General features: G+C 63.5%; 3 protein-coding genes across 4 annotated transcripts; 2 read left to right on the top strand and 1 right to left on the bottom strand.

Annotated features, from left to right (window-relative positions):
- The first annotated feature begins 1,336 nt into the window (after positions 1–1,336).
- DNAH17 (dynein axonemal heavy chain 17) lies at positions 1,337–87,686 on the top strand. The gene is made up of 80 exons (XM_054593083.1): positions 1,337–1,681; positions 2,839–3,032; positions 3,748–3,940; positions 4,189–4,288; positions 4,543–4,628; positions 4,804–4,929; positions 5,545–5,697; positions 5,844–5,930; positions 7,461–7,628; positions 7,862–7,978; positions 11,381–11,646; positions 12,382–12,577; positions 14,207–14,353; positions 15,938–16,046; positions 16,964–17,067; positions 18,799–18,939; positions 20,370–20,513; positions 21,478–21,660; positions 24,214–24,468; positions 25,213–25,382; positions 25,965–26,187; positions 27,608–27,724; positions 27,832–27,918; positions 29,114–29,266; positions 32,365–32,613; positions 33,750–33,872; positions 34,950–35,297; positions 35,397–35,488; positions 35,867–35,993; positions 36,736–36,888; positions 38,143–38,268; positions 38,382–38,489; positions 39,357–39,488; positions 39,650–39,810; positions 40,280–40,436; positions 40,653–40,757; positions 42,764–42,921; positions 43,257–43,395; positions 43,609–43,836; positions 44,254–44,391; positions 45,574–45,706; positions 46,629–46,756; positions 47,367–47,515; positions 49,926–50,208; positions 50,287–50,460; positions 50,698–50,905; positions 51,390–51,555; positions 51,820–51,922; positions 52,548–52,695; positions 53,059–53,150; positions 54,525–54,686; positions 55,339–55,503; positions 55,653–55,844; positions 59,378–59,644; positions 60,401–60,562; positions 62,065–62,298; positions 62,820–62,984; positions 64,390–64,485; positions 64,636–64,853; positions 66,574–66,781; positions 67,058–67,173; positions 68,398–68,590; positions 68,836–69,071; positions 69,455–69,577; positions 70,942–71,146; positions 71,663–71,827; positions 71,978–72,118; positions 72,253–72,423; positions 72,771–72,893; positions 73,373–73,566; positions 74,841–74,989; positions 75,798–75,925; positions 76,691–76,918; positions 80,191–80,382; positions 83,560–83,739; positions 84,100–84,282; positions 85,162–85,344; positions 85,749–85,892; positions 86,302–86,527; positions 87,439–87,686. Exons 1-80 carry the CDS (start codon positions 1,337–1,339, stop codon positions 87,684–87,686), a joined length of 13,389 nt encoding a protein of 4,462 aa, XP_054449058.1.
- Positions 87,220–117,906, bottom strand: PGS1 (phosphatidylglycerophosphate synthase 1). Of its 2 annotated transcripts, XM_054592889.1 has the most exons (10): positions 117,763–117,906; positions 109,772–109,961; positions 107,373–107,454; positions 105,868–105,963; positions 104,881–105,070; positions 103,695–103,873; positions 102,301–102,822; positions 94,860–95,008; positions 90,899–91,027; positions 87,220–87,620 (listed from the first exon to the last, which is right to left on the bottom strand). In XM_054592889.1, the coding sequence occupies exons 1-9, from the start codon at positions 117,894–117,896 to the stop codon at positions 90,908–90,910; spliced, it is 1,662 nt and encodes a 553-aa protein (XP_054448864.1). In that variant the 5' UTR covers positions 117,897–117,906; the 3' UTR covers positions 87,220–87,620; positions 90,899–90,907. The 2 variants fall into 2 exon arrangements, with proteins under 2 accessions (XP_054448864.1, XP_054448866.1); XM_054592891.1 differs by lacking the exon at positions 87,220–87,620 and having other exon boundaries at positions 90,902–91,027; positions 94,860–94,935.
- Positions 117,907–130,606: 12,700 nt separating this feature from the next.
- SOCS3 (suppressor of cytokine signaling 3) lies at positions 130,607–133,841 on the top strand. Its single transcript, XM_054593069.1, has 2 exons — positions 130,607–130,814; positions 131,403–133,841. The coding sequence occupies exon 2, from the start codon at positions 131,491–131,493 to the stop codon at positions 132,178–132,180; it is 690 nt and encodes a 229-aa protein (XP_054449044.1). The 5' UTR covers positions 130,607–130,814; positions 131,403–131,490; the 3' UTR covers positions 132,181–133,841.
- The last annotated feature ends 2,699 nt before the right edge of the window (positions 133,842–136,540 follow it).

The following is a 136,540-nucleotide window of genomic DNA, read 5'->3' on the forward strand; positions in this document are numbered from 1 at the left end:
TCGCCCTGCAGCTCTGGAGCAGGCGTTGGCCGCCAGCTGGTGAGTGGCCCCCGGCCGAGGGGGCGGTGGCCCCCGGCCCCGGGGAACAGAGGGCCCATCACCCCCCGCCCCGGAGGCCTCTGTGTTCCCGCTGGGAGCCTGTCAGAGGTCCGGGCACAGCAATGTCATAAACTGCACTTGGGCTCCTTAAATTCCAGTAGCATTGCCAACGCGGCAGCTCATAGTGTTCCCAGAACCCTCCTGGGATGCAGACACCGGGGGAGGTGCCATTGCAGGTGTGTACCAGGAGAGGGCGCTGAGGAATTTGGGACGAGGACTGACGCAGCTGCCGGGCTGTCTCTCCTAGTCCCAAGGCCAAGCAGCCCCAGGTTCCCCCAGAGACCTAGCGCCACACGCCCCTGTGGGGGACGGAAGCCAGCCTTGGGCTCACTTGGCCTCCAGGAACTCGCCCCTCGCCTGCCCCGGGCCAGCCCTCTCGAGGAGCCTGTCTTTATTTGGAATTTTGATGTTTTGTAGATCATGAATTTGCACTATTTTGCGGTTAAAAATACTGAACTATCACTGGTCTCGATTGCGGAAATCCCAGGCACCCTCTAAACGCTGTGCCCACGGGGAGCACTCACTCCCCTGCCCGGTCTTGGCCCTTTGAGGCCTCAGGGTTGTCTCTAAGGGGGTCCCCACCCAGCCCTCCAGGCACCCCAGGAAGCGCTGCGGGGGATTCTCCCAGGGAAGCGGTGCGTGGGCAGAGGTCGGTGGGGGATGCGCCGTGGGATCCTGCCCCGGCCCCGGGGGCGGGGGCGGGAGAGACAGAGGCCTGGAGGAGCCAGGGCGCACAGCGACAGGTCAGTGCAGGGGGCACGTGGCGACCTTCACCCTGCACCCCGGTTCGTCCCCGCTTTCTGCGTTTCCCACACATTCTGGGGGGGAGGGCCGTGTCTTTATTCTCATTTTCCTTGGACCCTTCGTCTTGACCTCCGCTGGTCTCTTTGCCCCGGCATCGCCTCCAGACGACTTTGCTGCGCCCGTCTCCTTTTTCCTCTTGCCCCAGAGCCATGTCCACCCCTCACACAGGCACGCACCCCGTCTGCGGCCGGGCCCCCGGGGACGGCCCACAGCGGGCAGGGTGCAGAGCCGACAGCGCACCCCCTGCCCCCGCGCCCCCCGCGCCCCGCCCGTCCGCAGCTGCAGACGTTCTCGAGGAGCCCTTTCTCTGGCGGGTGAGAGCCGGGTTTCGGACGGTCCCCGCGGCAGGCGGGGCGCGGACAGCCCCAGGAAGCCCCTCGCATCGGCGCGTCTGTCCGCTCCGCAGGTGACCCTGGTCTAAGAGAGCGCCGCGATGGCCGTGACAGCGGACGTCAGGCTGGAGTACCTGGAGAGGGTGGCCTCCGTCGTCCTGAAGTTCAAGCCGGACAAGTGGGGCAAGATGGTGGGGGCGGAGGAGAACATGGCCCTGCTCACGGACTTCTTCGAGAAGCCGGACGTCTCGGTGCTGGTGCTCACGCTCAGCCCCGCCGGCGCCATCACGGTCTGCCTGGGCTTCCCCGCGTCCATCAAGACCAAGGGGGTTTACTTCATCAAGAAGAAGCCCGAGAGTATCAAGAAGGACAACTACAAGGACAATCTGATCTACGGGGACATCAGCCCCTCGCCCGTGGACCAGCTGATCGTGATTGTGGGGGAGGTAGGCGCACCCAGGCGGGCTGCCGGCTGGGGGTCCGGGGCCCCGGAGGGACAAACTTTCAGTGATTGGCCCACTAGCCCCAGGGGGTCCACGGGCCAGCGGCATGGCCGCGGAGCTGCTTATAGTGGCAGGCGTCGGGCCCCGCCCACCCAGGTGGCTAGAACAGACCCGCAGTCCACCAGACCCGCGGGGGCTGCTGCGCCCCGCAGCTGGGGGGCCCCTGCCCGCACGAGGCTGTGTGCGGCCGCAGAGGGCGTGGGCCCTGTGAGTCCAGGGAGACGGGCTTCCCCAGAGCTGAGACCTTGAGTGAAGAAGGGACTCAGCCCCATGCCTCTCCCGACGTCCTGTCTCCTCCCCAGTGTCACTCTCACAGGTACGGCAGGTGTGGGCCACTCTGGGCCGTCAGACCGGCCAGGGTACGGGGGACTCAGCTTTTCTAGTCGCTGCTGTCTCCCTTGTGAAACGGGGGCCGCACCCCTGCCTTGTGCGACCTCAGCCCAGGGCAGCTTCCGCCTCCTCTGAAGGGGGAGGGGCCCGGCGGGCCACAGGGGCAGACACGGGCGGCTCCATCCGTCTGCTCCGGGCGAGACAGCGGCCGCGTGGTCCTGGAGGCTGCAAGGCCACGGCCCAGGCGTCGGCAGGGCCGGTTCCTTCCGGGGCCTCCCTCCTGGATTTACAGACACCTGTCTCCTCCCTCTGTCCCCGCACAGTCCCTGCCCACCGTGTGTTTGTCCCAGCTGCCTCGTCTCAGAAGGACGACAGCCGTGTTGGGCCAGGGCCCACCCTAGTGGCCTCCTTTTAACTTAATCACCTGCTTAAAGGCCCCTCTCCCAATACAGTCACATCCTGGGATGCTGGGGATCAGGGCTTCAACATAGGAATTCGGGGGACACGATCAGCCCCCAACTGCACCCCGAGCGGCTCAGGATGTTGGCTTTCAGCAAGGAGTGGTGTGAGCTGTCATAGCAGGCGCCGGGCGTCCCCTCGTGGAGGGGGCTTTGCCCCTGCAGGGCCCCAGGCCCCGCCTCCTGGCATGGAGGAGAACCCGTTTCCCAGGGTCCAGCACCAAGCGCGCGCGCCGTCCCTCCCGGGGCTGCGGAGGCGGAGAAGGCGCGGCGGAGCTCAGGACCCCGCCCCCTCCCCGCCCCCCGTTTCAGGTCCTCTACTCTCTGCTAAACCAAAGCGAGAACACGAGCGGGTGGCCCCAGGTGGTCGCGGAGGACATCGTGAAGCAGGTGCACCGGCTGAAGAACGAGGTGTTTGTGATGGGAGGCAAGATCAGGGGGAAGACCCTGCTGCCCATCCCCGAGCACCTGGGGAGCCTGGATGGCACGCTGGAGTCCCTGGAGCGGTAGGCAGGCCCGACCAGGGGCGGGGGGCCGGGGGCGGGGGGCTGGGGGGCCGGGGGCCGCTCTGCGGCTGCCGAGTGCACGAGGGAAAGGCGGGCGCCGAGCCCGAGGTGGCGGGCACAGGGCGGGACACTGTTGCCCCTGGCAGGCAGCCAGGAAAGGGGACTCCGGCTTTAGGACCCAGGTGCTCGGGGGCACGGAGGGGCCTGGAAGGGGTTTTCCGCAGGTGGGGCTCTGACGACAATGTCCGAGGGCCCCACGTGAGCCCGACTGCCCAGTGCAGCTGCCTGGAGCATGAGGCTCTCAGAGCTGGGCGGGGTGATGGCTGCGTCCACCCCTCGCCCCCCGCGGGGACGCTCCAGGGACTCCGCGTAGGGCAGGTCCTGCATGGGTCTCCCTCTGAGCCCCGGCACGTACCCCGTGTGACCCCAATAGCTGCCGGGAGGGGCCCCCTCGGACATTTCTCCCAAAGCTGCCCTCCTCCTCTCCTGGGGGCGCGGGGAGCCAGCGTCTCTGACAACACCCACCCTTCGCTCAGGGTCCCTCCTCGCCGGGAGCTCTGGGGACTCCTCCGGCCTCCTCGAGGCGGCTGTGAGGAGCCGGGGACCTGAGGCGGACTCCGCGCTGCCAGCGGGCGGTCAGGGCCGCCGGGCGGAGCCCCTGCGTGAGGCTGGGGCCGAAGCCGGCACAGCACCGTCCCTGACCTTGTGCTTGCAGGCTCCCCGCCTCCCTGGACAACTCGCTGCTGCACGCCATCGAAACCATTGTCATCGACTGGTCCCACCAGATCAGGGATGTGCTGAGCAAAGACTCAGCCCAGGCCCTGCTAGACGGGCTGCACCCCCTGCCCAGGGTGGAGTTCGGGTTCTGGGACGCCCGGCTGACGAATCTCAAGTGCATCTATGACCAGGTGACACCTCCGCTCCGCTGTGGTGACCGGGTGCTCAGCTGCCCGGCGGCCGGACGGCCCACAGCCCCGCCACCCCGCCAGGAGGACCCACAAGCCCCGGGCCTCTCTGCACGGACCCCCGGGAGCCCTGCGGGGACCCCGCTCACCAGAGCCCCTGCCTCAGCCTCTCCCGGCCGCAGGGCCATGGGGTGGTGGCCGGGGCCACGGGTTTCTGCTGACAAGCTGGTACTCTCCCCTTCCCTCCTCAGCTCAACAGGCCCAAAGTGAACAAAATAGTTGAGATCTTGGAAAAAGCCAAAAGCTGCTACTGGCCAGCCCTCCAAAATGTGTACATGAACGTCAACGACGGTGAGCGGGGGACCCACCAGGCGCCCCGAGGAAGCTGCCAGGGCCTTCAGGCGGGGGGGCCCGGGGCAGGTCGACCCCCCGGGGGCGCAGCCCATCCCCCCAGCAGCCTCCTGGCCCCCACCTCGGAGGCAGCCCCTGGTTCTGAGGGGCAGGGCCCCACCGTGGAGCTGCGCCGGCAGCACGGGCGGCCAGCAGAGGGGGCCATGCCCGCTGCCGGGCGGACGCGCCCCTGACCTCGTCTGCGCCCCGGGCAGGGCTGAAGGAAGCTGAGGACGTGGTCCTGTACCTGACGCCCCTGCGGATCTTGCTGGAGGAGATGGAACAGGCCGACTTCACGGTGGTGCGTCAGCGACAGGAAAGCCCTGGGCCGGGGTCGCCCCTGTCCTGGGCAGCGGGGGCCCCGGGCTGCTGGGCTGGGGTCAGGAGCCTCTCCCTGAGCTTTGGGGGTCCCCTCCTGGGGCTGCGGGGCCCGGAGAGCCGGGATGTGGCGACAGGGCCCGGCCGTCTGCCCGCAGCTCCCGGCCTTCATTGCCAAGGCGCTCTACACCGTCTGCTTCATCTGGGCCAGCTCCAAGCACTACAACACGCCCTCCCGGGTCATCGTCATCCTGCAGGAGTTCTGCAACCAGATCATCGAGCTGGTAGCTGTCACCTGCCACAGCCATACACCCCCCGCCCACCATCCTCTCCCCGCTCTGTCCCCTCCCGCATCCCCGGCAGGATGAGACAGGCCAAGGTGTTGGCACCGGGGGCTCTCCCAGCCCTGGGCCGCGCCAGCCCAGCCCCCGTTGGAGGGAGGAGAAGGGGAACAGGGCTCTGCCCCCTGAGTGCCAGCGCCCTAAGACTCAGCGCGGGGCTTTGTGGGGTCTTCTGGCCCTGCACCGAACTGCGTCCTGCCTCGCTCGAGGTGGCTCTCTCCTTCCTCTTTACGCGCACCTGTGGGCCCCCGGGGCTGCCTGCGGGCGTGACAACGGTGCTCGCACCCCTGTTTGCCGGCCCCAGGGGCCCCGCGGCCCGCAGCAGGGCGTCCCAGCCTCACCCACCTGTGCCCGCAGCCTCACTCGCTGCAGCCTTAGCGCGGGGTGAGGGGCCAGCAGCTCCGGCTCCTGAAAGCCACCCAGCAGCTGGCATGAGAAGCAGGTCGCGGGGCCGCCCGGTGGCCGGTTTCTGACCGGCCTGACAGCCCACGCTCCGTGCGCCTGGACGTGGCCCCACGCGGTGCGCGGGGCCTGTGCGGTGCATTGTCTCCTGCCCAGACACGGACGTACCTGGGTCCAGAAGAGGTGCTGAAGGGCTTGCAGGGCGAGATCGAGGAGGTTCTGCACGGCATCTCGCTGTCGGTGTCCGTCCTGAAGGAGCTGTACCGCACCTACGACTTCTGCTGCGCAAACATGAAGCTTTTCTTCAAGGTGCGGCCCGGCCCGCAGAATCAGGCAGGGGGGCCACGCGGCCGGTCGGCATTGGCCCCGCGCAGGGAGACGGTGGAGCGTCCGAGGCAGACTCAGCCTTCTCCCTCCCTCCCTCCCTCCCTCCCTCCCCCTCTCCCTCCTTGAAGGACAAGGAGCCAGTGCCTTGGGAATTCCCATCTTCACTTGCGTTTTCCAGACTGAATTCTTTCTTCCACCGCATCCAGACCATCGAGGTAAAGGTGAAGCTGGGTTCACCGTCCCTGCAGGTCACAGGCTGCCCTCCCCTGACAGCGGCTGCCGCCTTCCATCCCCACCGTCCCCTAAGCCCGCGTCATGGGGACGCTGAGTCCTCGGGCCAGCCTCCTCCGTGCCCGGGGCTCTTAGCCGCGAGTAGAAGTGACCCATGTTGGGCGCTTCTCCCCTTCGCTCATGTCTTCTGTCTATGACACGTGAAATGACCCTGGAGACTGAAGGGGCAGGCGGGTTGGTGGGGCTGAGTCCGCACCGGCGAAGACTTACTTAGAGGGACGCTGCGGAGCAGGTTAAAGTGTAACAAGGGTCCCAGGAGGTTTGCTCTGGGGAGCAGAGGTGAGACGTGGAAGGTAAGGTAGCTGTGCCTTCTGTTTTCTAATCGTCTGTGTGCTGTGGTTTTTTAAACTTTGCGAACATACTGTGCCCGTTATAGAAAGGGGGACAACCGTCCTCAAACCAGTGGGCACCTTTGGCAGCGGCTTCGGGAAGGCCTGTCCGGGGCTCAGCCACGCCCTCCGGGGGGCGGTGGAGCGGCTGCCTCGGCCTCCCGGGTCCCCGCCCCAGAGGGCATCCTCATGCCCGAAGGAGCTCCAGGGACCCAGTCCAGTTTCCGGCCCTGTAGCTGCTGGCCCCTACGTTACAGGTTCTCGATCAGGATGAAGGTTCTGGGAAAAGGGGGCTTTGAGGGGTGAAGACGTGGCCTCGCCGTGCATGCACGGAGGAGCCCACCGCCCAGGGCGCGGCCACGCGGTGCTGTCACCCCGCTTGCTCTGGTTGTGACTCGACGCGCCTCGGACACTGGGAAGACAGTGTGCACCTCGGGTCCCTCGGTTCCGGCTTCGGGGACTGAGACGAGCGCCCGCGGTCTCAGGCACCAGTGGCAGGTCCCGCCGGTGCCTCTCGGTCAGAAAGCATGAGCCCCGAGCCCCGTACAGGACTGTTCGTTCGTGAATGGAGCCAAATGTCAAAACGCAGGGCACAGGGAGTGAGTGCGGGTTCCGGGAAGGAAGGGGCCGCTCAGGGCTGGCCCCGGAGTGCGGGAGCCGCTGCTGGAGGGAGCAGAGGCTCCTTGTGCACCGCACGTGGGGGCTTCCTCTCAGAGCCCCGGGGACAGGCTCCGAGTAGGGGGCGTCTTCCCAGGAAAGCAGGGATTTTGAAGCTCAGCAAGAGCCTCAGAAACCCCCACGGGCTTTCCGATGGCTTCCTTTGCCTGCGAGGAAGCAGGGCCCAGGACGACGTGGTTTGTTAGGCACAGGATGGGAGCCCAGCCTCACCCCCCGCCCCCTCCTCCACGGTCGCAATTCAGAGACGTCCCAGAGAGGACATTAGAGAAGAGCAACTCCAATAAGCAGGGACCACCCCCTGACCCCAGTATTGTCACGGGCCCGAAGGGAGCTCGCTCGCCCGCTCCCTGGCTCCTCCCTGCTGGGCTTGGGGCTTGACGAGAGGCTGAACCGCTGAGTCTGGCTATGGAGACAAACCAACCGGGTGCCCGTGCCTTTCTCCGCCAGAACCTTTATAAGACAGCCATCGAGTTCCTGAAGCTGGAGAAAATCGAGATTGGGGGAGCGCGGGGCAACATCCTCGGGAGCCTGGTCTCCCGGATCTATGAGGAGGTCTTTGAGCTGGTGAAGGTGTTTGCCGACTGCAAATACGACCCCTTGGACCCGGGAGATGCGGTGGGTCTGAGGCCTGGGCCGGAGAGGTGACAGAGGATACGCCGGGAGCGGGAGGCGCCGGAGGGGGTGCGGGCAAGGACCCCAACGTTTTTCTCGTGGACGATGAGCGTGCTCAGCTGAGGGGGCACCCCAGGCCCTGCCAGCAGGGGGCGGGGTGGAGGAGGGGGCGTTAGGGTGGGCGCCGCCCCGCCGGGCTCACTGATGACAAGGTTGACGTTTGAATTCGCTTTCAGAGTTTTGATGACGATTACGCTGATTTTGAGACCAAAATTCAAGATCTGGACAGGAGGCTGGCCACCATCTTCTGCCAGGGCTTTGACGACTGCAGCTCTATCGAGTCCTGTGCCAAGGTACGCGGGCTGGGGGCGGCGAGAGGTACGTGGGGCAGGGTCAGGGCTGGCGGAGAATTCACCCCGCGGCCCGGCTGGCACCCGGACCGTCTGAGGCCCTTTCATCAGCCTGGGCAAGCCAAGCGCCAAGCACACGCTCTCTCCGTGAGGAGGCCCCTTTTTACTTGGGCAACCAGCTCGCACCCCCTAGCCCCTGAAAGTCAAAGACAATGCCAGAGCTAACCGGCGGGGGCCGGGGCGCCAGGACTGAGGGCGGAGCGGGCGAAGGGGCCCCGCCCTCCTGCCGGGCGGCCCTCGTGTTGTTTTCCAAGACTGGGGCCGGGGCCGGGCTGTTGCCTCGCACGGACCCCTTTGCGGTCCCAAGTTCAGGTGTCTGCTCTGCGGGGGAGGCGGCCCGGGAGGGGACTCACGCCGGCACCCGCGGGACGGAAGCCGCCCCGGGAGCTCAGCTCGCAGACACACCTGCCCTGCGGCTGGGCTTTCAGCGCAGTGGCCTCCATTGGCTTTTGCACTTTAAAAGGAAAAGCTGCCTCCTGAATGTTAACTTTATGGTTGTGCCACATCCAAAAGAGGAAACCAAGGAAAAGAAGAGGGCAGCAGGTGTGTGACCCGTTGCCAGCTCGGTCTGCGCGTCCCTCTCGGCCTGAGAGGGCGGCCCCCCTCCCGGCCCCTCTGTCCCCCGCCTCGTCCCCAGCTGCCTCTGCGCAATTGCTCGCTGTCAGTAATTCACACGCGGCCAGGGAAGTTCTAGAGCAATTTTCCACATCATCTCCTCTTGGCAGAAAATAGAATTGGCTTCCTTCCCCGATGCCATCAGCCAAAAAAACATGGAAATAGGAAAAGGCGGGAAGACGCAGGGGAAGGGAAGGAAGTTGGGAGGGTCATAAAGCCGCAGGGAGCACATTTGTTTTCTGTCACATGTCAATTTTTTTAAAAAACGGCGCTGGTGAGCTGCTCAGTCGAGAGCTTCCCTGCGGGGAACTGGAGGAAGGAGGGGCTCGGATGAAGAGCCGAGGCTCAGCCCCCCGCCCCTCCCCGGGGGATCCGTGGCTGCTCCTTCTGGCTTTTGGGGACCTGAAAATTGCTCCTGCTTTCCCTGAAGCCGTCTTTGACTCTTTCCCCAGAAGGTCATGTTTAGGGACAGCAGCCACCTTTTCAAACCAAAAACTGGGGTAAATCTGAGATTCGGGTCCAGCCCTTCCAGCCACCGAAAGCTGCAGCCACGGGTCCCGGAATGAAAGCGACACAGTGTGGTCGGAGCTGTTGAGTCCCCACTTGTCACCAGAGCCGCCCTTTGCCTGAGGCGCCGCCAGCCCTCGGGTTCCGCTGGGCCCCGCCGGAGGCGCCCGGTGGACAAGGGAGAACAGGGTGTGTCGGGCACCGCCCCTCGCCCCTGGGCTGGCCGGGGCGCTTCTGGACCCCCTGAGGATCCGGATCCACACGGCCTCCTCCTCCCCAGGCCCGGCAGGGCCCGCCCTCAGCCCCGGCTTCCCGCCCCCGGCCCGCACCCCGGTGCAATGATCGTGCGTGAAACCCTTCCGCTAGCTAGCTTGGGCCGCCGCCCGACCCCAGCCCGGCCCCTCGCAGAAACATCCAGATGAGACGCTCTTGTCGGATGAGCTTTTCAGTCTGAGACAGGCCCCGGTGTCCGCTGCGCCCGGCTACGGCAGGGGCTCAGGCCTGGCGGCTGCCCCCAGGATTGCGCGACACCCACCTGCAGTGATTTTGTCACGGCTCTCTGGCTAACAGGTCTCAGGGACGTGACATTAAAGGGACCCTGGCTGTCCCTGCTGCTTGGGCGCTCAGGTGACCTGGGCTTGAACTCCCAGTGCCACGGTCGGATGAGAACTCCCGACTCCCCCTGAAATTCCCTCGGGTCCTCGGGGCCGAGGCCCCCCAGCGGGCCCCCCAGTCTGGGCATGTGGGCCCCACTCCCCGCCTGCACCGGCCTGCCCACGACTGAAACGCGCCCCCTTCCGATGAGTTGAATTAGGTCCTCCGGGAAGTGGTGTGCCGCCCCAGCCCCTCGTGCCGGGGCTGGGGCCTTATCTGGAAGCAGGACCTTTGCAGATGTGGTTGAAGCGAAAGTTAAGCTCTGTCCACGTGTCCGAGTGGGATGGTGTGTCGTCCCGCACACCGAGGGTCGCGGGTTTGATCCCCGGTCAGGGAGCGAACAGGACGTGGCTGATCACTGTCTCTCACAGTGATGTTTCTCTCTCTCTCTCTCTCTCCCCCCCCTTCCCCTCTCTCTAAAAGCAATAAACACATCTTTGGGTAAGGATCTAAAAATAAAATATGTAAGTGAAGATGAGGTCCCCCTGCAGCAATGTGGGCCTGTAATCCTATGTTTGGGGTCCTTGTAAGGAAAGGAGAGACGCAGAGACAGACACCCCTGAAGGAGCGGCCGAGAGGCCATGTGACAATGAGGCAGGTGAAGCGATCTACCTACAAGCCAAGGAACCCGAGGGTCACCCGCCGCGCCCGGAGCCGGACAGGAACCTGGCCCGGACCGCCCCGCCCCCACCCCCCGGGGGGCGGCCCCGCCGGCAGGCTCTGCCCTCCCGAACAGGGAGGGGTGTGCTTCTGTTGTTTGAGCCCCCACGTGAACAACGCATGGTGCTTGGTTACCACGGCCCAGGGCACTCGGCAGGTAGAGCCGTGCTCCCCCCAGCACTGGGCGACTTTGGTGGTTGGGCGACCCCACGTAGCACGAGACTAGCTGCTTCCTGGCGCCCCCTCTCCCCGGTCCCCTTTCCCCCACAGCTTTTCTGTTTTCAGAGTAGAAGAGACTCCGCGATGGTGGTTCTCTTGCCTGGGCACAGCCTTGAGGCTCAGGGCTCTCCCTTGGAGGGCCTTTCTCACCCCTGACACACTCCTCCGTCCGGCTATGCAAACGCAGCATCACAGCTATTTTTATACATATTTTTAAAGATTTTATTTATTTATTTTTAGAGAGAGGGGAAGAGAGGGAGAGAAACACCCATGTGTGGTTGCCTCTCGCACACCCCCAGCTGGGGACCTGGCCCGCAACTCAGGCCTGTGCCCCGACTGGGATTCGAACCGGCGGCCTTTTCGTTCACAGGCCGGCGCTCCGTCCACTGAGCCACACCAACCAGGGCTAGTTTTATATTTTTTTTAAATTGTACTTTTTAACTGTTCAACTCTTCCTTGCCCCAACCCTGACTTCTCCTGGGCCTGGAGTACGTTTTCCCAGACCTTTGTGCCTAGTCTGTGCCGTCGATCTGTAAGACCGGTGTTTTGGGACCCGGCAGACGTCACCGCGGTGACCGCCTCACCAGCCGCTACACACAGAAGGGCTCCTTGTCTCGAGGGGGACAGTGCTTCACCCGCCCCGCAGCCGGGCCAGACGTGTGCGAAGGCCCACCCTCCCTGTCCCCCCAGCTCCTGTACATGTGCGGGGGCCTCATGGAGAGGCCGCTGATTCTCGCCGAGGTGGTGCCCCGCTACTCTGTCATGCTGGAGCTGTTCAACGCCGAGCTGGACAACACCAAGGTCCTGTACGATGCCCAGGTCGCAGCCTCCGCGGACGGGAACGTCCCCCCAATCCACAAAAACATGCCCCCGGTGGCCGGGCAGCTCAAGTGGAGCCTGGAGCTTCAGGAGCGGCTGGAGGTGCCCATGGGGCACCTCAAGCGCATAGAGCACCCGTGAGTCTGGGCGGCAGCGGGGGCGCCGGAAGGGCAGGGGTGGGTCCATCTCCGAGGCGCCCCTACGCTTCCCGGCGGCCAGGCCTCCACTCCCCGGGCCCTGGCTTCCCAGGAGAGACGCATGCGTGTCCCCCCACAACCCCCACTCGGGGGGCCTACCCAGTGCGCGTGGTCAGGGGGAACCGGGCTCACCCCCCCCTTGGTGGCCGCGCCCCTGGCGGAAGTGGACAGAGGCCGGCCGCGTGAGCCCCAGCGCAGGCTGCGACACACAGCTCGCTGTGCAGGGGGCCGGCCGTGTCGCCTGCGGGCGGCGTGGACGTGAAGGCAGGCGGGGGGCAGCGGGGGGCTCCCAGCAGAACCTGGAAGGCGCGGCTGTGCCCGCCTGGGGCTGGAGGGGGCCCGCCTAAGACGCTGCCCAGGGGAGTGCATTTGGCTTCCTCCCGCTGGCCTGACATCGAAGGGACTGAGAGAATTAGGGTGGGTATGACCCAAGTCCTGACCGGCTGGGGCCCCCGGTACCGGGGTCACTGCTCGACTTCCTGGGCAAGTTGCCGAGGGTTGAGGCCACTGTGTGGACTCAGCGTCTCAGCCGGGGGAGACACAGAAAGCTGCCGGCCGCCTCCGCGCCCCGAGACCTAGCGGCGCGGCCGGGGCGCTGCCGGAGCCCCCGAGGAGTGTGCCCGCCCACCCCCGGCTGGTGCTGGCGGCTCACTCCCCGTCCGCCTCCGATCCCAGGGTCATGTCCAGCGTGGAGGCCAAGCTGATCTACCAGAAATACGACGAGATGATGGAGCTGCTGAGAAGCTACCGCGAGAGGATCTACCGGCAGTGGGTGTCGGGCGTGGACGAGGACTGCCACTTCAACCTGGGGCAGCCGCTGATCCAGCGCGACCCTGCCACCGGCCTCGTCCGCGTCAACTTCAGCAGAGCGGTGGGTGTGCCTCCCGCCGCTCGGGGGGCCCGCTGGGCTGACGCTTTGTTGTTCCCGTATGGTTTTAAGGTGCGCTCGGGATATAGTTCAGGTCTGAGGCAGAAGAGCAGCATCCTGGGAGGTGAGTTCAGTGAGTGTGTCTTTCAGGGGACCCCAGGAGAGAACAGCAATCTGGATATTTGCACAAAAGAGAGAGAGAGAGAGAGAGAGAGAGAAAGGGGGGACGGGAAGGGAGGGGAGGGGAGGGGAGAGGAAGGTCCTTGCAGGATCTGAGCCACTGGGCTCTCTGGCCAAGCTGGCGGGCAGCCTGTGGCTACAGGGGTGGGGGTGTCCCAGGGCTGAGACCCTGGGAGGGCGGAGAGAGCAGGAGCAGCCCGAGGGCCTGCACCTGGGGACCTTCACTGAAATCCCTTCTGCCGCTCGCTGAGTCAACACGCGCTGAGCGCCTGCTTTGTGTGCGGGCTTGGGGTAAATCCGTGAGCCAGGCGGTGGCCGCTGCCCTCCCACGGGGCGGCAGGGGGCACGCATCGGTGAGCCCCACAGAGCAGGGGAGGTGAAGGGGGAGCCGTGGAGCCAGGGCGGGGGCGGGGGTGCGATGTGAGCCGACAGGGCCCGTTCTGAGTGTGACGGCGGGCGGGTTCCGAGCAGGGCTGCTCTTCCCAAGGACCCCGCCGGGCGCTGTGACGGGAACAGGTGGGGGAGGCAGGACCAGCAGCTGGGAGCCCTGTTGGGAGCCCGTTGCTGGAACCCAGGAGAGAGGATGAGAGAGTGGGGCCTGGGCCAGAGCAGCCGAGCGGGCGGGCGAGGGGCCTGCAGACGCCAGGGCGGCGTCTGTGAGAAGGAGAGGCCGCCGCGAGGGTCGGGGGCCGGGCAGCTGGCGGCGGGGGGCTGCCGGGCAGGGCCCACGGCTCTGTTCTGGCCACGCTGCTGTCAGCTAGACCTCCTAATGGAGGCACCAAGGAGGCAGGTGGGTGCAGGAGTCAAGGGCCAGGACAGAGCCCTGGGCTGGGGACGGAAATGTGGGGGTCAGCCACGCATGGATGGTTCTTAAAACCAGGATGCTGGGGGGGGTCACCAAGAGGGGAGACAGAGAGGGACCACATTCTGCGCTCCCTAACATGCAAACTTCGAAGGCATCAAAAAGACTGAGCAACCAGGAGAGTCTGGTGTGTGTGTGCCATGCGGGGGGGACCAGCTGCTTCGAAGTCACGTGAGCTAAGGCCTGTGAAGTGACCCATGGGCTCAGCAACGCGGGGGTCCCTGGGACCTCGATGGGCAGGGCCTTGGCTGGCAGCGGGGGCGGCAGCTCCCTCGGAGGGACTCTGTCACTGACCTCCTGGGCGGCAAGGGCTGCGAGGAGGCCGGCAGGGCGGGTGGGTCCCCGGGAGGGGCCAGACGAAGCAGGTCTTCCTCCAAACAAGGGTGGTGTTTTCTTGGCGAGTAGCTGCTGACAGGCCCACCCACACTGACGGCTCGTCGGGGTGAGGGCATTGCGAGCCGGCCAGCGGCCCCCCCACCCCCCGCCTCCCAGGCTGTAGAGGCACCGGGGACAGACCCCCCGCTTTGTGTTGCCACGTGCTGCCCCCCAGGCCACCCCCTGAGCGGCTCTGTGTCCTTTGTCGGCCTCAGCTGGTGGCAGTTCTGAGAGAAGTCAAGTACTTGAACTTCCAGCAGCAAAAAGCGATCCCAAACAGCGCCGAGAACCTGTTCTCCCAGCACGAGACCTTCCGGAAGTTTGTGGGCAACCTGGAACTCATCGTTGGCTGGTACAACGAGGTGAGCGGCGTCGCTTTGCGCTTCGTGGGCCCGGTTTCGGTTTTGGGCTTAGGCGCACACGGGTGTAAGATCACAGGACCACCCTAGCAACTCCTCCGAGTGACCGCTCTGAGGAACAGTCCGCACGGGGCCCTCCCGGGCACCGCAGTGAGCCGAGGGAGGGACCTCCACCCGCGGCCGCCCCGCGGGGCGGGCCCTGGAGCCTGCGGCGGGACAGGCAGCCCGCCCGCCCTCGCCCAGGGCCCGGTCAGGCGCAGCCCAGCGCCTCTCTCCAGCCGGCTGAATTCAGCATAAAGGGCCCCCCTGGACCTCGCGTCCCAGCCATTCAGCTACAAACCTACTACAGGGCGTGTTAGGAGATATTTTCTCAAAGCCAGGGCGCCGGCCCGGGCGGGGGCGGGGACCGCCGCCCTGGGTGAGCGGGTCCTGCCCAGCCGGACGCGGGGACCCCGTTTCACACGACTCGCTGTCGAACTCCACACCTGCGTGCCCTTCCTCCTGCTGCCCTCCGCTCATCACGGCTCTCAAGCCCTGTTGCTCTGCCCTTGGCCACTTTTTCTGAGAGTTAAATGCCTGGAGCACGTGAAGGTGTTGGTGAGGGGGGGTGGGGGCCACTGGAAATACAAACGTACGTACAGAATGACTCGGAAAGGCAAACTGTCAGCACCTAACGTACAACCGTAATTCTGCGCACGTCCCTCACACGTAGAGCGCGCACGTCTTTGAAGAGCGACACAGAAACCAACGGGTGGCGAGGTGGAAGCTCACAGGGTGCTCGCTCTTTAAAGGAACAATTTATGGAGACAGTGCGCAAGCTCCTCCTCCTCTTCTCTCTTATGAATTGAGGTTTTCAAGCATTAAATTAATGGTTTACAGCAGCGCTCTGCTGTGTCAGGCTAGACAGAGCCCGCGGTCCTGTCTGCTCCGGCCACTGCTGGGCAGCCAAATGCCGCGCGTCCCCGCGTGACCAAAGAGGGGTCCGGGCCCAGAAGTGCCACCACCCGTGTCTGCTTCTCCGCCTTTGTCAGCATGACTCTAAGTCAAATAAAGGTTTGGATTATATACTCACGGTTTTTGAATTTTCATATTTTCTTCCCTTTCTACCCCAGAACATGGGTAATTAAGAGTTAAGTACATTGCCCTGGCCCATGCGGCTCAGTTGGTTGGAGAGACGTCTTGTAAACTGAAAGGTTGCTGGTTCGATTCCCAGTCAGGGCACATGCCTGGGTTGTGGATTTGGTCTCCGTTGGGAGTGTATGAGACTCAAGTGATTGCTCCTTCTCTCTCACGTTGGTATCTCCCTCCTTCCCTCCCTTCCTCTCTACTAGAATCAATAAGCATGTACTTAGGCAAGAATTTTTTTTTTCAATTTTTAAAGAATTAAGTCTATACACAAATGCTGGGCAGTAGAAATAATTTCGACAGTTAAATCTCCCCAGTTTTGGTTTCCCTGCAATTTCTTGTCAAGGAAGGGCAACTATAGCGGCTTCGGCCAGTCCTGAGCAACGACGTCCTCGCTGCGCGGGGACGTTAAGTCACAGGGACTTGGAGCGAAGGCCCTGAGGCCGCCGGCTTGTTCCGTAGATAAAGACCACTGTGATGGACATCGAGCTGCCGCTGATAAAGTCGGAACTGGAAGCAATCGACGTCCGACTGCTGGGCGCAGAAACGACACTGTTCTGGAACAGCGAAGGTACCGAGGCGCGTCCCTGCCGCCGCCCTGGGTGAGGCTGGGGGTCCGCTTTGTACGCACCTGGGAAGGGTGGCCCCCCACCGCTCGCCGGCCGGTCCCCAAACAGCCTGCCAGTGTCGCTTACAAATGGAACCTGGCAGAGACTCCTCGGGACCCGCCGAGGAGCTCCAAGTTGCCCAGCTGGACTTGCTGGAGGCCGGGGCTCACGACGGTCCCCATGTAGGCAGGCACAGCAGGTGGCAGAGCCTGTGCCGGTGGCCGCTGGCTCAGGGCATGTGTCGGAGAAGCGGAAAGAAATGTGCTCACGGGTCCCCTTCCTCCCTTCACCCCACCACTAGGCAGAGGCACCTCCCGACTCCCCTCAGCCCCAGGGCCCCCCGTGGCAGGCGCCCACCGGCAGGCCCTGCCGCCTCCCTCCTGCCCTCCGTGGCCTGGCCCGCCCCCATCCCCTCGACGAGACGGTGGGACTGCCCACCTCTCTGGACCGGTCCACCAGGACTTTTCTGGGCAAAGAAGTCATATGATTCTTCTCTCTCTCTTCTGCCCAAGAGCACGTCTCTGTCCAGCTGCTGAGGCCCGGGCCGCTGAGAGTTTCGTAAGGAAGCTCGAGCCTGGTGCTGGGCTGCGGCCGGAGAGCCGGGCGCACTGCTGGACCCGCCGTGTCAGGGGCCTGCAGCGCCGGGCAGAGTCACCGATCTGCCTGTTTGGGGACACAGAGGTGCTGCTTCCAGAGGCGCCATGGGCATGAGCCCTGTGGCCTTTCAGGGACCTCGCAGGGACTTCTCTGCTTCGTGTTCCCAAGGAGCAGACGTGTTTCCCAAGTGCCGTCTCCTAACGCCACGTGTCAGGCGGGCCCGCGCGACGGGCCCTTCTGCGCAGCCGTTCACTGTGTGGGGTTCTTTCCGCTCTCGTCCCAGGCGTACTGGAATATATTCAGGAGATGCGAGAGAGTCTGCACAACCTGCAGAGCCGGATGCAGAAAGCCAAGCAAAACATAGAGGGCATTTCCCAGGCCATGAAGGTGAGCACCGCCCAGCGTGGAGGGGTCCTGGGGAAGTCGGGGCCCCAGAGCCACGCACCCTGACGCCTCTGTGCGGTCCCGGGTCCCTGCAGAGGGTTCCCGCTACGCCAGGCTGGCCCGGGGAACGAGGGGCGAGAAGATGCGCTCAGACGCAGCCGTGCCCGGAGCGCGCCCACTGCTCAGCGCAGAAGCAGCCTGGTTCCCTCCCTCACGCCCAGTCCTGGCCCCTCCACTGCGGCCGCTAGCCTCCCCTGGGGTCGGTCACCAAGGCCCCGATCTGCAAAAACAGCTGCAGCAAATTTTCCAAAAGGAAGTTGCAAAAATCCCCTGCCCCATTAGTTGGCAGTGCCTGCTGGGGAACTCCACGGTACTGTGACACAGTGCTGTTCCAGCTTCTTTATCACTGTGTCCAAGCAGATCCGCAGGACCCCCCACGACCACGCTGCCTCCCTGCCGCCCCCACGCCCCCGCTGACGACGGGGCCCCAGGCCAGGCCCGTTCCCAGCCCCGCCCCGCCCCGCCCCCTCCTCGGGGAGCTGAAACAGTTTCGAGTTGCTGGTGCAGGCCGGCCTCAAGGGTCTCAGGCGCCCACACCGCTGGCATTCCAGGGCCCTCGGGCTTCTTTCCTCCGCCATGGCCCACTTTCCCGCCCAAGCCACCCACCTGGATTTACTCAAGACTGCAGACAAAAACCACTGCTCGCCGTGTCTCCCGTTGCCTCCCCGTGGGCCCCCCGTCCCTCACGTGGCCGGGTTCCGGCTGTGCCCTGACACGGCCGTCCCTCTGCGTCTGAACAGCAGAGGTGATCTGGGGGCTGGGAGTCCAAGACCCAGGTGCCAGCTGGCTCGGTTCTTGCTGCTGGCTGTCTTCCTGGCTTGTAGCTGGCCACTTCTCACTGTGTCCTTGCATTAAGGACACGGGTCCTGTTGCGGGGGTCCTGCCCTTGTGGCCTTATCTAATTCTAGTCTCCTCCCAAAGGCCCCCTCCAGCCAGCACATCGGGGGCTAGGGCCTCACACGGGAACCCGCAAGGGACGCAGACATCCAGCGCACCCCGCGGGGACCTGTTGTGGTGGGAACCAGGCTGACCCCTCTCAGCTCCGCCCCAGCCCTGGTGCAGAGGTGCTGCCACAAGGGGGCGTGGCCGCACTCGGAGCGGGGATGGGGGCGGGGCCGACGTGCTCGGAGGTTTGGGTGCTGAAGTAGCATCTGGAAGAACGTTGGCTCCCCCAAATAAGTCCCCCCACGTTGGCCCCGTCTAAGAATTGACAACAAAAACAAAGCGGGTGACATCTGATCGCCTGGCTTCACGAGAAGACAGAGTAATCGGAAAAGAAACAGTGCAGTCAGCCCACCAGGCCTGAAATAAAGAATTCAAAAACGGTGTATGTGGATAGCAAACACTGGGCAGAGGCGGGAGGCCGGTGAGCTAAGCCTTCACGGTCACACGGGAGGCAGTGACAGAGCAGAGAGGGTGACACCGGACAGATGGAAAGAGCATCATCCCCCGTCGGGTCCAGAGGCGGGAGGCGCCTCCGGGGAAGGGGACCTGCAGTCTCCCTCCCAGGCCCTGGCGGGCTCCGCGTTCAAACCCCGCAGGCTCTCAGTGGCCCCTCGCCCTCGCTGAGGTTGGCAGGGGACTAGGACGTTCCCTCCAAAGAGCGCGTGGTGATGGAGGGGGACCCGACTCACTTTCTGCAAACGCGCCCCCCACTCTCTGTTTTCCTCCCAGGACTGGTCGGCCAACCCGATGTTCGAGAGGAAGGACAACAAGAAGGAGGCCCTGCTGGACCTGGACAACAGGCTGACCAGCCTCAGCAGGCGCTACGCCGCGGTCAGGGAGGCCGGCCAGCGGATCCAGGCCATGGTGGCGGTGAGGGGCCGCGGGGCCCGGGCTGCCCGCCCGCCCGCCCGCACCGGACGGGGGGGGGGCTGGGGTGCCGGGAGCACGGCGCCAGTGGCCCGGGAGGCCACACTCTTTGGTCCCAGAGACTCGTCTTAAAATAACAGGCCCCCTAAACGTGGCCTGGGGAGGCTGGGGTCCCTTGTTTGGGGTCTGCCCCCCTCTGTTCTAAGGGTAAGATTGGCGCCTTCTGCCCTGCACAAAGTGGGTGCAGCCTAGGGTTAGGAAAAGGTTCCCAGCATCAGGACCTGGCCCGAGGGTGGGCGGAGAGGCAGGGCAGCAGAGACAGGCACCTGCTGAGGCCGTGGCCAGCGGGCCAGCAAGAGGAGGCTCTGTCGTCACATGCATTTCCCAGAGTCCCCTCCTCCCGTGCAGTCCTTTGAACCATTTCTTGCTGACACTGAGGTTATATAAGCCTATGTCTTCTCTCCCCTGTTAGAATGTAACTCTATGAGAGGACAGGCTTGGTCATATTTATCTCTGTGTTCCCCCGTGGTCCTTGGTGTCTTACAGATTCATCCATCCATCCATCATCCATCCATCCATCATCCATCCATCCATGATCCACCCATCCATCCATCCACCCATCATCCGTCCACCTCATCATTGTCTCATCCATCTCCACCATCCATCATTCATCATCTAACCCCACATCTGTCTATCATCTGCCACCACCCCCCAACCCACTCCACCCCCCATCATCCGTCCATCATCTGTCCATCATCTGTCCATCCATCCATCCATCCATCATCCATCATCCATCCATCATCCACCCATCATCCGTCCATCCATCATCCACCCATCATCCATCCACTCATCCATCCATCATCCATCCATCCATCATCTGTCCATCATCTGTCCATCCATCCATCCATCCATCATCCATCCATCCATCCATCCAACATCCGTCCATCCATCCACCTACCTACCTCTTCACGCTCTGCCCCAGGCATACCACTGAGGGCTGGAGGTACAGTGGTGGCAAGGACAGTCAGTTCTGTCCCCATAGAGTTCGGCACCAAGGGGAGATACTGCCCAAAGACCAAAAAAAAAAAAATCACAGTTGTCCCCTGCACCATGACACAAATAATGGATTGCTAGAGGGAATAGAGGCAGGGGCAGGGCCAAGACCCAAACCTAAGATGAGTGGGGGTGTTGAGGAGGACCCTTGTGAGGAGGTGACCTCTGAGCTGCCACCTAAAAGGTCAGAGGAAGCCAGACCTGGCAAGAACGGGAGCACGCAGCCCCTTGCAGAGCCGGACGCAGAGCCGAGCCAGCGCGCCAGGAGGCGGGGCGCGTGTGGCCAGGGGTGGGCAGAGGCGGGCGGCCCAGGCGCCACCTGCTCTGATGGCAGAGGGTGCGGGCCGTGGCTGAGAGCCCGCTGCGCGGTCCGTCTGCAGGAGAACATGGAGCTGCTCCGAGCAACCGTGACCAGCCAGGCCTGGAAAGACTACGTCAGCTACATCGACAGCATGGTCCTGGAGGAGTTCGAAGATTTCATCCGCAGGTCGCTGAACTACCTCATGAACAACATGGTTTTGGATGTAAGTTATAAACACAAGACATGCCGCGGGTGCTGTAAACGCATGTGTCACAGACGCAAGACCCGCGTTGGCACCTGTACGGGGCAGCTTCCCCATGAAAGGATAGGTCATCCCGGTACAAGTAAACAGGATCCGTAAAATCCGCCAGGGGGCCGACTCGTCCCCATTTTAAAAGTGAAAGTCCGGCAGCCCAGACCCTCCTCAGTCCCTGGCGCTCAGGACACCTGGTCACCTTCAGTCTGCCATCTGGAAATGGGCTGGGGGCTGTCCTACCTTGCTGCCAGCTGAGGGCAGGCTGCCACCACGGCCGCCGCCTCCTGGTGCCTGGGAGGGGCGGGGTTGCCCGCCATCACCTGACCCTGGCGCCGGTGCTGCCAGCCTGGCGGGCTCACGAGGGGCGTCCGGGCAGGGGCGGGGCTGCCCTGCGCATGTGCTCTTTAAGCGGGAACCTCGGGCGGACACCAGGACTCATCCTCTCTGGAGCGCCCCCAGCTGGGGGCTCCTGCCGCCTGGGGCTCGCCCCGCACTGCGTGGCCACGGCTACACGCACTGAGAAGGGAGCCAGCACCACGCGGCACATTTCATATGCTCCTGATTCATTTAGTCCTTGCAATGACCCAGAGAGATGGGGACAATTATTGCCTCCATTCCAGAAAATGGTTCTTCGCATTTTATGCATCTGGGGAAACTGGGAGGTCAAGGACACACAGCTGGAAAGTAGCAGACACAGGCTGTGACCTGAGGTCCTTGGTCTCCGGTCTACACTCCAGCCCCTTCTGGCCCGGGGGCTGAGCATCTGGTTTCATACCACGCGCTCCGGGGGCCACCGGGAAGCGTGCTCTCCGAGGCGGCCCCGGCCAGCGGGAGGTAGCCCTCCACCAGATGACGGTGCCCGCAGGGAGGAGCGGTTGCTGAGGCCGGCTCCAGGGAGGCCGGGGCGTGACTCCCGCGGCGGCGGTTGCAGGAGAACGTCGCGCCGCTGTTCGAGATCCGCATGGAGCTGGGCGAGGACGGGCTGACCTTCCACCCGTCCCTGGAGGTGGGTGCGGACCACGGCTTCCTGGCGCTGATCGAGGGCCTGATCAACGACATCTACAACACCGCCAAGCTCATCCCCCGGCTGGCCAAGGGCAGGCTGAACTACAGGGTCAGTCCACGCTCTCCTCGGCCCCCGGCCCGCCTTCCCTGCTTGGGCTCCAGTTCCTTTCCTGGTTCCGAGTGGCCTTCCGAACTCAGCTGTGCCTGGCTGCTTACCTTTTAAGTGACGCTGGTTCGGAACGTGACCCGGGCACAGAGGTTTCTATGCCATCAGGGCGCCCAGAGTGTGCCCTGCACCCTTCCTGCACCTTCCCTCCCTTCTGGAATGTAAACACCGCGACTCTGTCCACACCGGCCACCTCCACGCACGTGCCTCCACGGGGTCCCGCATCCCTCCGCTCGGGTGCTTCCCACAAGTACAGCGCAGCCCGATCAGACTGTGGGCGCACAACAGACCGGGGAGCTCGGCCCCCCCAGGGGAGGGTCTGTCCGGCGTTGTTTGTATGACGTGAAACGCAAACTGGAAGGGGCCTGATGTCCACAGCGCAGAGCCGTTCCGTAGGTCCGGGCCCACCCACGCGAGGGCGTCTGGGGGAGCCAGGACGGGAAAGGCGCTCGCGACCTGCCATCAGGCACACGTCATGGTGTGCGAGAATGTTTAGGGTGTGATTTCACTCACCTGCACAACCGAAACTGTCCTCCGGGGGCTGCCCTCTGCGCTGTTAGCGTGCGTCCCTCTGGCGGGCGGGAGGGGCGAGGACGGGGAGGGCTTTTACTTCACGTGTTTCTGCGTTGTTTGAAATCTTTGGCAATGGGCACGTTGTTCATAATAACAAATATCTACAGCGAGATGCTCTGAGCTGTCAGGGAGAGAGGGATGTGGGCATGTGCCCACATTTGCCGGCATGTGCAGGCATGTGTCTGCGGTGAGGTGAGGGCGCAGAGGACATGCCTGTCCAGGTCAAGGACGAATTCACAGACGAGCCAAACGGGAGCCGAGTCTGGAAGGCGGGAAGGGACTTCCAGGCAGAGGACACGGCTTGCAGGTTCCGAGCCACAGAAACCGCCCTGTCTGGTCCAAGCAGGTGTAGCCAGCCATTCAGAGTTCAGAGCAGAGCTTGCCGCTGGTGGTCGGCTCAGGCACGACCGTGCGACCCCGCTCGGGCCAGCGAGAGCCAGGCCCGGCGCGCACTCCGGACCCCGGCAGAGCGCACGTCCACAGCCCCTGCCGCGGGTACAGCGGGGGTCCCGGGAGAGGACAGAGGACAGCGGGCGTGGTCCTGGGGATCGAGCGGCACCCCAGTCTGCAGGCCCCCCGTCCTGCTTGTGCCCACAAGGCCGCCATTTGTGGAGGCGACTGAGGGACAGGGAGAAGTTAATGCCGCTGAAAGAAACTTTCCGCGCCACTCGCAGTCTTCTGGGGCGGGCAGGGGCAGAGGCCACACCGCGCTGGGGAAGCAGTGGGGAGCGGGAGGCCCGGGCCACGCCGTCCTTCCTGGGGTCTCTGGGGGGAAGGGAGACAGGTGAACGGGGGACTCAGGGTCGGGTGTCGCCGGCCCCCTGGGCCCTGGCCCCGGGGTTATTAGGGCAGGAGGCCCCAGGCTTGGGGGGTGATGGTAGGCAAAGGCTGGGGCGCGGGCTGCGATCGGGGGGTTTGCGCGTGGAAACTGTTTTCGCCTCCCGGCCCTTTGGTGTCTTAGAATTGGCTGACCCTGGGTCAGGCAGTCTCGCCTCAGCCAGCAAGATTCTTTTCTTAAAAGATTTTATGTATTTATTTTTAGAGAGGGGGGAAGGGAGGGAGAAAGAGAAGAAGAGAAACATCCATGTGTGGTTGCCCCTCGTGCGCCCCCTCCCAGGGACCTGGCCTGCAACCCGGGCCCGCGCCCCGACTGGGAATCGAACCGGAGACCCCTTGCCTCGCAGTCCGGAGCTCAGTCCACTGAGCCACACCCGCCAGGGCAGCAAGCAAGATTTTTTAAGATGTCAAACCATCTTAAGATACAGAAAATAAAACACACGATTAAGGCCTGACCAGACCAGTGCGGTTCAGTAGGTTGGGTGTCGTCCTGCAAAGCAGAAGGCCTCCGGTTCGATTCCCGGTCAGGGCTCATGCCTGGGTTTTGGGTTTGGTCCCAGGTCGGGATGCATACGAGGGGCAGCCAGGCAATGTTTCTCTCTCACATCACTGTTCTCTTCCTCTTGCTCCCTCCGTCCCCCTTTCTCTACAAATCAATAAATAAATGAAATCTTAAAAAAAAAACTATTAAAACACTCCCGCTCCCCACCTTGAGGCTCTCATGAGCCAATAGTTGTCTTTAAAAAAAAAAAAAGATTTTATTTATTTATTTTTAGAGAGAGGGAAGGGAGGGAGAGAAACATCCACGTGCGGTTGCCTCTCAAGCGCCCCCTGCTGGGAACCTGGCCCACAACCCTGTGTGAGCCCCGTCTACATCCCGGCAGCCAGCCATCCTGGGTTCTCTGGGCAAAAGTCACATGCGGTGTCTGTTCTTGAAAGAGAACCTTGCAAGTCGGTGAATGTCCCCATTCCCCTCCTTGAGAGGTCGGTGACCCGTCCACCAGCAGGGGACCCTCTCCTGGGCGGGGACGGCCCCACCCAGGTCAGGACGCTCATTGGCGGCGCCCCCGCCCCCACCCCTTGCAGTCGGACCTGGAGGACATGTCCGACCTCATCGAGATGCGGGAGGAGATGTCGGGCCTGGTGGTGAACGCCATGAAGGAGGCGGAGGAGTACCAGGACTCCTTCGAGAGGTACTCCTACCTCTGGGTGGACGACCTCCAGGAGTCCATGAGGAACTTCCTCATCCACGGCCGCGCCATCGGCCCGGAGGACCTGGACTTCCGGGCCGAAGACTCGGGCGCCAAGACACCGCCCACCCTCGTGCAGTTCCAGCAGCAGGTGCGTGGGGGCCCCGCCCCCACCCTCAAGTCCCCCACTGCCCAGTGGTACGAGGTGGGTTTTATTGTCATTCTGGCCCACCGAGGCCAGCAGACCAGGAGACGGCTGCCATTGGAAAAACAAGGTGTGACCCCCAGTTCCCAAGAGGAGGGGGTGCCAGGCCCCACAGGGCCACACGGGGTACAGCAGGTCGGTCAGGAGGCAGAGGGCACGGGACAGTGGGCTGTGCCTCCGCCGCGGTTTCTGTGGGAAGGAGAGGGCAGGACAGGGCGAGGGGGCTTGGGCTTGGCGAGTGTGAGGCCTCGCGGTAGGCTCTGGGGGCGGGGCCGCCCCGCGCGGCCTGGCACCTGGCCCAGGGCGACCAGGACAGGGGTCGGCAAGGCCCCCGATGACAGAGCACCGAGAATGTAGAAAATAGGAAACACAGCGACCACGGGACCCTTCGCCTTTTTTTGGTTGCCCAGTGAGAGAGAGGCCCCCACCCTCCGTGAGCAGAAGTGACCTGCCCGCAGAGGGGCGCCCGGGTGGGGCCGGCTGGCGGCTTTCGAGAGACAGCCAGGGGACCCCTTTGCCCCTCGCAGCTTTGCCCTGGGGAGCTGGCCTCGCGGTGATTCCCGCTGCCAGGCTCCGCAGAGACGGGACACAAGCGGGGTGCCAGGGTCCCGGGGGCTGGCAGGGGCAGCTCCGTGCAGCCGGGCTGTGCCCCGCGGCCGCCAGGCGGGTGACAGAGGCTGCGGTCCGCAGATCGACTCCTATGAGAGGCTGTACGAGGAAGTGTCCAAGGGCGAGAACACCAAGGTGTTCAGTGGCTGGCTGCAATGCGACTGCCGGCCCGCCAAGCAGGCCCTGCTCAACACCATCAGGCGCTGGAGCTTCATGTTCAAGCGGCACCTGAGCAACCACGTCATCAGCAGGTGGGCGCCCCCTGCCGCCACGCTGACCACGCCCGGGGGAGCCCGCGGGACCCCCGAGGGGCGTCGCACAGGGCCGTCCAGGGAGCCTCCCCCGGGGCAGACATGGGGGTGAAGGTCCAGCTGAGAGTCCAGCGGCCCCCCCCAAGGGCGGCTTCCCGCAGAAGGGCCCCCCACCAGCTGCGAGGCCGCGTGCCACTTCTCCCCCGACGCCTGTGTAACGGGCACAGTGTCAGGGCGCCAGGTGCCGCTGAAACCCCAGGAAGCCTAGAGCCTGGCAGGGAGGCCTGACGTGCGATGGAGGTGCCTGTGACCGTGAGGTGCACGGGACGGTCAGCGGACGGTCCGGGTCAGGAGGGAGCGCAGTCCGGCCGAGAGCCACCGGGAGGCCAGCAAAGCCTCTCTGAGACGCGGCCTTGCCCTGGGCTCTGCCGATCAGTTAGCAGGGAGCCGGCGGGCAGGGCTGACGTGCGGGCGGGGAAACAGCAGGCGCCCCGGGGCGGACACCGTCGCTCGGCCCCCGCCTCGATGGCCGCAGCCCTCCCCGTGGGGGGCGCCTGTCACCGCCGCTCTCTCGTCCCGTAGCCTCGATGACCTGGAAGCCTTCATGAGAGCCGCCCGGGCCGGCCTGACGAAGCCGCTCAAGGAGGGGGACTACGAGGGCCTCGTGGAGATGATGGGGCACCTGATGCAGGTCAAGGAGAGGCAGGCGGCGACCGACACCCTGTTCGAGCCCCTGAAGCAAACCATCGAGCTGCTGAAGACGTACGGCGAGGAGATGCCAGAGGAGACGCACGTGAAGCTGCAGGTGGGGGCGCCCGGCGTGTTGCGTGTCCCGGCCACGCAGGATGCCAGGCGCCGTGGCCGTGGCCGTGGCTAGGGGAGCGGGGCGCGGTCGCTGGGGACGAGGCCTCACCCGTGGGCCTGCGCAGGGCATCCTCTGGCAGGCGCGGGTCCCCGCAGGTAGCGAGGCGGGACGGCGAGGGGCCTCAAAGCCAGGCCAGGCCTCCTCTCTCCGTCGCTGTTTCCTTGGATTGAAAACGCCTCCCTGTCCCACCCCTCCGCCCGATACCGGGTCATCCTGGGTGCGGGGGACGGTGGCGGAGACGGGGGGCCGCAGGCGCCCTGCAGAGATTGGGGCGGGGCAGGGGGCCCAGAGCGGGCCCAGCCCTTGCCCCAAAGGGCCGTGGGGCGGCCGCCCCAGGGTTGCCCAACCTGGGAGGCCGCAGGCCGCTCCAGCTTCCACGCCCGGCAGGCGGGCCCCGCAGCGCTTCACGGCCGACTCAGCCTCCCGGCAGCGGGCCCGGCCGGGGGCAGGAGGACACGGGTCGCGAAGACCCTGCCCCGGAGTGCCGGTCTCCCCCCAGATCTGGCGGCCTCCCCACCCTCTCCCCACTCCGCGCCGGCTCTGTGCCCCGTCACACAGACCTGCTCCCGGCCCGCAGCACAGACTCCAACCAGTGCCCAAGACCCCACGGCCGAGGGGCGCCAAGTGGTGGGACAAATTGGGGAGGATCCCGAGGGCTCAGGGCCACCCATGCTGAGGGCTGGAAGGGGACGTGGCCAGTCCCAGGGTCTCTGCGGCCACGGATGGGAGGGCTGAGGGATGGGGAGTGATAAGATGGTGTCAGAGGCGCCCCCCTGCCGACAGAAGCCACTAGCCTGTCACAGGAGAAAGTGCAACCATGTCCGTTGGTGAGCAAAGAATCCATGGGCTGCGGAGTTTTTTCATTAAAATATCGTCCTTTGTAAGCACGTTTGCCCAGGTATGAAGAACTTGGAAAATTATCAAAGGCTTGTCTGATTGATAAAGCCGTTCCCGAAGCAGCGAAATTATGCGAACGGAGACCAGGGTGGTGGCTGCACAGGGTCAGGGTGCGGTGGGTGCAGGTGCAGAGGTGGCACAGGCCACCCCTTCACGGTGACAGCTCTGTGTGGGGACCACGGTGGCAGCTACGGGAATTTACACACGGGATGAAATTGCCTGGGACTACACATGCACACACGCGCACACGTGAGCACACGTGGATCTGGTTGCCCGGGCAACAGAAGCACACTGATGGCGTGGCCACCGAGCCCCGGCCGTGCAGGTGCCACCCCCGGGGTCAGGGAGGCGCACGGGACTCTCCACGCTATTCGTGCAGCTCCTGGGGGCCCGCCATTATGTCACAAGGGAAAGTTTGAAAAAGGGCAGAGGGAGGAACCAGCCCGGCCCCCGCCTGCCGTAGGAGCTGCCCGAGCAGTGGACCAACACCAAGAAGCTGGCCCTCCAGGTGAAGCAGAACGTGGCGCCCCTCCAGGCCAACGAGGTCAACATCCTGAGGAGGAAGTGCCAGCAGTTCGAGGTCAGCAGCCCCCGGGGGGCCGGGCCGTGGGGGGGGGCGCGGGGCGGCAGGAGCGGAGGGGGGCGGGGGGGGCAGGCGTGTGATGCATCCGTGCGGTTCTCCCCCAGATCAAGCAGCAGGAGTTCAGGGAGAAGTTCAGGCAGGAGGCCCCGTTCGCCTTCAGCGACCCCGACCCCTACAAGTCCCTGAACAAGGTAATTTCGCTCCAGGCCGAGCCGGGCAGCGGCTGCGGGAGCCCCGTTGCTCTCTCATCTTTTCTCCAGCTGTCATCCTGCGAGGCCGGACGTGGGGCCCCGTGGGACTGGCTCCCCCGCCCCCCTCCCCGCGCCAGGCCTGCAGCCCACGCCCACCCATCTGAATATCCCGCAAACCCGCTCACTCTGCTGCTCTAGGTCCTAGGGTCCCAGGTCCCCAACCCCGGTCCCATTCGGCAGTTTCCTGTCCCCAGGCTTAGCACTCACCCGTTCCCCCTGATGCCTTCTGGTCCCCGGCTCACCATGGCCACCAGTCGCCAAGCCTCGCCCTTGCCCCACTCTGTTCCCATTGTCAAGTTCAAGGTCAGCGTCCATCGGGCAAGTTTCGCAGGCCTGGACATGTCACCCCTCAAGCCCAGGCCCAGCGGACTCCTCAGGGCCCGCGGGGAGCCCCCGGGAGCTCCCCGGGCCTGCGGGTGCCTCTGCTCCCCAGCACCACGCGCAGCCCACGCTTCTGCCTCACCCCGCAGTGCCGCGGGCCTGAGCACAGGGAACCCCAGGATGTCCTCCAGGGACGCCCCATACTCCCCCCTGCCGAAGCCTTGTCTCTTTCCCTTGCTCAACTTCGGGGCCCCCCCTTTCTGAAGGTCAAGGTCCTACCCTTTGCCCGTGGCCTAACCTCCGGTTCCCCAAGTGCAGAGGGGCCCACGCTGTGCTCGGGCCCCAGAGTGCGTCTGCGCCGGCGCGGCCGGATGCGGAGAGCCCCCGGCGAGCACCAGCGGGGCGCCTGCCCCCCACCAGACCGTCCCAGTGTCCCACGCCTCTCAAGGGCTTTGAGGTGGCCCTTCTTTTCCCTCCTCTTGGCGTCTCTCGGTTTTTCTAATTTTCGAAGCAACCAAGCATTACCTACATAATTTTTCATAAGATAAAAAAATTCATGTAGCATAAAAATGGGGGAGATTCTGGGAAACCAGGAAATCTCAGGAGGAAATTTGGCATTCACACCACGTCCATGAAAAGTCAGTCCTCAGGCCCGGGCTCGCAGAGACGGACTGCCCTTCCATCAGCACGGAAGTGGGGGCCGGCGGGGGGGGTCCTGGGGGGGGGCAGGGAGGGTGCTGCTCGTCTCCCCCACCCCCACCCCCGCGCCCGGGAAGTCTGCCGTCCTCGCTCACCCCCTTCCTCGCCGGCCCAGCAACAAAGGAGCATCGCGGCCATGGAGGGCGTCATGGAGGCCCTCTGCAAGTCGGGGAGCCTGTTCGAAGTCGCCGTCCCGGACTACAAGCAGCTCAAGGCTTGTCACAAAGAGGTCCGCCTGCTGAAGGAGCTCTGGGACATGATTGTCATGGTGAGCCGGACGGCGAGCCCCGGACGGACGCGCCGGCCCCCAGGTGGCGGGCCTCGGCTGAGGGCGTGGTCTTCAAGGGAAGCACCCGAAGGACCCAGCAGGGGTCCCCTGTGCCACTGCCTCTCCCCTCCCTCCCTCCTCCTCCTCCTCTCATCCTCCCCCGCACCTCACCGCTGTTAAAATGTTTTAAAATAAGGAACATCACCCAGCCTGTTGAAAAGAAAGACGCTTGGGGCTTTCATCAGCATTGCCGACGGACAGGTGGCGGGGAGCCTCTTCACACGTACCTGCTCTTCTGTGAACTGCACAGGCCTTTGGCCCAGTTTCTAACTGGATTTTTTTTTTTTTTTTGCTCTTGGGTTCTGAGGTTTCTTTATATAGCCTAGGAACTCGTCCCTAGTCAGATCTGTGTTTGCCAACAGCTCTGTCCCCTCTGAAGCTGGGCTGTTCCTCCCTCCACGGGGTCTTCCGAAGAGCAAAAGCTTTTAGTGCCGATGACATCCATTCATCTGGTTTTTTTCCTGGATGGTGCCTTTTGTGTGAAATCAAAGAACCCTTTGCCTGGATTCTGAAGCTTTTTCCTTAAAAGTTTTACTGTGTCATGTTTTACATTGAAGTCTGCGATCCGTTGTGAGTTCATCTTTATACGAGGAGCGAGCTTCAGGTCGAGGTTCATCTTTGTGCCCAGGGATGTCTGATGGATCCAGCACCGTTTGTGGGAAGGCTAGTCTCCCTCTGCTGAATTCCTTTCGCACCACTGTCGAAAATCAGTTGCGCCAGGGTTGTGTGGGGCTGTGCTTGACTTCTCTATCCTCTCCCATTGATCGCGCCTGCCTCTCCACAATTCTGCACAGTCTTGCTGCTGAGCTATCTGCAAATCCTTAACAGTGGGTGGCGTAAATGATTTCTGCGCCTTTACTCTTCCTTTTCAAGATTACTTTGCTATTTCCAGGGTTTGTACTTCTCCGATCAAATTTTAGAATAAGCTTGTTATACCTACCAAAAAACCTTGTTGGGATTTTATAGGATTTGCATTGAATCTGTAGATTATTCTGGGAAAAACTGACTTCTTTCCTATATTAAGTCTTCTGATCCATGAACATGGTATGTCTCTCCATTTATCTGGGTCTCCTTTAATTCCTTTCAGTTAGTAATATCAACATACAGATCCTATACATGTTTTGTTAGATTTAGATCTAAATCATGTCTCTCTTTCTTGATGTGATTGTGAGTGGTATTGTGCTTTCAGCTTTGGTTTTCACATGTTTGTTTTGGTATGGTTGGCCAAAATGTGATGAAATTTTGCATTTTGGTTTTGTATCTTGTAACCTTGCTAAACTAACTCAGTATTTTTAGGAGTTTTTTTAAATAGATTCTTTAGGGGTTTTCTACACACATAATAATGCCATCTCCTTCCTTTCCAACTATATGTCTTTTATTTATTTTTCTTGTCTTATTACAGTAGGTAGAACATCAATACTATGTTGAATAAGAGTAATGAAAGCAGATATCCTTGAGCTGTTCTCAGCCCTAGAGAAAGTATTTCACCATTAAGTAGGATTACTAGCTATAAATTTTCAAGTTGAGGAAGTTTTCTATTCTTATTTTTTGAGAGTTTTTATCATGAATGGGTGTTGAATTTTGTCAAATGTTTTTCTGTGCCAGCTGATGTCATTGTATGATTTTTCTTCTCTAGTCTGCTAATATAGTAGATTACACTGATTGATTTTCGACTGTTCGAATAAACCCCATTTGATTGTGGCTTATAATTCTGTTTAGGTATTGCTAGATTGTTTGCCAATCATCTGTTGAGAATTTTGTATCTGAGTTCATTTGGTCTGTAGTTTCCTTGTGATAGCTTTGGTTTTGGTACCAGGGTAATGTTAGACCATAAAATAAATTGACAAATGTTCTCTTCTTTTATTTTATTGAAGAGATTGTGTAAAATTGGTGTTAATTCTTCTTTAAACGTTTGATGAAGTTTTCAGGGAAACACCTGGGCCTGGAAATTTTTCTTTAGGGAGACTTTTAGTTATAAATTCAGTTTCTTTAGTGGGCATAGCCCATTCCAGTTGCCCCTCCAATTTCGTGAAAAGTTTGGTGGTGAATTGGATAACACGTGGTTTTTGTCCGCCTTGTTTGGTTTACCAGGGTGAAGTTGTAACAGTTTCCCCTTATTACCCTTCTCAGCGTGTCTTCTGATGTTGGTGATCTGTACCTTCCCTCCGGTCATCTCTGTCAGTGGTACTCGAGGTTATAAATGATAACTTTCATTGACTTTTCAAAGAACCAGCTTTGTGTTTAACACTTTTTCTCTATTGTTTTACTAATTTCATTTTCATTGGTGTCTGGTCTTATCTTTATTACTTCCTTCCTTCTATTTGCTTTGGGTTTACTTTGCTCAGTTTTTAGTTTCTTGATCTGAGTTTTATGGACTTGAGACTTTTCATCTTTTTCAACGTCAACGTTGGGCATTGTGAAATTTACCCCCTACGGTAGCCGCGTCCTATGTATTTTGATATTTCCTTCAGGACTGTGTGTTTTTTATTTCCCTTGAGGTTTCCTCTTGAGCCTTGGATTATTTAGAAGTGTGTTTTTAATTTCTGAATGTTTGGGGGTTTTCCTGTTGCCGTCCTACCACTAATTTCCAGTTGGACTCCCTATGGTCAGAGAACACACTACATGACTCCAACTTTTTTAAATGTGTTCAGGCTTATGGTGTGGCTTGGGTGCAGTTTATGTTGGTGACTGTTCCCCGGGCACTTGGGGGGAAGAAAAGCATGTCCTACCTTCGTTGGGAGGAACGTTCTGTGAACGTCAGACCGCCTGGTTGACTGTGCCATCCAGGCCTTCTGTGTCCTACCTGATTTTCTGCCAGAACATATTTTAACCGCTAACCTTCAAGTTGTATCTTTAAATGTTTGACTTTTTTATCTTTTAAGTTCTGTCTTTACAGCGGGCTTGTGTTTCCCTTGTATCCACCGACTTTACCAAACTCTATCATTAGTTCTAAACCGTCCCGACTGGCGCTCGCGCTCCAGAGCAGTGGAGGCGGGTGCGGGCAGCCCGGGTGCCGTCCTCAGTGGCTCCCCCCTCAGGTCAACACCAGCATCGACGACTGGAAGACCACCAAGTGGAAGGACATCAACGTGGAGCAGATGGACATCGACTGCAAGAAGTTTGCCAAGGACGTGAGGTCTCTGGACAAGGAGATGAAGACCTGGGACGCCTTCGTGGGGCTGGACAACACCGTCAAGAACATGATCACCTCCCTGCGCGCTGTCAGCGAGCTGCAGAACCCCGCCATCCGGGACCGCCACTGGCAGCAGCTGATGCAGGCCACCCAGGTGCGCCGGCCCTGCGCGGAGGCCGCGGGCGCTGCTGGCCGGGCCGCTCCGCCAGGAGCCCGGGGCGGGGCCGCCGAGGTCTGTGTGGACGGACCAGGCGGGCTCGCACACCTGAGGGCTCCGGGCTCCGAGTGGCCTGCGCCGCGTTGCATGTCCTGCCGTCGCCACCTTGAGATTCCTACTTTTTTAACAAAGGGCCCCGCCATTTTCATTTTGACCTGGGCCCTGCCAGAGGCGTAGCCAGCTCTGGGTGCGGGGCGGGTGCCCGCAGCGCTCAGGAAGCCTGCGGGGTGAACAGCTCTGGGCCCCGATGCACCCCAGGCCAGGCCACGGTCCTAGTGCCCAGGCCTCCCCAGGGACGTCTGCTGGCAGGGGCTTCTGGCCTTGACCTCCCCCTCCCACCCCTGGAAGGCACTGGGATCACTCCCCGCTGGCAGCGAACATTGAGCAAAGCCGTGTCCAACAGCCCCCGGGAAGCTGTAAATGCCAGGGACACCAGGAGAGAAAACACGGCCCTGCTCTCACAGAAGCAGAGGAGGAACACACGGCCCACGGGGTCGCGCGGGGGAAGCCGACTGGGCTGGCTGTTCCGTGACGGTTCTGGCTGTCGGGAGGAGGCAGCCACTTCCGGGGGGAGGGGCAGAAGAGGCTTCGGAGCCTGCGCGCTGTGGCCTGGGCCTTGGGGGGAGAGGCCGAGGCAAGCAGAAGGGGCCCAGGTGCCCCGGCTCCACGCAGGTGCCCCGGGAGACGGACGGCCGTGCTCGTCGCTGTCTCGTGACACACGGCCCCCTGCGGCATGTCAGACCCCACCCCATTCTCTCAAAAGAGCACCCGCCCTTGGACTCGGGCCCCACCCAGTTAATCAGAATGATTTCATCCCATGATCCTTCACATCTGCAAAGACCGCGTTTACAAATAAGGCTGCATTCTGAGGTCCGGGCGGAGGAACATGAATCTGGGGGGACACCGTTTAACACGAGGCCCTGCGGAGAGGAAGGGCGAGGCTGGGGGAGGCAGCTCGCCCGCCCTGCGGCGGCCTGGGGCGCTCCTCGCCCCGCCTCTCCGCAAGGGACAGAGGCGTCCTCTCTGGGGCGCAGGCGACCTTGAACGGGACTTGCCTGCTTTTCCCGCCCCAGGTGAAATTTCAGATGTCAAAGGACACCACTCTGGCGGACCTACTGCAGCTGAACCTGCACAAATACGAAGACGAGGTCCGCAACATCGTGGACAAGGCGGTGAAGGAGTCCGGGATGGAGAAGGTACCCTTCGCAGACGGTGACGTGCGTCTTGTCTGGGTGGCGCGGAAGCTGATGCGCGCCCTGCCGTGCATCTCTCACTTCACGTGGCACCAGCGCCCAGTGACCACGAATGGAAGGTTTCCTGGGACTTGTCTTAGGCAACTCATGACAGAAATCTTGTAAAATATCTCCAGACTTTATCACCAGAAAAAAAAAAACAGTTCCTGCTACAGCCCCACCGCCCCGCCCAGAACAGCCCGCGCGTTTCAAAGCGCCCCGCGCGCTCTCCTTTGCCGCAGCCCCTCAGCCTGTGGCCTGCCCGCCTCCCCCTCGGACCCGGGGGTGAGGTGCGGCAGGAGGGCTGACCCTCCACCAGGACTTGGGTCGTTAGGGGTCACCAGCCACAGGGACACCTGGCAGGTTCCTTTGCAAGCCAGACCTCTCCGCACCTAACTGTTGCGGGAGTTCGAATTGTCACATTTTGGCTTTGTTAAAAAAAAAAAAAAAAAAAAAAAAAAGCTTCATTTATCTACAACTCGCAGACCATACCGGGCCGTGTACACGTGTCGTGCAAAGCGGACGACGCAATGGTGTTTAGCGTATTCACGGACGTGCAAATCCATCACATAGGACAGAGTCGATTTCAGGGCATTTCGCAGTCTCAGAAAGGACCCCACGCCCTTCACCACGCCCGCCTGTCCCCTCACACCCGCCTGTCCCCTCACACCCACCTCTGCCGCAGCTCCACGTGGCCGCTCGCCCGCGTCCTGTCTCCGTAGCGTTGTCTGTGCGGGGCAGGTCGCGCAGTATGTGGCCTTCGTGTCTGGCTCCTTTCACTGAGCACAACGTCCTGGAGGTCCATCCGTGTGGTCGCGTGTGTCACAATGTCATTCCTTGTTACGGCTGCGCTATATTCCAGCGTGCGGATGGACCACACTGTGATTCTCCATCATCTGTGGATGGACATTTTGGTCGTTTCCGCCATTTGGCCATCGCGAGCCATGTTTATGTACATGCTGGCTTTTTCCCAGGACACGCTGGGTCCTTCTCAGCGCCCCAGGCCAGGCGCTCGCAGACCCGACTCCCGTCCCTCCGCAGGTGCTGAAGGCGCTGGACAGCACCTGGTCCACCATGGAGTTTGAGCACGAGCCACACCCGCGGACAGGCACCATGATGCTCAAGTCGGACGAGGTGCTGGTGGAGACGCTGGAGGACAACCAGGTGCAGCTGCAGAACCTGATGATGTCCAAGTACCTGTCCCACTTCCTGAAGGAGGTGACGAGCTGGCAGCAGAAGCTGTCCACCGCAGACTCGGTCATCTCCATCTGGTTTGAGGTCCAGAGAACCTGGAGCCACCTGGAGAGCATCTTTGTTGGTTCCGAGGACATCCGCGCGCAGCTGCCGGAGGACTCCAAGCTCTTTGACGACATTGACAAGGAATTCAAGGTCAGCACGGCCGTCTCGCTCCTACTGGGCATTTCCAGAAATGGCTACGCCGGAGAAAGCAGGGCTTCTGACACCACTGCCGTCTCCTTCTCTCTCCAGGCCTTGATGGAAGATGCGGTGAAAACGCCCAACGTGGTGGAAGCCACCAACAAGCCTGGGCTCTACAACAAACTTGAGAATCTGAAGAAGAGGTGGGTCCCCACATCTGTCTAGACCAGGGACGGCATAGTGTGGGAACCCGAGCGCTGGCCAGGACGAGGCCAAAACTGCCCAGGGTCACGGGCTCCCATCCCCTTTCCCTGGGAGCCGTTGCTCCCCGGCCACATCCAGCCACGCCGGCCACGTCTGAGGAAGCAACGGCTGTGCCGATTCAACTGCGCTCCCTCCCAGCTGGGGCCGCCCGCCCACAAGGCCAGGGGCCGGCAGGGAATGAGCCCGGCGGGTTGGTTGGTCAGAATGAAACCTGGGCCGTGAACAGCAGGTGGGCGTCTCTGGCCGCCAGTCCCCACACCAGGGAGGCCTGGAAGAGCCCCCTCTGCACCTCAACAGCCTCGTCCCCCCTCCTCTAGCTTGGCCGTGTGCGAAAAGGCCTTGGCCGAATACTTGGAGACCAAAAGACTGGCTTTCCCGAGGTTCTACTTTGTGTCCTCGGCTGACCTCCTGGACATCCTCTCCAACGGAAATGACCCCGTGGAGGTAGGCGGCCCCCCACGCTGAAGGACAAGCCCGCTCCAGGCGGACCCCGTGCTTGCTGTGTGTGGAGGAGTGCCCCTGAGGTCCCCAGACCCCTCCATGAGGTCGTCCACACTAGAAGCCCCACGGGTCCCGGCCACGGACCCTGCGTTTTACCTCCCGGACCTCGTTTCCCTCACCTGGAAAGTGGCGTCGGTGCGGAGGGCTGCGGGAGCCCCCCCCTCGCTAGGTGGCCCTCGGACTCCCGTCCCCCTCACCCCCCGAGAAAGCCTGGCTCCGGGCCAGGAGGAAAAGTTCCCTCAAGCCTCTGCGGAAAGCGGGGAGGGTTAACTAGCCAGGAGAAGGGGAGGCGGCTCCATTTTATCCTAACCATGAAGTGGCGGGGCGCACAAGAAGGGCTATGTATGGCACAAGGTGGCCGGAAATTTAAGATCTGAGCGTGTGACCTGGGGAAGCGGGCCAGGTGGCTGGCCCAGAACTTGTCAAGGGAAAGAAAGGCTCGGGAACAGACACTTGTCTCAGAAGCCGGGTTCCCAGGCCGGCTCGTGCGCCCTGCCTGAGAGCAGCTTCCGCTGTCCCTTGGGCGCGCTGAGCATGTGCGTTAACGTTGACCAGAGAAGGGGGGTATGTCCCCCCCCCAAAAGAAAGCTGCTTCAAACTGCCTAGGACGCAGGCTGCCTGGTCCCCTTGGAGCCCCTCAGGCACATAATTCTGGTGTCACCCCCTCCCACCTCCCCCTGCCCAGGTGAGCCGCCACCTGTCCAAGCTCTTCGACAGCCTGTGCAAACTGAAGTTCCAGCTGGACGCCAACGAGAAGCCGCTCAAGCTGGGCCTGGGCATGTACAGCAAGGAGGACGAGTACATGGACTTTGACCGCGAATGCGACCTCTCGGGGCAGGTGAGGGCGGGCACAGGTCGCAGGGCACCCGGCCGGAGGCCCCACCCCCAGGATGACGGGCGGGGGGCGTGAGAGCCCTAGGCCCTCCGGCAGCGGTGGCACTGCCAGACCGCGTGACGCTCCCCCTCCTCTTCCCCCTGCCTTTATAGAACAAGCGCTTAAAGGACTCGTTTCTAGAATCTCCCCCACACACAGCCTTACCCCCGTAGCGTGAGGTGTACCTTGAAAAAAGACAAAAGGAAGGAGAGGGAGGGAGGAAAAGGTTTGACGGAAAGCACTGGAGTTTTCTACAGCGTTGGAGGGCGTCGCACACCCCTGGCGTGGGTTCTAGCACCTGTTCAGGAAGAACCTCTGGCCTCATCCCTTTGCGAGGCTGCAGAGGTCCCCTGACTTGGGTGCCCTGTGCCCCCTCCCAGCTTTCCCAACAAGCCTGCCATCCCCCCGCCCCCGCAAGGCTCCCTCCTGCTGACGGCAAATGTCCTGGCCACCCTCCCGCCACGCCTCGTTGCCCAAGTATGGATCGAGCAACTGAGCCGACTTTGACATTAGCCTAAGCAAAACGTAGTTCAGAGATAAGTCAACGTGGGGGAAAAAGTCTCACGCGAGAGCTCCAGCCATGCAGACTCAAGGGCCGGCCGTCGTCACGGGGTGGCGGGCCGTGGCCGGTTCCACCCATCACGGGTAGTTCAGACTCGCTCCTTAGAGGGACCGCGAGCCACCGCAAGGGCTGCGTGCGCCGGTTGGTGGTTAAAGAGAAAAAGCGACCGGTGGCCCCCCACCCCAGCAGCAGGTAGCTGAGGGTTTGTACTTAAAACACAAACAAGGCTTGTGGGCAGGCTTGTCCGAGTGTCGGTCTTGGACCCCGAGACAGTGCCCGTGGGGAGCAGGTGGGGGCTCATAGGTCAGAGCCTGCCGGGAACACAGGGGCAGCAGGCCGGGGGACACAGTGCAGCGCCTCGGGGTGTCAGCAGCGCCTCAGGGGCTCAGACGTAGCCTGTCTTCTCTCCTAGATTTTTCCCTGGTTCCCTTCCCTCCTCTACCTGGAAATCATGTGTGCACATGAATGCGCACACACCCCTGGGCTTCCCAGCCCCGCTGTTCCAGCTGCTCATCCTTACTGCTCTAGAAAAACCTCCGCACGTTCACCCCTGGGATGAACGTTGCGACAAATACTCAATTTTTTTAAATAATAAATGAAGTCGTTGGAATTAGACGCATTCACAGCCCCTCTGGCCATGTGGCCCTGGTCCTCAGGTGGAAGTCTGGCTGAACCGGGTGCTGGACCGCATGTGCGCCACGCTGCGGCATGAGATCCCAGAAGCGGTGGTGACGTACGAGGAGAAGCCCAGGGAGCAGTGGGTCTTCGACTACGCCGCCCAGGTGTGCGGGCAGCTGCGGCGGGCGAGGACGCTGCGCTGGGCGGCACGGGTCAGCCGGGGCACACCACGGGGCTCACCGCGCGCGCTCACGCGCCGCGCGCCGTCTGCCTGCAGGTGGCGCTCACGTGCACGCAGATCTGGTGGACCACGGAGGTGGGCCTGGCGTTCGCGCGCCTGGAGGAGGGGTACGAGAACGCCATCAAGGACTACAACAAAAAGCAGGTGCGCGCGGGCCGGCAGGTGCGCCGAGGGAATTGCCCCGGGCTCAGAGCCCGGAGACTCCCCGCGGGCACGGGTCCGACATTGCCCGCCCCGGTGGAGCAGCCCGCGACCGCTTCACAGAGACACGCCTTGAATTTCTGGTCTGGAAATTATCTAACGCTACCACGGGTCTATTTTTAAAGATTCCTGATTAGGAATTTAAAAACTCAAGATAACTTTTTAAAGGAAGAAGAAAAACTACCCATAACCCATCCCCAGACATAATTACTGTCAAAGTATTACTACCTAATTATTATTCTAATACCATTGTTGTTATTTTAATATTATTATGTAATATATTATATTATATATTAGTAATATATAATATATTACATAATAAAATATAATTTAATATGTTATATATTAATAACATATATAATTTAATATGTTAATAATATATAAATACTATATATTAACATGTATAATATAATACTGTTATTGTAATCTCTTGTGTTCATACAATCGACTTATATGAAAAAAGATACATCCAACACCTTATTTTTTGTCACTTTTTTGTTGTTTGTTTTCTAATGCTTAAAAACCCACTGTGTCCACTTAATATCCACCACCCTCCATGGCACCAGATTTCCTTCCACCGCGTCACTTGTCGTGGCTCCGGGGTGTCCGCTGGGGGCTGTCCCACAGCTGTGGCACCCCGCACGGGGGCTCTCGAGGACGGTTTTCTGCATTTCATTACCGAGGACGAGAGCAGGGTGGTCTTCCTGCCGGGTCGGCGGTGAGCTCCCGGGGACCCCCACGGCCCGGGGGCTGCCCGGTGAGCGGCGGGCCCCTCCGGGTGTCCCATCGGAGGGGCGTTTGCGCCTGCAGATCAGTCAGCTGAACGCGCTCATCACCCTGCTCGTCGGGAACCTCAACGCGGGCGACCGGATGAAGATCATGACCATCTGCACCATCGACGTGCACGCGAGGGACGTGGTGGCCAAGATGATCACAGCCAAGGCATGGACGCTGGCGGGGGCGGGCGGGGCACCGGGTTTGTCCCTCACAGAGACTCGCCCCCGCACGGGAGGAGGGGTGGCCGGGGGTGCGGGCCCTGGGCCGGGGGCTCGGGGGCTCGAGGGCGAGCTGGCGGCAAGCTGGCCCTGGGGACGGCCCCGCAGGTGGAGAGCTCGCAGGCCTTCACCTGGCAGTCCCAGCTGCGGCACCGGTGGGACGAGGAGAAGAGGCATTGCTTCGCCAACATCTGCGACGCCCAGATCCAGTACTCGTACGAGTACCTGGGCAACACGCCCAGGCTGGTCATCACACCGCTGACGGACAGGTGAGGGCTGCCTGCGCCGGGGCCACCGCGCCTGGCCCCCGGACCGCTCAGTGGGGGACCCGCCGGCTCTCTGCGGGCCCTTCCCCAGGACTCCCCGCATCGTCAGGCCCAAACGTCCTGCTGAGGCTGAAAGGACCGGGCGCCTGGGCGGGAGGGACCTGCGGTGCCACCTGCCTGCCGGGCGCCCGGCCTTGGGCGCCGGGTCCCAGCTCCCGGGCTCCCGCGCGAGCTGTGTGCCCGCCGAGCCTCTCCGAAGGCCTGCCGCGTGAGGCGGCGATCGCCGGGCTCCCCGTGAGCCGCGCCTGCTCAGAGCGCCCCCTCGGGGGGTGTGATGCGATGGTTGTGACCTGGCCCGGCCCTCAGTCACATCTCGAGCCCTGCCCTGCCCGTGGGGGCCACGGGAGCCACGGCGAGGGAAGAGCGGACGGCCGCGGGTCCTGGCTTAGGAGTACACGGCCGTCCCTTGCAGATGCTACATCACCTTGACCCAGTCCCTGCACCTGATCATGGGCGGGGCCCCGGCTGGCCCGGCAGGGACCGGGAAGACCGAGACTACGAAGGACCTGGGCCGGGCCCTGGGCACCATGGTGTATGTCTTCAACTGCTCCGAGCAGATGGACTACAAGGTACGCGCCTCGGCCGCAGGCAGCGCCCGAGGTCCCCCAGGAGGACGCAATAGGGCCCCTCCCCCAGGAGCCGCCGCGCCCCCACCCCACGTGCACCCTGGCGCCGGCAGGCCGCCAGCGGGGCTCGGGGAGGGGCACCGGGCCCAGCTCGCTGAGGGCCTCTGCCCCGCAAACGGGCTGGCCGCAGCCTCTCTTCCTCTCTTTCCTCCTTTCCAGTCCTGCGGCAACATCTACAAGGGCCTGGCCCAGACCGGGGCCTGGGGCTGCTTCGACGAGTTCAACCGCATCTCCGTGGAGGTCCTGTCTGTGATCGCGGTGCAGGTAGGGCTGCCGGGCCCCGGCGACTCACTGCTTTGCCAGCTCCGGGTGAGCGAGCCCCCTGCCGTCCGTTCGTTCGGCCCGACGGCGGGGCCCAGAGGTGGGCGAGAGCCCAGCCCGTCCCTCGGGGGCCCGCGCTCTGGCTGGACAATCCAGAGTGAGAACAGTAAGAGTGCGCTCTGGCAGCATGCGTGTGACTGAATAGAGACGAGGGCGTAATTATGTTGTTTGGGGACCAGGACAGAGGGTCGGGTCTGTTGTGCACATCAGTGGGGCTGGGCGTTGAAGGGCGCCTAGGAGTTTGCCACTTAGACCAGGGTGCCGGGGGAGAACAGGAAGACAAGGGGGAAAGAAAAACAGGGGGTGGCGTGCCCTGCCGTCCGGGCGCACGTGGGCACGACCACAGGACCTGAGGTGGGGGGCTGGGGCGGGGCGGGGCCTTCAGATCGGCCGCTCCGCCCTGCTGCCTGTGGCGCCGCACCCCGCGTGGTTGGGGGAGCGCACCTGCGTTTGGACAAATGCCTCGGGCCACCCCTGCCCAGCTGGGCTGTCTGAGGGACGCTGCGGCCCACCTCCAGGCCCGCAGTCAGCACCGACACCCTGAGAGACCCCGGGGGTCAAGGCGCAGCCGGTGCTGCGAGCCTCCCCGCCCCCACAATGGACGGAGAGGAGATGGGGCTCACTGCAGCCGGGCCTCGCGGACCACGCCGGAGGCGAGGCTGCGGGCGGCCAGGCCGGGGCCGGGGCCGGGCAGTGGGAGGAGCAGAGCGGGGCCCGGATATCAGACCCGCAGCCTGGGAGTATGGCCCGGCTTAAAGTGGCAGATTTTACTCCCCAGTTCTGTGCTTGCCAATTCCTTAAACTCTCCGTACCTCCACTTTCTACTCTGTAAAACGGGCTTGGCAGCACCGGTTTGCCAGCAAGGCTGGCGGTGCATGCGGGGCCGGCACCCTCCACCACACTTGCCCGCCTCTGCCCAGAAGCGCCCCCGAGCCCTGGCAAGACGAAAGGAAAGTAAGGCAAAGGGAAAACAGGGCAGCCAGCTCCCGGGCACCTGCCAGCGGAGCCGGCCCCTGCCGTGGGGACCCCCAACCCCAATGCAGTAGCAGAGGTACGGGTCCCCCCAAAGTCAGACACCAGGACACTCAGGCAGAGCCTTCTCAGGTTCTAAATGTTTGTTGCCTGGAATGAGGAGCAAGAACTGGTAAGGAGAGGCCTCGTGCACACAGGGGCGACACAGCGAAGAATTCTGAAGGGTCCCCCTCCCCGCTCCCAGTCCCCAGCCTGGTTGCCGCGAAGTCCGGCAGTCCGGCCTTTGAAGGTTTTAACTGTGAATGTGGGGCGCCCTCACGTGGTGCCGGGGAGGCTCGCCGCCACCTCTGCAGGCACTAAGATCCGTGCAGCTGGAAGGCCCTCGTTGGATACGGGCTTCCTTAAACACCATCTGATGCGCGGTGGCCGCGGTCAGCCACTGCCAGGGCAGGAGCGGGTCTCATGAGACAGCCAGGAGGCGGGGGAGCGCGCGGCACCGGCAAGGGCAGGCCACCGGCACGGCACCCTAGGGGCTCTGCAGGGCTTTTGGCTGGTGACAAAGGCCCACCTCAGGGGACACATGCACCACCCGCTTAGCGACGTTCACGAAATGACAGAATTACAGACATGGGCTGCACAGGACACGGAGAGGCTGGGGCGGGAGGGGGGGGCGCGGCTGTAGAGGTGGCAGGAGGGTGCTCTCAGTGACAGGAGCGTCCCGGGTCTTGACCGGCCACTGGTTGGGGGGCTGCAGCGCAGTCGGGGGGAGAGGCCGCCTTCGGGGTCGCCGGGTGGGGGCCCGTGGGACCTCGGCATTCTGTCTCACAGCGGCGAGCGCGCCTACGATTGTCTGGAAATTTAAAGTTTAATTTACACAGAGAGAGACCGGGGGTGGGTCCTCGCAAACGCACGGCCGCACGCTGCAACGCCAGGGAAGCCGGTCGTCCCCATGCGCTGTCTCTGTGCCAACGGTTTAGGTCAAGTGTGTCCAGGACGCCATTCGGGCCAAGAAGAAGACGTTCAATTTCCTGGGGGAGATGATACGCCTGATCCCCACCGTCGGCATCTTCATCACCATGAACCCCGGGTACGCGGGGCGCACGGAGCTGCCCGAGAACTTGAAGGCCTTGTTCAGGTGCGTGGTGGACGGGGTGGCGGCCGGGCCAGGAGTGGAGGCGGGCGGAGCCGGGGGAGAGGAGACGCAGGCTCCCGCGTCAGAGGGGATCCAGCAGGCCGGGGACCGCTGAAGAGCAGACGGTGTCTCCTGCTCTGTCCCCCTGGGGCGGAGGTCCCCGCTGAGGCGATGGGAAGCAGGGTTCAGGGCAACTCTCAGGGGAGGGTGGAGGAGAGCAAACGTCGGGCGGTGCCCCCCGACAGGTGAGGTGTGCACCTGGGTGGGGAGGGGTGAGTAGGGCCTGGGCGGAAGAGAAGATGCTGAGGCTGCCCCGCTGCCCCACCCCCCGCCCCCAGGCCCTGCGCTATGGTCGTCCCTGACTTCGAGCTGATCTGCGAGATCATGCTGGTGGCTGAGGGCTTCCTGGAGGCCCGCCTTCTGGCCAGGAAGTTCATCACGCTCTACACCCTGTGCAAAGAGCTGCTCTCCAAGCAGGTGCGTGCTGGCAGTGGCCGGGGCCACCGGGGCCAGGGTGTGCGGGGCTGGCCGGGCCCGGGTGCCTCCCTGACGGGCTGGGTGAGGCTTCCGTGCGTCCTGGCCGCAGGCCGGCCTCAGCCGGGCCCTCCGCGGGCCCTGGCCTGCCTGGGTGGGGACGCCACCCAGCGGAGCATGGGAAGGCACGCTCACGCCCGCGCCCTCGGCCTGCAGGACCATTACGACTGGGGCTTGCGTGCCATCAAGTCTGTGCTGGTGGTGGCCGGCTCCCTGAAGAGGGGCGACCCCAGCCGGGCAGAGGACCAGGTGCTCATGAGGGCGCTGAGGGACTTCAACATCCCCAAGATCGTGACGGACGACCTGCCCGTGTTCATGGGGCTGATCGGGGACCTATTCCCCGCCCTGGACGTGCCTCGGAAGCGGGACCTGAATTTCGAAAAGGTAGGTCCTGCTGGGCCTCGAGTCCAGACTGGGGGGCTCAGCGCGTCCAGGCTTCCTGCCTGCCCAGGACCTTTCTCTCTGCCACGTGTGGGGTGGGCAACTGAGTGGCAGGTGCAACGCTGGGGTAGGCGGCCGGGTCACCCCATCTGCGGTGCTCACACACCTGCGGTTCCCTGAGATCACCGGCCGCCCCTCCAGCCCTGGCCTGTCCTGTCTTGGTGCTGGGGGCTCGAGAGGACCTGAGGGGCGGCGGGCAAATGCACGGAGCTCTCCATCCTGTACACACGTATGTGTCCGTGGAACGTGTACACACACCCACCCTGGAGGGCCACGACTCCCCTACGACACCTCCCGCTGGGCCGGAGGCTCCCCGACCTGGGACACGGCCACGTGCCCCTCCTGTGCCCCCGCCTCCAGATCATCAAGCAGAGCATCGTGGAGCTCAAGCTGCAGGCCGAGGACAGTTTCGTGCTGAAGGTCGTGCAGCTGGAGGAGCTGCTGCAAGTGCGCCACTCGGTGTTCGTCATCGGGAACGCAGGCAGCGGCAAGTCTCAGGCAAGCTGCTCCCCCCGTCCGCCCTCCGGTCCGCCCTCCCGTCCATCTGGGCCCGGCCCCCACCCAAGGGGCACTGCGGGGTTCCAGCGAAGTGGCGCAGGACTGCTGGAGGGTCAGCCCTGTCACCCGCCCCGACCCAGGGACCCCGGCCCAGTGCATCCTGGGAGCGCTCCACCACCACCACCACCACCAGAATGTGTCCTGGACCAGGAAGGAAGCTGTGATGTGGGGTTTGGGGAGGAGGCAAGGAGATACCGCGGGATCCTGGTCTCACGAAGGGGCCCTTCCTGCCAGTTCACCTGCCTTCCTGAGGGCAGCCCCCACCCACCCTGCTGTCCACTGCCGCTGCCCGGGCCAAAGTGAAAGCAGAGGGCAGGGCCCGTGCGAACAATGACCGCAACAAACCCCAGGAAAGCCCGAAGCAGCCGGTGTCCAGCTAGACGCCCACAGCAGGGACTCGTAGGCTCTTCGCAAAGGTCACATCCAAAAACGAACAGCATGCGACGCTCACAGCGAGTCATTTTTTTTTAAAGGCAGAAACTGCAGAAACTCTCTGAACCCGATTTGCTACAAAGGAATATATACATAATACATATAAAACAGACTCAAATGTCTTTAAAAATATTTTTCTTTGGGTGGAGGAATTAGGGGTTGTTTTTGTCCCATAAACAATTTTTTCCGGTGGTGAGCATAGGTTACTTTTTAAAAAATTGATTCCAGAGAGAGAGAGAGAGAGAGGAAGGGAGAGAGAGAAAGAGAGAAAAACACTGATTTGTTGTTCCACTAATTCAGGCATTCGTGGGATGATTATCACTTGCGCCCTGACCGGGAATTGAACCCGCAGCCTTGGAGTATCAGGGCTGGGCTCTCACCAACTGAGCTGCCCGGCCAGGGCCAAGCATGCGTTACTTTTACCGTCAGGAAGCTCATGTGACTTCCCCCGGTCTTAGTGTGGCGTGGAGGCCAGCAGCTCTGTGCTGTCTGCAGACACGGGCGATCACAGCACGTTTGCCACCCCCCAGGCCCTTGCCTGGGGGACGTAAATTTACCTGCACGTCAACAAAGCAAAACAAACCGAGGGCGGGGAGCCCAGGTGCCAGGTTCGCCCGTGGGGCCCCTGGCCCGGGTGGGTGCGGCCCGCCGCCCCGCCGCCCCGCCCTCAGCGACCCCACCTTTGCCCAGGTCCTCAAGTCTCTCAACAAGACCTACCAGAACCTGAAGAGGAGGCCGGTGGCAGTGGACCTGGACCCCAAGGCCGTCACCTGCGACGAGCTCTTTGGCATCATCAACCCAGCGACCAGGGAGTGGAAAGACGGTACCAGAAGCGGCAGCCACCCCGGGACCAGACGGACGGGTGGCTGGGGGGTGGGGTCACCAGCTGGCGTCCCCGGCCGCTAACTGAGCTTCACGCAGCGAGCGGGTGTTGAGACACGACCACGCCTGGCCGGCCCCCGAGGAACACAGGTCGGGGGGGCGCCCATACACGTGGCGCGTGATCTTGGTCCCCAGGAAGAGCAGCAGAATGCAGGTGGGGTGGGCGTGGTCCAGGTGGAAGGAGGGGCCCTGAAGTCCTGGGCCTGCACAGGCGCTGCTTGTGGGGGGAGGGGGAACCTGCCCTCCCCCATCACAGGTTCCGTGCGTCTCCCCTGGCCCCCGGCCCCCGGCCCTCACCCCCTCTTGCCCAGCTTTCTCTTTGTGACTTGACCCCCGCCCTCCCACTCCTATAGTGTGTGTGTATCTTGCACTCAGCAAACCTCTGCTGATGAATTAATGAACAAGTGAGTGAGTGAGCGAGTGAGTGAATGAACAGATGAGTGGAGAGCGCCCGGCGGAGGCCTGGGGCGCCCCAGAGGCTGCTGAGCCTTGAAGAGATGAGCCAGACTTGGGGGGCTCTGAAGGGGTGCGGTCAGAGGAGGGCCTGGTGGGGAGGGGGAGGAAGGTCCTCGGGTGAAATAAGAATGAGAAACAAGCTCAGCAGCCCTGTCTGAGGCCCTCTGCTGCCCTTTGAAGCAGAGGCCAGGCCAGGCCAGGCCAGGCCATCTCCAGGGGAGGGAGGCCAGGGGTCAGGCCTGGTGGGGACTGGAGGGGCCAGCCGGTGTCAGCCGCGTGGCCTCCGGGAGCGTCAGGCCTGTGGCTGGCCCTGCCCTCCCCCAGCCCCGCCCACCCAGCCCGGCCCCGCCCACACCGGCTCGCCCCAGCCACGCCCACACCGGCTCACCCCAGCCCCGCGTTCACAGGCCTGTTCTCTACCATAATGCGGGACCTAGCCAACATCACCCACGATGGCCCTAAGTGGATCGTCCTGGATGGGGACATTGACCCCATGTGGATCGAGTCTCTCAACACTGTCATGGATGACAACAAGGTTTGGGGGGCTCCTGGGTTTCAGAACTAACCCCCCAGAAACACAGTCGCTGGGGGGATGTGGGAAATGCCCCCTCTCACCACCTGCCACCCCACACCACGGACAGAACCTGCTGCACACTGGGACTCAGGGTGGGGGGCGGGGTCTCTCTGGAACTCCACACACAAAGCTACGAACCCGGGAACGGCCCCTGTCCCGAGACCCGTCCCCCACGTGGCCCAGCCCCGCGGGTGCCCCGTTGTGGACTTGTCTTGCCAGCAGGGTGGGTGGAGGGTGCAGACGTGGAAACGCCGTTGTCTAGTTCCACATGGCGTGACGTGGAGAGGACAGTTAATACCTTGGGAGGAAGAATTTTCTAGAAACAGCTCAAGAAGATGACTCTCAGTCCGGCGGAGGAGGGAACTCCAGAGTTGGGGGCGGGGGGTCAGTGCCAATCGAACGTGACAGTGAAGCCCCACAGGGCACCCTTGCCGTCCAGGGCGGCGGCGGGCAGGGGGCACGGCGCGAGGGTCTCCGGCTTCCTCCGCCGGCCCTGAGGCGCGTCCCTGCGGCGCACCCTAGGGAAGATGGCCTCTGCGCCGCCGAAAGCCCACGGCCTCTCCCGCGCTAGGTCCTCACCCTGGCCAGCAACGAGCGCATCCCGCTGAACCGCACCATGAGGCTGGTGTTCGAGATCAGCCACCTGCGCACAGCCACCCCGGCCACCGTCTCCAGAGCCGGCATCCTCTACATCAACCCCACAGACCTGGGGTGGAACCCGTGAGTTGGGGGCTGGTTGTCTGGCCGCAAACTGTGACAGAGAAAGGCGGGCTGGGGGGCGGGTCCGAGGCTTGTGGCGCCTGTGTGCTTGGCACGGGGCTGCTGCTGCGGCAGGTCGGGGGGTGGGGAGCGGGGGGGCGCGGGCCCCACTTGAACCCCCCTTCGCCTCGGCAACGGGAGGTGGGGCCGTCGGCTGGGACGCAGGCGCCGCGGCCAGGCTGGGGTTTAAGGACGGACCGCCCGCACACAGTGGCCCCCGCAGAGACAGGACCCGAGCTCACCTGACCCTCAGCGGGCCGGGGGGTCTTCTCCAGAGTCACTCATCACCCCACTGTGTCTGTGTCCCGTTGCTGCAGTGAAAAGGCTTACACACTGCATGGCTTCCAGCAGTGGAAGTTGATTCTCTCCCAGGTGTGGAGGCCAGAGTCCAGGGTCAGCGTGTCGGGAGGCTGGGTTCCTTCCAGAGGCGCCGAGGAGGCACCGGCCCCAGGCCCCTCTCCTCGACTCTGGAGTCTCCGGCCGCCATGGGGTCCCTCGGCCGGCAGACGCACCCCTGCAGCCTCTGCGCCTCGCGTGCCCCTCCCTCTCCGCGCGCCTGTGCGCCCCAACTGCCCCCTCCCAATAAGGACCAGTCTCTGGGCGGGGGCCACCCTAATCCAGGAAGACCTCCTCATCTCGAGAGCTGTCATTGGATCGATCACACCTGCAAAGACCGTTCTTCCAAATAAGGCCAGGTTCTCAGGTCCCAGGTGGACATATCCTTGTAGAGGCCACCGTTCTGCCCGCCACAGCATGTCCAGGAGTCTTTGGGGTGGGCAGCCGAAAAGGTGAGGGAATGGAGCAGAGTCTGGGCAGGAGTTGCCAGGACGCGGGGACAGGATGGAGACAGGGACGCGGGGTGCTCGGGGGACATCAGTGAGCAGAGAGAGAGGGCTAAGCAGGTGTGTGCAGAGGCGGGACCGGAGACAGGCCGCCCTTCAGCCAGGCGGGGTTGGGGGCTCCAGCGGGAGGACCGAGAGGAGGAGCCCCGCTTTGGGAAGGAGGTGGGAGAGAAGCGGCTGAGAGGGAGGGCAGCCCCACCGCCGGCGGCCACAGGGTCAGCAGCCGGGCCTCCGGGCCTGAGACCAGAGCACATCCCGGGGGAGGACGGGAAGCAAGGCTCCAGGGCCCGACCCGCCAGCTGCCTCGGGGCCAGGGCCGGAGCCCCCCGAAACCCGGGGCAGGGAAGCACCCTCCTGCCAAGGGTGTGTCTCTGGGCCACTCGGAAGGCCCGCGGCGGCTGGAGTTCGGGTCTTAACGAGTCCAGGCATTGGGGCGCCGCGTTCCGCTTATAGGTATAGGCCAGGTCACAGTTTCCTCTGTTGTCCTGGATACTCCAGGATGCAGAGGGGCAGAGCATTTAGCCCCCAGTTCTCTGTCCTGACAGAGGTCAGTAGGAGGCAGAGCTTCTAGGACGTGAGCTCATGCGTGGAAAGACGCGTATGTCAGGCTGCAGGTGGCAGGCTGGCTGGGTTCGGTAGCGTGGGCCTCCTGCCTAAGCCTTGAGCCTCCAGGAAACCACACGCTCCCTGACCCTGAGGGCGTCGGCCGCGCCTTCCGTGGGTATCAGGCACTTTTCCACACTCACCGTGGACCCGTCTCTGAGCTTTAAAAATGCCAGGCCGGCCTCCCTCTGGGTGGGAGTGGCTATCATCACACCCATTCGCGGATGAGAAGCCAGGGACCCAGCTGTGTGGACTGACTTGCCGTCGGCCGCTACTGGCCGCGGCAGGACCAATTCAGGCCAGGCAGTGGGGCTCCTGGGTCCACGCCCTTGCCGTTGGGGCGGCCACCTCTCTGCAACCCACTCCAGGGACCATGCGTGCCAGACGGTCCAACGTGGCCCCTCAGGACTGCCTATTGTACTGGTTTGGACTCTTCCACTACATATGACAAACCCAACTCAAAGTAACCAGAGGAGAAAAATCTTTTAGCTCAATCCACCAGGGCATGCTTCAGGCATGGCTGGATCCAGGAGTCCAGATGATGCGAAATGAGCCGTTCCTGCTGTCCTCCTCCTCCGTCCATTCGCTTCCCTTCCGATCCCCTTCTCTCCCCTCCGTCCCCACCGATGATGTCATAAAAACTTGCTCTTCTCTCCTGTCTTCTCTGACACTCAGCTCTCCGGCCCTCAGCAGTTGCTGTCTCTGGGATAGCAAGGGCAGCTCCTAGCGGTCTTAGGCTTCCAGAACTAGAATACCAGAAAAAGAGCGCAGCCCCACAGCCCCAGCCCTCTCAGCGGACCCTCCCGCGGTCTGCATCGCTGGGCAGGGGTACCGGAACCGCGCCCAGAGGCGCTCACCAAGGGAAGAGAGGCTGGGGGGCCCACACGCTGGCCGGCCCTCACCGGGCGGTGCCCCGTCTTCCCCAGGGTGGTGAGCAGCTGGATCGAGAGGCGCAAGGTGCAGTCTGAAAAGGCCAACCTGATGATCCTCTTCGACAAGTACCTGCCCACATGCCTGGACAAGCTGCGCTTCGGCTTTAAGAGGATCACGCCGGTGCCCGAGGTCACGGTCATCCAGATGACCCTGTACCTGCTCGAGTGCCTCCTCACGGAGAAGAACACGCCGCCCGACTCCCCCAAGGAGCTGTACGAGCTCTACTTCGTGTTCGCCTGCTTCTGGGCCTTCGGCGGGGCCATGTTCCAGGACCAGGTGAGCGCCAGCCGCGCAGCGCCCAGCCGCGCAGCCCGGGTCTCCCCGAGCCCCTTTTACGTTTTTGTGTTCCCACAGCTCATAGACTATCGAGTCGAGTTCAGCAAGTGGTGGGTCAACGAGTTCAAGACGATCAAGTTCCCCTCGCAGGGCACCGTCTTCGACTACTACTTGGACCCTGACTCTAAAAAGTTCCTGCCCTGGACGGAGAAAGTGCCCCCCTTTGAGCTGGACCCCGACGTCCCGCTGCAGGTAACTGCCCCAGAGGGGAGACAATGTGCTGGCGCTTTAGGAGCAGGACCCCACGTCCCAGCCCGCGCTTGTGGGCGCGATGTCCAGGTGCAAGTGATTTTCAGCAATAGGACCTTTTAAGTACAACCGGGGAAGTTCAGGTGTGACGTTGGTCCGAGGGGGAGAGTGGAGGCTCGGGGTGCCTGAGGGTCGCCGCTCTTCCCGCCCCTCCCGTCTTCTGCACCGCGCTCCCCCCAGGCCTCGCTGGTGCACACCACGGAGACCATCCGCATCCGCTACTTCATGGACCTGCTCATGGGGAAGTCGAGGCCGGTGATGCTGGTGGGCAACGCGGGGACGGGCAAGTCGGTGCTGCTGGGAGACAAGCTGGAGAGCCTGAGCACTGACGACTACCTAGTGCAGGCCGTGCCCTTCAACTTCTACACAACCTCAGCCATGCTGCAGGGTGAGGCCGGGGCGCGGGGCGGGGCGGGGCCGGGGCGTGGGGCGGGGCCGGGGCGGGGCCGGGCCGGGGCGGGCGGGGCGTGGGCGGGGCGGGGCGCGGGGCGGGGCCGCGTGCGGGGCGCCGTCCAGGACCAGGGTGGGTCCTTACAGACCAGCCTGGTCCCGGCCAAGCACACGACGCCTCCCTACACCCCCGACCTCCGCCCGCACACACAGATACGCACGTACTTCTCGTCCTTTCTCACCACAGACCCAGGCGCTTGCCAGCTGCTTGCTCATCTCCCGCACCCCCACCCACTCTCCTCAGAGCAGGTGGCCCCCCCAGGCTGATGGGGCGCAAGGTTTCTGCAGCCCTTGCCGCTCACCCATGGCGTCCACTGCCCTCTCCTTTGCCCCGGGGCGAATGGCGCTGTGGACTCTGGGCCCAGCAGGGCCTCCCGCCGGGATCTGCTGGGCACCGGCAGCCAACCTGCGCCCTTCCCCAGGGGTTCTCGAGAAGCCGCTGGAGAAGAAATCGGGGAGAAACTATGGGCCGCCAGGCACAAAGAAGCTGATCTACTTCATCGACGACATGAACATGCCCGAGGTGGACAAGTACGGGACGGTGGCCCCGCACACCCTCATCCGGCAGCACATGGACCATGGCCACTGGTAACCTGGGCTGCGGTGGGCGGGGCCGTGGGGGCGGGGCCGTGGTGGGCGGGGCCACAGAGAGGCCTGCGGCTTGGGGCTTGGGGCCTGGGGCCTGGCTGCCAGAGCAGACCGGGCTGTGCGGCCGGGGTGGAGCTCTCTTCCTGCTCCTGCCACATGCTAGGCATCGCTGGGGTGAGATGTGGGTGAGGCGGGGTGAGGCAGGGGGTGCGGCGGGTTGAGGCGAGGGCTGGGGCAGGACACCAGCGTGGTCCCCCCCTGCAGGTACGACAGGCAGAAGCTGACGCTGAAGGACGTGCACAACTGTCAGTACGTGGCTTGCATGAATCCCACCTCCGGGTCCTTCACCATCGACCCCAGGCTTCAGGTAGGCGGTAGCAGGCGCACGCTGCGGCCTCCAGCGCACAGGGGTCGGTCGGGAAAACGAGAGTAAGAGACGACCTGGATGGGGGACCCGAAGGCTGCAGTCCGGTGGGCTCTGGCGAGCACCCTGGCAGTTCAGAACATTCCGGGGGCGGGCGCCACGAGGCAGCTGGCTGGACCCTGGGACCCCGCAGGCCTGGCCGTCAGCCAGCGAAAGTGCGGACGCCCTGTCAGACCCGTGTGTCAGATGAACCGTAGGTGTTTGTTCAGCCTCAGCATGTCCGATACAATATTTGGGACATCCTTACAGGCTTCTGCCTGCAGCCCCAGCCAGGCAGGACCTCACCTCCAAAGCCCGTAAGCAGGTGGAGGCCTGGAATGTAAACCCAGGTCTGGGCTCTGAGACCCTCTTTTTGCCTCCGCCAACATTTTTCTTGAGAGTGCGGAGTACATTTGGTTGTTTCGGAAACGGCCAGTATTCAATGGGATCCTACCACGTACGAGGTGTTCTGGCCACGCCCACAAAACACTGGGCGATGTTGGGGCCAGAGTCTGCTCCCGCAGAAGGCGGCTGGGCTGCGAACCGGTCCCCAAGGGCCTCCTGACGCGGGCCGTGCTCGTCCCGGCAGCGCCACTTCTGCGTGTTTGCCGTGAGCTTCCCGGGCCAGGAGGCCCTCATGACCATCTACAGCACCATCCTGTCGCAGCACCTGGCCTACCGCTCGGCCCCCCTGGTGGTCCAGAGGATGAGCGGCCAGCTGGTGGCCTCGGCCCTGGGTAAGCTGGCCCCCACTGTCGGTCAGCCCCGCTGCCTTACGGGGCTGAGGGCGGCTCCCTGTTTTCCCCTGGCAAATATTTTATGTGTACTTTCCAGTCGATGGTTTTTAAATGACGCCGTGTTCCAACAGGCGACATTGCGACATCGGGCGGCTGGCGGGGGAGCCGCGGGTGGGCCGTTCGGTGTGCAGAAACGCTGTGCCCGTCACCGGGCCAGCCGACCGCCTCCCTCTCCAGCTCCGCAGACCCGCCACTTAGCGGGTCCCCGGCTCACAGCCCCTTTGCCTTAGAAACCGCACCTTAAGCCCTGCACTTCCCGAGGCTGTGAAGAGGCGGTAACAGTCGCCGCCTCCCCTCTAACAGCCCTGCACCAGAAAATCACAACAACGTTTCTTCCGACGGCCATTAAGTTTCATTACATCTTCAACCTCCGGGACCTCTCCAATATTTTCCAGGTAACTGCTCCCTTAGCCGCACGCCGCGCTGCCTCCTGGCCCCGGCCCTGACCCCCAGGGCCTCCCCTCCTCTGCTTCTCTCAGGAGAGAAAGCAACGGGACCTCGGGACTGGTGACAGAGGTGACGGTGGTGAGGACGATGGTGCTTCTGCTGACATGCGGTGATGGAGACAGTGATGGCGGTGACGGTGGTGACAGTGACGGTGACGGTGGTGACGGAGACGGTGACGGTGGTGACGGTGACCGTGACGGTGGTGACGGAGACGGTGACGGTGGTGACGGAGACGGTGACGGTGGTGACGGTGACCGTGACGGTGGTGACGGAGACGGTGACGGTGGTGACGGAGACCGTGACGGTGGTGACGGAGACGGTGACGGTGGTGACGGAGACGGCGGCGGTGACGTGAGTGACGGAGGTGGCGGCGGTGAGGACGGCGGTGAGGACGGTGGCGGTGACGTGAGTGACGGAGGCGGCGGCGGTGAGGATGCGGGTGGCCGTGATCGTGACGGCCTTGAGTGGGACGGTGACGGTGGTGACGGTGACGCGACGGTGGTGATGGAGACGGTGACGATGGTGACGGTTTCTCTTACTCACCTGGCGTGGTCTGAGCCGGCGACGGTGGTGTTTCGGCCGCTCGCCCCCGTTGTCTCCGGCAAACCTCAGGGAAAGCTCTCACGCCCCCGCTGGGCAGCAGGAGTCTCAGGCTCAGGGGGCGTGAGCCACGCCCGCCTCCCCCGCCTCTGGTGCCGGCTCAGAGGGCCTGCTCTCCAGAGGCGGCTGCCCCCCCCGCCGGGCCCCCCCCCCCCCCCCCGCTTACGTCGTTCATAGCGCATCGCAGTGGACCGTTTGCCTTGTCTCTGTGTTTGCCTGGTCACATCTCCCACTAAAATGCACGCTCCATAAAGGCAGGGTCTGTCTTGTTGTCACCGTGTCCCCAGAGCCTGGAGGAGTTCTGGGAAGCAGCAGGCACGCAACAAGTGCCTGTTGAACTTGCCCGGGTCACTTGGTCCGTGAGCGGCCGAGCCTGCGCTCGTCACCCACGGCTCTGAGGCCTTCAGTCGCCTGTGCCCCACGACGAGCCGCCCTTGTCCCCTCTCCACCGTCCTCCCCACTAGACGACGACACCCTCAAACTTGTCTTGAGAGGAACATTCCCCCACGTCTCTCCAGCTGCAGAAGCACCGTCCGGCCTCTAGGATTTTCACAGCCTTGGCAGCTGGTAGCTTCTTTGGGCCCCGGGAGGTGTTGCACCTGCGGCCGATGGCTCGCTCCCCAGGGAAGTGACGGCTTTCTTGTCTCACCTGCGCACAGCCCGAGGCCGGCTTACCTCCTCCTAGCGCCGCGGAGGCGCTGAGCACCCCGTGCCCGGGGCAGGGGCTCTTGTTTTCCACAGCCGAGATACTGAAAACCCCGATGGACCTCGTCCGCCTCTGGCTGCATGAAGCCGAAAGAGTGTACGGGGACAAGATGGTCGACGAGAAAGACCAGGAAACCTTGCGCCGCGTCACCATTGCGTCCACCAAGAAATTCTTCGACGTAAGTCAGGCCCCCCACCCCGGGTCCCTCCGCTGAGCCCAGAAGTGCCTCCAACGGGCAGAGTGCCTGGGGCCCCTGAGAACCGCGCCCGTCCCGGAGGGGCCCCAGGGGGTGATGGGAAGGATCACACCAGATCCTGCGGAACAGCTGTCACGTGGGTGTGCATCTGCGTGAGCAGGAATTGACCCCTTGGTAGGTCAGGGTGTGGTGACCTCCCTCCCTCCATGCTGGGTGGACACAGGCCCTGCCTGGGTCCGCACGCTCTTGGTCCATGAACGGCCAAGCTGCACTGGACACCGGCAGGCTGGCCACAGAGGCCACACTCACTGCCCGCGGCGCTGAGGCCCTGGGTAGTCTGGCTCCCTGTCAAAGATGGTGCTGGTGTGTCCTGCGTGTTCTTGGTGGGTTCATTTTTGGGGGGGGCTATCAGTTTATTCCTCATATGAGGGGCATGGTCCATCCGGCCAGGGAATATTACCCAGCTGCCCGCAGAGCTGCTGGAAACAATGGTTTGGGCCTCTGGAGATGTGGCCTGGCCTCCTGAGCCACCGCGGCAAAGTGCTAGGGCTGCCGTGTCCACGGCGTGTCCACGGCCTGTCCACAGCGTGCCTGTGGAGGCAAATAACAGAAGTATCTCACCCCTTCCCTGCAGGATCTGAGCGATGAGCTTTTATTTGCCAAACCAAATATCTTCAGCCACTTCGCCCACGGGATCGGCGATCCCAAGTACCTCCCGGTCACCGACGGGGCTCACCTGAACAAGCTCCTGGCGGACGTCCTTGACAGCTACAACGAGGTCAACGCGGTCATGAACCTGGTGAGCGGAGCTCCCGCCAGTCGCGCGGACACCCGGGTGGCACTCGGGGTTGGGGAAGGGGCCGCTGTGGCAAGTGCCGCCTGGGGCCGGGGGTGAGCGCGGGGCGGCCAGTCCCGCGGGCAAGAGGCTGAGGCGCGCCCGGGCCGCAGGTGCTGTTTGAGGACGCGGTGGCGCACATCTGCCGGATCAACCGCATCCTGGAGTCGCCCCGGGGCAACGCCCTGCTGGTGGGCGTGGGCGGCAGCGGCAAGCAGAGCCTGTCGCGCCTGGCCGCCTACATCAGCGCGCTGGACGTCTTCCAGATCACCCTCAAGAAGGGCTACGGAATCCCAGACCTCAAGGTGAGGGGGCGGGGTGGGGGGTCTCACAGCCCCGTTTCCAGAGGGTCCGACCATCACATCTTACAAAGTAAAGGCCGGGGTACGTTTCGGCCAGGGCCCGGGCCAAGTGATGGAGGCGAAAGGACGTTTGGGTCCAGGTACCCGGTAGGTTAGAGTCCGTGAACTCGGCACAGAAGGTGGCAGCCGAGGGGTTTGCTTGTTGCCCCCGGTCACCAGACGGCGCTCCAGATTCTATGATTCAGTGCCGTTCCTCTGTGTCTAACCACCTGGTGAGACCACGTGGGATTCTGAGCGGCTGCTTTTGGAACTAATGCAATCAACGTTTGTGCAACCACGTCTCCCATCCCCAAGACAGGCTGCTGAGGCTTTGTAGTGATTTCTTTTTCCCCAAAATTTGCGCTCTTGGGGAGCTGTGGGCTAGCCAAACACGGCTTGTCCAGAACAAATGGTCGCGCTGTCTCAGATTGGAGCTGAGGTGATCTAGCCTCGTAACATGGGCACGTCTCTCTCTGCTTCTGTGGGCCGGGACGCGGCCAGGCCCGGGGGACCCTCCCCACTGCACGGGGCCCTGGCAGTCCTGGCTGGGTGGCTTTAGAGGGACGCACCTGGAGCCCTGCACAGCTCGGCGCCCTGGGTCTCGGCGGGGGAGGGGAACGTCCACGGGCAGAGGCACCCCGGAGGACGATGGGCCGGTGAGCTTATTCCTTCTCAGCCCTGCTGTCCGGGTACTGATGTGCGGGCTGGGCCGGGGGCGGCTGCCTCTGCTTAAGTGTCGCCTTCCGATTGTCATTGTGCCCAGTGGATTCTGCACTTTCTATGAAGGGGCCAGCCAGTGGCGCTACTGAGCTCTCTCCATTGACATCTCACGTCGAGTCACCTAATCATGTTGATTTTTCTGATGGCGTCACCCTCGTCTCTGCTCTCATGAGGACTTTGCGCCAGGCCCCCCTGGGGGGTCGGGTCTCGGCGGTGGCATTTTCTGCCCACAGGCGCGCGGCCGCTCTGGCCCCGGCCCCGCTCAGCCACCCCTCCTGCCCCGCCGCGGCCGGCGCTGCTCCGCCTGCTCGCCATCATTGCTCAGTTAGCTTCCCCGGGTTCAGAGGTAAAGACAGAGATAGACTGGGCTAAAGGGCCCCACATGCCAGCTGGGAAGCAGACTCCTGAACTGATACATGTTTGTAAGCTGCATTGTTGTTGTTCTAATAATCATGTCAGAGGAGGATGTGAACAGAGCATGTGTTAGTAGTGCAAGGTATGCATTCACGACATGTAGGCGATGTAATAGTGTTGCACCGTCCGGACACTGGGCTGTGGGTGCCCCCTGGAGGCCAGAGAGGCAGCAGGAGAGGGGCGGCATCCCCGCTGAGGGACACCGTGGTCCCAAGGACACGAGAAACCATCGAGATGTTGGAGCAGAGGGGCACGACATGGACACAAGTGGAGGACGGCTTGATGGCGGCAGAGAAGGCTGAGGGGCTTGGACGCGCGGGGCCCAGGGCGGCCGGCGGGCGGGGGTAGCGCCCCGGGACGGCCTAAGGGGCAGAGAGAGGGGGAGACCGCGCGCAGAGCGGCTGAGCAGGCTGGAGTGGCACGGAGCCCCGGGCGGGCAGGGCCAGGGCCCCCGCACAGAGCGGAGGCCTGCGGGGCTGGAGGAAGACCCGCACGGAAAGGCGTGAGGGGAAGGCCAGCGAGGGCTGAGCTTGGAGCCGGGGGAGTTGGCACCAAGGCCAAGGCCGCGGAGCTTCCAGGCAGGACAGCAGGTGCGGCCGAGGAGAGGCCCTGTGGCGGAGGCCGTGGCTGACTCTCCCGGAGCGCCGAGCAGAGAGCAGGAGCAAGAGACAGAAGTGCCGCAAGTACCGAGTTCGAGAGGAGAAGCCGCCAGGACGGAAGGGAGCCGCTTGTCTCCATGCCCAGGACTTTACGGGCCATTGGTGCCTCCAGAACCATCCGTGCCGACCTGGACCCGGCAGCAGCCGCTCCGACCAGGACCCCTGGCCTTAGCCCATCAAACCGGATTCGAAGTCTGAACCCGGTGGAGCCTGGCGGTGTTCCCTTCAGGCCATTCCCAAGCGCGGGGGTGAGGCGCCTCGGCCGCTCCCGGACGGCGGACGCAGGCTGCGGGCTGGGCCTGACCGAGCTGCCTTCTGCGCCCCAGGATGGTCCTGGGCCCACGCGTGCCGTCCAGTCCCGAAGGTAGAGGCAGATCGCTAATCCCGGCGTTGCCAGCCTCCGCCGGACGCGCCCCGTACGGCTATGAGATGAGAGGTCCTTCCTCAGCTCCGAGGCTCCACCGACCACAGGAGGGCCCGCGGGGGCCGGGGCGGCGGCGGCCGAGGCTGAGGCCGCAGCTCCAGCGCCACCTGCAGTTTCTGCCTGCAGAGCTCGGCGCTGCCCTTCAATTTTTTTTGTTTGTTTGTTTGTTTTTTTCGCTTTTCAAAAAATATGGAATCTGAGGTTTGTTCTTGACCCCCGTCACACCCCGGTCAACTCCAGCGACAGGGCCTTGGTGCTGTTCCTCTCTGAACAGGAAGACGTCAGCGAAGTGGGCTCCACGGGACGGACCTGAGCCTCTCATGGCACCTCCAATAGGACGTTTTCAAAGTTGTGGAAACAATGACAGAGGCCCGTAGAAAAAGGAGACATTGTAGATAAGCAAGTCGCCAAACCCCCCTTACACCTGTAAACGGGTGTGCTTTTCAAAACTGCAAGCTGCTCACACCCACTGCTCTGTAACATGCTTTCCTTCTTCCTACTCTTCTCCTTCGTTCCTTTTTGCAGACAGCCGTGCAATTATTTTGTTGCCTCGTTAAAGCCCCCCGTTGGTGGAGGGGCCCCTTTCTTGCTGGGAGGACTTGGAAAACCCTTCCTCCCACTGTTCCGCCTCCCAGTCCCAGCCTGGGGTACATGCACGTTGTGGGGGCTCTCCCAGGGTCTCCATTTAAGGGGTGGGTTTCCCCCCATTTTCGTGTGTGGTAAGACCTACATAACACACAATTTACCGTCCTAAATGTTCGGTTCAGTGGCACTGGGCACGTTCATGCTGTGGTGCAGCCGTCCCCGCCTCCTTCTGCAGAACGCTGTCCTCGTCCCAAGCTGACACTGTGTCCCATGAACCAACACCCCCGGCCCCGCCCGTGGCCCCCACCACCCCCGTCTCTACGGACTTGACGGTCTGGGCCCCCCGTGCAGGAGGAGCCGCGCGGCCTTTGTCCACCGAGGCCGGCCGAGCTCACCCCGCGGAGCGTCCTCGCGGCCTGTCCGTGGCTCAGCCCTCCCTCTGCTTTTAGAGCTGCATTACGGCTGCGGGGGACGGCATGCGCTGCACTCTCCCTGCGGGGCGCTCCACGCTGGGCTGTCGGGGATAGTGTCGTGCGAGGCGGGGGTCCTCCGCCCAAGGCGCCCCACCTCCCTCTCCAAGCCTGCCTGCCTGTCACGCCGCAGTGCGGGTGTCTCTTCCCGGGCGGCGGCGGCAGGGACACTTCTGCACGCACGTCTTCTCAGCAAGGACCCTCGTCCTGTCTGCCCGGGTGCAGGTGGACCTGAACGCTCAGTACATCAAGGCGGCCGTGAAGAACATGGCCTCCGTGTTCCTGATGACAGACTCCCAGGTGGCCGAGGAGCAGTTCCTGGTGCTGATCAACGACCTGCTGGCCTCAGGGGAGATCCCGGGGCTGTTCACGGAGGAAGAGGTGGAGAACATCATCTCCTCCATGCGGCCGCAGGTGAAGTCCCTCGGCATGGCCGACACGCGGGAGGCGTGCTGGAAATTCTTCATCGAGAAAGTCCGCAAGCAGCTTAAGGTACGGCCTCCGCCTTGGTGGAGGCCTGGGGGCCAGCGGGGCTCAGGGCTTCAGTCTGGGCACAGGTGGGGGCCGTGTCCTCCCAGGATGTGGAAATCCGTGAGGAGCGGACGGACCGGTGGGGCTGCCTGGTGGAAGGGGCCTTCAGCGGCATCTCACGGCCAAAAGAAGGGGTACTCACACGCACACACGCGCGCACACAGCAGGTTCAAATAGATAAAGACACCCTGATCTTCACCACCACCTCTGAGCGGATGGAGGCTGAATTCGGCCGAGGCTTCCGTGAGAAGGATGTCCCCAGTCCTGCAAAAGGGCCGCCTCCGTGGGACCTCTGCGGCTCGGGCCCCAGGGAGTCCCGGCCCGGCTGGGGCTTAGCCACGGTCCTCAGGGGCCTGAAGGAGCTCCATGTCCCCAGCGGTGACCAGACCTGCTGAAGGGAGTGTGGCCCTCCCTGGCCTTGGGCCTCGTCCACCCAGCATGGACACCCATTCCCCATCCGTCCCACCTCGACTTTTTTGTGCCCCTCTGCAAGAGGTCACTTCGGGAGGGCCTGGGGCTGACCCTGCACCCTGACATCTCTGGGGAGCGTTGGCAAGTCAGCCAAGCACGCATCTGTGGTGCGTCCATGCACGCCTGGCCGGTGTGGAGCTGAGGCCACGCCCAGGGCTTTCCCCTTGCAGGGACCGAGCCTCCCCCCGGGCAGCAGGACCGGGCCCCGGGGGCCCCACACGTGGCCCCTCCGTGTTCCACACGCAGGTGATCCTGTGTTTCTCCCCTGTGGGCTCCGTCCTGCGCGTCCGGGCCAGGAAGTTCCCTGCTGTGGTCAACTGCACGGCCATCGACTGGTTCCACGAGTGGCCGGAAGACGCCCTGGTGTCTGTCAGCGCCCGCTTTCTGGAGGAGACGGAGGGGATCCAGGTGCGTCACGGGGCCGGCGCCCTCTTGCCCTTTCCGTGCCTGCGGCCAGCACGAGGGGCAGGGCTGGGGTTGGGGTGAGCGAGGCGCCCCCCTCGGGCACACAGTGCTGCAGGGGCCCAGAACTTCGGGGACCAAGGGTCACCGATGTTTCGATGCAATATTTTCTAAAATCAATGTGAAGGCTGAAAAATTCACAGTGAACAGAACTGTAGACCAACATGGGGCTGCCGTGTGTTGGCGCCTCAGCCCTGCGTGACGTGCCGGGGAGGGTGGCCTCCGTGAGCTCGCGGGTCTGGCCCATGCAGCCGCGCCCCACAAGGCCGGCCCAGGAGGGCCCACGCGGACGTGCCAGCAGCTCGGGCACCTCGGCCTTCCACGCAGCCCCTGTCTGGAGCGGCTGGGATGCGGGACAGGAGGTGCACCCTGGCCTCGGCTGCCCCCTGCCGTCCCCAGGGCCTGACGGGCGTGGCGGCAGCGGGGGCCTCCTCTCCTTCGCTTCCACGGCATCTTTCTTTGGTTGAAAGGCGGTGCCCACGTTCACTGTCCGAGCTGGCTGTCGGCCGAGTGGTTGCCTGCGCCCTACGACCGGGCCAGGGCCCGCGACGGGCCCCCCCGGGGCTCACCGCACTCCGTCACCCCGTTTGGTTTCAAACACAGATTCGGTGGTTTCGTAGGATTAAGTGACCCCGAGATTAACTCTCCCCCCACGCTTTTTCAGCTGGGTGGGGTCCGCTGCTTGCCGTCCTCGGAGCGGGCACGTGCAGGATGGGCCGCACCCGGGGGTGCTGCAGCCACGGCGCTTCGCTCGGGGCGTGGAGGTGGGCGTCTAGCCCCAGGACGGGCCTTCTGGGATCAGGACGCAGCCCCGCTGCTGGCCCTGCGAGGGCCGCAGGCCGGGCGCCAGAGAAATGGGCGCTGGATGGACACAAGCACACACTAACCTGAATGAGCATGCGTGTCACTCGGTTGACTCCCGGGGCGAAGCTCCCGGTGCCTGTCTTTGGGCAGGTGGGACGGGCCCAGGTGGCAGGAGATGTGATGCCGGTGTGGGCGGAGGACGGAGGAGGCTGGTGAGAGCGTCGCTAGCAGCCGGGCCCGGCAGGGAGAAGGCTCCGTGAGTGCTTGCTGACCACCTGGGTTCCTCTGCGCTTCGCCAGGGATGCAGGGGTGCGCCTGTGTGTGCCACACAGAGAGACAGTTACAGTGACAAACTTTGCCAGTCCCGGGACTGAGCTCTGCCTGTGCTGGTGCCACCAGCACGCACGACAGTCCCCACAGACCTGGCCATGCCGAGCCTTGGACAGTGGAACCGCTGAGGTGGAAGAAGGGGCTGCGTCCCCTGAGGGTTCCCTCAGCGTGTGGCGGGGGGGCGCCTCGCTGATTCACGGCGGCCCGTGGCCTCCTCTGCCCTGGGCACCCCCGCGAGGGCGGCCAGCGCCCCGCAGGCCTGGGGTCGTGCCCGGTGGGGAACGGGGAACGAAGGGCCTGTCTTACCTTGGCAGCTGGAGGTCAAGGCCTCCATCAGCCTGTTCATGGCCTACGTGCACACGACGGTCAACGAGATGTCCAAGGTGTACCTGGCCACCGAGAGGCGCTACAACTACACCACCCCCAAGACCTTCCTGGAGCAGATCAAACTCTACCAGAACCTGCTGGCCAGGAAGAGGATGGAGCTGGTGGCCAAGATCGAGAGGCTGGAGAACGGGCTGATGAAGCTGCAGAGCACAGCCTCCCAGGTGGGGAGGGCGCAAGGACAGCGGTGGGGGGGGCAGCCTCCAGACAGCCCAGGGAGGACGCCCACCCGCACCCGCTGAGCCGCCCCCTTGTGGCAGAAGACACGGGCAAGGCGCGGAGAGCCCTCCGCCTTGTTGCTGCTTCCCAGCCCGCCCTCCCGCTGCACCCCAGGGGAGCGCTGTCCCTGGCATCAAGCTCCCTCTTCCAGCAGCCCCCCCCCCCGCACCTGACGCTGTTGACATTTTTTAATTGGGTGACCTCGATTGTCCACTCCCTAGGCAACAGGAACGCGTCATACTTGTGACCCTGTGTACACAGGCCAGTGCTCAATAAGCACTTACCTTAGAGAAACTGCAAAGGTGCATCGACATGTGTCCCAGGGGGTCGCAGCTCCGCTGGGCCCCATGGCCCCCGTGGCCGCCTTGGCCCTTGGCCGTGCCCCCCGCCCCTGCCCCCACCCCAAGGGGAGGGCCGCACGCATGGCCAGGCCTGAGCTCCCCGCGGCGGGTGTCTCCTCTCCCAGGTGGATGATTTAAAGGCCAAGCTGGCGATCCAGGAGGCTGAGCTGAAGCAGAAGAACGAGAACGCGGACAAACTGATCCACGTAGTGGGTGTGGAGACGGAGAAGGTCAGCAAAGAGAAGGCCGTGGCCGATGAGGAAGAGGCCAAGGTGGAGGTCATCAACAAGGTGCGCAGGCAGCGTGGCGTCTGGGGGCGGCTGCCCGCGCCTGCATGTCAGGCGGTCGGGCAGGGGCTGAGAGGGCTCCCAGTCCAGGGGGATGCCCCCCGGGGGGAGGACGTGTCTCCCAGGAGCCGGGCCCCCAGCTCAGAAGAGGCCTGGCCTTGAGAGACATGCCCTTGTAAGGCCGCGCCCCTCAAAGCACAGTCCCCAGGCCACGTGGCATCATCGCGGGGAGGCGACAAGAAACACAGGTCCTCGGGCCCCGGCCCCGCTGGGCTGAGTCGGGTCCACATCCCAACCAGGTGCCGGCAAGCCCTGCGCACGCTGAGGTTTGCGGGGGCTGCCCCGGAGCCCTGGTCCGCAGACGTGCTGCGCCAGGAGCCCCCCCAGGTTCCGATGTCACTGGCAGGGTGGGCTCCTAGCTGGACATCCGTGTCACTGTTGGCTTGGTTTCTCAACCCCCTCCCTGCGTGGTTTGGTGCCATCCATCCTGCACCTGCATGAGCGTTTCAGCTGAGATCTGTCTCTGGAGATGGAGGGCGCCCCCGCAGGCAGATGAGGGAACTGCGGCTCAGTGTGAGCTGCCACCGGATACCTGGGCCCCCACCCCTCTCCAGCCCCCCAATCCGGAAATAGCCCCCGGGGTGGTCCAGGGAAGAAGGCACGCTGTCCCCAAAGCTGGTGTGGACCGGGGTTCGCCCTGCGTGGGACAAGGTGAGCAGGGACCTCTCCCACTGTCCTCGCCCTTGGCGCTCAGCAAAGCCCCAGCCGCCGCGGCCCCCTCCCCGCTCCCCGGTATCAGGCAGGTGCTGGTTCTTACTGACAGACACCCAGCTTCCACGGGCCGATCTTCCTGGCACCCAAGGGCTCGGAGGGGCTCTTCCTGACCAAAGAGTGAACGCGCGGGTGCGTGAATGAGTGAGCGAGCGCATGAGAGCGTGAATAAATGAGTCAAGGAATGGCCGCATGGAGGGACGAATGAACCAGTGTGTGCGCGCGCGGACGGGTGTGTGAGTGGGTGAACGAATTCGTGCGGGAGGAAAGACACCCTCGCTCTCTTCAGGGGAGGAGGCGCAACCCCTCCGAGCCGTTCCCAGGGGCGATGAGGCCTCACGGCCGGGGTGCGCTACCGGCGCCGCTCGGGTCCCCCTGCAGGCAGCGGAAGGAGCAGCTCCCAGTCCCGAGTCCCGCCCAGCGTGGCTGGCTCACTGCCCCCAAGTGTGCAGGGGCAGGGCACGCAGAGGCAGGGAGGGCTCCAGGCGGTGACTGGCGACTCCCTGCGCATGGAGGGGAGCACACAGAGGGCCCCCGCCTCGCCGCCCCCCTGGCCCTGCCTCTGTACGTACCCCCAGCACACACCACCCCCAGGCAGACTGCCTGCACCGATTGTTCCTGTCTGGCTTCCTTCCAGAATGTCACTGAGAAACAAAAGGCTTGTGAAACAGACCTGGCCAAGGCCGAGCCGGCCCTGCTGGCCGCGCAGGAAGCTCTTGACACCCTGAACAAGGTCAGAGAAGAAAGAGAAAGGAATGGGGACCGTGGCCTGGGCAGGGAGGAAAGGCCGTGGCTGTGGTCCCCGGCGTGGCTCGCTCACCACGGGGTCCCCGGGACTGTCACCAGAGCGTGCGTCCGAGTCCGTCGCATCTGTCATTTGCAGAACAACCTGACAGAGCTGAAGTCCTTCGGGTCCCCCCCAGAAGCCGTGGTCAACGTCACGGCCGCCGTCATGATTCTGACCGCCCCCGGGGGCAAGATCCCCAAGGACAAGAGCTGGAAGGCCGCGAAGATGATGATGGGCAAGGTGGACACTTTCCTGGACTCCCTGAAGAAGTTCGACAAGGAGCACATCCCCGAGGCCTGCCTGAAGGCGTTCAAGTGAGTCGGGCGCGTGTTGCTGGCCCTGCGAGGCCCTGCGAGGCCCTGCCTCCCCTTCCGCTCGCTGCGGCAGCCGCGGGGTCTTGGGCCGCGGAGAGCGGGGGACCCTGCCGGCGATGGGGGCGGCCTGGGCCGACCTGGTGCCCCTGTTAGACGCCTCGTCTTGGGGGCGCACTCAGCCTGGCCTGCTCTGGGTGAGGGCTTGGGGAGGGCGTATGGGGGGACCTCCACGTGTCCACGCATCGCCCACAAATTCCACGCTCTCCGCCGGTAAGCACGCTGGGTCCTGCGTTTACATCTCGTGGGGCTCCTGTCTGGGTGTCCCCCTGGCCGCCTGGGCTCAGGATCGGCTTGAGCCTGACTGAGAAGGAGCCCCACCCATGACCTGCGGCCCCCGGTGGGACCCCAGCCTCTCCCGGCTCCCGCTCGTTGAGGAAAATGCCTGGGCAGTTGAAAAGTATCTGATAAATAAAGAATAGTTGAGAGTATAAGAGAAAGACAGGAGGAACCCTGGCAGGCCTGCCGCTACCAACATGCAGGGAGTTTCAGTCTTTTTTCTAAAGTTTTTTCCTGAAGTTGGAAATAATACTACATACATGCAATTATTTGTCCTGCTTTTACTTTTTCTACTTAACGTTGTTGGGGGAGGGAAAAAAACTTTTCCCTGTATTTTTAAAACACTTCGTCAGCTTCATTTTTAACAGTCGTATAACGTCACTGGTTTCCCCACACTGTGGGGGGCGGTGGCCACCGTACAACACGCCTGAGTGACTGTCCCCTCCCCACCCCCCAGCAAACCTCCCGACCGCCCCCACCCGCAGTCTCCGGGGGGTGTGAAACAAGCAAACCCGGTTCCACAGGAGCCCGATTCCGGGTAAAACGCAGCCGGGGGTAGGGAGAGCCGCCACGCTCCCCCCTGAGGTCAAGTCACTGGGTTTCGATTGTACTTTGAATTATCCCAGAATTCTTTCTGCGGGCAGCGCTGTTTGTTATGCTTAAGGATGCTGCCCTCGTTTAAAACACTCCCAGTTCCCCAGCAGCTCACCCGCCCCTGTGGGCATCCCCCGCCCCCCGGCCTCCCGTCTCTTGAATAACCCGGGGATCCCGGACACTGGGCGCAGAGCTGGGGAAGCAGACGCGGCCCGGGGGGGCAGGGGGAGCCTGGGGCCCCCGGCTCCACGTGAACCTCGGCTGTGCCCCAGCTGAGCTGAGTCACCCCGGGAGAGACGCTCTCTGGCCTGTTTTCCGGGGTGGGCGTTGGCTCCAGGAGCGGACGTCTGGGAAGCCGATAGAGGGCTCCCGGCTCCGGTCTCCGGTTCTACCGCTCCCTGTCGGTGTTACTTTGGGCGAGGGGCTGACCCCTCTGAACCCCAGTTTTCTCGATGAGTGGAGTCATCGGGGAACAACAAGGAGACTGGCTATGGGACAGCGGGGGGCAGAGAGGACGAAGAGCCCGCCTGCCTTCCCCTGGGATGTGGGCCCTAAATCGCTGCCCTCTGGGGCCCTCACACCCCAGGTGAGGCCAGAATCCTATGTTCCATTTTTCCCTTCTCCCTATAATCATTAAGATACAAAACAAACAAAGAATATTCCACACGCTCCCAGCGCTGTCCCCTGGGGTCAGTGGCCAGAGCCAGGCGCAGCGCGGAGCCCGGGTTGGGGGCCCTGACATCGGGCCTGCGCCCTGCAGCACCCAGGCCAGCGCCCCCTCCCTCTCCAGGCCCTACCAAGGCAACCCGACATTCGACCCCGAGTTCATCCGCTCCAAGTCCACGGCCGCTGCCGGCCTGTGCTCCTGGTGCATCAACATCGTGCGCTTCTACGAGGTCTACTGCGACGTGGCGCCCAAGCGGCAGGCGCTGGAGGAGGCCAACGCGGAGCTGGCCGAGGCCCAGGACAAGCTCTCCCGGATCAAAAACAAGATCGCGGTGAGTGCGCGCACAGCCCCGCCTGACGCCAGAGCCGCCGCGTGGACGCGCACGCGCGGACAGCTGGCCTCTCTGCCGGAAGGGGTTCGCCACGGCCGTTCTGGGGGCCACTCAGTGGCACCAGGCGCACCCGCGGGCAGATGCAGGGGTCCCGTGCCACTGGGAGGCCGCTGCCCTCCAACCGCCCCGTCCGCACGGGCAGCCCCACTCCCTGCCCAGCCTGTGCCAGTGGCCGCCACCTCCCCCACTCCCGGGCCCTCCCTCCCTGTTTTCCAGGAGCTCAATGCCAACCTGAGCAACCTCACCTCAGCATTTGAAAAAGCAACGGCTGAGAAAATCAAATGCCAGCAGGAGGCCGATGCCACCAACAGGGTGATCTCGCTGGCCAACAGGTAGTGCGCTCCACGCCGAGGGCCACCTCTCCGGTCCCTCGGACCCTGCCCCCCCCCCAAAGGGACGAGCCCACGGAACAGCCCCTGGAGGAGGGATGGGCCCCAGTGGGCACGGACTCGCCAGGATGGATAGACTGGGCGCGTGGACTCCAGAGCGGGGCGCCCGGCGGGCAGTGCGACATGGGCCACGCCGGTCCTTTACGGTTGCCTCATCACCACCTTGAAACAGCACAGAGAAGCGGATGGATTCATCTTTGATCATATATTTTAACCAACCCCACACCTGATCGATTCGAGGAGCGATTAATGGGAGAATGACCAGGGAGATGGTGCCTATGCTTGTCTCGCTCTGTCTGCATCCTGGCACGTTTGCACGGCGGCCGCCTCGGCTCCCCCGCCTCACCCCCACAAGGCTGCCGGCGGGAGCGGCCGGCCGTGTGGCTTGGTTCTTGTGTTTTCAAAAGCGAGCTCCTGAGCCTGGTGTGAGCAGTGGGTAGGGTCTGCTCTAGGGCACGGCTTCAGTTGTAGGTTCTCGGCAGCGACCGGCGAGCGCTGAGTGGCCATTGTCAGCAGGACATGGGGACCCCGGGAGATCCCCAGGCTGCGTGAGGCTGGCCCCCGAGGGGCGGGGCCGTCAGCTTTGCTGTGGGTCACGGGGAAACAGGGCTGTTTGGATGAGGCTAAAGACAGGCCCCAGGGGGCCTCAGCCGGCCACCTGTCCTTCCCACAAAGTTACACCAACGCTCCCGGGCTCGTGGGGTGCCACCGAGGGCCAGGGGCCCTGGAGTGGCTGCTGCTCACGGGGCCGGGTGCCCTCAGAGGCTGCGCTGTCCTGTGGCCACCGTGGCCGTCACCCGGACTTCCCGCTAGCCAGAGCGCGTGCTCAGCGTGTCAGGGGACAGCTCTCGCCCGGGAGTGACGTGGTCAGAGCATCAGGGTAGCCGTGGGTCAACGCAGATGCCGGGGGGTGAGGGAGGAGACTCGGTGTGCCCGGCGCCAGGCTCCAGAGGGCCTTGGCTTTGCCTCCCTCAAGCGTTTATTTCCCAGAACCTCCCACCCCCACCCCAGCATTTCCACTGTGGAAGCGCGGAGCCCAGTAAGGACGCGCCAGGCGAGGGTTCAGAGGGCGGAGGTGGGCGCGCCCGCCTTGCTCTCCGCCCGAGCCTCTCGGCCGCCCAGACGCGTGCTCCCTTCCCTGACCCCGCTGACTGGGTCCCGTTTTAGGCTGGTGGGAGGACTGGCATCCGAAAACGTCCGCTGGGCCGAGTCGGTGGAGAACTACAAGAACCAGGGCGTGACCCTGTGCGGGGACGTCCTGCTGATCTCGGCCTTCGTGTCCTACGTGGGCTACTTCACCAAGAAATACCGGAATGAGCTGGTGGAGAAGTTTTGGGTCCCTTACATAAGCACGCTAAAGGTGAGAGGCCCCCCACCCCGCTCAGGGAACGCGGGGAGGCCCTCGCGCCAGACCTCCCTCCGAGCCTGAGGCCGAGGCCCCAGCCCTTCGGGGTCGGGACTGTGGCCCGCGCTGATGCCCGTCAGGGCGATGGGGGGCTGTGTTCTCACAGGCGGCCTGCCCGCCCGCCCGCCCACCGCCACCTCCGTCTGTGGGGCAGGGAGGCCCCACCACCCCCTCTGAGCAGCCGCGCTCCCCCCCGCCAGGTGCCCATCCCCATCACGACGGGTCTGGATCCCCTGAGCCTGCTGACCGACGACGCGGACGTGGCCACTTGGAACAACCAGGGCCTCCCCAGTGACCGCATGTCCACCGAGAATGCCACCATCCTCTGCAACACGGAGCGCTGGCCTCTCATCGTGGACGCCCAGCTGCAAGGAATCAAGTGGATCAAAAACAAATATGGGAATGACCTGAAAGCCATCCGCCTGGGACAGAAGAGGTGCCTGGCTGCACCCACGCGGGCGGGGGTCCGAGAGCAGCTGGCCGCCGGCCGTGCCAGGAAACAGACCTCAGATGGTTCACATCACACCCGTTCAACCAATGGGCAGGTCTTTAAATCCAACGGGTGGATTTTTTTTTAAATACCTGGCCCTTGGAATGGCACTGAGAGTAAAGAAGTCAACCTGGGGCTCTGCCCCCCTCTGCTCAGGGATCCCCCGGTGGGGGGACTCACACAGGAGGCCACGCTCCCCTCAGGGAAGGACGGGGTGCGGGGGCCCAAGCGGCTGGCCCTCAGCCGCCTCTCCCGCGGAGCCTCCTGGGACCCGTGGCTGCCCCGTCCCTGGCCCTCTGTGCTCACTGCCACCCGCGCCGTGCCCACAGCTACCTGGACAGCATCGAGCAGGCCGTTTCCGAAGGGGACACCCTGCTCATCGAGAACATCGGCGAGACTGTGGATGCAGTGCTGGACCCACTCCTGGGCAGGAACACAATCAAAAAGGGAAAGTGAGTTTCTGGGTCCGCCTCCGTGGTCTACCCCGCCTGGCCCCTTGGCGGGGTGGGCGGCAGCTTGGCCCAAGTGCCCAGAGCAGCGCAGGCAACTCCCCTGGCGTCCCCAGGGGCAGCAGAGGCTTCCCCAAAACGCTGCCGTGTGGGACGGACCCCAGCTCAGAGGGGAGGCAGGAAACCATGGGGCCACATCCCAGTTGGGGAAAATATGCACCATTTTATGAGTGATGACTTTCAGGTGGTGGTTCTTAAAGGTCACGTTTTTCTTTCTATTTTGTGCATTTTGCAAATGTTGAACCTATTTTAGTTTTTGGGTTCAGGTGAAATTCATACTGTGCATGTTAAAATGACCCGTTTTGATGTGTACAATTCAGTGGCATTTAGTGCATTCACAGTGTGGCACAGCTTCCAGAACGTTCCCGCCGCCCAGAAGGAAACCCTGTCCCGCAGAGCAGCCACCCCGCCCCCTGCCCCCGCCCCGGCCACCCGCCGTCCGCTCTGGCTCCCTGGAGCCGCCCGCTCTGGGCACCCGGCCGGCGGGACCACGCGCTGCACGGCTTTTCGAGTCCAGCTTCCCTCGCTCAGCCCCGCGCTGCCGGGCACCGGGGCCTCACTCTTTAAGGCCAAGTGACCTTCTGCCGCCTGGCTGGACCACATTGCGTTCCTCCAGTCGTTGCCCGAGGTGTTGAGCTTGCATTGGCCTTTCTAACATAAAGGGATTAAATCATCCCAAAGGGTCTAAGTGTCAGAGTTGATGTGCGCCCCCGTTAGAGGCAAGGACGCGGGCGGAAGCCCAGCACAGAGGCGGCAAATAAGGTGGCAAGATAGCTGGGCCCTGAGCCGGGCCTGGCAGGGTGCCGATGCACCAACGTTAGGCCCCCACACGTGAGTGTGGCCAGAAAGACGGGGTGGAGCAGGGAGCGGGGAGCTGGGGAGAAGCAGCCGCCGCCATGGAGGGTCTGCAGGCCTGGCTCAGCCCCAGGAGCTGCCAGCACGTGCTGGTGCTCTGAGTCGAGGTGCGTGTCTTCCCCATGGGAAGGCCTTTGGGGCGGGGCCCCGGCCGGGTATTTCTGGAGGTTCCCCAGCGAGTCCGCCAGCAGCCAGCGGGGCGGGCACCGCCGTAAAGATCAGGACAAGCCAGCCGGGCGCGGAGCAGGCATACCTTGCAGCAGGGCCAGCCACAGGACCAAGAGGAAGACAAGCGGGGAAGGCACAGTCCCTTCCCAGTGACCACAGGAGGGGCCAGGCAGCAGTGTGGGCGTGTGGCCACCAGGCGGGCAGCTGTGGAGGGCGGTTGGTGCCTGCGGCCGTCCCGCGCCACCGGGAGCCCCCTAAGCCCTTCTTCCCCCGCCGACCGGCAGGTTCATTAAGATCGGTGACAAGGAGGTGGAGTACCACCCCCAGTTCCGCCTCATCCTGCACACCAAGTACTTCAACCCCCACTACAAGCCCGAGATGCAGGCCCAGTGCACCCTGATCAACTTCCTGGTCACCAGGGATGGCCTCGAGGACCAACTCTTGGCTGCCGTGGTGGCCAAGGAGCGTCCGGACCTAGAGCAGCTGAAGGTACGGGCCGGCCTCGGTCGCAGGGGCCCAGGGCGGGCCGGCTCGGGGGCGGAACGGGGCGGGCGGGGGGCAGCAATGGAGGCCCCGCTCTCCGCCTCCCTGTGAAGCTGCCTTGGCTGGTCACGCGAATCGTATTTCGTATGAAAGAATGAGCCACTTCCTCTCGGACTGTCCCCACACGTGGCTGTCAAGGAAATGGCCACTTCTGGGAAAGACCAGGAGGCACAGCGGTGCCCAGGCGGCCCAAAACGCCAATCCACTGCCCCACGGGGTCGGCCGTACTGCCGGCCCCCGAGCGCCATTCAGCCACGCCCAGCCCCAGGCTTCTCCCTGGGTCCCCCGGCCCTCGTCACACCGTGGCCGATGACAGCCAGCCGCAGAGGCGAGGCAGGCGAGGCATTCCTGGGGCTCCTGCTCCGCCGGCTTCTGAGCGCCATTGTCTCATCTGGCCCCGGCGCCAGGAGGCAGGCTCGAGCCCACGACCGGCTGCCCCCGCCACCTCTGCCCCTCCGGCAGGCGAACCTCACCAAGTCTCAGAACCAGTTCAAGATCGTCCTGAAAGAGCTGGAGGACTCCCTGCTGGCCCGCCTGTCAGCTGCTTCAGGGAACTTCCTGGGAGACACGGCCCTGGTGGAGAACCTGGAGACCACCAAGCACACGGCCAGCGAGATCGAGGAGAAGGTGAGCCAGCCCCAGGGCCAGGGCACACGGCACTGGCAGCAAGGCTGGTGAAGGGCACAGCCCCCCGCATGCCGGCCGTTGGCCGAGAGCGCCCGGACGGGTGGCTGGCCCACCTGCGGTTCCCCAGCAGCCTCTTTTGTCTGCTTTCAGGTGCAAGAGGCGAAAGTCACAGAAGTTAAAATCAACGAGGCCAGAGAGAACTACCGGCCGGCCGCGGAGAGAGCATCCCTGCTGTACTTCATCCTGAATGATCTGAACAAGATCAACCCCATCTACCAGTTCTCTCTCAAGGTGCGTCCCTGCCCGGCTCCGGGTCTGGGCCGCCCCGGAGGGCGGCAGACGGGGTGGGGACAGGGAGCCTGGGATGCCTGCCCGGGGAGGGGGCCCGGCCCTGGGGCCTCCTTGAGCTTGCCCGCCTTGCCCAGGCCTTCCACGTGGTCTTCGAGAAAGCCATCCAGAAGACCGAACCCGCCGATGACGTCAGGCAGCGGGTGATCAACCTGACAGACGAGATCACCTACTCCGTCTACATGTACACGGCCCGCGGGCTCTTCGAGCGGGACAAGCTCATCTTCCTGGCCCAGGTTGCCTTCCAGGTACCGCCCACCGCAGCGGCCCAAGTGCGGGCCGGACGGCAGCCCCCCGCCCCTGGCAGCGTCTGGACGGGGAGCCACGGCTATGGACCCCCGGTTTCCCTTTGGGTGACGGTTGTTCAACAATGTGAACGTGCTGAAGGCCACTGTCCTTTACATGGGTTCAAATGGTAAATTTTGTTACCTGTATTTTACCACGATTTAAAAAAACCAAACAAAAAACCAAGGTGAGGACCACCTTTTGCCCCAGCCCCAAGGGGCGGGGCAGGCTGCGGTTCCGCCCCTCCTGCGCGGGGTCGGGGGTCGGGGGTCAGAGACGGGGAGGCCTGAGCAGCCCCACGGCCCCACAGGTCCTGTCCATGAAGAAGGAGCTGAACCCGGTGGAGCTGGACTTCCTGCTGCGGTTCCCCTTCAAGGCCGGCGCCGTGTCGCCTGTGGACTTCCTGCAGAACCAGGGCTGGGGCGGCATCAAGGTGGGCACCCAGCCGCCAACACCGCCCCTCCTCCCCACGCCCACGGGGACGTTCCCAGGGCTCAAGGCCGCGACACTCCGTGAAGCCGGGGGCCCCCGAGGCCGGCAGGGCCCCAAGAGATGGACTCTGCTCTCCCATCTGCACACGGCGATGCTCCTTGGTCTCTGCACGTGTCCCCGCACAGGGCACGCTGAGCTGCAGCCCCCGCGGCTCCCCCACCTGCAGTTCCCAGGAAAATGCAAAGTGTCGAGGTTGTCCCTCTGATTCCTGGGCGCACACACGCAGGGGCCCTTAGTGTCTCCGGTCAAAAAGACCTGGAGGAGGTAGCCCTTGCGGTGACACTGGCCCCTGTTCCAGAACCTTCTGCAGAAGCGGCCAGAGTCCCGTCCCAATGGGAGGCCCCCCTGCCCAGGCCCCCGCTGCTTGCCCCGCTTTGCCGGCAGCCGCAGTCTCAGCGTGGGGGGGCCGTGTCTCCCCAGGCGCTCTCGGAGATGGACGAGTTCAAAAACCTGGACAATGACATCGAAGGGTCCGCCAAGCGCTGGAAGAAGTTTGTGGAGTCGGAAGCCCCGGAGAAGGAGATCTTCCCGAAGGAGTGGAAGAACAAGACAGCCTTGCAGAAGCTGTGCATGGTGAGGTGCATGCGGCCCGACCGCATGACCTACGCCATCAAGTGAGTGCCCGGCCAGCCTGGCGGGGGCAGGGAGGGAGGCTCTGCCTCCGCCGTCCCCCATGCCGGGGTGACGCTCCTCCATGCGTGGCTCGGTGAGGACTCCAGTCCGCCGGGGAGAATGGGGCCCAGAGGAGGGAAGCGTTGGCCCCAACGCCCGGGGCCCCCCGACTGAGCTCCGGGTCCCTGTGAGGCGGAAGAACGCAGGCGTACCCCTCAGTGACGTAGAGGGAGGGTAGCCTCAGTTCCGATCGGAAGCCGTGAAGGCCGGAGCGGGGGTGACTACAGAGAGCAGGGTCCCATAGGGCCCTGGGGTGGGGCGGCCCGCCCGGCACCAGCCACAGGCTCCCCGTGGGCGTGTGGGGCGGCCTCCAAGCGAACAGGGCCACCCGAAGGGCCTCAGGGGCGCTCAGAGCGTTCTGAGAGCCACCTGCCCGAGGCTGGGCAAGCTCCCCTGGGGCCGCTGCTGCCGCCATTCTCTCTGAGACTGGGCTGGACAGCGAAGTCCTCCTCACGCTGCCCCTGTGAGTCACTCAGGACACAGCAAGCCCAGCCACCGCGATCATGGGAGGGGCAGGAGGCGGAGTGCCAAAGGTCACCCGAGACGACCCTGGGTTTTCCCGTGGGGGGGCCTCGACGGACCCCGGAGTGTATGGGCTCAAGATGGAATGAGGTGTTCATGTCAAGTCCACCCACTTCCTTGGGTTTTCTGATCCACACTTTGTGGTCCTTGAAAATGGCCGCGATTCGATCCTCCTTCCTCCTCAACGCCCCCCCGCCTCACCCCCGTCAGGGGGGGACGCCCGGGACGCAGAGAGCCACCAACGTCGGGCTCTGCCCGGCCGCCCTTGCCTGGACGGCACCCGGGAGATGCGTGGGAAACGGATGCGCTGGGAACAGGCCTCCCGGGAAGCTCTCCGGGCCCCGAGGGGCCACAGGCTCCTGGCCCAGGGGTGGCTGCTGCGAGCCCCAAGTGCAGCCGCACCCGGCCTCGCTCCCCGCCACCCCCCCAGCTGACCTTGCGTGACCTTGTGTGCAGACAGGCGGCGTCTGGTCATCCACCGCCTCTCCCCTGTTCACACAGGCCGCCCGGGGACGGGCACATGGCAGGGCGTGAGGGGACAAGGGGTGCCCGTGGCAAACACGGTCCCAGGGGAAACCGCCTCCCCCCACACCCCCTCCCCCGCACAAGGAGAGCAGGGCTTTCTCTGCCTTAGAAAGTCCACCAGAAAACAGCCCCCCCCCCGAGCCACGCTGACCCCGCGTGTGCCCCTCAGGAACTTTGTGGAGGAGAAGATGGGCAGCAAGTTCGTGGAAGGCCGGAGCGTCGAGTTCTCCAAGTCCTACGAGGAGAGCAGCCCCTCCACCCCCATCTTCTTCATCCTCTCCCCGGGGGTTGACCCCCTGAAAGACGTGGAAGCCCTGGGTGAGTGTCGCCCGCGACCCCTCCCTCCCTTGGGGGCGGCTGTTATCAGAAGCAGAGGCCTGGCGCGGGCGGGGAGCAGAGGCAGAGACGGGAGCCCGGGCCCCACGGGTGGGGCGTGCGATGGTGCGGCCGCTGCGGGAAGACAGCGCGGCGGCCCCTCGGCGACTTACACGTGGAATCACGCACGACCCCGCACCCCAGCTCCCGGGCACAGACCCCAAAGGAACCACAACAGGCGTTCAAACGGGCGCTTTACACGGACGGTCATTGGCAACGGCCCAAAGGCGGACTTGGGCCGCCGGCCCCGCCACTGAGGGACGGACGATCGCGGTGCGATCGAGCCACGCGGTGGGCTTTTACTCAGCCGTGAAAAGGGAGCGACGCTCGGCCGTGCTCCCCACGCGCAAACCTTGGAGGCACGGCGCCGGGGGCGGGGCCCGAGCAGAGGCCGCGCGGCTCCGTTTGTCTGAAGCGTCCAGCGCTGGCAAATGCGCAGGCGGAAGACAGATCCGCGGCGGCTGGGGCGGGGCGAGGGCTGGACAGTGACGGTGTCGTGGGTATGGGGGTCCCTCCTGGGCGGACGAGAACGTTCCAGAACCGGAAGGGGACCCCCGACACTGAGTGCATTGAGTGTCACCGAGCGGTACAGGTTAAGGGGGTATTTAAAGCGGTAACTTTGGAGTCCCGTGTATTTTACACAGTGCAGACAAGTGGGGGGCGGCGTGTGGAATTCCCTGCTGGGCGACAGAGACCCTCCAACCCTGTCACCCAGTCGTCCCCAGGCCTTTCCTGTTTTTCCTTCCTTTAGGGAAAAAGTTGGGATTCACCATCGACAATGGGAAACTCCACAACGTCTCCCTGGGGCAGGGACAGGAGGTGGTGGCGGAGGACGCTCTGGACGTGGCTGCGGAGAACGGCCACTGGGTCATCCTGCAGGTAGGTAACCGGGCCGCCGGCCGGCAGGGCGGGGCTCCCCCACCGCGGGCTCGCGGGGCGGCAGGCAGCTGGGCGTGGGGCTCCCGGTCACAGACGGGTGGGAGGCACCCACACCAAGCTCCGCTCTGCCTGGGTCAGCGGGTGGCCTGGGGCCTCGGGACGCTCAGGTGACCATGTGGATCCTTCGGTGGTGACAAGGACACGGGGCTTTGTGCCAGAGGACCCCTGAAGAGATGTGGCTTAGAACACAAAGCACTAGTGACAGAGTGCCCCTCCCACCCCAAGCCGACGGCGAGGAGGCTTGTGCGCTGCGTTTCGGGTGGACCCTGGCAGGACCCCCACCCTGGGCCCCGCCGCCTGCCAGCCCCTCCTCATTCCTGCCGTCCCGCCCACACCCCCGGGCCGCCTGGCTCCCACACGGCCCACAGTGGAGTGAACTTGCCCCCCGCAAGGCCTCACCAGTCAGTTCTTCTTGACCCAAACCTGCCGGAGGAGGGCTGGGGCCGTTCGATCTCGGCCTACGCGAGCAGGGGGCGGCGCAGGGCGGGCAGGACTCGCTCGGTAAAGGTTAACTGAGCAGGAGGATCAACTGGGGGCTGCAGTGGCCCCGCTGAAATCGCCCTGCACGCCCGGCACCCCCTGAGGCCTGAGGGTGCACGGCAGGGCGGGGAGCGTGGGCACAGTTAAGGGGAGCTGGCCTGTCCTTGTGACCCAGGGCCGAGAAGAGTTGTTGGGGGGTGCGCTAAGCCCCGGTCTCGGCCACAGAACATCCACCTGGTGGCTCGGTGGCTGAGCACGCTGGACAAGAAGCTGGAGCGGCACAGCGCAGGCAGCCACGAGGACTGCCGCGTGTTCATCAGCGCCGAGCCCGCCCCCAGCGCCGAGGCTCACATCATCCCCCAGGGCATCCTGGAGAACGCCATCAAGATCACCAACGAGCCGCCCACCGGCATGCACGCCAACCTGCACAAGGCCCTGGACCTCTTCAACCAGGTAGGGCGGCTTCCCGCCTGCGCGCCCAGGGCCTGGCCCGTCGGAGCGGCCGGCGGGCCTCGGGGTCTGCGCAGCTGAGGGTGGGTGGGCCAGACTCTGAACGCTGAGGACGCTGCTCTCCGGTCCTCCCCCATCCGCACCAGCTGCGGTGCCGCCCACGGGCCCTCGCACACACGCACACACACTCACACAAGTGCGCCGACACGTGTGCCCACCTCGCATTACACGGCCAACATGTTCCTGAAAGACTGAGCCAGGCACCAGGGGAGTGCCTGTCACTCGGCTTTTAGAACAGAAATGCACGTCTTTAATCGGCTTTGTGACCCGCAAGTCAGCGCAGGTGAAGCGGTCCAGGGCCTCGGTTTGTCCGAGCGCCGGAGGCAGGGGCCCAGGTCCCGGGGTGGCTCTGCAATGGTCAGTCAGCATTGCCGGGGCCACAGGGCCCCGCGGGCCCCTCCCCTCCCTCCTTGTGGCCCCACTGGGCTCTGAGCTCTGTCCAGGCCCCGGTCCTCCCCATCCCCAGGCTGGTCCCCACCTGCCTCCATGGGAACGCGGACCTGGCCGCCTGGTCCTCCAGGACGGGTGCAGGGGCCTCAGCTGCCTAATCGGGGGCCATTCCCTCCCTTTCTGCCCAGACCTTGGCTGTCACGAGCCCTCCCTCCCTCCCAAACCTCAGTCCCAGGCTGCCGCCCTCACTGGCTCCCTGGCTCGCTGGCTCCCTGGCTCGCTGGCTCCCTGGCTCCATGGCTCCCTGGCTCCCTGGCTCCCTGGCTCGCTGGCTCCCTGGCTCGCTGGCTCCCTGGCTCCCTGGCTCCCTGGCTCCCTGGCTCCCTGGCTCCCTGGCTCCCTGGCTCCCTGGCTCGCTGGCTCCCTGGCTCCCTGGTTCCCGGCTCACTGGCTCCCTGGCTCGCTGGCTCGCTGGCTCGCTGGCTCCCTGGCTCCCTGGCTCGCTGGCTCCCTGGCTCGCCGGCTCCCTGGCTCGCCGGCTCGCTGGCTCCCTGGCTCGCTGGCTCCCTGGTTCCCTGGCTCCCTGGCTCGCTGGCTCCCTGGCTCCCTGGCTCCCGGCTCCCTGGCTCCCTGGCTCGCTGGCTCCCGGCTCCCTGGTTCCCGGCTCGCTGGCTCCCTGGCTCCCTGGCTCCCTGGCTCGCTGGCTCCCTGGCTCGCTGGCTCCCTGGCTCGCCGGCTCGCTGGCTCCCTTCTGCAGGTCGTTAGCACCAATGTTCATTCCCTTGGCACCTGTCACCTCCTGCTCCACACTAGACTCTCCCGGGTGCACACACTGGATCGTGAAGTTGGAGACTAAAACTTTTTTTCAAGATTTTATTGACTGTTTTAGAGAGAAGGGAAGGGAGGGAGAAAGAGAGGGAGACATTTTTTATTGCATGCGAAAAATATTTTATTGTCTTTAATACATTAAACAGACACACTAAATGTAATATACTACACATTTGATAAAAACACAAACAGCATTCATCAAGGTAAAAAAAAACACACAACCATAGAATGGAAAAATGGCATACGTTAGAAAAAAAGTTTTCAAAAGTTGCAATAACTTTACAATGTGGCATATGCTACAACCTTTCTATTAAACAAAAGGGACTAAATTATACGTTGTTTGAAGAGATTAAACGTCAGGTAGTCTACAGAAGGGGGGAAATATCAGCATCCTGGAGTGATGTTCATTCCCGGTCCATTTTCCGCCCACTGGGAAAAACTGCACTTTTTCCTCACCAAGACGACACGCCAAACGGTTCTTCCCGCCGGCCGGCCCAATCCTCAGCGCTGCCCCCGCGGAGCGTTTGCCCTGCTTGTGGAGCGGGGCGGACAGGCCTGCCCCTCCGACAGCCCTGCGCGGCGCTTCCCCGGGCAGAGGACAGGCAGACCCGCGCCCGCCCCCGCGCTCGCAGCCCTCCCTCACCACACGGAGAGCGCGGGGGCGGGCGCGGGGGCCGTGGCCGTGGCGAGGGCTGCGAGCCGTTGAAGCACAGGCATCATCTGTCCTGGAGCCAAAAACGTTTTCTTTCAAGGTTTTTCTTTATTTTTAGAGAGAGGGGAGGGAGAAAGAGAGAGAAACATCAGTGTGTGGTTGCCTCTTGCACGCCCCCTACTGGGAACATGGCCCACAACTCAGGCAGGTGCAGGGAATCAAACCGGTGACCCTTTGGTTCGCGGGCCGGTGCTTAACCCCACTGAGCCGCACCAGCCAGGGCTGAAGCCTAAAACTTTTTTAAGGAAGAAGCCCCATCTCGTCTGGCAACCCCTGACACCGCCATCTACTTACAGAGGTCATTGTGCCAAGAATACCGAGCTTCTCTATCAGATTTATTTAATATATGAAATAATAGATTTAAACGGCTGATTCATCGACTAAGAACTCCCTACAGGCTTTTAAAGGGGCCCCCCGATCCGAGTGAAGTCACAGAGAACCGATGGCAGGGAGAGACATGCAGTAAATACTGTGTGTCCGGGGCGTGGCAGACACGGGGGACCTCCCGGCCAGGGCTCGCTGGGCAGTGGGGGCCGAGGCAGAGACAGCTGAGAGCAGGGGGCGTGTCGGGGTCAGCCGGGGGCGGGGGTCTGGGAACAGAACGCGCCCGGGCCTCTGCCACCCTGCAGCGGCTCCCCGGGGTGCGGGCCCCCTCCGCGCACCGGGGCTCTTTCCTCTGTACCCCTCTCTGCTGCCCACTGCCCCTCCTGGCTCAGGGGTGCTCTCAGTCAGCGCTGAGCAGATGAGGAAGACGCAGCTGAGCTGCCGGAGGCTTCTGTGTGCTCAGGAGCTGCCCCTTAGCAGGACTGGTCACAATCAGCCAAATCTCTCACACCTGAGCCCCAGCTGGGGCCGGGCCTGTCCTTGCCGAGCACCCAGCCCACCCGCCCGCCCGCTGAGGAGGAGGCTCGGCCCATTGTTCGCAGCGGGTGGGATGCTGTCTGTGTGGACCTGAAGGGGAATGTTGGTGAGTCAGTGAGCCCGGGGCGTCCTTGCTGGGGAGCAGTATATTAGGGAGTCAACGGATTGGCCTGTAATCATTTTGTAAGCAACAAAGCACTTTCTGCCAGTGCTCAGGGAGTGTTTTCTCCCGGGCTTTGCGGACCCGAGAGCCCGAGAAGCGCCCCGGAGCGGTCGATGGCGTTGCCCCCCACACCTGCACCCCACCCATAGCCCACCCCCCACTGGCACCGCACCCTCCGTGAAGCAGCCGGCAGACGGGACTCCTGTCCTAGCTTGGCAGTTCTGTAGAGCCCGCCTGACGCTGCGCGTGCGCCCCCTGCAGGACACCCTGGAGATGTGCACCAAGGAGGTGGAGTTCAAGTGCATCCTGTTCGCCCTCTGCTACTTCCACGCAGTGGTGGCCGAGAGGCGCAAGTTTGGGGCCCAGGGCTGGAACCGGTCGTACCCCTTCAACAACGGGGACCTCACCATCTCTATCAACGTGCTGTACAACTACCTGGAGGCCAACGCCAAGGTAGGGGAGCCAGGCCCAGCTCAGCCTCCCTCCCTCTTCGTCTGGGTCTTGTGTTTGAGAGCCGTTATACGTGCGTCGCGGCCAAGACAGATGTGAACTGAAAGGGTCACCTCGAGCCACGCCCGCCAGCCTGAGGTGACGATTGGCCACAGGTCCTGGGCCACCGCCCCCCCCCGCGGGCATCAGCAGGCGGGGCGGGGGGCGGGCAGCGTTTCTGCCTGTTGTCACACTCCACAGGGGCCGGTGTCCGGCATCCGGGCGGGGCTTCCCCCAGACATCCCGGCACTTCTGGGCAGCGTGAACGGGAGCGGACAGGCTGGTGCCCAGTCAGTGTTGTGGGAGGGCGGGAATGCGTCCTGTCATTTCTACTGAAAATGACACGTGTGGCCGGGCGCACACCACTGCGGAGGACGGAAAAGGAAGCCAGCGTGTCCCCCGGGAATGGCCTCTGGCCGCGGGGCACCGGCAGGCCTGGCTGCAAGCTCGGTATGACCGCAGGTGTGAAACCGAGCCTGCAGTGGGTGGCTTGTGGCCCCGAGGGGCGGCCCAGGGCCTGAGATCCCGGGGAGCCGCGTGCGCCCCAGCACCTGCCTCTGAGCCCCAGGAGGAGGTGGAGGGGGCCGCTCCCCACAGGCCTTGGGCTCCCCCTCCTCTTCTGGCCCCCAAAGCAACAGTGACAAGGACTGGCCCCCAACACCTTCTTATGCAGGGGGAGGAGCCCAGGCAGCGCTGGGCTTGCCCACAAAGGCTCCGCAAACCTGCTGGGGGAGGCAGCAGGGCAGACACTCCACGCCGACCCCCGCCCCGCGCCGCAGCGAGGGCCGCCCCTCTGTGGGGCGGTCGGAAAGGGCGCTGGAGCCAGGGGCCTGGGGGCTAGCGTGGCTCTGCCCCTCGCGAGCGGACGTCCAGAGCCTGGCGGCCGCAGTCTGACCTCTGAGCTTCGGTGGGTGGGGGTGAGCGAGGAGAGCGGGAAGGGCCGGCCTGGCGAGGAGCCAGGAGCCAGGCTGTTTCCCTCCCTGTTGCAAGGAAGAGGCTGCGGGGGGTGGGGGGGTGGGGGGGGGCCTCGGGCCAGGGCGCAGGGCCCCCTGGGGGCCTGTGACGTCTACACCACCTTGGCCCACAGCCGGCTGACCGCTGATGACCTATGATCACCTTCGCCTTGGCAGCCTGGACCTGGGAGGGCGAGGGACCAGCAAGGGGCTGCTGTCACCCTCGTCTGAGCTGGGAACGTTGTTTGCTTAGTTCCCAGGTGAGGCCTGGGGGAAAGGAGAAGGCCCTGGGCAGGGGGCGGGGCAGAAGTCATTTCCGCACCCCCTGCCTCACCCCCTGCGGTGGCCCCGGGTCCTGTAGATGCTCTTTGGGGGAAGGGAAAGGCAGTCTCCAGTTTGCAGAGGGTCAGACGGGGCCGGCGGCCACTTCAGCGAGGACAGGATCCGAGCCGAATGCTCACACGTAAATGGACGCGCAGGCCACAGGAAGGACGTTCCCCAGCCCGGCAGCTGCGTCAGAGCTGCCGTCTCTGAGGACATTCATGTGGGAGGAACAGTGTGGCTAGAATCTGCTAAGAGGTTTCCTCAGACATTTCCTGCCGCACACACACCCAGCATCCAGGCTGCCTCTGGGGCGGTGGGGAAGGGCGGGGTGGGGACAGTGGCCGGGGCACTTGGCTGTGCCCTAACCCCCGGCAATGTTCATTGACGATGTCACCCTGTCCCTTGGTCCTTCCAGCCCTGGGGAAGGAAACCTGGGCTTCCCAAGCCAAGCAGAGGAAAGACACCGTCGTGAAGCGATACTTCAGGGAATATTGACATTACAGCTAAAAATTCATGAGACCATATTAGACAACCGATTAATCAATGTGTCTTTATTCAATGACCTTTAATTTGTCAGTATTTGGTAAACAGCCGCTCCGGGCAGGAGCCATGGAAGCCCCAGGGCCACACAAGCAGCACCTCGCCCCCCGGGAGGGCTGGGCATGCACCGTGAGCTCTCAGCACGGTGGCCGGTCCCCGGCCGCACCAGCCACTTAGCTTTTCTCGGGAATATTTCAAATGGAACTTGGGGGTCGGCCCTGCGCCCTCCGCGTGCCGCAGACGCCCTCCGCACGGAGGGCTAAAACACAGAGCAAGTCCGCACGGAGGGCTAAAACACGCCCTGGATTTCAAAAGCTCGGTGGGATAAAAGGAACGTAAAATGTCTTCTTAATCTTTAGACTGACACCTTTGGAAGGAACGCTTTTATTTAAGCAGTTACCAGAAAATTTGAAATGACACGTGGCTGTCGCTTGCGGCTCCCATGACCCTGCTGTCGGAGGGCACAGGGCAGGACGTGGACGCCAGAGAAGACTCCTGGCTTTGCCACGGAGGCCACGTCGCATGGGATGAACCGCGTGCGGGGCGGGGCCGGCAGGGGAGCAGCGTGCGCGGCCCAAGTGGCTGAGGCTGGGACGAGCGCAGACACGAGCGGCCTACGGGCCAGCGGGGTGGCTCACTGGGCGGGACTCTGGGACCCGGGCGGCCAGGGCGAGTGTGTCATCGCACGCCGTCTGCAGGGTCACACCGCCGGCCCGGCGGGGTCTTTGCTCCGTGAGCCCTGGGGGTCCAGGTTCTGCTCGGCCGGCCCTCGCTGGCAGCTGGCCAAGCGACAAAACCCTGAGGCCACGTGCGTGCAGAGCTGCTGGGAAGGGAGGACACACGAGGAGACTCAGGCTGGGGCACTGCTGGCCGGACCCGAGGGAAGGCCCGCCCCGGGACCGGGCGAGCGGGCTTCACGGCCAAAAAGCTCCAGTGCTTGAGAGTCAAAACCCAATTGCAGTATCGCACGGCTCTGCTGAAAGAGAAGGTGGAGGGAAGGAGTCACAGGTGCCCCGCGTCCCAGAGCGCGGGCGACGCGGGAGGAACAGGCGGGGGTGGGGTGCTGGGGCCCCGGCAGAGCTCCGGTGAAGTCACGAAGTGCAGAGAGAAGGCTGTGGGCTGAGGGCCAGGGAATGGCCCCCTGCTCACGAGCCAGACACGGCAGAGCTTGGGGCAGGGAGGGCAGGGCGGCCGTGAGGCCTGGGCCAGGGGATGCAAGCAGCAGGGGGCGCTGCAGGCCTGGTGGGCACGGGAGAGGCCCCTGGCCTCACCGATGCAGGCAGGAGGGCCGGGCACACCCCTACTGCTTCCGTCTTCTCTCCAGGTGCCCTGGGACGACCTCCGCTACCTTTTTGGCGAAATCATGTATGGCGGCCACATCACAGATGACTGGGACCGGAGGCTCTGCAGGACCTACCTGTTGGAATACATCCGGCCGGAGATGCTGGAGGGAGAGATCCAGCTGGCCCCCAGCTTCCACATCCCCCCCAACCTGGATTACAAGGTGCGGGGAGCTTCCCGGGCTCGGACCGCGCGGTAAAGGTGAACATGTGCTGAGACGCACAGCCCCAGAAGGCGATGGCGGCCTGGCCGACGCCCCAGGGAGACGGTTACACTGAGTATCAGCTGTGGGCAAGACGTCAGGGAAGCAAAACGAGAGGGTTTGAAATGCTGCTTCTGCGCAGGCGGAGGGGGAGGGGAAAGGTTGGTTCAGTAGCTGGGGAGAAAAGGGGAGCAGCCCAGGAAGGAGGTTCGGCAGCCGGCGGGTGTACGCAGACAGCAAGATGTGGGCAGACGTTCTGGTTAGAGGCCCTGGCCAGCACGGCCCACCTTGGCAGCCCGCTGACCTGCTGCCCCTTCCCAGGGTTACCACGAATACATCAACGAGAACCTGCCCCCCGAGAGTCCCTATCTGTACGGCCTGCACCCCAACGCTGAGATTGGCTTTCTGACAGTCACCTCGGAGAAGCTGTTTCGCACTGTCCTGGAAATGCAGCCCAAGGAGACGGACTCAGGCGCGGGCAGCGGGGTGTCCCGCGAGGAGAAGGTAGGAGCCTCCCGATCCGTCCCAGCACCGGGGGTGAGCGGGCAGGGCCCGGCCCCTGGGGCCACAAAGGGCGCCCCGATTGGCAGTGGCCCCTCGGAACCGGTCAGGGCCCACACTCGGGTCCCACCCCAGACCCCTGAACCAGAGGCTCCAGGGTGGACGCTGCGAGCTGGCCAGCAGGCCTCCGTCATGGGGCTGGTGCGGCTCACGGGCCCAGAGAGTGGCCGTGGCCGGGGCCCCGCAGGTCGGGCAGGTGCCCCGCGGCCTTCCGAGTGCGCAGGCTGCGTGCCAGGGAGCACCTGCCCCTCGCCAGCCACGCCCCACCAGAGCAGCGGCGGAGCTCCGAGGACGTCCGAGCACCCGGCGTGCCCGTGCGCGGCTGGCCAGCCTCAGCCATCTCAGCAGGCCTCAGCCCCTGCGCTGTGTAACGCATCCTGGACGAGTGCCGTTAAAAATCGGCTCAGTCGTGGGCTTCCCAGGGAAGAGACCATATCCTTGACTGGATGACCCTCAGAGCCGCCAGACCCCGAGACCCGTTTCGGGGTCCCGGGACAGAAACCAGAGGCCCCCTGATGAGCAGGCAATGTGCCTGGCCGCGTGCGGGCCTCCCTCTGCAGAGCCGGTGCAGAGGACGAAGTCCCGACCCACGGCCCCGGGCGAGCCCAGGGCCGGGGGGGCTGGCGCACGTCTGAAGGCCAGGACACCCAAACAAGGCCTGTGGGCCCAGACTCCCTTCCCCTTGGCAGACGGGCCCTGTTTTTCCGGCAACTCCACTATCGTTGCTCCCAGATTCAGGGCTGTGAGCTGGGGTTGGGCGCCCTGACCGTGACCCTGAGGGTGGGCAGGGCAGTGACGGGACCGCTGGGGACCGACTTCCAGGTGAAGGCCGTGCTGGATGAGATCCTCGAGAAGACCCCCGAGACGTTCAACATGGCTGAGATCATGGCGAAGGCAGCCGAGAAGACCCCCTACGTGGTGGTCGCCTTTCAGGAATGTGAGCGAATGAACATCCTAACCAACGAGATGCGTCGTTCCCTCAAGGAGCTGAACTTGGGGCTGAAGGTAAAGGACGTATGGGTCAGCCGGGCCCCGGGGACGTGACGGAGGGATCCGGCCGGCCCCCGAAGGGTACAAGCTGTAGGAATCAGGCTGGTCACTGCAGCTGACTAACCACCTGAACTGCAAGGCCACTGACTGCAGGTGCCTGGGCCCCTCAGCCCCTCAGCCTGGGCCCCTGCGCTCCCCGGTGTGCAGCTGCAGGCGTCCAGAACGGGCTGTCCCTGGCGGGAGGCACCCGAGCGGCTACCGTGGGGCATCTGCAGAGGCCGCGGGGCGACCCCACACCCCGTGGGCAACGGCACTCCCCCAGCACGCTAGGGCGGTGCCCCGGCCCTGCCCAGGGCCGGTGAAACGAGGCCCGAGGCCGACCAGCTCTGCTGAGCGTCACAGCCCTGTCTGTCCCTCAGGGGGAGCTGACCATCACGAACGACATGGAGGACCTGTCCACGGCTCTGTTCTACGACACCGTGCCCGACACCTGGGTGGCCCGGGCCTACCCCTCCATGATGGGCCTGGCGGCCTGGTACGCCGACCTGCTGCTCCGCATCAGGGTAAGCACCGGGCGCCCTGCCCCTCGACCTATCCCAAGCCTGCGGGGGCGGGGCCGGGACGTGCGGGCCTGGCCCTGGCCCGTGCAGGGCCCAAGACGCAGGCCCGCCTCCACAGGCAGACGGCGGAGCGCCGGAGCGTGAGCAGCTCCCGCAGACACACAGCAGAGAGCTCTTGCCGACAGGGCTCAGAAAGCGCCTTCTGAGAGCGGCGGGGCAGCAGGAGCCGAGCCTCTCCCGGCTCCCGCGTCCTCCCAGTGTTCGGCCGCCCGTCCGAGTGCCACTGCTCCCGTGCCCTCGTGTAAAGCGGACCCAGGCCGGTGGGCCCCATCACGGCCCCGGGGTGCCACCCGCGCGCGCGCGTCCCACCACGGCGCCAGCAGAGGCCCACGTGACCGCCTGCCCCCCACAGGAGCTCGAAGCCTGGACAACGGACTTCGCCCTGCCCACCGCCGTGTGGCTGGCCGGCTTCTTCAACCCGCAGTCCTTCCTCACGGCCATCATGCAGTCCATGGCAAGGAAGAACGAGTGGCCGCTGGACAAGATGTGCCTGTCCGTGGAGGTGACCAAGAAGAACCGGGATGACGTGACGGCCCCCCCCCGCGAGGGCTCCTACGTGTACGGGCTCTTCATGGAAGGTGAGGGTGCTGCCTGCAAGCCTCCAGAGGCCGGCCCTGGCAGCGCGGGGCTGCGGGCGCCGCACAGGAGCGGGGACGGGGCAGAGCTAGGAGCAGACGGGACACAGGGACAGGGTCCCAGGAGCAGGCTCAGATGGGGGTCTAGGGGGACAGAAGCACGGCGCTTGGGCACCTGGCAGGCTCCCCCACAACGAGAGCATCGGTTTCCAGGAGAGGAGAGGAGAGGAGAGGAGAGGAGAGGAGAGGCGAGGCCCAGCCCTCCCAGGCCCGGGGGCGGGACAGGCGTGCGTCTGCAGGGAGGGCCCGAGAGGTCCCTCAGCCAGGGCTCCTGTCCGTGCCCCACCCCTCTTGGAGCTGCTGCTGCCCTGGGCGCAGATCTGGGGGCTGGGGGAGGCCCATCCTGCCAGGCAAGCGGCGCTGCCCCCACAGGGGGCTCAGGGCGTCCAGCCCCGCATCACCACACACAGGCACCGCTGCCCTCCTCCACGTTTATTTAGGAATCACAGACAGACAGAAACATCACCAAGTGGCAGGGGAAGTGCCAGCAGCCCGGCTAAAGGCAGCAGCAGGTCACGGGCACACGTAGAGGCTGCGCTGGGAGCGTGCACAGGACAGACGGGGGGTGGGCGCGGGGCGGGCCCCCGAGTGACCGCGGCCGCACTGAGGGCCGGCTGGGGGCCGCGGCGCCGAGCGATGGGGCAAGCGCGCAGTGTGAGCTCAGCACGCGTGGATGCCGGCGGTCAGGGGTCCCCGGCGGCGTCCCGCTGCACCCCCATCTTCCGTGTCCTACGCCCCAGCAGCCGGCTCCCGGCCTGCGCGCCCCCGGGCGGGGCCCGGCCAGGGTCTTGGGGCACCGGCCAGGCCGCTCCCTCCGGCCCTTCCCCACGCTCACCACCGGCACTGTCCCTCAGGGGCTCGCTGGGACACGCAGACCGGAGTCATCGCTGAGGCGCGGCTGAAGGAGCTGACGCCAGCCATGCCTGTCATCTTCATCAAGGCCATCCCTGTCGACCGCATGGAGACCAAGAACATCTACGAGTGTCCCGTGTACAAAACACGCGTCCGTGGCCCCACCTACGTCTGGACCTTCAACCTGAAGACCAAAGAGAAGGCGTCCAAGTGGGTGCTGGCGGCTGTGGCGCTGCTCCTGCAGGCCTAGCCTGCGCCCACTGGGCCGCACAGCCACCGGGCACCCCGCCCGCGCCCAGTGCCGGTTCTCACAGGGCCGAGAGCCGCCTTCCACTGCCCTCAATAAGCAGGGTGGTCAGACCCGCACACATCTGAGTGGCGGGGGGCTGGATTAAAGCACCGAAGTCACCGAGTTGTGCCTGTCTGAGTCACTGGCACGGCTTCAGATCAGCCCCTCATGGCCACCAAGGGCCTGGCACAGGCTTGGGAACGAGGCCTCAATCCCCAGCCGCCAGGTCAAATGTCCCAGGAACCAAACCCCAAACCCTGACTTCCCGGGGGTCCAGTCAGGGTAAGGTCTCCCCCTCCTGCCACACACCCGCCCTCACCCCCACCAGCAGCAGGCGGCAGGGGTGGGGGGTTAGGGCATGGCCGCCACACCCCGCTGCCTGCCTACGAGCCAACGATCCACTCACGAGAAGACAGGAGCTGTGTGGCCACACAGCCCCAGGGCAGCCTCCACCCTCCGCTATGACAGCGCCCTCTCCCCGCGCTGCCCCTTAGAGGCGCCACCTCCACGCAGCAGAGGCCCACGACCTCCGCAGCCCTCGCCCTGATGCCCCAGCCACCCCGAGCCACAGACCCCCACACAGAACCCCAGCCCACCAGCTTCTCTACTGCTGGGCCGCACGTCATCGCCCTCTGTCTCCGGTCCCCGCCACCGGCCCCCAGGGGGCCCTCCCACAGCCCTGCCAAGCCAGGGGCGGGGGGGGGGGGAGCGGTCAGGAGGGGCGGCCAAGGCTGCTCAGAGCCACCCACAAACAGCTAAGGGGCCCTGACGCCACACCAGCGAGGCCGATGCGCTGCGACCTGCACTCCCGGGACGGGAACAAGTGAACAAGTCCCTCAGCCTCCGTGTTTCAGGCCCCTGGCCCTGCCCAGGGGGCGGGGCTAAGGAACCCCGGGTCCTCCGAGGGAAGGCAGCACATGCACCGGGCGGCCACCCGCTCCTGGGACAAACAGCGAGCAGCAGGGAAGGTGCAAGAGGGAGTCAGCGGCCGCCCCTCCTCACTCTGGGGCCCCTGCCCTGGGGGAGCAGGGCGCTGTGGAGCCGACCCCGGGATGCCCCGGGACTCACCTGTCCGAGGCCCATCTACCCGCCACCAGAACCACCTCATCAGAAGAAACCAGCGAGCGCAGACCCGTCTGATGGCGGGCGGCCAGGGCGGTCGGGCACAGACTAGGGGACGAACTGGGAGAGGGGGGCACAGGGAGGCTGCGAGCAGGGCCACAAACCCCAGAGGGCCCAGGGATGGGCACGAAGTGGAGCAATGGCAGTCCCCAAGGTAACCTGGCCACGTCCTAAGTTCTACCTGATCCGGGAGTTTTGCAAGAACTTTTTCCCAAAGATTCTCACCCAAATCCTGGGTGAGAGAGGGCCCTGGAAGCCCTGATTCTGAGGCTGACGATTTAGAACCCTCCTGGGGCCCAGGGATGGGACTGCGGCCTGGAGGGCAGGCGTCTGGGCCTGGCGGCCCGCTGCCGCCTCTGCTGGCCAGGAGGGGTCGCTGCAGCCCCGCACATCCCGGCCTGTGGGATGACCGGGAGGGGGAAGGGGGCTGGGCCACCAGGCAACTCGTTTTCAATCCCTGGTAATAACCACAAAACGGGAAGTTTTCCCAATTTCGTCTTCAGAGCCTGAAATAGTAATTTATTCCACACTACATACTGGGGTTAGCTGACGGAATTATCTCCAAACTTCCCAAGAAGTGCTTCAGCTCGGGGGTGCAACCTGGGGAGCGGGGAGCGGGGGCCGGACCGACCTGCTCTGCGTCTGCGTAGGCCCTCGGCCCTCCGTGCCTGGCTGACCGGGGGGCAGGGGCGCGGAGGCTGCCCAGGACTGTGTCGAAGGCAACCCGCAGGGACAGCAGACAGACGGCGGGGCTGCTCAGGCCCCCGCCCGCCCTGGTCCCACAGAACCTGGAGGAATGCGAGCACTGTTTACCCAAAGCCTCTCTCCAAACAGAAACCAGGGCCTGGCACATTCTTTTGGCCTCTCTGGTGTAATTGTCCCACAGGACAATTTAATAACTAGTTGCAATGCAAACAGCGCTAAATCCCATGCTGCAGCCCCAGGGCAGTGTGGCTGGGCCCCGCCCGCCTCCAGCCACGCACCCTGCAGGCCGCCTGGCCCTGGACTGCGCACGGCCACGGCCCGAGGCGTGCCCCGCCCCCCCCACCGCCGCCCAGGCAGGCCTGCGCAGGCCGGGCCAGCCTGTCTCCGAGGGCCTGTGTAGGGGCACGGTGCCGCCAGCCCGGGGAGGCAGCAGCAGGCGCTGCACCCCATCTCTGTGCCTGTTCAAACACCAGGAGACATGCGGCCAGGCCGAGAGATTCTGAGAAACCCACAAATCACACAAGACTTGGGTGACACGCCACCCATCACAAGCCTTGTCTGGACCTCGAGTCAAAGGCATCGAAACACTGAAAGGCAACAAAAAATACTTAGAAAAGCAACTGGCTAGTGAACACCATCCTGGTATCTGATGACACTGGGGACTCTTGCTAACACATAAGTCAAGCATGACATCGGTGTAACGTGCGAGCGTTGGGCTTGCTTAAAGTCTTCGTATTTTGGGGGACCCGGGGAGCCCGCACTGTGAGCCCGGAGCAGCGCCAACACTGACCATGCCCAGCCTCGCCCCCCTGCCTTCTCCTCATCCACTCCCTCTCACCGGCCTTCCCCACAGGCCAAAGGCCCCGGACCTGCTGTTGACGGCAGCTGCCCCCCACCCGGCCCCAGGCCAGCTCTCCTTTGCCGAGGGCAGTGTGCCCTGTCCGCTGCGGCACGCACGCATCACCCCGTGGGTGCACGTCACAGAGGCGTCGGGGAGACGAGGCCTGGCTCCAGTGACCGAACCCAGGCAGGGCCGAGCCGGAGCCGCCAGGGCAGCAAGCCAGACCCTCGGGGCTGGCCGCTCCCTCTCCCCAGGCCCCCGCTCTCTAAAGCATACGCTCAGCTCCGAGGTCGGGAACAGAGTCTCCCCGTGTCCTGCGGCCACCGGGCCCTGGCCCCTGGGACGCTGACCGCCCCCCGGCCGGCCCCGGTACCTGACAGGAGGGGGAGGACAGCCCCGTTTGGCTGCACGAGCCGAGAGGCACACCCTGTCGCCCACGAACAGGCAGGGACCCGGGGCTCCTGCGGGTGGCCCTAGGGCACCGCGCCCTCAGCAGGGGCCATACCTGTTGTCCTCAGAAGAAATTCTTAATCAGCGGGGTCACCATCTTCACCCACAGCTTCACCTGCCGGCTCGGCTGCTCGAAGGTGGCGGCGGACACCGCGCCCGACCTCAGGTACAGCTGCTCCTGCTCCTGCGGAAGAGGGACCGAAGGGCGTCAGGGCAGGCCCCACGCTCCCTTCAAAACGTTCCTGAGGAAAGCTAAGCAGCCCGTGTTTCTCAGCTTTTAAGACCGAGATGTGCATGGAACAAGCAATTTAGAGTTGAAGAAATACAGCTGGTGGAAAAACTGTTTAAATGTTCATCCTCACTCACTGAGGTACTGCCTACTGGGCCTGTTTTTTAAAGGAGGCGTGGCTGGTCTCTCAAATCGGCCTGGTGTCTGCGGGGTCGCCCCTGGGCTCCCGGGTGGTTGCGCATGCGGCTGACAGGGGCGGGGGGCTCGGGGGGCCAGCTCGCAGCAGGTCTCAGGAGCCTTTGAAAGCTCCACTCTCAGTCACGCGGGACGGGGCTGCGCGCGGAGCCCTGGGCTGAGCACCCGCCGCGCACGGGCCCTCCTCGCGGGAGCGACCGGGAACTGCCGGGGTGCCCGGCGGCCACTGAAACACAATGCACCCAGGGGACAGCCCAGCACTCCCTGCAGGGGACCTTGTCCTAAACTTTCACTTAAGGCCATGGGAAAGTGCACCACGTGTTCAGCCAAAGACGCTGCACGTGAAGTGACATACACCCCGTCGGCGATAATTTCCTGAACAAAACACCCCAGGTCTGCCTCTCGGCCTGCACGCGGGAGAAAGACAAGGACAGGCATGGCCCCATCGTCCTCTCTGGGTGAACGGCTCTTGTCTTCTGACGTTTCCAACAACGGTTTATTTAACAACATGCTCAACTACAAGTGAAGAAACGCTTTTCTCAGCCTTGTCGCCAACTGCAGGGGGCAGCGGAGGAGGGGCCGTCTCTGAAGCGACGGCCTGCAGCGGCCGGGGCCCCCCGGACCTCCATCCCCCCAGCGGGAAGCCGCCCCATCACACACGACGGTGGGGACCCCACAGCCAGGGCCACGGGCACTCTGTCCACTGCAAGGCCAGCAGCCCTGGGGACACACGGCCACGTGGCCGCAGGCCTGGGGACGCGTGTCTCGGGGCAGGAACGAAGGCGCGCCCCTGGCAGCCGCTCTGGACTGGGAGGGCGGAAGGGACGAGGACGTGGAGCCCAGAAGGGCCCTGCACAGGCCCCGCCAGCTCCCGGGGCTGTGGAAGCAGCACCCTCGGGCCTGGGTCTGTGCAGCGCCTGCCCCGGGCACACGTCCCTGGGCCAGCTCTGGCCCTGCGGGGCCTGGAGGATGTGCTGGCGGAGAAGCCAGCTTCAGTCTCAGGGGCCGGTGGGCAGAAGTCTCCAAGGACCGGCTCCAGCTCCATGTTTCAGATGAACACACAGCCAAGGTTTCAGTTGAATCACCAGAAGGACTTGCGTCTCCTCTCCAGCCCGCACGGTCGGGGGGCGGGAGTCAGCAGAGGGGTCGCACTGCAGTCTGAGGGAGTCTTTCAGGGGCCATGAGCAGCAAACTGCGCTCTCCAAACAAAAGCAGGAAGCTTCCGGTTTTTCTCGTATGTACTGAGCGAAGGGAGGACTCCAGGCTCTGACAAAAACGTCGCCCGTTCCCGCACCCCGGGCAGCGCCCACAGACGGCTGCTGGGCGCAGGCCGTGGCGGCGGGGATTTAGGGACTTTCTGGGCTGTGGGGAGGCTGGGCGGCGGGGCAGTCCCAGGGCCAGGCACTGGATCGGCCAGCCCGGGGCAGCGGCAGCCCTGGCCTCGCAGCACAGGCGCATCATCTAGAGACGCGCCGCCGCCTTCCCAGGCCCAGGAACCGCGGGCCTCCAAGGGACAGCAGAGCCACCGCCCACGGTCAAAAGCCCCGGGGAGTCAGGTTTGGGAAGACAAAGAAAATATCCCAAATATGTCACTTGGGAAAGCAGCTCCTGACCACAACCGGCCCGGCTCCTCTCGAGAACCAGGATGTGGGTTCTCTCCCCTCGCTCGGGAAGTGGGGTGCGGCGGCCGTCCCAGGACCCGGGCTCAGGCCGGGGGCGTGCTCCCCTAAATCAGCCCAGGCCCACAGAGACCAGGTCCTGGCCCGAGGCCAGGCACACTGACGACTCTGCTTTCAGGGCAGAGGCTCCGCGGGCACCCGCCCTGCACTGTGGAGGCAAAGGCCCAGCGCTGCCGCCATCGGGAGCTGCAGGCCAGGTCCCTGCACGCGGCCCAACTGAGGCTGGCGTCCACGGCTGGAGCCTCACTGTGGGGCCTCCTCTGCCATTTGCTGGAAGCCTCCCTGCAGCCAGAACGCTGCTGAGCTGATCAGATTCTCCGGCTGGCCCCCCAGAGCATGACCACTACCACTTCCTCTCGGCCCAGGCGCGAGCCCTTCCCGGCACCGCGACCCCACTCGGTCAGACATGGTGCCCAGATTGCAGCAGGCAGATCCCGGGGAATGAGGCCGTGACCATTTCCTCCCATCCACAAAGGCCCCAGCGATTTCACAACAGTTAATTCCCAAACGCTGGAGAATAAAAGCTTCACAAAGTCACCAGCTGAAGCCTTGGAGGTCAGGCCTCCAGCAGCAGAATCCGCATCCCTGCCCCGCAGGAGGGAGATGGGGCCCGCCACACAGAGGCTGGCCGTCATGGTCACGGCTCCCGAGGAGCCTAGAGCCGCGTCTGAGGTCCCCACACACGGGCCCTGCGCTCTTGGTCCGACAGCCTCCCGGCGCCGGATACAGACGCTCAGGGGCACGCGCTCGTGAATTCCTAGCAGCTTTGTCACTAACTGTCGCGCAGGGAGGGCTGGGCCACAGTCGACCCTCTGGGTGTCAGTCGGCCGCTGGACACCCACCTTGGTGAGGGAGCACCGTTCCCTCCCCACTTCTCTGGACCTGATGGCGCATCGCCGCCGGCCCGCAGCGTGGGGTGCAGGCCCCAGCTCCTACACCCCCCCAGCCCTCCAGGACAAAGGGCTGCACGCCCAACTTGCACGTGGCTGACGGCGCGGCCCAATCAGCTGCTGGGAGCAGTCTCTGCCAAGGTGCAGGAGAGGAGGGCCCGCAGGCCACCCGCTCACCCCGTCCCCACCAACGAGCCCGCTGGCCAAATCAAGTCCGGCCCCCCTCCGGCCCTACCCCCACTCTCAGGGAGAATGCCACCCTCCCCCGCGCAGGGCCGCAAGGAGCGGGGTCCTGCCACAGCTGCCGGCGTGGAGGAACACCTAGGGCTCACGGGCCCACCCTGCACAAGCACCGCCCCGGACACGGCGGGGAGGCAGTTTCCCCTGGTCCTGCGTGTCCCCCGCCCCTAGACCCTGCACACACGCTGCGACAGGCACTGGTCCTCGTCTGGCACAGCCCCGGGCACTCAGTGCCCACCCGACGCAAGCCAGACCATCCCCTAGCAAGACAAGCCTGAAGTCCAATGAACAGAATGCAAGCTGCCGGCGTGAAGGGGCGGGGCCCCAGGGCACGGAGGCGGGACGGCACCGCCTCTGGAGCCATGAGCCCCCTGGTCGCCCCGACACACAGCCAGGCCGTGGCCTCCGCAAGGGTGGCCTGCTTTCGCTGGCCTCCCGTCTCATCCCCCCTCATGGGGACGCTGCCCCGGATGCCCCTCAGCCTCTCCCTCTGCTCTGGGAGGCTCCTTCCCAGAAATGACAGGGTGCCCCCGCACCCCACACAGCAGCCCTGGAAGAGGCCGGGAACCCGGCTGTGCTCACGCCCGGGGACAGCACTGTCCTCTGCCTGCCCGGGAGCAGCCCCTGCGGGGGCACTTCGAAGGGCAGCCCTGTAGGTTCCTCACACCAGTGCCGCCACCGCCGCCACCAGGACTGGCTCCTTCCCCTGCTCCCAGGGACAGGGATGCACAGGCCTGAGCACCCAGCTTCGCCCCCGCTCGCCCGCGACCTGGCCCAACCAACCTGGTGCAGCTGCTGCTGCAGGGCCCGGCTCTCCGTCACGATGGCGATCTGGGCCTCCAGGTCCCGGTGGACCGACCTGTACCCAAAATTAGGAGAGCCAATCAGCGTGAGGCAGGGCAGGCCGCTCCCGGCCAGGTACAGCCAGAGGCCTGCGGAAAAAGAAAACGGGCAACACCGGTGAGCACAGCGCCGGCCAGCGCGGCCGCCCGCCTCGCCCCACCTAGGAGAGAGGGGGCCTGTCCTGCCCAGCCCGCGGGGAGCTGCGGGGAGCCCGGCGCCACCACCGCGCAGTGGTGCCCATTCTTCGTTCTTTCTGCCACACAGCCCCCGGGGCCTCTCCTGCAGCTGCCGGGGAGGGTCTCTGCAGAGAGCCCGGGGCGCCCGAGCCCAGGCTCTTGCCCCCTCTGCCCCTGCTTCCCAGGGCTCCCACAGGGTTGGGCCTCCGCCACGGCCGCGCCTCAAACTCAGCCCCCTCTGGCCAGAGGGGCCACCGTCCTCCCTGGGCCCTGGGGCTGACACGGGGGGCTGGGAGCCAGCAGACAGGGTGTTACGTGGGTGACAAAGGTGGGGTAAGAACGGGTACCCCATTCTGCTTCTGCCTGGAGACCGCGGGACCCAGCTCTGAGGGACAAGCGATGCCCCCCTCTCAGTATGCCAGCCCACGGGAAGCCAACGGACAGAGTGCCCAGCAGGCCTGGGCGCCCACCCCACCCCGAGGACGCTGCCTCCGTCCCCGAGACAGAGCCGGGGGCTCAGGGGCAAGGCACGCACGGCATGCACGGCTCCCCCCACGCCAGGAACCGGCAGTCCCTGACACCGCCACGGTGACGCTCTGTGGTGGAGGCCACGGGTCTCTCAGACCCTACAGCACCTCAGGAAGCACAGTGCGGGCCGGCCGCGCCCATGCCCCGCCTCCCATGCTCGGCTGCCTCAGTGCAGCCCACTGGAGCCACTCCTGACCAGGCCCCTCGCCCAGGGGTCCAGCCCCGGCCTGCCTTCCTCCTGCCGCACGCCCGCCAGCACCCAGCCACTCCGCCCGGGAACCCCACCGTGCGGGCTCCCCTGCTCACGGCAGCCCCCTGCGCTCTCCCACCCCCACCGGCCTCTCCTCTGCCAACATGACCTTTGCAGAGAGCCCACAGCCCTGCGTGACCACCACAAGAGGCCAACGACATGTAACACACACCGGGCTCCTAAAATAGAAGGCCATTTCCTAATTCTCACTCGGCAAGAGCACTTCCAAGAACATCTTGGGTAAGAAATGACGATGCTCGGCTGCCTCTTCCTGTAACGCACTTGACCCTCCACACAGGCACAGCGCACGCAAAAGCAGGGGCCGAGTCAGAGCCGCCTGCCTGCCTGTGTGAATTGCTCCGCCCACACTGCCGCCCACCCGGGGCCGCCGCCTGCCCCCTCTTGGGGCTGCCGCCTCGTCAGGCTGGCCCCTGCGCTCTGCTGCAGATGCCCGGGGGGTCCAGGCAAAACGGCACACTCGTGTCCTGCGCCCACGCCGGCGGGCTCCCCAGCCCACCCCCTGCCCCTGAAGCCCACAGCTGGAGGGACCGGCGACCAGGCTCAGGGGAAGGCGGGCGGGAGCTTGAGCCGCTTGCCGCCACTGCCCCAGCTCCCCCGGGGCCGCTCGGTGCCCTCCCCCTCGTCCAGCTCCCCCGGGGACGCTCGGTGCCCCCCGCCTCGTCCAGCTCCCCCGGGGACGCTCGGTGCCCCCCGCCTCGTCCAGCTCCCCCGGGGACGCTCAGTGCTCCCCGCCTGGTGCAGCTCCCCCGGGGACGCTCGGTGCCCCCCCCCTCGTCCAGCTCCCCCGGGGACGCTCGGTGCCCCCCCCGGCCGTCCAGCTCCCCCGGGGACGCTCGGTGCCCCCCCCTTGTCCAGCTCCCCCGGGGACGCTCGGTGCCCCCCCCTCGTCCAGCTCCCCTGGGGACGCTCAGAGCAGGGCTGGGAGGGCAAGGAGAGGGAAGGCCTGACACCCCCATGGGTGAGAGAGGCTATGGCTGGTGGAATCACCTGCCCCGACTGTCCACCCCAGGCTCCTGGGCCGTGGGGTCTGGCGGGCGGCCGAAGGGCCTGGCACTCCGGGCACTTTTTATTTGTGAAACCTGCGAAAGCACAGGCCGCTCCCTCACAAGACAGCCCAGGGCTCGGCCGTCATGGCAAGCGGCCAGTTGCCGACCCGCCTGGAAAGGCCCCGCACCTCTGCCTGTCCTTGTTACCGGCCCCCTGCCCCCAAAGCAGCTATTGCAGGCCCGTTTTTCCTAACTGCCACCGCCCGAGAGTAACTTTATTGCCACGGGCCCACTGTCAACCCGCCTGCGCCCAGCGCCTGCGCCTTGTGCACAGAAGACGGTGGCCTTCCCAGTGCCCGCCCGGGAACCTGGGACAGCGATCCAGAGGGCTTCCTGCCCTTCCTTCCCTGCCTCTGCTGCTGCCCACCTCCCCCCACCCCCAACCCCCACCCCCAGCCCAGGCTGGACCTCAGGGATACAGAGGCCACGCAAGTTTTACCCCTGGGGAGTCTGCAACCACCCCCCCACCCCAGCAACTTCCCCTGGAGTCTAGCTTCACGTCAGTCTTTCTCCAACAAGGAAAGAAAGAACCGCCCTGACCGGTGTGGCTCAGTTGACTGAGTGTCGCCCTGCAAACCAAAAGGTCGCCAACTCAATTCCGGGTCAGGGCACGTGCCTGGGTTGTACGTTCGGTCCCCAACTGGGGTACGTATGAGAAGCAGCTGACCGATGTTTCTCTCACATCAGTGATCTCTCCCTCTCCTTCTCTCTCCCTTCCTTTCTCTCTAAATATAAAGAAAATAAAGTCTTTTTAAAAGAAGATCTAGACTATAAATGGTGCAACGGGCGGCCTCACAGCACTAGGGCCCCAAGAGCCGGGAGCAAGGGCCTTCGGGACCGAAGCTCGCCAGCCAGGGGCACCCGGCCCTTGCTCTGCACCCTGACCGCGGCGGGAAACGCTCCCTTGGGGAGGGAAAGTGAGGGGCCCTTTGGAGCCGTCCCTCCCGCGGGTCAGGAGTGTGGGGACTACAGGCGGACCTGCTGCCAGGAAGCACGGCGCTTCCCGGCAGGCCAGGAACCTGCTATCAAGCCCGGCTCCTCAGCCGGCCTGACCTTTGGGTCCCACATCGCCACCATTCCAGGAACCCAGATTAGGGAGCGGCCCTGCCGCGGATGCAGGCGGTGCCGAGGGGGTGCGCGAGGCGTGAGCGAGCGGCTGAGGACAAAAGGTGGCTGGACTTCTGCTGCTTCCCGGCGCCAGGCCTAGGCGACACTCTGCATGCTCTGAGCCCCCCCTTGAGAGAAGGGGGCACCTGCTTCCGCTCCCCATGCGCCCACAGTCCCTTCTCCACACAGCGCAGCCTCGTCCTGAAGAGGGAACCAGAGAGGCCCCCAGGGCTCCCCACAGCACTTCCCACCGTGGCCCCAGCCCTCGCTGACGCCCGCCCCCTCCAACACCGCCAGCCGCCACTGCCCACCGGCCACGCGGCCAGTGCTGCCCTGCAGGCCCAGCGTCCCGGGCGCCCCGTTTCTGTCCACCAGTGTCACCTCCTCAGAGGCCCTCCTCGCCCCCACACGGAGGCCCTTGTCCTGCCATCTTCTGCGTAACCCTCCCTAGGGCTGGACTCTGTATTTGAACAGGCCACCTGCCTAGACCCGCCTCCCACTGAACTGCAAGCCTTAGGAGGGCAGGGAGTCGGTCTGCCTGTCCCCGGTGTCCGGTCCCCACTGCCCTGGACGCGGCCTGGGGAACCTGCCTGCAGGGTGAGGCCCCTCCGACAACTGACGGCTAAGTTAAGCCTGGGGACGCACGAGGCTCCGCGGCTGGGGCTCCTGGACACCCGGACACCGAGCCAGGGGCCTCTTCGAGGACCACCCTCAGAAAACTGCAAATCCCACCCCTCCTCCCACAGTGCTCTGCGGTCACTCTCGGGGTTCTCCGCCCCAAGGAAAACCAGGAGGGGACGGAAGTGTCACGTTCGCTCCTTGAATGGACGGTGTCGCCCGTCCAATGCCAGGGCAGCACGAACCCCCCCCAAGGCCCCCCAGGCGGATGCAGGCTGGGCCTCAGGAGAGCACACCGCCGGCCCCAGGCGGGGCAAGCCCCCCGAGTCCCAGGCAAACGGGCGGCGCTGCCCGGCTGTCCTGCGAGTTCAGTTTCGGGCCCCGTGCCAGGCGGCCTGTCGGGAAAGAGTGACAACTCTCACAATCATTAACAGGCCTCCGTCCGTGTGAGCCAGGAACCTCCTGACTGGGCCCCGCCACGCCCTGGCCACACACAGGTGCTGGGATGCTGCGCCCAGGTGAATCAAAGTGGACGTAGCCACGCTCGTTCCTGATCCTTTCCCTGAAGTGCATGCCCACAGCGGAGCCCCAGCGCCCGCGCGAAGCGGCCGCTGGCCGGCCGGGGCACGCCGGCTGCTTCTGCTTCCCCTCAGGGCAGGGGCGCGCCCGGCAGAGCCCTGTGCCTTCCTCTGCTCTGAACCCAAAACTGCTCTTATAAAAAAAAGGAAGTCTTCTAAAAAAATAAGTAAAATAAACAAAATGGTACAAACTTTCAGTTATGAGAAAAAAGTTTGCCCCATGAGCTACCATGTACACAGAAAAGCGCCTGGAAGCTAATACCTGCACGGCCATGGACGCGGACAGGAAGTAAAACAAACACCTCCCCCCAGCCCCCGGCAGCGCTCTGGCGCTCCCCCAGAACCCGTCCGCCCTGCCTCCGGGTACGGCCAGGGCCGGGCCCCAGGAAGAGGAGACGCACCAGGGCCCCAGAGCGGCCAGCTGACTGGGGCCTCACGTGGACCCCCACCCAGAGGCCGAGAAGCAGGTAAGACCTGCGGCTTCATGACTCACGGGAAGAAGAGCAACAAAACAAACGGGTCACAAGGACACCTCTCCTCGCTCGGGGACCTGAGACCCCCCGTGTCCGCTCCTCTCCCTCCTGAGTGCACCCTGCAGACACGAGCCCAGTCCCGCCCCCCCGCCCCAGATCAAGGGGGCCAGGCTCTGAGACTCCTGAGAACCTCGCCACCAGCTCATGTTCACACAGGTCTCCTCAGCGTTCTCAACGGGTGGCCCTGCAAAGTTCCCAATCAATGAAACAGGAAAACGGCCTGGCAAGAGAAGTCTCTAGCAGGCGCCTTTAAACAGTGGGAGGCCCCTCTGGGTCTTTGAAGAAGCTCAGTCTATTAGAAGTGACACAACCCCCGTCTGCCACGAAACCAGCCAGGTACGCAGGGCCGCAGGCCTCCGCCAGCCCCCGATCAGCACGGCCGCGCCGTCACGCGCCTGTGCCACGCGGTCCGAGCCATGGCTTGGCACTGCCAACAGCCCGTGACACAGATGACAGCACGGGGCACACCTCCGCCCACACAGGTCACCGACGGAGCTGCAGCCCGGCACCTGCAACCCGGGGCGGCCGCTCCCCACGGCAAGGCCGTCGGTCCCCCGACACGGCCTGACAGCTTCCCGGGGGCAGCAGGAACCACGTGGAGCTTCCCTGTGTAGCTGGGCTCCTGGGGCCACCAGCAGGTCCCACACACAGGCGGCCTGCAGACACTTGTGGGACACACTGCTCCAACCGAGCAGCAGCGGGCAGGGGTGGACACAGTCTCCTGCCCCAGGGCTCGTGGGAGCAGGGGGGCCCAGGAGCGGCCCTGGCCTGTCCTCAGACACGCTGCGGGGCGACGGTGGCAACAGCCACCAGCCAGGGCCAGGGGTTTCCCAGGGTCTGCACACAGGCCACAGGCACACCGAGGCAGCCACAGCGTCTGCGCCGAGCCCGGCCTCGCAGAGGACAGCCAGCCAGGAAACGGTCTGCTGCGCCAACCACCCAAAGCCACGCCGCCCTCCTGCCTGTCTGCTCATCCAACAGAGGCTGCATCTCTCCTAGGATGCTTTGGGGGACGTGACCCACGAAAGAAGAACCAGAATATGGGGCTGGCTTAGGACCCCCACTGTCGACCACAGCCGTCGAGCTAGAGGGGCCCTGCATCTCGCTGCAGCCCCGAGTGACCTGACCTCTGACGCCTGGCTCACAGATGAGGCCCTTTCTCCCATTCAGTCTTCCTTTCTCCTCCCCCCTGCACAGGCGGGCACACGCCCCGGGGTTCCTGGCCTTCCCCAGCAATCCAGGGCTCTGGGATCACAGGGCCCCACCTGCCAGGGCAGGGAGAGGGAGGGCGGGGCGAGGGAGGGCGTGGCAGGGGCAGCCAGTCCGGGAAAAGGCGAGGCGCACTGGAAAAGCCGGTCGAGGGTTTCTGTTTCAACGGTAACTGGGGAGTCACTGCAGAGCCAGCTTCAGGGAAACAGCCCACAGCAGAGAGCTGATGGGCCAGGCAGGCCCCGGGGGCCCAGTGATGGGAGCCCCTCGCCGACGGAGCCACGGGGCAGACAGGCGAGCACGGCCGCGCAGGCGAGTGCGGCTGGGGCAGGCACCCGCACACTCACCGGGCCTCTGACGGGCAGAGCTGCTCCCCTGCCGGCCCTCAGGCAATGCTCTCTTCTCACCACTAACAAAGCCAGTCCTGAAACACTTCCTTACACACCCCCCACAGCCGCCTACCTGCTGCGCCCTCTGACCCCGGGCCGGCCCAGCAGGTGCCTGCTGAGCAGGCCCAGGGGTTCCGAACAGGAAGTGCGAACCACCAGAGGGGCCTGACAGCCTCTGCGGGAGCCTTCAGCCCGAGGCTTCGACGGGGGCCTCCGCCCCACTGACACAGACAAGGGGCCGCAGCAGGCAGCGGCCGGGATCCGCGCCGGGGATGGAGGACCAGGAGCCAACAGACTCCTGAGCACCCCGCAGGGAAGCCAGGGAAGCCACACGCCCGGCTCGTGCCCGGTCTCTGCACCGCGCCCTCCCTCTCCGGACGGAGGACGAGCCACCTGGGCCACGAGGCTTCCCTGAGCAGCGAGCCCACCGCCCAGCGCCCGTGTCTCCGTCGCGCCCCTGGGGCGGCCCCAGGGGCGGCTGCTGCTGCTGCCGCTGCTGCTGCTGCTGCAGCTGCGCGGGGCCTAACAGGCAAGTCAGCCTGGGACCCACCGCGGGTGGGCGGCACCGTCCGCGTGAGCACCTCCAGCACCCGGCCCAGACTCTCTCAGTTGCAGACAGAGTGTGAGGGCTGGGCTGCTCAGCTCGAAGGCTCGGGCCTTCCCCGGCCTGTCCCTGCGGAGGGCGTGTCCAGCGTGGGCGAACACCCCTGCCCACGGGAGGCCGGGTCGCAGGCCCTGCCATCTGGTTGTGGGGAGCAGCTGGGGGGACATGTTTTGAAAGAGCCGCCCAAATGACTCAGGCTTTGAATTTCGGGTGCACACGCGCGAGAGGTTTTGCATACGCAACGCGCACTGAAACAGGATGAGCGGGGCACACCGGCAGGGCTCCGCCAGGCGGCCGCACCCCGCCCCCGCTGCGCCCGTACCTTTGGCGTGGAAGGTCCAGCCCCTCCGCCAGTACTCCTGCAGCCGCACCCGCTCCTGCTGGCCCAGGCCGCACACTGCCCGGTAGAACTGCCGCTCGATGTGCACGTAGGCCGCCGGGATGGCGCCCGCTACGCCCTTGGCCCCGAAGAAGCCGTTCACCTCTGGGGAGGCCAGCAGGATCTGGTACTCGGCCCGCGTGCCCAGGACCAGGTCCATGTAGGCCTGGGTCAGGTTGAAGTAGCCGGTGGTGAGGTAGACCCGGGCGCCCCGCTCAGCCTCGGTCAGCAGGGTCTCAGTGACGATCTCATCGATCTGGATCTCGAAGGGCTTCATCTGGATCAGGGGGTAAATCCAGGTGTCGGGCGCCGGCCGGCGGTCCCCCGCAGCTGCGGCGTCCTCCTGGGGCACCAGGGCGTCGCCATGGAAGGTCTGCGCGTGCAGCCTCTGCTGGCGGGCCCGTGCCGAGTTGATCACACCCATGACCCTCGCGTTGGCCGCCTTGCAGTACGCAGCCCGGTCACCTGGAGGGACACAGGGCGGAGTAAAGGGACAGGAACAGAGGCACTGCCGCTTCGGCGCGGAGCAGCCACCCCCCCCTCGCGCCCAGCTTGCCGACTCTCTTCCCCGCACGTGCGGACCTGTCCCCACACACCCAGGCCTGGCCTTTTCAGTCAGACCACGTCAGCCAGTGTTTCCCGCATGAATGGGACACAGAGTAAATACCTCAGGCTCTGTGAGCCAAAGGGCAAAACAGAGGATAACATGCAGGTATCAGTTGATACACCGAGAGAGAAAACAGACTCCCATAGGTTTCGTATTGACGGAATTATAAAACAACGGTCCTAGCCAAGTGTCCGGGCAGCTGCAGACGGGGCGGGCACCCACTCAGGCTGTGGACCCCTGGCACTGGGCGCCCCGCTCAGACGCCTCCATTCTGGGGAACGCAAGGCGCTCCTCTCCAGGCCGGGCTGAACCCCATCCCCGCACTGCTGACACTAGCAGCTTAGTCGCTGACCTTAATGGCCACCAGGAAGTCACACCACAGGAATCACAGGAATGCAGAGGCCCCCAGGGAGCCACGCTGCCCGGACCAGCCCAGGACCGGGCCAAGGGCTCTCCAGGTCACTGTCCAGGCAGGAGCCCGCAGGCCTCGGAGCGGCCAGGAGCCACAGGGCCTCCGCGAGACCTGGGGAGGGCGGGCAGGCCCCCCCGCGCGCTCACCAGCTCAGCCCTGAGCCCAGGCCCAGCTTCCCGGCTGCCCCACTCGCCCAGAGCACAGCTGCTGGCCAGTGAGGCCCTGTCTGGCTCTGGCAAAAAAAGCAGAGCCAGGCCCTGCCATCTCAGATGCCGCAGCCCCAGCGCGCCCCCCGCCCCCGCCCCCGCCCGGGCCTACCTTGGTAAGGGTGCACCATGCCCGCCGCCACCCGCACTGTGTCATCGCCCTGTAGCTGCAGGGACACGTCCCCCACGGCCTCCACGAGCTCCGTGAAGAAGTCTGCAACCTCGGGGCAGTCCTGCAGGAGCACGTAGCGGTCCTGGCGGTTGGTGAAGTAGGAGTCGCTCAGGTTGGCACTGCGGGAGGAGAAGCGGGTGGGGGCTCAGGCTGGAGGTGCAGTGGGGGCTCCAGGTACCGAGGTCTCGAGGAGCAGGGTGACAGCGTGGGCCAGGACATAGCGGCGGCGGCAGCCAACTATCAGTCAGTGACTGAGCGCGACCGCTCACCAGAGACAGGCCAGAGCGGCACAGAAGTGGCACAAGACGGAGACCGGCTAGGCCCCCCCTCCCAGAGCGAAGAGCTGCCCCGGCCCCCCCGGAGCCAGCTGCCGGCCCAGGGACAGGGCCCACGGGGTCTGACACTCAGCAGGACCTGGGTCCCCCCGCCCCGGGGCTTCGCCTGTCCATGTGGCTCTGCCCGACGAAATCCTGTCCCCTCCGATCCCTCGCTTCTCGAGTGCGAAGTGAGAGGACCACCGCCCAGGGTCACTGAGAGGTCCCGGGAGACACATACCCCCGGGGCTCTGCGCGGCGGCCCACGCAGCACGCTCAGCAAGCCCACCTCTTTCAGTCTCACGCTGAAAGAGGTGTGACACCTCTTTATTTACCAACTCATTTTTAATTCCCATCCTTCACCCTCCACCCTTGGCAGCCGTCAGCGTGTTCTATCTGTGGGTCAGTTTCTGTTTTGTTTTGTCGACTCCTTTGGTTTTTGTTAGACTCCACATGTGCGTGAGCTCATGTCTCTCCCTGACCAACCAACATCACTTAGCACAACACCTCCTGCCACAAACGGCCAAGTTCCACTCTTTCTCTTGCTGAACAACATTCCACTGCACACACGCACCCCCTTCCCTATCCGTCCATCTGTCCGCAGACATCTGAGCTGCCTTTACCTCCTGCCACCCCCGGCTGTCTCTCAACAGCCCCCGAGGGCAGACACGGCAAGGAGGAGACGCACAGCGGGGGCCGGCAGGCCCGCCCCGTGCAAGCAGGCTCTCGGAGTTGCAGGCCGGGCCTGCCCTTCTCTGCATCCCACCCTGGAGAGCACGAAGGGAGGCCCCAGCGGGAGGAAGTGAACGCACCCGCTCAGGATGACGCTGTTGTCGAAGAGGTACACCTTGATGTGCTGGAGGCCGATGGTCTCGTTGAAGCGCTCAGGGATCAGGAGCCGCAGGAGGCCGCGGAGGCTCGGGGTGTGGAAGAGGGAGACCCGGACCTGCTCCGGGAACTTCCGCAGGAGTGGCAACAGCATCGTGCGTGAGTTCTTCCGACCTGAACATGTGGGTAGGCAGGAGAAAAGGTTTACACCAGGAGGAACGGCCAGCCGACAGCGTGGAGCCAACTACCGCTGGCCCCGTGCGCCCATGCACCCGTCCGCTTGGCCAGCCGGCTGGTGCAGTTTCCAGCCGGGGGAGTCCGGGACGGCCTCTGCTCTGGACTCCGCCCGTCTTGGGGAGGGACCCAGGTGGTCAGTGTAGCGGACACCTGCTGTTCCACCGCTGCACCAATTCGCCCTCCTCCTGGTCTCCGTGCCCAACCTCCTGCTGGGGTGCTGCCCCACCCCTGCTGTGGGCGCCTCTGCTCTGGGTGCTGATGGCTCTCCCCGCACGGCCGCCCCACAGGGAGAGCGCCAGGCCAGGCCTGGGTGGTACACCTGGAGCTCCTGGTGGAGCACACCTGGGAGCTCAGGTCTGACCACCAGGGAGGCAGACTCTGCCAGCAGACACAGTGCCACGGTGCGTGGGGCCTGGCCGTAGAGGCCACTGCCCCAAGGCTGAGACCACTCGAAGGGCTCAGGGCCAGGAGCTGGGTCCTAGCAACACGTGCAAACCCGAGTCACAACCTGCCCGAAGCAGGTCAGGCACGAGAGCGAGAAACTCTCCTCGGGCCCAGGCTGCTTCCCACTGGACACAAAGGACCCCGGCTCGGGCAGCCGGGCAGCCCTGGGCTCACCGTGCAGGCTTCCAGCGGCCTTGCCCTGTGCTGGAGGACAGCGAAGGCAGCGCCCTTCCCGAGACAGAGGCTCTGAGAGCGGAACCCGGGGGCACACGGGGCAGCCTCAGACCTACCTCTCGAGCCCCGCGTGAAGTCCAGGAGGATGGACACCCTGAGGTCCGACGGCAGCTCCGCTTGGAGTGACTTTTCCAGGGCGCTTTCCAGACAATCTACCTGCCGAGGAAAGAGCCCCGGGAAACAAAGTGTGAGTCCGAAAGGGGTCCTCGACCAGCCAGCCGGTGCCCACCGCCCTCTCTGAACACCCGCCCCGTCCGCGCCCAGAGGCCAACACCATCATCTGAGACCGCCCTGGGACCGGCCACCTGAAGACGCCACCCGACCTCTCTCCAGCCCAGGCCCCTGCAGGAGAGGGGTCTGTGGGTCAGGCACAGACGCCGCCCCCCCATGCAGACGCTCTCCGGCCGCCCGCTCCCAGGCACGTGCAGCAGGTGGCCCGCACAGAGGCCGCCTGCGCCTGGCTGGTGGAAGCACTGGTGAGCACGTGCTGAATGAGAGGATCCCAGGCCCTGCCTGCCCGCTGGCCTCTCGCCACGGGTCGGACGTGGCCTAAATCCCCAGGAGATGCCTGTGCTGAGAGTGGCGGGAATGGGGAGGCCCCCTGCCTCAGAGAGGAAAAGAGCGGGGACACACTCGTGCTCGCCGGCCCTCCCCGTCGTCCACCACACCCCGACCTGTTGCGGCCCAGCTCCCACGGTGGCTTCCTGGGTGGGGTGAACGAGAACAGCACGGCCCGCGGTCAGCAGGCCCCTCGCGCCGCCTCAAAGCGGAAAGCCCCCGAGTGCAGAGACGACCCTCTGACCTCGTTCACTCGCACCCCAACACGAGCTGCAGGCCTGCCCACGCACCGGGACCTGTGCTCACACAGGGCTGCTGGAGTGCAGCCTGGACCCCCTCCCACATCTGCCGGCCCCGCGGCAGGTGGCCAGCGCGGCCCGAGGGCCGGTCCAGGCGGGACACGGCCGGCTGCAGGCCCGGCCCCAATGCCCGCCCACCGGCGCTCCGGTTCTTTGGCGCAGCACAGGGCCAGCAAGCCTTCTCCATGAAGGGCCAGGGAGTAAACATGCGGCTCTGCGGGCCAGGCAGCCTCCACCACAATCGCCCGGCTCTGCCACGGCAGCGAGAGCAGTGCAGGCCACACGGGAAGGAAGGAGAGTGGCAACGTTCTGAGGAAGCTTTATTTATGGACACAAAAACTGCCAATTCATATGCTTTCCATGAGGCACAAATACTATTTTTTTTTTTATTTTTTTGCCAATCACTCAAAAATGTAAAAAGCAGTCTCAGCTCCCAGACCAGATGTGAGGAGCACCAGACTGCAGGCAGAGGAGCTGGGGACCCCTGTGTTGGGTGAAGGGGCACTGGCCCACAAGGCCAGAGGCTAGGACACGGCCCCCACGCCTTCCTCGCTGTCCTCCCGACACGCCCAGTCTCTGCAACGAGGGCTCAGGCGGACCCGAGACGGGGCAAGGACTGGCCACTCCGCGCCAGCTCCCAGCGCCGTGCAGCACGAGGTCTGCAGGCGAGTCCCTGCTCCCTCCAGGACCCTGGCCCCTCAGACCTACCAGCTCCTGCTCCAAAGGGCCTGTCCCCAGGTAGAGAGACGCCATCACCACCCGCCGCTTAGCGGCTTTTATCTGCCCCTGAAAGAGAGAAGATCATTCAGAATTCAGAGTCATCATTCCACAGTTTGCTGAGCAAATACAGGCCTTTGCCCTTAGAGACAAAAAAACACCCCACGCTGAACTGCTCTGTATCTTCACCCATCAGTGTTTAAAGCAAGCCCAAAGGTGCCTAGTACTCTCCCTAATCAGGACGCAGTTCCCCCGAAAGGGTCCCGGCCTGAGGGTGAAGCGCGACCTGCCCACACCAGACACAACGCAGCCCACAGGAACGGAGGGATGCGCACCCTGGCCCAGGGCAATGCCGCGCTGCGCTGCCCAGAGGCAGAAGCGCCTCACCGAACAGAACGCAAGCCAGGCTCCCACGCGTTGCCACCCCACGCACCGGAGCGGAGCTGGGGGAGGAGGGTGCAGGTACAAACCTGCTCGCCACCCACGGCCCCTCCCCCCATGCGGCTAGCGTTCTATAACAAGCGTGCGATGCTCCTGAAATGCAGACAGGCTGGTATCAGGACACGTAAACAAAACCTTCCAATGTACAGAGGGGATACACCACATCAGCCCCAACAGCTGGCTTCCTTTCCCTAGACCTGCTCCAGCCAGCAGGGGACAACTGGCCCATCTGCGGAGCTGGAAGGGGCCCACCAGGAGCGGGCGGCCGGGGTCAAGCTCCGGCACACACCGGGGAGCGAGCCTGGTGGCGGGAGGGCGGACCGGGAGCGCGGCGTGTGCTGCCGCCCTGTCCAGCAGAGCCTCGCGCCGAGCCGGCTCGGTCGATGTGGGGGGCACCCCGACTGGATGCATCTGTGAACACACCCCTGGGAGGAGGCTTACACACGAGGGGAAAACCAAAGACTCCCCCACATTTCCTTTGTTTTCTTAGTAAGATGGAAGCATGTGGGCAAAGCGATTACAAAGGAAAAGAAGGAAAACCACAGCAAGGCACCAGGCTGCTCGGTTCCAGCAAGGCCCCCGACTGCTCACTGCGGACGCCAGCCCCGCCGGCCGACAGCCTGGGGACCGGGCAGCACCCAACTGCCCACGTCTCATGGGACCACAGTCGCTCTGTCCGTCCTGGGGCGCTGCATCCCAGCCGGTGCGTCATGTGCCGCATCTGCCCAGTCCCAGCTCAGGAGGAGGGGGAGGCCTGGGCTCCTCTCCAGACCACTGGGCCCCGAGGCCCTCCCTGGCCTCCGCAGCCCTGCCCACTGGGCAGGTGTGCAGTGGGTCACCACGTGAGACTCAGCCACTCGCCCAGAGCTGGCCAGGACACTAAGAAGAACCTGTTTCTTCAAGCCAAGCAGAGAACCAGGCAGAAGCAAGGGTCAAAAAGCGTCAGCACCGCTGCTAACAAATATGCAGGGGCGGGACAGGCGAGCAGGGCGGGGCGGGGAGGGGAGGAGAGCACATACTGACACGCGTGCCTGTACACACGACACACACACGCCCACAATGCACTCGGGAGCGAGCCAGCCAGGCGTTCGGCTACACCATGTGCAGATCCACAGAACAGGGAGAAAGGAGAGAGCGTGCGTGCATTCACGCAGACAAGAGCTCACTCTCGGGAACGCGAGTCCCCACAGCCTCCACCGGACTGACCTCTGCCGTCACTGTTAGTGGGAACTCAGAGTCCGTGTCAATACATACTAATTAGTGCCTTCCCATAACAGCTCAGCCACGGGAACTAGACTCCGCAGGAACACCCGGGCAGACCCACAGAGCAAAGCGGACATCTCTCCCAGGCACACACTGCAGGCAGGTCCAGGACACAGTCGGGATTCGAGGGCCCGGAAGCAGCGCCCAGACTGTCCAGCCAACTGCAAATGCCTCTTCACTGAACGAGAGGCCTCCGGCCACTTCCTACACATCGACTCCCACCCGAGGGTCATGTGGGCCTTCGCTTCCTGCACATGGCGTCCGCCAAGCAGACACGACTGGCTCCAGTGGTGTTTCCCAGGCAGAAGCCCACGGTGCCCTGACCAGCACCAGCTGCGTCTCTTCCCAGATGTCTTGGCGGGGACATGCCATGCGGCGCACACACTCTCTCCAACCTCCTTCTAGTGGGCTCCGCCTTCACCGCAGGACAGAGGAAGACTGAGTGAGGGCTGGGACCCAGCGCTGACCCCCGCCCCTGCACTCGGCGCTGTGCGACCTCTGACCCCGGCTCCACTCAGCCATCTGACCTGCCAGAGACCCACGGGCAGGGCCCGCAGGAGTCAGCGGGGCAGCCGCCCGAGGCTCCCGGAGCAGGAGGTGCTCCTGCCCGGCACTGGCCGGCCACGGGCCCGCAGCCTCTGCTGCGATGCTGTCTCTCTGCCCCGCACCAGACACAGCTTACCTTCATGAGCTCGAAGAACTCAGCAGGGGAAGAGAGCACCCTGACGTGAGAGCTGGGGACCCCGAACTCCGGCACCAGGTTTCGGATCCACTGGAACCTGTGCACACCCTCGGGACACAGGCAGCAGGGTGGGGAGGTGACCTGGGGGACAGCCGGCGACAGCAACGGGGCCAACAGCAGCCATGGTGACCTGGTTCGAGAGACAGCAAAGGGTCGCACTTCTCAAGCACTTCAGAAGCCTCCCGGTGGCGGTGCGGGGGGATTTTTTTTTTTAAACAATTTCAGACTTTCTAGACCATTTTCAGGGGGTCCAGCTGAAACCCTACAGAGGGGTTTTCCCTGCAGCCCCTCCTTGCTGAGCCACCCAGGAAGCACCTGAGCCTGTGGGTGTGCCCCAAGCGCTCAGCTGATCCCAGCAGCCACGAGGGAGCTCCCAGACACCCTGCATGGCTACCTCTGCCCCGGCCGGGCTGGCAAGAGCCCTGGAGGGCCGCAGAGCACAGGGGCACACCCGGCGGGGGCGAGCCCGAAGACAGAGTGTTCTCATACGTTTAATTATTTGACCCAAAAAATAAAATATTCTCAAAGCTAAAAAACATTTTCTCTTTATTCCTGGGGTATGGAGACAAAAGCTGAGGCAGGGAGCCTCCATCTCAGGAGGCAAGAGCAGCAACAACACAGCCCCTTCCCCTTGGACGGCCTTCCTTGGGGGTTGCACCTGCCTCCGGGCTGCGCTGGGCTGGCCTGGTCACCTACCTCCGCCGTCCCCCAGTCCCCTGGGGCTGAGACCCAGGACACAGGCCCTGGCCCCAGAGCGGGACACCTTCAGGGGCTCCGGGACGGAGACAGGGAAGCACCCTGCAGGACAGACCCGGCCCTGACCTGAATTCCCAGAGTTCCCGAAAACGGCGCAGGAAAACCCTCCTCGGGGCGCACCCTTCCAGCTCGGCCTCCAGGAGGACTCTGGGGAAAGGACACTTAACCCCTCCAGGGCCACAGGGCCGCGGGTTCCTGGAAGATGACTTCATCACGCGCCTCAGCCCAGCCCGGATCTTCCCAGGGTCCACGCAGGGCCCACACAGATGCCAGATGGCCCGCAGCTGTGCTTCCCAGGAAGCGCCGCCCCCCCGCCCCCCGCGTCACAGCCGACTCACTGCCGAGGAAACCAGGCGGCGTGGCTAGTGCCGGCCCCCTGACCCTGGGACACCTCAGAGGGCAGCGGCAGCAGGGCGGCTGTCCCTCCCGCCACCTCTACAGCGCTGGCGACCCGACCCACACGCACACACACACACACACAGCATCAGCTGCGCTTCCCCGGCTCCCGGGTACTGAGCACCAGGTCGCAAACAGAAGGCCCAGGCACTCCACAGGCGACCGCTGCCTCAGTTTCCCAGGCTGTAGGCCGTCCTCCCGCTGCACCCAAGGCCCCCTCCTAGGAGAACAGCGATCTTTCAGTCCAAAGGAAAGCCGGAGACACGGGGGAGCCACGCACCAGCCCATCAGTGTGAAGCCCCAGACGGGGCCGAAGACTCACGAATGAAACATGGTCTGTCGGAGGTGGGAAGCCCCACAGCAGCCCTTGTGAGACCAGCCTCTCTCCCAGCCTCACGGCACTTCTCAGCGCCCACTCAGACCAGGAGAAGGGGGCCCGGAACCGCCTGCGGCCCCAGGCCACGCCGTCGGTCCCGCGCTCCCTTCCTGCGGGCCGAGAGGCTCAACTGGCTCGCAAAGGACAGCTGAGGGAACACCTCCTTGGCACGCAGCCCCGGAGAGGGCCAGTGCCAGCCCGGGCCTCCATCCAAGCCACCACACGGGCACCCCTTACGCACCACAGAGGGCCAAGGTGGAGGCCGGGCCGGGCCCCGCCTCCCACACACCTGGGGGCCCCGCCAGCATGCACACCTGACATCACGGGAGAAAGGCACGAAGAACGCTAAAATCAATCACACAGGGTCACAGTGCTGATGCGCAGTCCACGGGCTTCGAGTGGCACCCACCCGAGTGCCCGGGCGGCTCGCTGACACCCTGCGCAGCCTGCCAACCGGTGGGCCTTTCTGAGCCGGGCGAGGCCCAGGCAGGGGCGGAAGGCATGAGTGGGAACTGGCCAAAGCCACCGTGGCCGGAAAAGCCCAGGGGTCTGCGAAGGTGCCGGTCCACAGTCACCTCTGTCCTGCTGGGAGAGAGGCACGCTGGCAGGCGCGGGCGGGAGGCGCGGGCGCCCCGGGCAGGTCTCACCCCTGCCAGGCGGCCCTCCCTGGCACGGTCCACCAGGGCCTCAGTCCAAGATCTGTCAAGGGCTTTTTCTGGTGCTTCCTGTTTAATTGGTGACTGACAGGTTTGTTTTGCTTCGAGAGGAGCAGCAGCGCAAAGCCAATGAGATGCTGGGTTCGCCGCGGCGGAGGCCCCGCCTCCGTGGCAATTCCATAGCCAAGGAGGAGGGTGCCTGGAGAGGGAGCAAAGCACCTTCTGAAGGCCCCCCAGTGACAGCGCAGGTGCAGGCCGGGAGACCCGGCCGGGTGTGACTGCCGACCCGCCTGCCCCCGCGGCGGCACCGTGGGCTGCTCCGGAGCCTGCTTGGAGGTCCGCTGGTTTTCTTCCACCTTGGCCAGAGCCCCACGGGGGCCAGCTCCCGCCTCCCACCAGGGAGCTCCTGGGAATTTTCTCAGAAAGGTGTCCCTGCTGCGGTTGCCCAGGCCGGGGCTGGGCCCCGGGCACTGGGCTTCCCCTCCATCCAGGGCCAGGGAGCTGGAGAGGCCAGGGGCCGGCGCACTCCCATTTCGGGAACTGACCAGCACAAAGGCCCGCCCACATCCCACGCCTGGACCTGGGCTCCTGTCCCCCTTTCTCGATGCCACCCAGCTCCCTTTGCTAGTCACAGGGAGGAGGAAGCACGGGGGCTGGGGGCTCTCGGCACAGCAGGGGTGTTGAGAGAACAGGGCTCGGGCCAGAGCAGGGGCACCCGGCATCCGGGCCCCCAAACGAACAAGGCAAACCGCCCCCCAGCCGTGATCCTAAAGGCAGGACGGGACTGGCATCCCCACCACAGGGCCGGCTCCAGCACCCGGGGGCCTGGCTTTGGGCAGAAGGTTCAGTCACACGGTTTAAGGCCGCCCTTGGAAGATGCAAATTCCCTGACCTGGGGAGTAGGCTGGGCCTACGTGCCAAGGACCCCGACCTGGGGCTCCATTCCGCCACCCAGACAGGGCCTGGGGCAGAGGATGGAAGGTGGGCGGCAGGGGGAGAGCAGGGGGCCCTGTGAGTGTGGAGGGCAGGGCAGCTGCTTCCCTCCTCGCCCAAGAGGAGCCCACGTCGGAACTGCCTTGACGAAGGCCCGTGTGCATAGACACCGTCATCCCCGAGGCCCTGGACTCGGGGCTGCCAGCGAGGACAGGGGAAGCCTTCCTGGCCCTCCCAGGGCAGTGCAGCCCAGCTCCCGTGAGAGGCACGGGACGGAGCGGGGACGCGAGTTCCCAACAGTCGGCCAGAGCAGAGTGGCTGCTGAGGGGCCACCGACGCACCCGCTACAAAGGGGGCCTCCCGCTCTCCGGGGCCAGGCGGGAGCGAGCGGGCCGCACCCGTGGAACACGCCGCCGCACCTCGGGCTTTCCCTTGGCCTGGACTGGCGACGACGGGCCAGAGGGTCCCGGGGAGCTCCCTGCAGACCCTCGGACTCGAGTGCGCAGGCCAGCCTCCCTGGGCTTCTTCAAAACAGGGCCTGTGGGGCTCTGAACGAGGACACGGCGATGCCGGAGGCCGTCCTCGGACGCCGGCCTCGGCTCCACGCCGCATAGCGCGGGGTTTCGGGGCTCAGGGCCCCCCGCGGGCGTTATCCGCTGTCCCCGACGGCAGGCTCGGAGCCGTGGCCTGAGGCCCCCCGAGGCCCGGGAGCTCGGAAGCGAGATTCGTGGTACAAACCCTGCGGCGCGGGCCCCTTCCGAAAGACAAGAGTTTTAAAAGAAACGGTGCTCTCTGGATTGCCAAGTTTTCAGAAACTACTTTTTTAGGAAAAACCCACCCTTCCCCTTCCCTCATACACATTTAAATGTTAAAAAAAAAAAAATAAAAAAGTGAACTAGTGAGAAAAAAGGAACAGTCATAACTTCCTGAGAAACGCTCGAGAAACTACCCGAAAGCGCCGTACTTCCTGCGGCCGAGGCCCAGGGGCGGCCCATCCTGACTCACGCAAGGCCTGGCCTGCCCAGGCAGCGAGTGGGTCCCGGGCTCCTACGGGCGACAACGGACCCAGGCCCGCCAAGCTCCCATAAGAAGCGAAGCGCGGCCCCAGGGCCGACTCTCCTCTCGACTTTCCCAAAAGAAAGTCGACCGCATCAAGGGGCCAGAAATCTAGCGTATAACCCACCCCACCGCTCGGCTGGCCAAACGCACGAGGCATATCTAACTGCTGGACGAGAACCAATCACGTGTTCCAGGAATCCCACCGCGTGGGCCAGCCGGACTTCCCAGCAGCCTTGAAAACAGCTCGTTGACATCGATCGGGGCGGGCGTTTACAGGGGCTTGCCTATCAGAACACTTCAGGCCCAGGCTGGCGTCTGTCTATCCCACAGCTGCCTGACCCAGCCTGAGTCACCGCCGGCATCGATGGACGTAGAGGAGACACGTGTTAACATTAACTTAATAACGCTGCAATTTTGAAAGTCAGTCCACTGCACATCTTATTTTAATTCCCGGCAAGATCAAATTTGAATTGTTTGGGGGAAATCATGCTTTAACTCGAAGTCCGTTCCCCACCCCCCCACCCCCCCAGCCCCCCTACCCCCGCCTGTTCCACGGCTATAAATAGACCAAGAGATGACCCTTCTACACCAGGGTGAGTAAGGAGGGCTGGGTCCCAGCATCAGCAAGTTCAAAGAAAAAGTCATTTCTGGAAATCTGGTGGTCCCTCGGGGCAGAAACTACTACCCAGTTGAACAAGAGTATGCTGATCTGCCATCACGTCAGAAAGTCTGATTGAAGGAAGAGTCTGCTAGTTCTGTTTTCCTCTTAAAGCTCAGAGCAGTTAGCCCCCCCAACCCCCCTCCAAAACACACACACCCCTAGAATAGAGAAAATAGGACTGGAGTTTCAAAAACAAAGACTTTTCTGCACATATAGCTCAAACTGAAAACAGTTTCTTTTTTAAAGGAAGCCACAGAAAAAATATTTCCTTGTATGGCAGGCAAACTGAGGATGATGCATTAACACCCTCTTGACACATTTCCCCCTAGGTCTCATCTACCCCAAATAACAAGTCAATTCTGTGTAGTCTGATGACTCCAAAAAACTATCTGAAGTTTCTGCCCCACCCCCCGCAACGCCAAGCTCCAGATCGGCCACAGTCAGCTGAACACTGAACACCCACGTGGGCGCCCCTGGATGCTCATCCACATGCCCAGGCTCCCCCTGGCAGCACCCCGCAACCCTGGTACTTCCTCGCTCCCCGTCGGAGCGAAGCACGGGGCCATCCATGCAGTCACCCCGGGGCTCCCACCGTCCCCGGCTTCCTCCAGCCCCACCATCCTAGGCCTAGACCAGGAGCCAAAGAAACTCCACGCAACCTCAGAGCTTGCCTCCCAGCTCTCGATCCAGAGGACTGGCTCCCGCCCAGCGCCTCTCCCTCCCTCCCCTAGTCGGTGCCCCAGCAGCCCCTGGAATCTGTGGGGGAGCGTGTGGAAGCGCAGGATGGCGATCCCCTGCGCTGAGACCACCGGGCCGCATCACTCACTGGCCTCCCCCTCGCCTGCTCCTACTCTCCAACACACGGCCCGGAGCTCGCCACCGCCAGGGCAGGGAGCCTCCTGTGACTTCCAGGCGCGCCTCTTAGGTGACTTTCCCTGCCTTGCTCGACTGTTATTGTTGCTTATGGTGCATAAGAAGAGCATCTTATGTCTCGTCTTTGCTCTGGAGTTAACATAGCACAGCCCAGCAGGGCTCTGTACACCTGCTGAATGAAAGCGGCCAGCGGTCCACAATGATGAGTCAGAGGCCTCCTTCAGAGAACACAGCAGTGTCTCTGGATCGGTAATTATCAGAAATGGTGAGCAGGGTTCTCTGTCACCAGGGCTCTCTCTGTAACCGAGAGGAAACCACGGCGGCACAGGAACCACTCCCTCTCACAACCGTCTCGCCAGCCGCAAGGATTCACCAGGCACTCCAACAGTTGAGTCAGACTGGCAGCTGAAGTCTAAAATAATTTCAGTTCACAACTACACAGAACCATTATCAATGAATCAATGATCAGAGTTACAGGAAGCCGCATCGTTCGGGGAAGGAGGGATTGGGAGGTGCCCCTGAACAAGGCGGAGGAACGAAAGCCAGCAGCCCAGCGTGGCTGCCCATGCAGAGGCGAGCAACTCAGAACACAGGGGCCGCAGGGAATCGGAAAAAAGCTGCGAACTGAAACAGGCAAGGCGTCAGAAGCCTGCAGTTCGGTAACAGTCCTGGTCCAGGCATAGGCGTGGCTTCCAAGGATTAAAAAACACAAGTTTCTGACATTTGTGTTTCTGTGTTTGTGACTTAACTGAGTTTCTGGTGTAACTGTTGGCCCAGAAAAACAACTGTCTCTCTCCGCTTAATCAGAAAGAACATGGGACCCCTCGCACGGCACCCACCGATGCTGTACACACAAGGGCTCTGAGGACTCAGTTCAGAGCACCCCTGCTGCCACGGTGCCCACCCCCCCCCCCGCAAAAAAACAAACAAACAAAAAACAGAAGAAACGTCTGTTTTAGAATTTGTAGCGATTGCCCAACATCCTTTAGTAACCAATTCCAATGTTAAACAATGATTAATAATGAAGGATTTTCATATAGTTAACACATACAGGGAAATGACAAAATCACCTCAACATCTTCGAGAAGAGAACATTTCTTGAAACTTTAAACCGAATTTCTCGGTAGCTTGATGCTAGGACAGAGAAGTCACCTGACTTCACTACCCACTGGAATGCACTGGTCTTTGCTCAGAACCAGTTACAGAAAATGGAGAGGCCGCCCCCTACCCCAGGGTGCAGTGATGTGAATCTTAAAAGCCTTTCTGATCAGCAGGCTTCCAGGAGTTCCATCTGTCCTGATTCTATCACCTAAAAGTCCCCTTAATCAAACTTCTTTGCTGAAAATCTTCTGCCGCCATCCGCTATGAAGCAAGTTCCTTCCCGTTATCTAGAATCAGCAACGTGACCGGACCACAGAGGGCAGTTCCCAAGGCCAGGGGGTCAAACCTCACAGTCGTCACAGATGAAAATCTAAAATGATGCAAACTGTAGTCAAGGATGCAATTTGAAGATTTCCCGCCCTAAGGATCAAGTGTAAAGCTCGAATCTAATTTTTTTTTTTTTTAAAAAGCATTTGAACACAAGAGAATTCTCTTTGTTTTAATCTTAGCAACAGCAGCGGGCCTCTTAGTTCAGCCTGTTCTTGGCCAATGTTTACTTTGAAAGACCACTGCCCGAACACACTGCTTCCAAGCCTACTTCACATGTACATAACTCACTTCAGTACTTTTCCAGAACGCAGGCCCTTTGGAAAGCTTTTGGAGAAGGGGGTTCGAGTGGTTCCTCTTCCCCGGCCTGAGTGGCACTGACTCAGGATTGCTTCACAGCCCTCGATGGCCGGATGTGAGGAATGCTGCGTGCACACAATCCCAGCAGGGCTGATTCACGCTGCCGCCTCACCGCGCGGCCGGGGTTGCTCAAGGAAGAGACCCCCTCCGCGCCCGAGCCGTCTCTCGCAGCGAGATGGTCACACCCCCTCCCGGGGCCCGCACACAGCCCCTCGGGGCACGTGTACACGCCCGGCGGCCGGCTCGCCTCCGCGCACCGCGGGGCGCCGGCAGGGCTCAGGGGCCCCGGCCGCCCCATCCCCGCGGAGGGCCGAGGCGAGCCGCCGGGGCGGCGGGCCCGGGCGCTGAGACACGGGGGCCTCGCTGCGACGCCGCGGCTCGGGCGGGCGCGGGGCCGGGGGCGCCGCGCGCGCATCCCCGCCGCCCTTCTCACCTCCTGCGCCGGCGGTCCCGGTTCCTGCCGAGGCGGTCGGACAGGCGCCCCAGGAGCGCGGCCAGCCCGGGCCGGCCAGGCAGGAGGCCCAGCAGGCGCCTCCAGAACACCGGCCGGGCCGCCGCCGCCGCCATGGAGACTCGCCGCTTCCGCTTCCGGCGCGCAAGAACTTTATTGACAACGCGCGCGCGGACACGGGGCTGCGCGCGCTGGGGCCGCGGCAGAGAGGCAGCCGGGTCCCCGCAGCCTCGGCTTTCCCCCTGGGGCGCGGCGGGGCGGGCAGGGGGTCCCAGGTGTGCTGCGCGACCGGAAATAGTGGCCAGCGTCCCCCTAACTCAGCATCGATCAGTGGGGACCTTACCTCTCAGACCCCGCGATCCCTTTCGGCTGAACCTGCAGCCGAGACACCCCCCCGAGGTGTGGGTTAGACTTTGTGCAAAACTGGGTAACCGCTGATTCACTTCGTGCACTGAGCACGGAAAACCCCACCATTTTCACCTTGTCGGTCCCGCGGCCTGCAGCCCCCGTGTGTTCAGGCGACGGAGACACCTTGCGTCACCAGCCCCCGCCCGGGAAGGGACGGTTCTATGACCAGATAAGCTGAAGGAGCTCATCCCTTCAGCCAAGGACACTTGGTAGCTAATTTTTTTAAAAGGAAAACGTCGCAGGATTCTGAGAGGCGGGAGAGGTAGCTCTGATCTAGAGCCTCACGTGGGCTGGGACTTGGAAACTGGAAAAGCCGGAGGAGATAGTCGTTGCCTACTGATTCCGGGCGCTGAGGAGCGGGAGGCACTGCGTCGCGAGGTTAAAAGGATGTAAACACACTGGATACAAAACATTCCGAATTCCACTTCCACCAGCTTATCCCAAGCAAAGCAATGACAGGTCCCTTACAGGAATGTTCATCTCAGCCTTTGTTCTTGATATCAAAAATGTGGATGCCACGCCTTCCCCTCCCAACCCCACCCCCAGGCGCGGTACCATGGCCTCTCCCGCTCCTGTTTTCCTGAGCCCAGGCAGCCCACCTGGCTCACTCCTACTACCTCTGTGACTTTCTAAATACACTTTCTCTTATAATTAAAAAAAAAAAAAATGTAAACGCAATCAACAGTGAGAGAGTTGGTCACATAAGTTATGGTACGTCACCACTTTGCAAAACCATGCATCCATAAAAAAGTATGTTCTAGAAGAATGTTTGTTCCAACAGAAACAATGGAAGAAAACCAACAACAAAAAAGAATGTTTGTTCTAGAAGAATGTTTATTGACATTAAGTGTAAAAACCAAATTATCAAAGAGTAGTATAGAGCTCATCTTACTTTGTTAAAAATTGAAAAGAGTGTGTGTACAGACAGACTGAAAGTAAATACATCGAAATATTAACATTGGTTATTTGGTGCTATTCAAGAATTTCCAAATTGTTTACAATCAACAAGTATTTCAGATTGATTTAAATTTTCCCATTAAGATTAGGTAGCTTTACAAATATAAGATGGCATTTGATTCAACTCTTCCAAGTTAGAAGTGGTGAATCATCAGATTTCCTAACTTCCAGTAACTGGAATGAGACCATCCGTTTTACCGCTCCCGTTGTGCACCGGCTCCACACGCAGGGGCTGCAGAGGGCGCTGCTGAATGCCTGTGCCCGATGCTCCCTGGTGAGCGCCTCCCAGACCAGGCACGGAGCCCCCTACCCATCCCGAAAAGGGCTGGCTGCTTCTCTTTGCACGCGGCGCTTTGCTGAGCAAGGTATTAAGTGAGACAAACAACCATAGCACGGACCCACTGGGAATTTCCGATCTCCAATAAGTGTAGTAACACGCCCTGAGGTTGATAGCATTGTGTTTGGGAGATTTACGTTCGGGATTTACGTGGAGGGTAAACAGCAGGCAATGCTCCAGTGCCTTCTGAACCACACACTGAGAGCCTCTGGCCTTGATGGCTGGTTTGAAACCGTCAGAGCTACAACCAGAGTGAAGCAACCACAACTTTGCCCCAGAACACACACATTGAGAGATTGCAAAAATTTTAAATAATGGTTCTCAGACATTGAGCAATTTTTAAATGGTTACATTGAGGTGATAAGAGCACAAACGCTCTTTTCTCCAGAGGGTATCATCCACCACGGGAACTTGTTGGTGAGACCAGGCAGAGCAGACAGGACCTGCTCAGGTGAGGCCGGAGCCCCCGAGAGGCAGCCTGGGAGCCCCTCACGCTGCTTGGAGGGTGGACAGTCTGGGCGGACATGGCCACTGCTGCTGGGGGCTCTCCAGTCACACCGGTGGCCTTGGAGAAGGCCCCGCGCGGCTCGGAAGCACATCGGCCGAGTGCCCCTCACCCATGACCTTCTCGTTAGTCCACTCGCTTCTTCCCAAACAGGAGGTGCCAGGGTTCACATGACAGGGTCGATGGGCAGATGACAGAAATCGTGTCTTCCCAAACGGAAACGGAAACCCATTCTCTGGAAGGAGCGTTGACGTCAGGCAGGGGTGGGCTGCGGCCCCTGATAGCGGCCGGTCTGCCTGGCAGGAAACGCCAGGAAATCCTGAGCAGAGGGCCGGTGTCCCACCATCCATGACTCACTCCCCGGACGGGGTCCTGGGGGCGCACAGGGGTCTCCCTCACACAGAGGATGCCAGCCATCTAAGAGGGAGGAGGTAGCAGACCCCGGCTTGCTTCTGCCTCAGGAAGGAGAGCGTTCCCCTGCCAGTTTGCCTGGGGGGCGGCCAGCTCTTGCAGAGCAGCTGCTCTCCTTGCTTTGTCGGCGGGGGCGGGGGGGGGGGGCGGCGCCAGGTGCTCACTGCTCGGCCTCAGCAGCTTGGCCCTCCTTCAGCCCCGAGACTGCCCACAGCGGTCTTGGCGCCTGCTGTCCCTCTGCCGACAAGCGTCTTGCCCCAGCCCCTCTCATCCTCCAAGCTCTGACCTTCCCCTAGAAATGCCATCTGGGCCCCATAACACGATTGTACGATTTTATTTCCTTCCCACTACTCACTATGACCTAAGTGTATTCATAGGTTGACTGTGGTGCTTTGTCTCTTATCCCCTCACCCCCCACCTTGCGCAATGTGAGCCTTTAGAGCCTTGTGGGCTCTGAGCACCCAGAACAGGGCCCAGCACCACACGTGGGCTCGGTAGACACTGGCTGAACCAACACGCTTGCGTACACAGCAGAAGGTGGTCGCTCCGGAGCGTCCAGGCTGCAGAAGGGAGCCGCCCTCTGTGCTTTTCCACCCAGGGTGGGGACAACGGGACTTGGCCCCCTGGGGGTTTGTGGACCTGGCGCCCAGCTCAGCCTGCGAGCCTGGCAGCTCCGGCCCGCTGTCTGGGGCCGGCACACCTGAGCCCTAGGCCTCCCCTCTGGCCACGGGCCCTTTTTCTGCCTTCATTTTCCCTGGGACCCATTTTCCCCGCTGAGCTGTTACTCTGATCTTTTCCAGTCTTTGGCGCCCTTTCCCTGAAACTAACACCTTGCCCTGGCTGCTGGGGCTCCGTGGACGGAGCGCTGGCCTGCACACCGAAAGTTCGCCAGTTTGATTCCCAGTCAGGGCACCTGCCTGGGTTGCGGGCCAGGCCCCTGGTTGGGGGCTTGCGACTGCCGATCGGGGTTTCCCTCACACAGCAATGTTTCTCTCCCTCCCTTCCTCTACCTCTAAAAATAAATAAATAAAATCTTTAAAAAAACAAACAAACAAAAAAAAAACCCTAGCGTTCTGACCCCAGGCCTCCCTGGCGTAGGCAGGCTTCAGTTCTCCCAGAGCAGGTTTGGCAAGTGTTTCCTTAATAGGCACAATAGTAAATATTTTGTACTTTGTGGGCCAGATGGCAATTACTCAACCCAGGAGCCAAAGCAGCCGCAAGCAATATAAATGAAGGCGACTATTTTCCAATAAAACTTTATTTACAAAAACAGTATGCCAGCTCATACACCCTAATGTGCCATCTTCTGCTTTAGAAAACAGCTTTTCCCTGAATGGCCCTAAAACTGCGAGACCCGGGGTCTCCGGGACAGGGACCCTGAGTCGGCGGGGGCCATGGGAGGCCTGGAGGAGCCGAAGGTTGTCCAGAACAAGCTTGCCAAACACTGAAGCTCAAGTCAGCACCCTCTCCCGTAGGGGTGGGGGCCGGTCCACGGCGCCTTTTCAAGGTCGAAAATCTTGTCATCTGCAAAACAAAACACCTATTGCACAATGGCTCCCTGGCCACCGCGAGGCCTAGGACCATCTGGCATTTCATTAACAAGAAGCCAGAACCCAGATTTCTGGAAATGCCGCCCAGGCAGAGCGTGCTGGTTTGCTTCTGTCCTGGTGAGAGATGAACGCGGCTCTCGTCTTCAGGGGAAGCTCAGCCTCTGTGGCGTGGCAGGCAGCCAGCACCACCCCAGCAAGGAGCTGCAGGCCTCCCCGGGCTCCGGCGGCCCCGCGCGGCGAAACGCCGTGGCCTGTGGCCACTTACGTCCCAGGGAACCCCGGCTCCCTGGGGCCCGCGTGGGTGGCTGAGGCCAGGGGCTGGGGGGCTCCCTGACAGAACCTTCCCCCGTCTGGCCCTTGCTGTGCATCGACGCAAGCGGCTAAGCGCGGCCCCAGGCGGGCTGGCACCTGAACCCCAAGCAGGACAAACCTTGCCTGAGAGGAGGCCCAAGCAGCCCGAGCCCGGCGGGAGGGAGAGGGGGCCTTCGACGGGCAGGCCCGGGCTCAGCGTACTTCCAGTTTCCTGGAGTTTAGGAGACAAAATAAATTCCCCGAAGACAATTGCCCTTCTGATCCTTTAGCCTGAGAAGGGGAGGTGGGGGGAGGTAGACTTGCTGAGTCAGTGCCCAAAGCTCCTGGAAGAGAGGGGAGGTGCGGCTGTGTGGGGAAGGGCAGTCACTCTGGGCAGGGGCGGGGCCTCTAGAGCCCCTGGCTCATCTCCGGGCCAACGCGCACCTGCCAGATCCAAGGTCCACTGATGCCCGATCATCCGATTTTCCCAAAGAAAGCCCCCAATTCCAAGGTGGGTGTGAAATTTCCAGATTTTTCAATGTTGTCTCCAACAACAGGCCAACCAATGTCTCTTCTGACCTGCAGCCAGCCTCTTTGCACCCCTCTTTTGTTCTGTAACGACATGTCCCAGGTTCCACAGGGGGACAGGGTAATTGACAGGAGGCCACCGTCCGCCTGGCTGTCCCTCTTGAATGCTGAACCGCGGGACTCGGTTGCTTATTCGTAAAGCGTGTTTCAAGTTCACCAAGTTCCGCAAGTCAGAGAGTGTGCCTGGCGCTCCTCCCACGGTGGAGCTCTCATTTTCTCAGCTCGTAGCTCCCTTGGGTTGAATTTGGGAGCAGGGAGCGGAGGCCTTCGGTGCGTGGGACGGAGTCTCGGGCAGGAGTGGCCAGCAGGAAAGACCCGAGAGGGCCCAGCAGGGACCCTAGCGCCGGCGGCACCCAGGCCCTGGGCTCTGCTCGCTCCTGGCACCTACAGGCTGGGAGCCCCGGGGAGGGGAGGTGGCACCTCCACAGCCCACTTCCCCATCCTCGCAGCGTTTAGTGCCGCAGAACGTGACTAACCGTGACACCAACTGTGGTAGAATCTTGTCCTTCCAGAATGACTCTGAGCTGCATGAGCATCCAGACGGATCAACTCCAGACACCCAGCCCAATCTCCAACACGTAGTAGGTGCTCAGTAATTATTTCTTAAAGGAAGGGAGGGAGGGAGGGAGAGGAAAGGAAGGAAGGAAGGAAGGAAGGAAGGGAGGGAGGGAGGGAGGGAGGGAGGGAGGGAGGAAAGAATGGTTTTGTAAAATAAAATCTTGCAGGAATAAGTGATTAGGGAGGCAGGGGCCAACAACAGTCTCCCCTGTGCCTGTTGCACTGAAGTCGTAGGTCCACTCAGGCTTCCCGCCCGGTCCCTACACTTCACCCTCCCTCAAACGTTTGCACCTCCATCAAAGCCGGGGGCCGACCCTGCAGGCCCGGAGGAGGTCTGGGAGGTGGGAAGAACCCAGGGCCCGGAGCTGGCTCCTGTCCCCCGTGACCCCGAGGGGCTGCGGGCAGCCCAAGACGCTCCCCAACTCCCGCACACCGGGCCCCCCTGGCTCTCCAACCGCGCCGGATCCCGCAGGTGTGCCAGCCTGGAATCGCACCGCGGGCACTCACCTGCGCCCGGGCCTGAGGGCCGCCCGTACCGCCCGCGAGGAGCGCGCAGAGCCGGGCTTAAGGGCGCCGCGCCTGCGGTACCCGAATGGGACTGGTCTCACTCTCCCAAAGGCCCCGCCCTCCACCCGGCCCTCCACCCGGCCCTCCACCGAGGAGGGTCCGTCCTGACACGTTCCTCGCCTTGGCCGCGCCTCAGGGGGCTCCAGTTAACCCCTAGGCCCGTGGATCAGCCCCACCCCGGGTGTCGACCCCGGTTCCCGCGGCCCTCGTGTCTGGAGCGGGAGGCCCCGCGCTCCAGTTCCGCCCACGGGTCAGTCTGGCGCCCAGAGAGGAAAATAGATGGAAATCAACCAAATGATCCCTTTCTGGAAGTTTCCCCCCTCTTCTTGTAACAGCAGGACTTTGATGAGAAGTGTGTGCGTGCAACACAAAAAAACAAAACAAAAAATTGGAGGCGGGGTGGGGGGGCGGTCCACCTGCCCACGGGAATCTGGGCCCCTCCCACCCCCTGCCTGCGTTGTGTTTGCCATTGGAGGGGGCGGCTGGCTTAGCCTGGGTTTAGAAAGTCTGAACTGCCCCAGGGAGAGGCCGGGCTGGGGCGGGGGGGGGGGGGGGAAGCCGCGTGGGGGCGGTACCCTGGGTCACACACGGAGTCTCCCCTCTGTCCCTCATGGCGCCGCCCACTGCCCGCCTCTTCTGACCCACTTTCCTGACATTTTGGCTGATGGGAGACTTTAGGAACCAAAGAGATGGAATATAATTTTTCCTTGGAACTCGCCCAGACAGGTTGCCAATGTGTATGTCACGGTGCGGAGGAGCCAGGGACCTTCCTAGGGGTGGCCGCACACCTGGAAGGTATGGCGGCCGTGGAGGGGGCGGGCAGACTCAGGAGGTCCCTGTGGAGACGCCACTGCTGCAGGAAGCCTGAGCGCGGCCGCGGAGGTCCCTTCAGACCCCACATGCATGCCCTGGGGAGGTGGGGGACGGCACCTGACCCAGGGGCCCCGTGTCTTGGGGCTCCCAGCTGCCCTGAGCCAGCAGCCAGCCCGCTTGGTTACTGCAGGGCAAGCAAGCCGGCCGCGTCCAGCCGCCCCCACCGGCCCGGGCTCCCCCAGGGCGCCCGGGCCGGGAGCGCAACTGCCCGGAGCCAGCCACGCGCCTCGCCCCGTCTTGGGCTCTCCTTCTCCTGGGCACCGGCACTTTAGCTCCAGGCACCGGGCCAGACCTCATTTCCATCGTAGCCCAGATGGTTCACCGCAGCCTCGCTTCCCAGAACTGCCCGCTACCCTGGTGTCTGTTCCCGGGCCGGCACAGGCAAAGCACCGCTTTGGGGCAGACAGAGACTGTCCTGTCCCGGTGGAGCCGTGTCTGTTGGTTTGGGGTGAGGGGAAGCAGCCGGCTGGAAGCCAACTCCCTTCTTTCTCTGCCCCCCAGCTCAGAACTTGGACCGGGTGTGAATTCCTCACAGACAGAGCTAGTGGGAAGAAACTTCCCTCCCCTCCCCTCTGCACCCACACGCGCCACACCCCCGCACCCTCCTCCTGGAGGGGCCCCCCAGTCCCCAGGCCCCTGTGGGTGGAAGGACGGGCCCCCAGAGCCCGGGTTGGGGGCTCAGGCCCACGCCAACCCCAGAGGGAACAGGAATCTGAGAGGGCAGAGTGGGTAGGCGGCTGGGTGGGCTGGCGAATTGTTTTCTCTCCCCTCCCTGGGCACTTTTTCTGGGAAATGCCAGAGGCCGGCCGGGCCTGGAATGTCAGGCTTGAAAGAACTCCGCTGCGCAGACTTCCGAGCCGCAAACCTTTTCATTAGCTCTGCGGCCCTTCTGGGCGGAACAAAGGCCTGCAAACTGGAATGCCGCTTCCTGGTGGTGAGCCATTGTCCTGGCCTCGCCGCGCCCCCCTGCCTGCCTGCCTGCCTGCCTGCCGGGACTGGACTGTCGGAGGCAGGAAAGAGAGAGGTTAGGGTCAGCCTGCTCTGTGACCTCTCCCCACAAACACCTACTCCTGCCCTGCATCTGTCCCCTCTGCCACAGCTGCTGCCAACGTGCCCAGTCCCCACCCTCAGGCCCGGTGGGTAGGCGCTTCAGCGGAGAGCGCCCTGCTGCCCCCAGGAAGCCACACAGGGGCAGCTGGGGCACGGGGCTTCCCAGAGGTCAGGGGAGGCTCAGCCCCTTGCATCACCTCCACGGGGGCCTGGAGAAAGGGGGGCAGCAGAGGGAGGCTTCCCTGCCTCCCAGGCCTCCCCTCCAACCACCATCAGTACAGGAGAGGCTCTGGAGGGAAGGAAGCAGACTCTTCTCTCCATCACGGTATCTGCAGGCCTTGCCAACTAACCAGCACAATCAATGTGAAGTGAGTAACAACAGGCCACTGGGCAGTCAAACCCAGGCTGCCTCCTTGTGCCAAAGAAAGCCCACCTTGGAGGCCTTGGGCTTGGCCTTGAGCAACTCTGTGGTCTGGGGCCAGCCTCTCAACCCATCTGGCGGCACTGGCAGCCGCCGAACAATGGTGACCTTAGCGCCCGCCCCCGGGGCCAGCCGGAGGACAGGAGACCCTTCCTGCAAGCATGGGACCTTAATTCATGTAGCTGTGCATTGCTTCCCGTGACCAGCCCGGGCACCCAGCTTCCCATCCCTGAGGTCTGGGGAAGAGCTCATGGTCTGTCACACACCATGAGTAAGTGGCGTCCCACAGCTGAAACCGCTGTGTACTTCCCCTCCACCGAGAATGAACCTTTGTTATCTTTATGACCAAGCTCCTTTGCCTGGAAATGGGATTCTGACTTCATAGAAATTCTGCACAGGGAGGGACTAGGAAAAGGGGGGGTCTTCTGAATCCCTTCATCAGGAAAACAGCAGAGCGGGGCCAAGGGGACAGGCCTGGACAGCGCCCTCTCCCCTCGAGCCCCCAGCAGACAGGGGTGGCGAGAGACAGACGGCCCGCTCTGGCTTGGGCACCTCGCTTGCCTGGAAGTGGGCCCCCTCCCCCACCATCCCGGCAACAGTGAGTCCTCACTCCCTTTGTCTTCAGGTGCACGGCCCACTAATCTCCACCAGTCCACACACCCACCCTCTAATCCACCCGCACGGCTGCCCCGCAGCCGTGCCCGGAGAAGCCAAGAGCTATTCCAGAGGGAGGCAGCGGGTGGGGTCTGACAGCAATGGAGAAGATCACCGTGAATAAGCCCAGCCCCTCCGTTAAACAGCCGCGGAGCACTTTCTGCATGCTGAACTCCAGGCTTACCAAGGAAACCTCCCCCGCTGGGCAAGGCATCAGAGCATGTTGGTCAGGGTGGAAGGAGCTACCCTGAAAGTTTAGAGTCATAAGTGCCAGATCTTTTCTTTTTTTCTTAATAATGATTTTTTATTGTTATTTTATTATTTATTTTTATTCTCACCCGAGAACATGCTTATTGATTTTTAGAGAGAGGGGAAGGGAGGGCGAGAGAACAGCGATGTGAGAGAGAAACATCGATCAGTTGCCTCTCCTACACACCCCGACATGGGACAAACTCGAAACCCAGGCACGTGCTCTGACAGGGAATCGAACCTGTGCCCTTTTGGCGGACGGTGCTCCAACCAACCGAGCCATGCCAGCCAGGGCTTAAGTGCCAAACCTTAAAGGGAAAGTAGAAATTAGCCAAAGCGCGGAAAATAAGTACACCCAGTGGGATGCCAATGTGTGAAGACCCTGGAGATACATATGCCTCCCAAACCGAACGCCTTTGACGGCCACATCCGTCCTCTAGCAGCCCAAGCTGCCCTCTTTCCACAAAGACTCCCCGGGCTTTCAAAGGAAGTCTCGATAACATGCACGGAGCACTTAATATGTGCAAGGCACTGCTCTAGTCATTTTGCACGCATTAGTTCGCTTAATCCTCATAACTAGTGGATAAGGCAGGTACGATCATCAGCCCATTTTACGAGGAAGGAAATCGAGGCACAGCGGGGGGTGGGGTGGGGAGTAAGCTGCCCAAAGCCATTCAGCTGCTGGGGGTGGGGCCGGGCTGGCAGTTCAGCGGCCTGAGTGAGAGTGCAGGGAGCCCAGCCCACCTTCCCGCTGCACATTCCGGCCTTCCCAGCCAGGGCAGCCCCTTCTGGGGGTCTGGGCATGTCTACCGCCCTTCCTCTCCGCTCTCCAAACCATGCCCTCACTCTTGGCCCACCTGCACCTCCCTGCCAGCCCGCAGCCTTTGTTGCTGGCCCTCTGCGGAGCCTGGGCTCACCCGTCTCAGAGGCCTCTCCAACCAGAGTGGACCTCCCGGAGCTGCAGGGGGGTTTCTTCCTCTTTATCTTCCCCCCTTCAGCCTCCCCTCCCCCAGAGGGAACTCTCACAGTGTCACGGGATTGTAATCACACCGACCCTTTTCTCACGGCACTCGTCACCTGGCGGGGGTGGGGAGGCGCAGCCAGCCCCACGCCTCCTGCCTCCCTACAGGACTCACCCGCCCTCTGTCTTCCCAGCACCTCGCCCCGTGCCTGCCAAAGGCAGGCGCTCAGTGAGGGTTTGCGGATGGATGAATGAACCTGACTTGTGTCAGAGCATTATAATTTACAAAGCACTTTCTCATCCATTAACTCAAGGGCTATTCCTTGCGAGTCTTCCTTGTCCCCCGCGAGGCTCAGCGCAGAAGTGTACAGTTATGGCGCAGCCTCCTACTAATCAATGACTGAGAAAAAAGAACGGCCTCCTGGTTTGTGCCGGAGAAGAATCCACTCCCTCGGCCCGCAAGCATCTTGAGGGCAAAGACTGGGTCTCGCTCGCCCTTACAGCTCGATGCCTACGCAATGCCTGCTGCACAGAGCCCGCTTTTGGGCGATGCGTTGACTAAATCAATGCCCCCTCCCCCCCCACCCCTGCTGCCTAGAGGTAACAAGAAGACTCCTTGCTACGGCGGGCGCTCTCACAGAACCAGGAGGCGGAGTTGCACTGGCTCGTTTCTATTTCTAGCACACTTTGATGGGAAAAGGTTACTATTACTGCTTAGCATATAGCAAAACAATCTCAGAGTGCCTGGGTGTCCTGCCCAAATCTCACGTAGTCCCCCCGACATCTGTGGGGGCGAGAGATGGCACAGATTAAAGACACAGTGGCCAAGGCTGTGAGGTCCCATGGGCTCCCCCAGAAACAAAGGTCTCCACATTCTATACTCCTAGGTTGTCCTGTGTTGGAGGCATCTCTCCTTCCCCACCCCAACCCCGACTTATTGGCTTCAGACATGTGGCATCAGGAAAGAGGACAGAGCCCAAAGCCCACAACCCCTGTGTCCTGAGAGGTGATAACCCAATGTCACTTAAGTTGGTTCTTAGATGCCTCCAGCCCCCCACTGGTTGTTTGGAGACAGATTGCAAAGCCTTCCATCCCTCATAAAGCTGGCCCTCGTTAGCTCTGACCACCCATACTCACAAGGGACCCCGGGATCTCAGCCCTGGGAGAGATCGGAGCCCACACTGAGAGGCGGGCAAGGGCACATTCTAGGCTGCGTTGGGCCATCCCAAAGCGGGCCCAACCCCTGAAAACTGGCTCTGAAACTTCTTCCCTGCTGGGCTTTAATTCCCGGGTCTAATTCCAGACGGTGATGTGTGATTCCCTTCGGCGTCCCATCAGGTCCCGCGCCCCAGCTCCTGAGCCGGCCTCCCGGTACAGTGGTGGGGGAGACCCCCTCCGGTTTTCCCTCCTGGGCTTCGGGGAGCTGCGCCGAGCTCCACTCTACCTACGAGACCCCAGGGCGCCCTCTGGCGGACACGCGGCGCGGGGTGCGGCCAGCACACCCTCGGGCCAGTCCGGTCGCAAAAGAGCGAGCCCTCGGCGGGACCTCTGTGGCACCACGCGGGTGTGGAGACCAAGACGCGTGAAAGCGGTTGTTGTCTGTTTGTGTTTGGAGGTGGGAGGCGGCACCGTCGTCAGCACGGGAAGAGAACTGGCAGCGGGCCCGGGGCTGAGGCTGAACAGCTGCCACGCACGCCGCGTCCCCTCCACCCCTGGGACTCAAGCTTCGCTTCGGGAACATGTCCACAGGTGACTCTCGCGCGCCCCCACCCCCTCGGGCTCGCGGATGCGGCCCCAGCGCCGCGGCCGCGCTTCGGGTGTCCCCAGTTCCCTTGCGGCAGGCCGAGACCTCCTGGGGCTGCGACCGGGACCTCGGGCGCGCTGGGGAAGGGCGAGGGGGTGTCCCCGCGGGGTCCGAGAAGGGACGGGGAGCCGGGAGCCTCTCCCGCTCGGCCTCCTGGAACTGCCCGAGCTCCCGGCGCTGCACCCCCGCCTCTGCCAGAAACTCGCCTTCTTAGAAGGGAGGGGGGAAAGTGTGAATGAGAAGTTGGGGGCGGAGCGCGCGGCGGGGAGGGGCCGCTGCCAGGAACGCGCCGCCAGCGCTGGCGCCGCGCCCGCCGGCCGTCCCGGCCGCTAGCGTCGCGCTTTGTCTCTGCGCGCGTCTCTGCCGGTCCCTGGCGCGGCCGCGGCCCGCCCTCGGCCCGCGGCCCCTCCCCGCCCTCCGCTCGCAGCCTTTCATTGCTGCGAGTAGTGACTAAACATTACAAGAAGGCCGGCCACGCAGTTCCAGGAATCGGGGGGGCGGGGCGCGGCGGCCGCGTATATACTCGCGAGCGCGGCCTCCGCGGCGGCTCCGAGTCGGACTCTCCGCGCTGCCGTCGCCACCGCCGCGACCCCGGCTCACACGCCTCCCGCCGCGGCTCGCTCCGCGGCCCCTCGCCTCTCCCCGGCCCGGTCGGCCCGCGGGTGCCCAGGGGGCCGGGCGGGCGCCCCGGCGGAGCCCGAGGGACGCACGCGCGAGGGCCCCTTTGTGGACTTCACCGCCGCCAACATCTGGGCGCAGCGCGGGCCACCGCTGTCTGTCGCGCCGCCGCCTCGCCTTGGGGACCGGAGAAGGCGCAGCCCCAAGGCCGGAGACTTCAGTTTGGGATCAGGTAAGAAGGAGGGGCGCGGTGCAGAGGGGGTGGCCCTTGCTAGTCCCGGGAGCTTTTCCCGGTTTCCCCTCCCTTTCCCGGGTCTTTCCCGGCAGGGAGGGGACGAGGTAGAAGGCTGAGCGGATGGAAGTCGGAAATCCCAGGTTCCCGGAATACCCGGGCTGGGGCCCGCGGGCTTCTCCTGCCCTCCCCCCGCGTACCTACACCTCCCCCCTCGGTCAATGCCTCAGATTCCTTTCTCTGTCCCCACCGCCCTGAGCCACCGGACTGAGCGGCGCCCAGAGCGTCCCGGGGGCCCTTTTCTGCTCCCCACCCCGGCCACGCTCCTGGAGACCCAACTTCCGCGCCCGAGTTTCCCACTCGGCGCCCTGCCAGTGCGCGCTGGGGAAGGGGCTGCCCGCGGCACCTCCGCCGGCGTGCACGGGGGCTGGACGGGCTCCGCGGGGCGCCTGGGTCGGAACGAGGGCCAGTCGAGGAGGCCCGGGGCAGTGCGTGCCCCGGCCGCTCGGCAGAGGCAGGGGAGCCGGGGCGGGCCGGCGCGCTGGAGGGTTCCGGGCACTCATGCGGCGCGCGCCTTCTTCCCTACAGCCCCCCGTGATGCGGTAGCGGCCGCTGTGCGGAGGCCGCCGAGCAGCTGCAGCCGCCCCCGCGCAGATCCACGCTGGCTCCGTGCGCCATGGTCACCCACAGCAAGTTTCCCGCCGCCGGGATGAGCCGCCCCCTGGACACCAGCCTGCGCCTCAAGACCTTCAGCTCCAAGAGCGAGTACCAGCTGGTGGTGAACGCAGTGCGCAAGCTGCAGGAGAGCGGCTTCTACTGGAGCGCCGTGACGGGCGGCGAGGCGAACCTGCTGCTCAGTGCCGAGCCCGCCGGCACCTTCCTCATCCGCGACAGCTCGGACCAGCGCCACTTCTTCACGCTCAGCGTCAAGACCCAGTCGGGGACCAAGAACCTGCGCATCCAGTGCGAGGGGGGCAGCTTCTCTCTGCAGAGCGACCCCCGGAGCACGCAGCCCGTGCCCCGCTTCGACTGCGTGCTCAAGCTGGTGCATCACTACATGCCGCCCCCGGGCGCCCCCTCCTGCCCCTCGCCGCCGACTGAACCCTCCTCCTCGCCCGCCTCTGAGGTGCCAGAACAGCCGCCCGCCCAGCCACTCCCGGGGAGCCCCCCCAGGAGAACCTATTATATCTATTCGGGGGGCGAGAAGATCCCGCTGGTGTTGAGCAGGCCCCTCTCCTCCAACGTGGCCACTCTGCAACACCTCTGTCGGAAGACCGTGAACGGCCACCTGGACTCCTATGAGAAAGTCACCCAGCTGCCTGGACCCATTCGGGAGTTTCTGGACCAGTACGATGCTCCACTTTAAAGAGCAAAGGGCAAGGGTCGGGGGCGAGGCCTGGGTCTCCTCTCCTCCGAGGCACATGGCACAAGCACAAGAATCCAGCCGGGAGAGCCCTGCAGCTCTGGGTGAGCCGGAGGATGGACAGGCCCCGCCCTCGGGCCCTGCCCCCTGCCGACAGGGGCAGGCCGAACTTGGAATGTGTGTGAGGGAAGGGGAGTGCCACCTGAGAGCTCCTCCCCCACTCCAGACTCTCCGGAGGAGCCAGGTGGCCCGACGGGACCACAGCTGCAGTGGATTGATCTCCTCTCCCCTCTGCTTCCTCGACTCCCGTGCACTTCCAGAACAGGGACGCTGCCGGAGTGCTGAACTCGTGAGAACTGCCGGGGAATCTGCAAACTTTCCAGCGGAACTTGTTTGCGCTTTCATTTGGTTTTAAACATGGCTTTAACCCTGAGCAAGCCTCAGGCCTGGGAAAGGGGGGACAAGAGAGGGCTCCTCAGGGCCCCCAGGGCTACCCGCTAGCCAAGGCAATAGCCGCTCCTGCCACCCAGCCCCGGTGAGGAGGGTGGCTGCCGCGTGCACCTCCCCTGGCTCTGGGAGAAGGCCAAGGGGTGACCGAAACGGACCTTTCTGCTCCCTTCCCCTTGGGACAGCCACCAGGAAACACAGGTCCTAGAGTCTGTTGAGCACCTGAGAGCCCAGGACCCTTCCCCCGTTTTAAGGGGGAAGTGGCATTTGGAGGGGGATGGACAGGCTGGGCAGCTCTGTCCCCACTCCCGCTATACCTTCCAGGGCCTGGGGGGGGGGGGTGTGGAGGAGATGAGCCATCTCTGACCCCTGACCCCAGCCAGAGGAGATGGAAGGTTCTGCATTGTGCCTCCTGTGTCTGGCTGGGACATTTGCCTTAAATGCTCCCTGTCCCATGGATAGGGCCTGGCACACAAGAAGCCACACACTCAGCCAATCGAGGTAGAGGCCCAGGGGTTGGTTCTCAGAGGGCCGGCAGCTGGCCACCCACCGTGGGCGGTGGGCGCAGAGGTGGATGATCCCACCTTCCCGCTGGGAGGGTGGCAGCCCCGTTGGTTCTGGCCTGTCCCAGGTGCCTGGCGGTGCCTGGGCTCTGGCCAGAGCACAGCCACCAGGCCCCGCACACGCTCCCTCCCTACCCGGTGGGGGCATGTGCAGGGTGTCGTGGAGAGGCCAAGGCCCCGCCCCCGGAGGCCCCTGCTCTGCAATAGCACTGACCAGTCAAAACTCACAGGAATGTAGCAGCGGTGGAATTACCTGGAATTGTCTCTTTTTTTTGAGGAGGGGAGGACTAGACAAACACACAGCTTTCTGTGTCAGGTGTTGGTCTGGATGGGGCAGCTGTGTGTTGGGGTGTTCTTTTTTTCTGTTTTTTGTTTTGTTTTTTAATGATGTTTACAATCTGCCTCAATCACGCTGTCTTTTATAAAAATTCCACCTCCAGTCCTCTCTCCTCCCCCCCCAACCCAGGCCTTCAAGGCTGTTAGGAGATGCTTGAAGAACTCAACGAAATACCAATCCAAGTCAAACTTTGCACATATTTATATTTATATTCAAAAAGAAACATTTCAGTAATTTATAATAAAGAGCACTATTTTTTAATGAAAAACCTGGCTGGAGCCTCTCTGCCGGCCCCTCTCTGCCTTGCTTTCTCTTTCACCCACACCCACACTCCACGCCGCCCGCCCGCCCGCCAGGGGAGGGGGGAGGCAGGCGCCACCCTCGGCAGCTCTGCCCCCTTGCTGCCCTGGCTTCTGGCTTCGCGTCACTTACAAGCTCTGGCAGCCACCTAGACTGTACCGAGAGGGTAATTCCTGCTAGTCTGATTCAGATCTGACCAGAATATGCAAAGCAAGTTCGAAGGAAGCGCTTCAAAGGGCTTGCAGGGAGTGAGCCGAGCTGTGGTCAAAGCTTTTAGAGGCTCCAAGCTATTAGAGGCGCTTGGCTCCTTGGCAGGGAGGTGTTCCGAGAAAGCCCAGACTACAGGGTCCTGGCGATGACCCGTGACCTCGTCATAGCTGGGTTCATGGGAGGTGGGGAGAGGGGTAGTCCCCAGGCGCTCCCCCGTGCAGGTGGGGCCCTCCCCAGGCGCACTGCCTCCCACCCGAGTCCTGGGAGCCCCCGTCTGAGCAGCAGGTGGGGGTCACAGACCTCCCACTGAGAGCACCTGTCTCTTCGTCTGTTCTAGTCACTCTCACCTCCTGGGCAATGGAGACCAGCACCTGGATGAACCTTCCCAGCCTCCCCCCCGAAGGCAGCTGTCATCACCCCCATATTCTCAGACCCAGCCGCACGTCCAGGGGAGCAGGGACTTAGCCTGGTCCCTTCCAATGCTCGATGCTCGAATGGTGCTCAGTGAATAGTAGTCAACTCAGTGGGGGCAGCCACTTGGGTTCACGGAGGTTAAGCAACCTGCCCAAGGACACACCATTTGGGAATGTGGGAAAGAGGACTGAATCCAGGAGCCTCTATTTCCAATTTCCAAAGTCCACGGACGCTCTGCCTCCCCAAGCACTAAGTATACGCCCCGGTTGCCCTTGGGTGGGTGCCCCCTGCAAAGACAAGGGGTTGGTACCACCCCACAGCCAATACTCTGGGGTGCCAGCATGGGGGTCCTGCTAAAAATAAGCAAAAAACCCCTTCTCTGTGGCATTTTCTGTCCACGCTTCATCCTGTTCCCTCCAAGTCAGGGGCTGAGTCCCGGTCTCTGAGCCTCAACTGTCTGCAACCAAGGCCAGGCCCCGGATATGCTCCAGGAATCAGTGTCCAAAAGGCAACTGAGAGTAAATAAAGTCATTTTTCTTTCCCACTTCCTGACCTTTGAGGAAAGTAACCTAAAGGGACGAAAAAGGGTCAGGCCAGGCGTGAGACCACTGAGTGGGCAGTGTACAGGAACCACACCAGAGAGACGACCCTCTGCAGCAGGGAATGCAGACCCTGATAAGGTCACCTTCCCAGAGAACATCCCCTCCCCCCTGCCCCCCACAGTGGGGCCTGGCTCCCCAGTGCCTCCCGGGAGGATGAGAGACCCTGGGAAAGTTCTGGCAGGTTCTTCCCCTGCCTTAGGGCCCACCAGTCAGCCACCATCTGCCTCCCAAAGCCCCTGGATCCTGGAGCGGAGCACAGCAAGTCCCCTTCTTGACCCAGGGGAAGCTGCTCAGCCAGGGTGTCTCGTGTTCATGGGACCCTAACAAAATGGAGTAGCCTTCTCTAGCCCCAGAGGAAGCTGCTCTCCCTGACCCCGGGCGGAACACAGGCTGGAAGCCCCCGACTCCCTTTCCGTGAGGCCTGCTCCAGCCTTCTTCCCTCATCTTACTCTGTCTCTCTCCACTTCCAGTCCATAGACCCAGCCAACCCTCTGGCTTTGCACACCAGGAAGCTGAGCGCCGGAGCCCCAGAGTCCCAGAGAAGGGAAGCAACTTGCTTCGGCTCCTGAGCAAGCTGGTGGCGACAGCAAAGCAAGAATCCCTCCCTTAGATCCTCTGCTAGGCAGGGCTCCTTCATGTCTCCCTCCTCCTCCTACCCTTCTGCAGCAAAAACCTCTCTGTACTTCCCAGTCCTTTCAGGGACACACGCCCCTCCTCCAAAGGACTTAATGGGGGCCCTCTGTCCTGACGCCAGAGGTGGGGTGCCCCTGGTTTGGAGATTTGCTGAGAACCATCCTGCAGGGCATGGGGACAATTCCCCTGTGGCTTCAGCAGGTATCCATGTCTCAGGGGCGTTAGTAACAGCACAGCTGGGGCCCCCTGGCCCAGGCCCGGCTGCTCCCAGGCCCTGTGCCCTAGCTGCGTTTGGCGCTGTAAGAATCCACCCCCACGAGGCCCAATCCTCTCTCCAGTGGAGCTGTTTGGGGTAGGCCTCCTGATGAGTTAGAGCCGGGAATGGGAACTATGAGGCCTGCTCCGGCGCGAGGGCTGGAGGGAGGCCCCAGACAGGGGAGCTGGAGATGGAAAATATGCCCCCACTAGTCTTAAGTAGTAAGGGTGTTTGGGAGGGCGGCGCCGCTGGGATACCCGGCAGAGAGGCGGGGAGAGACAGCAGGCCACACAGGGAGGCTAAGCGGAGAGAGAAGCCTTCGGTGGCGAGTTGGGGGCGGGGGGGCGGCAACGGGCACAGGAGCGAACCGGGAAGACCGAGGCCGAGGGTGGGAAGGGCCGAGGCCGGGGCGCACCTTCCCAAGTCGCGTCCCGCCCCCTCCCTTTGGGGCGGCCGCGTCGCTGCAAAGCCGCGCTCCGCCGGGAAGAGTCACTTCCTGGACACCGCGACAGCCCCGGCGGAGACGGACGAAGAGCGTCCACGCCGAGAACCGGCCAGGTCACCTCCCGGGCCCGAGCCGCCGCCGCCGCCGCCCAGCGGA

The sequence above is a fragment of the Pteronotus mesoamericanus genome, unplaced genomic scaffold (assembly GCF_021234165.1).
Source record: "Pteronotus mesoamericanus isolate MK-2021 breed Mesoamerican mustached bat unplaced genomic scaffold, CSHL_Meso_final scaffold_408, whole genome shotgun sequence".
Lineage (NCBI taxonomy): Eukaryota > Metazoa > Chordata > Mammalia > Chiroptera > Mormoopidae > Pteronotus > Pteronotus mesoamericanus.

What these genes read in the sequence shown, in the direction of transcription:
- SOCS3 (XM_054593069.1), top strand. Translation starts at nt 131,491, where the DNA reads ATGGTCACCCACAGCAAGTTTCCCGCCGCCGGGATGAGCCGCCCCCTG.
- DNAH17 (XM_054593083.1), top strand. Translation starts at nt 1,337, where the DNA reads ATGGCCGTGACAGCGGACGTCAGGCTGGAGTACCTGGAGAGGGTGGCC. An exon ending in ACGGAAATGACCCCGTGGAG is followed by an intron (nt 35,994 to 36,735) that starts GTAGGCGGCCCC and finishes CCCCCTGCCCAG; the next exon opens with GTGAGCCGCCACCTGTCCAA. An exon ending in AACTTGAAGGCCTTGTTCAG is followed by an intron (nt 42,922 to 43,256) that starts GTGCGTGGTGGA and finishes CCCCGCCCCCAG; the next exon opens with GCCCTGCGCTATGGTCGTCC.
- PGS1 (XM_054592889.1), bottom strand. Translation starts at nt 117,896, where the DNA reads ATGGCGGCGGCGGCGGCCCGGCCGGTGTTCTGGAGGCGCCTGCTGGGC. An exon ending in AGTTCTTCGAGCTCATGAAG is followed by an intron (nt 107,455 to 109,771) that starts GTAAGCTGTGTC and finishes TCTCTCTTTCAG; the next exon opens with GGGCAGATAAAAGCCGCTAA. An exon ending in CATGGTGCACCCTTACCAAG is followed by an intron (nt 102,823 to 103,694) that starts GTAGGCCCGGGC and finishes GTGTCCCTCCAG; the next exon opens with GTGACCGGGCTGCGTACTGC.